Source organism: Setaria viridis, chromosome 8 (genome assembly GCF_005286985.2).
Source record: "Setaria viridis chromosome 8, Setaria_viridis_v4.0, whole genome shotgun sequence".
Classification (NCBI taxonomy): domain Eukaryota; kingdom Viridiplantae; phylum Streptophyta; class Magnoliopsida; order Poales; family Poaceae; genus Setaria; species Setaria viridis.
This window is the reverse complement of record NC_048270.2, coordinates 28581411-28718436: the sequence shown is the minus strand read 5'-3', so window position 1 is coordinate 28718436 and position 137026 is coordinate 28581411. Positions and strand designations below refer to the sequence as shown.

General features: G+C 44.4%; 18 protein-coding genes and 1 long non-coding RNA gene across 22 annotated transcripts; 10 read left to right on the top strand and 9 right to left on the bottom strand.

Annotated features, from left to right (window-relative positions):
* Positions 1 to 1680: 1680 nt before the first annotated feature.
* Positions 1681 to 4649, top strand: LOC117834781 (uncharacterized). Its single transcript, XM_034714317.2, has 7 exons — positions 1681 to 2280; positions 2693 to 2836; positions 3171 to 3243; positions 3345 to 3450; positions 3545 to 3641; positions 3958 to 4053; positions 4131 to 4649. Exons 1-7 carry the CDS (start codon positions 1738 to 1740, stop codon positions 4272 to 4274), a joined length of 1203 nt encoding a protein of 400 aa, XP_034570208.1. The 5' UTR covers positions 1681 to 1737; the 3' UTR covers positions 4275 to 4649.
* A 111-nt stretch (positions 4650 to 4760) lies between these two features.
* On the bottom strand, positions 4761 to 9071 carry LOC117834780 (uncharacterized). Of its 2 annotated transcripts, XM_034714316.2 has the most exons (5): positions 8781 to 9067; positions 7079 to 8015; positions 6618 to 6713; positions 5379 to 5515; positions 4761 to 5206 (listed from the first exon to the last, which is right to left on the bottom strand). In XM_034714316.2, the coding sequence occupies exons 1-5, from the start codon at positions 8984 to 8986 to the stop codon at positions 5041 to 5043; spliced, it is 1542 nt and encodes a 513-aa protein (XP_034570207.1). In that variant the 5' UTR covers positions 8987 to 9067; the 3' UTR covers positions 4761 to 5040. The 2 variants fall into 2 exon arrangements, with proteins under 2 accessions (XP_034570207.1, XP_072151911.1); XM_072295810.1 differs by lacking the exon at positions 4761 to 5206 and having other exon boundaries at positions 5375 to 5515; positions 8781 to 9071.
* A 309-nt stretch (positions 9072 to 9380) lies between these two features.
* Positions 9381 to 15219, bottom strand: LOC117834779 (ABC transporter E family member 2). Its single transcript, XM_034714315.2, has 12 exons — positions 14957 to 15219; positions 14416 to 14501; positions 14230 to 14327; positions 13983 to 14100; positions 13759 to 13848; positions 13005 to 13309; positions 12725 to 12920; positions 12468 to 12650; positions 11908 to 12177; positions 10660 to 10905; positions 9849 to 9981; positions 9381 to 9765 (listed from the first exon to the last, which is right to left on the bottom strand). Exons 1-11 carry the CDS (start codon positions 15057 to 15059, stop codon positions 9862 to 9864), a joined length of 1815 nt encoding a protein of 604 aa, XP_034570206.1. The 5' UTR covers positions 15060 to 15219; the 3' UTR covers positions 9381 to 9765; positions 9849 to 9861.
* Positions 15220 to 27117: 11898 nt separating this feature from the next.
* Positions 27118 to 28697, bottom strand: LOC117866938 (probable glycosyltransferase 6). The gene has a single exon (XM_034751240.2). It carries the CDS (start codon positions 28562 to 28564, stop codon positions 27230 to 27232), a length of 1335 nt encoding a protein of 444 aa, XP_034607131.1. The 5' UTR covers positions 28565 to 28697; the 3' UTR covers positions 27118 to 27229.
* Positions 28698 to 29133: 436 nt separating this feature from the next.
* LOC117866936 (probable glycosyltransferase 6) lies at positions 29134 to 31081 on the bottom strand. Its single transcript, XM_034751238.2, has one exon. The coding sequence runs from the start codon at positions 30976 to 30978 to the stop codon at positions 29635 to 29637; it is 1344 nt and encodes a 447-aa protein (XP_034607129.1). The 5' UTR covers positions 30979 to 31081; the 3' UTR covers positions 29134 to 29634.
* Positions 31082 to 37382: 6301 nt separating this feature from the next.
* Positions 37383 to 39135, bottom strand: LOC117833780 (probable glycosyltransferase 6). The gene has a single exon (XM_034713382.2). It carries the CDS (start codon positions 38872 to 38874, stop codon positions 37522 to 37524), a length of 1353 nt encoding a protein of 450 aa, XP_034569273.1. The 5' UTR covers positions 38875 to 39135; the 3' UTR covers positions 37383 to 37521.
* A 3108-nt stretch (positions 39136 to 42243) lies between these two features.
* On the bottom strand, positions 42244 to 44129 carry LOC117866933 (probable glycosyltransferase 6). Its single transcript, XM_034751235.2, has one exon. It carries the CDS (start codon positions 43843 to 43845, stop codon positions 42487 to 42489), a length of 1359 nt encoding a protein of 452 aa, XP_034607126.1. The 5' UTR covers positions 43846 to 44129; the 3' UTR covers positions 42244 to 42486.
* Positions 44130 to 45582: 1453 nt separating this feature from the next.
* Positions 45583 to 51654, top strand: LOC117867075 (ultraviolet-B receptor UVR8). Of its 2 annotated transcripts, none has more exons than XM_034751407.2 (15): positions 45583 to 45916; positions 46305 to 46381; positions 46863 to 46941; positions 47880 to 47939; positions 48331 to 48432; positions 48521 to 48614; positions 49092 to 49134; positions 49236 to 49281; positions 49362 to 49402; positions 49504 to 49606; positions 49717 to 49771; positions 49881 to 49947; positions 50089 to 50125; positions 50931 to 51010; positions 51119 to 51654. In XM_034751407.2, exons 1-15 carry the CDS (start codon positions 45700 to 45702, stop codon positions 51242 to 51244), a joined length of 1227 nt encoding a protein of 408 aa, XP_034607298.1. In that variant the 5' UTR covers positions 45583 to 45699; the 3' UTR covers positions 51245 to 51654. The 2 variants fall into 2 exon arrangements, with proteins under 2 accessions (XP_034607298.1, XP_034607297.1); XM_034751406.2 differs by having other exon boundaries at positions 45583 to 45940.
* A 654-nt stretch (positions 51655 to 52308) lies between these two features.
* Positions 52309 to 61371, top strand: LOC117867071 (centromere/kinetochore protein zw10 homolog). Its single transcript, XM_034751401.1, has 14 exons — positions 52309 to 52903; positions 52984 to 53127; positions 54324 to 54497; positions 54897 to 55055; positions 56086 to 56316; positions 56421 to 56531; positions 56778 to 56870; positions 57033 to 57128; positions 58120 to 58248; positions 58343 to 58420; positions 59419 to 59577; positions 59650 to 59806; positions 59911 to 59993; positions 61061 to 61371. The coding sequence occupies exons 1-14, from the start codon at positions 52361 to 52363 to the stop codon at positions 61142 to 61144; spliced, it is 2241 nt and encodes a 746-aa protein (XP_034607292.1). The 5' UTR covers positions 52309 to 52360; the 3' UTR covers positions 61145 to 61371.
* A 638-nt stretch (positions 61372 to 62009) lies between these two features.
* Positions 62010 to 66528, top strand: LOC117867072 (glutamyl-tRNA(Gln) amidotransferase subunit B, chloroplastic/mitochondrial). Its single transcript, XM_034751403.2, has 9 exons — positions 62010 to 62217; positions 62333 to 63010; positions 63785 to 63994; positions 64433 to 64573; positions 64654 to 64857; positions 65286 to 65483; positions 65589 to 65657; positions 66014 to 66130; positions 66216 to 66528. The coding sequence occupies exons 2-9, from the start codon at positions 62387 to 62389 to the stop codon at positions 66291 to 66293; spliced, it is 1641 nt and encodes a 546-aa protein (XP_034607294.1). The 5' UTR covers positions 62010 to 62217; positions 62333 to 62386; the 3' UTR covers positions 66294 to 66528.
* A 240-nt stretch (positions 66529 to 66768) lies between these two features.
* On the bottom strand, positions 66769 to 71106 carry LOC117867080 (uncharacterized). The gene is made up of 6 exons (XM_034751410.2): positions 70904 to 71106; positions 69335 to 69407; positions 68877 to 68970; positions 67656 to 67772; positions 67521 to 67572; positions 66769 to 67438 (listed from the first exon to the last, which is right to left on the bottom strand). Exons 1-6 carry the CDS (start codon positions 70934 to 70936, stop codon positions 67037 to 67039), a joined length of 771 nt encoding a protein of 256 aa, XP_034607301.1. The 5' UTR covers positions 70937 to 71106; the 3' UTR covers positions 66769 to 67036.
* A 727-nt stretch (positions 71107 to 71833) lies between these two features.
* LOC117867073 (uncharacterized) lies at positions 71834 to 78870 on the bottom strand. The gene is made up of 9 exons (XM_034751404.2): positions 78653 to 78870; positions 76650 to 76755; positions 75462 to 75739; positions 74805 to 74910; positions 74324 to 74680; positions 74148 to 74236; positions 73940 to 74064; positions 73461 to 73715; positions 71834 to 72192 (listed from the first exon to the last, which is right to left on the bottom strand). Exons 1-9 carry the CDS (start codon positions 78754 to 78756, stop codon positions 72170 to 72172), a joined length of 1443 nt encoding a protein of 480 aa, XP_034607295.1. The 5' UTR covers positions 78757 to 78870; the 3' UTR covers positions 71834 to 72169.
* Positions 78871 to 79069: 199 nt separating this feature from the next.
* LOC117867077 (uncharacterized) lies at positions 79070 to 82509 on the top strand. Its single transcript, XM_034751409.2, has 4 exons — positions 79070 to 79393; positions 80040 to 80255; positions 81658 to 81877; positions 82099 to 82509. The coding sequence occupies exons 1-4, from the start codon at positions 79248 to 79250 to the stop codon at positions 82363 to 82365; spliced, it is 849 nt and encodes a 282-aa protein (XP_034607300.1). The 5' UTR covers positions 79070 to 79247; the 3' UTR covers positions 82366 to 82509.
* Positions 82510 to 82960: 451 nt separating this feature from the next.
* On the top strand, positions 82961 to 85314 carry LOC117867076 (protein AUXIN RESPONSE 4). The gene is made up of 2 exons (XM_034751408.2): positions 82961 to 84166; positions 84740 to 85314. Exons 1-2 carry the CDS (start codon positions 83036 to 83038, stop codon positions 84821 to 84823), a joined length of 1215 nt encoding a protein of 404 aa, XP_034607299.1. The 5' UTR covers positions 82961 to 83035; the 3' UTR covers positions 84824 to 85314.
* A 94-nt stretch (positions 85315 to 85408) lies between these two features.
* LOC117867074 (uncharacterized protein At3g49140) lies at positions 85409 to 88075 on the bottom strand. Of its 2 annotated transcripts, none has more exons than XM_034751405.2 (11): positions 87840 to 88075; positions 87629 to 87776; positions 87438 to 87540; positions 87250 to 87317; positions 86976 to 87143; positions 86757 to 86888; positions 86556 to 86673; positions 86361 to 86455; positions 86069 to 86221; positions 85869 to 85964; positions 85409 to 85642 (listed from the first exon to the last, which is right to left on the bottom strand). In XM_034751405.2, exons 1-11 carry the CDS (start codon positions 88073 to 88075, stop codon positions 85541 to 85543), a joined length of 1419 nt encoding a protein of 472 aa, XP_034607296.1. In that variant the 3' UTR covers positions 85409 to 85540. The 2 variants fall into 2 exon arrangements, with proteins under 2 accessions (XP_034607296.1, XP_072151630.1); XM_072295529.1 differs by having other exon boundaries at positions 86979 to 87143.
* A 271-nt stretch (positions 88076 to 88346) lies between these two features.
* LOC117867081 (uncharacterized) lies at positions 88347 to 90440 on the top strand. The gene is made up of 3 exons (XR_011898909.1): positions 88347 to 88558; positions 88671 to 89807; positions 90036 to 90440. It is a non-coding gene; the product is annotated as an uncharacterized lncRNA (long non-coding RNA).
* Positions 90441 to 98067: 7627 nt separating this feature from the next.
* On the top strand, positions 98068 to 108993 carry LOC117833139 (uncharacterized). Its single transcript, XM_034712539.2, has 21 exons — positions 98068 to 98802; positions 98897 to 98980; positions 99094 to 99153; positions 100557 to 100685; positions 101052 to 101113; positions 101246 to 101302; positions 101882 to 102002; positions 102208 to 102339; positions 102874 to 102954; positions 103512 to 103625; positions 103732 to 103811; positions 103896 to 104031; positions 104464 to 104613; positions 104714 to 104799; positions 105103 to 105290; positions 105377 to 105469; positions 105852 to 106039; positions 106159 to 106270; positions 107217 to 107374; positions 107713 to 107829; positions 108283 to 108993. The coding sequence occupies exons 1-21, from the start codon at positions 98143 to 98145 to the stop codon at positions 108508 to 108510; spliced, it is 3036 nt and encodes a 1011-aa protein (XP_034568430.1). The 5' UTR covers positions 98068 to 98142; the 3' UTR covers positions 108511 to 108993.
* A 3002-nt stretch (positions 108994 to 111995) lies between these two features.
* Positions 111996 to 113942, top strand: LOC117833741 (UPF0481 protein At3g47200). The gene is made up of 2 exons (XM_034713340.2): positions 111996 to 112724; positions 112838 to 113942. Exons 1-2 carry the CDS (start codon positions 112176 to 112178, stop codon positions 113603 to 113605), a joined length of 1317 nt encoding a protein of 438 aa, XP_034569231.1. The 5' UTR covers positions 111996 to 112175; the 3' UTR covers positions 113606 to 113942.
* Positions 113943 to 127844: 13902 nt separating this feature from the next.
* Positions 127845 to 130795, top strand: LOC117866647 (disease resistance protein PIK6-NP). Its single transcript, XM_034750926.2, has 2 exons — positions 127845 to 130058; positions 130125 to 130795. Exons 1-2 carry the CDS (start codon positions 128121 to 128123, stop codon positions 130560 to 130562), a joined length of 2376 nt encoding a protein of 791 aa, XP_034606817.1. The 5' UTR covers positions 127845 to 128120; the 3' UTR covers positions 130563 to 130795.
* The last annotated feature ends 6231 nt before the right edge of the window (positions 130796 to 137026 follow it).

Here is a 137026-nt window from a genome sequence, read left to right as displayed (position 1 = left end):
ACTAAAATTACTTAAACATTGGAACTATTGTAAAACACATTCCGTCATCGTCAGATCATTGCACACTGGCCATGAGGCTTATGAGGCCAGCCAGCGGAGGAGGTGGAGGGAAACATATGAGATGAGGGATTTGGACTTGCTACACTTACCAGATGTGAGGTACATCCATATGTTGGAATGTTAAGTTTCTAGTGAGTTTTTATATATATCTACATAAGTTGCTATGACTGTTTTTTACTGAAGTTGTTATAACATCATCCAAGTCGTAGTAAACTGAGTTCTTACCCTCTATCCAATTAAGTTGGTATGCAATGCACACTTAGTTTGCCACTAAACATTTAATGAAGTTGCCACCATGCCAATAGAGAAACGGGTAAAATAAATTATTATTGTTCTCCTTACATCGGTCAACATCTCATATTTCTTCTTCTTGCACGTCATATGGTCATGATCTCATCAATCCTTATCAATATGAATGAAGTAGCTTCCTTCCATCCTCATCATCAATATGAATGAAGTAGTCTCCCTTGTCCATATTTTTCTCCCAAAATCCCTCTTTCTGCTCCACCATGGAGTTGCGGTGTAAAGCAAGAAGGAAAGGGCTTGTTGCATGGGGTGAGTGGAGGAGGAGGCCAAGTTGCTCGCAATGGCCGTGGCATGCGTGAAGGACAATTGCATGGTGATTAGGCTGGGCAAGCCAGAGAAGGATGTTTTCCATTTTCTAGAAAAGGGAAACCGAGAGTTTGCATGCTCAACACTCCATGCATGACAGGTTAGCCTTTTAACCGCTCTCCTTTGGAACAATTTTTAGGAGAGAGAAAATGCAATAGTATGCACTTAGAATGCATTATGTACTTCGGAGACTATAATGGATAAATATAAGATAGAATGTAACAAAAAGTCTTGAGTTTTTTCGTATTTCAATTGTGTTTTATCTTACTTGAACATCTCTAACCTGCTTCTGCATCAAACCGCTCCTCGATCTCTTCACATACCAATGGGAGTGGATACTGGATATTTTTCCGTATCTGTTCTTACTCCACTAGTTTGGACAAACCAAAATTACCCACTTCATTACTCCACTAGTTTGGACAAACCAAAATTACCCACTTCATTTGCATCCACACAGTATATCAGACCAACTGATACTAGAGTAAACACAAAAAAAACTAAACGCTAATCTCTATAAAAAAAAGAAGAGGCTAATCGCTAACATTTTAGAATGGAAGACTTTATTTCTTTATATATCTACTCAGAAGCGGCAAGTTGTCAATGCAATAGGATTAGTAAGTCCACTTTTGACACCTCAACACTTTTGTTTCTCCAATTTTCACCCTTAACTCTAAGACTGCATTAATCTAGCACCCCAACTATCAGTACCATTTTATTTTGACCCTCAGCCTTTTCTATGGCTTACAGGTGATGTGGCACCTGTTTTCCCTCTAAGTTCACATGTTTTTTTTTTTCCAAGCAAGCACAGAATAGGTCTTGGTCTCTGGGCTAACCAGGGCCAGTTTGGAGTTGGTGGCGACTTTTTAGTAGTGGAACGTGCTCTTGGGCCCATTGAACTTACGGCCCGTGGGCCGTTCCCCGGGAGCACCCTTAAACATTTGGAGGCCGACACCGACACGGGTCAAATGAATCCCACAAATATATCTCTCGTCTTTTTCTATTTTTTTTTTACACTTAGATTTCTCCACGCGCAAAACGACAGAGGCGAATCCGACGAGGCCCCGTATGCTTCGCGCGTGCGCGCGAGTCGGCGGCGGCGGCGGCCGGCAAGGAGGAGCCCTCATGGCCTCCCTCATCACCTTCCTGCCTTCCTCCTCCCATCTCCCTCGCAAGCCCCAGCTGCCGCCAACCCCTCCCACTCCCGCTCCCACCGCGGCGCGCCCGTCCCGGTTCAACCTCCTGTTCGCGCGCGCCGCCGCCCGGCGGGACCCGGAGCCCTCGCCGGCTCCGGCGGAGGCGCCTCCGGATCCCGCCGTCCCGGCGGCCGAGGAGAGGAGGTCGCTGGCGGTGAGGACGGGGGAGCTGTTCCTGGGGCTGGCCGCGATGCTGCTGCGCGGGACCGGGGCGCGGCGCGGCGGCGGCGGCGCGGCGGTGGAGGAGGTGGAGGCGAGGGACGGGGTGGTGTGGGAGCAGCGGCCCGAGGACGTGGAGGCCGAGCGGAGGAGGAGGGAGCTCACCACCCCCGGGTTCAGCTTCTCCGCCGCGGGGCTGCTCTTCCCCTACCACCTCGGCGCCGCGCAGTACCTCATGGATAAAGGCTACATCACTGTACGTACGCCTGCCCCCGGCTGCCTCGCCTCCCGTCTCAATGTTCCTATCGTCCATGTAGAATTGTGGATGCCAATCTAGCTTTACATGGGTTGAATGAACTGTGATATGTGCCGATGTTCTGGATTAGTATAATTGTTACAAATCTGTAGCAAAAAACTTAGTATAGTACAGGAATAATGGTCGAGTTTGCCTTGGTTCTTCAGCTTACTAGCTTGTTAGTTTTTGCAGTAGCTCTGCATATCATTCCACTCTGTTTGTATGTGCTATGATGGTTTGTTACAATTATGCATGGGAGCTTATGTCTATGGGATTCACGACTTATCTGTGATACATTATTATCTTTTATTTCTTCTGTTGGCTATCGTGCAGCACTTCTTATAATGGTTTCTTTCTCCATAACATATATTAGGAGAGAACCCCGTTAGCTGGCTCATCAGCTGGTGCCATAATCTGTGCAGTGATTGCATCCGGGAACACAATGCAGGATGCTCTGCAGGTGACCAAAGATCTAGCTGACAACTGCCGGAGTAACGGTACTGCATTTCGGCTTGGGGTATGTTTTTCCTCTTCCTTTCTTTTTTCCCCAAATAAAGTCTATTTTTAATCACACCGAGCATTATTGCATTATACTCAAACTATGGTAGATTTTTCATTTATATTTACCAATTGTATTATAGTAGTTTCTAAGATATTTTTGATAATTAGTGCTTACTGTAATCATTTATGATTGAACTAAATATTTAAAACTGGCATATCCTTAAACTTCCTCTGCAAAATAGTTGAGCATCATAGACATATGGCATTTGGTCCCTAAGCAGCTATTTATTAAGCTGAATGAATTTGATTGGATTTTGCCTCAAGCCTTGTAATCATATCCACTTGTGTAGGCTGTGCTCAGGGATGTCCTTGACAAGTTTCTCCCAGATGATTTGCACATCAGATGCAGTGGAAGGATTCGTGGTAAGCAATATTGTGCTAGTGTTGACTCTCCATATTGACTATGCATTCATCTGGCATTTTGTTCTCAGTAAGTAAAGAATATTTATATTCTTCTCATGCAGTTGCTATTACTCAGCTATCATGGAGGCCTAGGGGCTTACTAGTTGACCAATTTGACTCGAAAGAAGATGTCATTAATGCTGTCATTACATCCTCTTTTATTCCTGGGTAAGATTCAGCTACACTGCTCATTCCTAACACTATATTTCTTTAGTTATCTTTTGCTTACAAGAGTTAAATGATTGTTTGGTTCTTATTTCAGATACTTAGCTCCCAGGCCGGCAACTTTCTTCCGTAACAGGCTATGCATTGATGGGGGCCTTACATTATTTATGCCACCCACTTCTGCTTCTGAAACTGTACGTATGCAGTTTTTGTTATGGATTCTTGCTAAGCTGAGCACAAGGGCTATCAGTTGTCTTTTTTTCTTTTAGTGGTCATTTTTTTTTCTATTTTGACCTCTAGATAATATGTTTATACTGATACATGACATGTTTCTGCTAAATCTTAGAAAATATCAAAACTACATACAAAAGGAAGCCCAAAACAGCACTAGACTTGATATCTAGGGAACGTTGTTTTATTTCAAAAAAAGAAAAACATGAGTAGGTGGTATGTACCATCCTGTGTGTTCATGTTGTGATGCTCATCGGTAACATCTACCTGTCATTGTAGGTCCGAATATGTGCTTTTCCAGCCAGCCGACTGGGTTTGCAAGGGATTGGGATTAGTCCAGACTGCAATCCAGAGAACAGGGCTAGTCCAAGACAGGTTACTAAATTTTTCCCAGCATGTACCTTCTTCCATTGCATGTATCTTTTGCTCTTATTATCTCAAACCAACTGCAGCTGTTTAACTGGGCTCTGGAACCGGCAGAAGATGAAATTCTCGACAAGTTATATGAGCTTGGGTACAGGGATGCAGCTGTATGGGCTGAGCAGAATTCTACTGAGTTGACTTCGAAGAATGATCAACCTCTTGCCGTTGATTGAATCAAGAGAATCAAATACCTTTAGTTCTATACTTGATATATTGTAAAGATGGCACTGCCTGTCTATCAAGAATGAAGGTGGCAATGTACTGCATTGGGTTCCATGGATTTGTTAGGGAGAAGCAAATGAAAAGGCACCCCAGTCATTAGGTGTGACAATGATACTGGAGGCAAGTTGGTATTAGGGTTTACAAACTGATCAGCATAATCAAATGTATATATTATAGGCAACGAGGTATAACCTGAGAACTTGTTCTGTAATGGCACAGGGGAGTGATGTTTGCGCCTTGCGAACAGACAACTCCAGCAAAAACAACTTTCAAAACTCAACTTGTTATGTAATTATATTCAAAATTTTCCTTTCTCATTGATTCAATAGTTAAGGTCCAACTTTGTGATTCTTAACGAAAACTTGCATCCTTCGACTCAATTAGGGGGAACCAGTCTGTCAATGCACGGTTCGCCAGTTTCATACAGGATGCGATCATGCACCAGAGAATATGCAACCACCAAACAAAACAGTTATGTACATTGTCATAAATAATTTGCACCATCTCAGCCTCCTATCTGAAGTCTACATCAAACCCGAACCATTACTCCTGCGGTAACGCATAAAATCGCGCATTTCTTCAACAGCCTTATGTAACCTTGTAATAGGGGCATTGAACCGCTAAAAATTATCAAAGAAGTAACTTTGGAACATTCTTGCTCCAATAAATCACTTGTCTTCTGGGGCCTGGGCATAAGCCAAAAGAAACAAGAAAATGCTATTCCCTCTTGTCCTCTTCAGCCTCATCTTCCAAACTGAAAGCATTGCTAACACCAACGTTCCTGTCCTTGTCTATCTTTACCATCCCTACTTCACCATCTCCCTTTGTCAGGGATTGAGCTTCCTCATCATCATCATCAGCAGCTTCACCAGAATATGCATATCTGGACAAAGGACACACATATTTATTATGGTGCAGTTCCTAGAAAGATAGAACTGCTATTTTCTAATGAAGTTGGTAAGATTTTGGCACATCATGGATGACCAATTCGAAGTACAAGAAGCAACCAGCAAACATGTTGATTACACATTGCATTCAGAAGGGAAGAGAATTACCTTTGCGAGCTTTGTGACGGTGCCCACAGATAACAGATCACAACAAGCAACACGAATGCGAGAACATCCCAGAAGGCAGTTATGATCCAGGCACTCTGCCACCTCTCGCTAAAGGGGTCTGTTGCTTTGAAGTAGACCTGAAAAATGAAGCCATGGTAAACAAAGCAGGATATTCAAATCTATAAGGTTCCAAAACTGAATAATCTCTGAGAGAAATTTCGTATGAGTAAACCAGCTTAAATTGTTATTGATCAATGAGGAAATTACGTCATCTTCATGTACAAAAACTGCATCTTTGTACATATGCAGAAAAAGATTTTGATTTGATGATAGATGCTCATGAATCAGAATAACTTCAGCCAAATCTATTAGCATTTGAATAGTACTGACACATGCATAGGATAAAAACTGCATGTCATTCATCAACCGGTTTCATGCCTTAGGTGGTGATACCAACAACTTTATGTTGATTTTGAGTGAAACCTCACCAATGTAGAATTGTAGATGTCAATTAAAAAGAGGATCATCAGCTCCTAATGTAGATCTTAATTAGAAAAGGGATCCTTGGCTAAAGCAGATTTCATAAAAACAAATAAGATGAGTAAAATGATTACTACAGCCAAGGAAACACGTCGACATACATACAATTTTCTATCCAATATTAGCAAAATCATTCATTCTCATAAATAGTTGGATCCAGTGTGGCATAAGACTAACACTATCTGACAACTTTCGTTGCAAATTTGCAATATTGTGGACAATGGTTCACTAGTTTAGGAAAACTAGTCAGAATTGGAACCTAAGTCTGCTAAAAGTAAAATCTTCAAGATTGAGTGGAAGGTGAGGTGTCAAGATGGGATACAACAGCGAGTGTAACAGAGACATGTTGATAATGATATTTTCCTTTAAAATAGAAGAGGCATTTCTTTGACAAAATATTTGGAATCAAATAAAAAAAATACTTTGGATTCAGTGGAAATGTAATGAGCAAATATATCCCTATACATGAATAAGGAAAGAGCTCATGTCCATTGGTTGAGTCTTTAAAAAAAAAATCGAAGGTACAACTTAAGAACCTTATGAAGATAATGAAAAACTTGGATATTCATTAACCTTGCAGAAACTTATAATGGACCAAAAGGCAGCAACATGATCTCATGTAGTTGGAAAGCATTCAGCAAAACACTGTTTTATTGATAAAAAAGTTCACTATGGATGTATTTAGAGAAATTGATATACCTCATAACCAATCCAGGCAACTGAAGCTATCACAGAAATAGCCAGTGAATTTGTAAATTTTCTGTATATATCCAATTTCACGGAACTCCTCCTTGCCTGATGAAAGAGAAAAGTAACAAGTTTAGGAAACAATACAATTACACATCTCTATATCCAGGATTCAATAGGCTTCAAAATAATTCTAACTACTTAGAAGCCTGTACAGCTAGCCTTCTTTCTGAACAAATGAACCCGTGTAGTTTTATGCTTAATACCGCTATTAGGGATTTGTAGCATACTGATCACTCCAGCAGATCTAAATTAGCCATATTTCCTTAAAAGTAATTACTGTGTCACCTCACTCAACACATCTAACTAGCGAAGTTTTAGCATTTGCAGAAACTTGTGAAGTTAATATCAGATCGTATTAATTTACACAAAGAAAATAAAGTACATGAAAAATTACATTAAATTTAACTTACCTGTAGCTTCTCTAGAGTGCGCGAGAGAGAAGTAAATATCCAAAGTATGAGAAAAGCATCCAAAAATGCATCAGGAAGGACCAGGAAAAGCCTTGCTTTGCCTGATATATCATTAATTGTTCCAACATTTTCTGCAATGTCCAGCATCTCAGATGCCAGGAAATATGTGAGTCCAAGAAGCAACACCTTGGAAGTGAGACCTCCCAAAGTTGGGCGAACAACACCATATCCCATTGAGATAGAAAGGATCAGTAGCCGCGAAACTGTTTTTCTGATGGCTCCAACAGTGACCACCCAAGTTGTGATTCCAACTGGCCGCACGCCACTGCTGTTGAAGTTTAAGTATTCAAAGTACCATAGTGTCATCTCAAACAGGCCAAGTGCAATGACTAGTGTGATCCAATTCTGGATTGGCAAGATATCCCTCCAAAACCTTATGTACTGGCTAAACCAAACAATCATTACCAACAGATATGCCAGCGACATGAGAACATAAAATTTCATCAAAGGAGCCATTCTCCCAGGTAGATACCCACCAGGATTCCTCCAGATAGTCTTCCCACTCATTGTAAGGCCTCTCAGTTTTGGATCACAGGAAATGAAGAACAAGTTGTACATGCCTGTCTTTGTAACACGCACCGACTCATCTTCTAGCTTCACTGAAAGGTGATTAGCACTGAAGTGTGTGTCTAGCACATAGGGCCAATCTGGATCATCAGAGGATGGCCTTCTGATTACTTCTCCTTGCTTGCAGCCCTCTAGTTTAGCGAGGTCCGGGGTACAACATATGGACCTCTGTCCCCCATAGGCAGATCCCCCGATGTTATCCCTGTCTGCGGCTTCAAACAGAATAGCTTGTACCAAGCCTGTACTATGTGCCATTTTTGTGTGTGATTCCGCAGCTTCCGGGGTTCTCCAGAATGTAACATTCACAAACCTAAGATAGTAAGCCAGGACATGTAGTTAATATCAAATTCGGCACCACACCACACAGTTGAATGCTTAAAAAAAGTAGCCAACTAGTAAAGTCACTGGCATAGATTAAAAACCATTTGTGGTTCGATGAAAGATAATTGTACACAAATGGCTTGAGATTCTCCAATTCAGTGGCTAGCTAAACCTGCACTTGCTCAATGTGGTGGCACTACCTTTACTATAAGAAGAGCAAGTTCAGCACGAATTACCAATCCAGCGTAAAACACAACAAAAAATACTGTCTTAACACAAATTGAGCACAAAAACTGCAGAACCTCACTCTCAGATTAACATGGGCAGTGCTACTCGCAGTCTAAAAGATCAAAAAGGCTAAAAGCACATTCAAGCAAGCCAAACCACCACCCGGCACCCACACCTTCTCAGTACTAAGCCCGAATTCCCAACAGCACAACCAGCAACCATTTGTGCATTTCACAACGAAACAGACGGTGATCAAACTGATCATGCATGACCCAGGAGCAAAACCCTCGACCAAATTGCCAGCCACCAAGCAAGCAAAGCAGCGCCAGCTCCAGCAACCGATTCTCCATCTCCAGTAACAGGCTCTAGCTCCCCCGAGGTTCAAATCGAACAGCACGTTTCCTGAGGCCTAGCTTCGCGCAAGCTTCTATAGAAACTACGCCCAAACAGTGCGTTCTGCAATAATAAGACGAGGAGGAGGGGGCGGGTGGGCGGGGGCTTGTCTCAGTGCTTATTCAATACTCACTTGATGAAGGACGAGGGAGGGGCGGCCAGGTCGGCCCCGTCGGCGACGATGCCCTCGCTGCCGCCGGAGAGGAGGAAGGCGTTGCCCACCTCGCGGAAGGGCTCCCGGTCGTACGTGTGGATCGACGCCTCCGCGCCGCGGCCCCACCATCCGCCGGCGAGGGCGGCAAGCGCCGCCGCGAGCACCGCGAGGCGGCGCAGATCCATGGGGGGGCGGGGCGGAGCGCGCGGGAGATCTCGCTCGCGCGGTGCAGGGGGGGTGGGCCGCGGGCGGGCGGGCGGTGGGTGGGGGTGGGCCGGTGGTAGATCGGTCACTCGCTTGTCACCGGTAAGCGAAGCGAAGCGAAGCGTGGAAGGGGAAGGGCGCCGGTGGGGCCCGCCGGTCAGTGGCAGCAGCCCGTTGCCGTTCTACGACGGGCGGGACAGTGGCAGCGCAACGAAGGCAGCGAGAATGTTGGCACGAGTCGCTGCTTGTGGGCCAGGCCGACTAGTTGCATCGCGCCAGAATGAATGCCTAATTTTTCTTGCATGCAAAATGTTTCTCGAAAAAAGAGGTAAAGGGATCAACCCGTTGGCAATCAGATTTCATGGGCTCATCGAAGACGGATAAGATTTTCTTTCACATTGTTGCCCGAAAACTTTAGTGTCATCTCTAAAATCAAGGATGGAAGTTACTCGACGGCAAATCGACTCGAAGGTACAGAGTAACAAATAAACAGAAACTAGTCATAATTCTCCACTGGAGAAGCCCGACTTTAACACCGATCTCATCTTCATTTGTCACAATAGATAGATCGAGCCAACAAAAAACTCGGTATCAAACTATCAACACAGCATGCTCTGCTTTATAAGTTAATCGGTGCGCTTTACTCCTTGCAGCCAATTATTCAACAAGTCTCATGCCGTGATGTGGTGGCAGCTTCAACCTAGCCTAAGCTTTTCCACGGCCTGGAAAGATCATGAGCGGAAAGCTCTCCGAGAAGATCCTGAACTCAGGGATGTGGGAAAGTCAGTAGATGAACATATGGGTAATTGTAGACACCAAAGAATGGACAAAATAGGGTGCAACCTGTACGTGCTGATTAGTCATCGAGGTAGTAGTAGGATCCAGCCGACTTCTGCTCCCTGTCCTTCGTGGAGTCCAGCTTGTTTATACGGGGCCTGTAGTTGGTCGGGTCTCTTCTAAAGGTAATGTCAAGATGCTACCAAAAGAAAGGCAAAAGAGAGTCAGTGCAAGAAAATGCAGTCAATAATGAAGAGGTAATATATCTACACAACAAACGATTTTTGGGTGCTGTTTCGTTTGCTCCTAAATTTACAAAAGTACATTTTGGTTACCAATTAGGTAGCCGTGAATTATGCCAACTTTGGCCAAAAAAAAAATATTTAAGGTTGCCAAATAGGAAGGCCATTAAATACCAAACCAAATTTTGGCACAACCAAATGGTGGGTAAAGTTGTCAAAATAACCAAAATGTGGCTTGGCGAGCTTGGACACATTTGGGATCCAAACCAAACACCCATGTGCAAATCTAGAATTACTGGATCCTACTGAAAACTAATGTTAAGTCATGAAGGTGGTAGCGAGCCTGGTCTGTTTAAACGAAGCCTATAGTTGGCTGGGTCTCTTTTAAAAGAGACACCAATATGCTGACAAAAATTGAAAAGAAAGAAAATTAGAACAGTAGGTTCAAACAACAAGCAACCAAGGGTACCTACTATCTAGACTCTACACCAGAACAAGTTTTAAGTGCAAATCTCTGATTACTTTACTACTGAAAATTACTCTATGAGGACCACATATGATTGCACCAGCAAAGGAAGTTGAGCAAGTAGCCCTATGTTTCAATAACAGGACATATTTAGTTGTTCTTCACTTACCGATAAGAACTTATTCATTCCAGATACCAAAGACTGTGGTGCATTGGCGATACAGTCAATAGAAGGTCTCCCCTCATAAACAATGACCTTGTCAGCCAAGTAGGTTGCCATGATGAAATCGTGCTCAACAATAAATGCAGTTTTCTTCGCATGAAGAATGAATCTTTTGATAACCTTTGAGGCAACAATACGCTGCTCTGAATCAAGATACGCACTTGGCTCATCAATCAAATAGATATCTGCAGGCTGAACATATACAGCAGTGTAAGTATCAAGAAGCCAACATTCAATAACGTACAACAATGGTATATTAGATGCTTAGAGCAATTAAATATCAGAGACATGGCAGCATGCATCATCATTAATAGGATTAGACAATATTATTAATCACAAGGTGGCAAAAGCGAAAAGATGACAAAAGCACCCCCAGGTTGCTACATACGAACAACTTGTCCCCAAACTTAAGCTTGCAGCATCACCCTAAACCCTAAGAAACCTAAAAAACCCTTGAGTGTGCTCCTCCGACCCATTGCATTCCACTGTTCCCCATACCAACCAACATGGACAAGGAACAGCGTGCATGCTCAAGTCTATATATATTCAAGTAAAATGAGTGCAGGTATACGATCATAAAAACTTAAAAACATACCATCTATTGAACTTGACCACTCAAAACAATATATGATTGGGCTTTGTAGAAATTCAAACATGAATAAGAAACACTGTTCAGCAAAATCATGTTGTAAATGTCACTCAGGCAAATAGTTACCATATGTGACCAACTTCTGTACCTCACACAAAATCCAAAATACCTCTTGATCATACATATAAAGCCATTTTTAGGAATTGTGTCAGTTAAACAACTTGAGCTTTGATGATCAATAGATTGAAATCAAAATACTAACGCTACTAGAGCCATCATTATCTAAAATTGCATATTTTCATAGAAATCGCTAGTCAAATGATTAACTTGCAGAGAGCGTCACTGTCCTAAACAGCTTATATTTCCGATATAAGGGAGTATTAGCATAACATAGACGCGGCAGACCTGGAAGGTCCAAATAAATAAGAGAGCAGAAACAGACATGGGCAATTACATAATTGAAATGTGAAGATAGTATCCTACATGCAAACTTTTGAAACTATTAAAACATTGAACATTTATTATCTCCAGAACATTCTATGACCAATCGAGAAACAATAAGCAAATAAAGCAACACTTCATATTAAAAGAAACAATAATATTACCTTTCCAAGGCAGAGGCATATAGCAACTCTTTGGAGCTCTCCACCTGACAAATTAATAACCTCCTGGTCCATGAGTTGCTCAATTTGTAGTGGTTTCATGACATCAGACACAAACTGAGGGTGCATATAAGAATCGCGTATTTTCTGATGAAGCAAATGCCTCACGGTATTCTGGAATTTCGGGCTAATCTTTTGGGGCTTGTACGACACATTGAATTCAGGAATTTCAATGTCAGTTCCTTCCACTGTGTCGGGCTTCAACAACCCAGCCTGTCCAGACATAACAAACAGGCTTCAATAAGATGAAAAATGATGCATACACTTGGTGTTGAACACTATGCATTTCTTTTCTATTTTCAGAGAAATGAAGGACAAACAAATCCCATCAACTATTAGAAGAAATCTATGCACAATTAACATCAAAGGATGATGAGCGAAGTCTTAATCTCTCACACTGTCAAATTGAACAAGATTTTGGATAACACAGTATTTACGAGAGACTCACAATGACTTTCATTAAAAAAAGTGCCAGGGAAGTAGGCCAAGAGGGGTGGAATTACCAGCATTCTGATGAATGTAGTTTTCCCTGTACCATTTTCACCAAGCATCACAACAATCTGGGAATCAGTAAATTCACCCTCAACAACAGTTAGCTTGAAATTTCCCTGTGTTTTGCTCATGGTAGGGTACTTGTATCGTTGATATGTCTCAATCTCCTCAGCACTTTCTTGAGTCTCTGCAATCTAAATGTACAACCCTAATGTAAAGTCAAAGCTACATAGCAAGATAAGGATCTCATGTAGCATGTGCACGTTACCTTAAATGTAAGAGACTCATCTCGGAACCGAAGATTCTCTGTTGGAACAAATCCAGCCAAGAAAATATTGATGCCTTCTCGAACCGAGAATGGCAAGGTAACCACACCATAAGCACCTGGCTTTCCATATAAGCAGCAAATGAAGTCGGACAAGTAATCCAAGACACTCAAGTCGTGTTCAACAACGATGACATAGCTGATACATAGGGAGATAGCTCTCAATAACAAATTCCTAGCAAAATTTATTCAATAAATAATCATGATAGCAAGTATGTATTACCTGTTGGGCCTAAGCAAAGATCTAATGACTTGTGCAGCTTTAAGCCTCTGCTTAACATCAAGGTAACTTGATGGCTCATCAAACATGTAAATTTCCGCATTTTGTACAGCAACAACTGCTATTGCAAATCTCTGGAGCTCACCACCAGACAGATCCCCTACATTTCGGTCAATAACTTGGTTTAATTCAAGGTCAACACACAGCTCAGCTTTCATATCCCTCTCATCCTTCTGTTCAAGTACTTGTCCTACATTTCCTTGAACAGCTTTTGGAATGTGGTCGACATACTGAGGTTTGATGATTGCCTATGGAAACAAGAAGAGAATTCAAGGTGTCAGATCAAAACAATTCAACGGTTGGGAAAAGTTAAAAACAGCAGCTTTCTTTCTCATATGTCATGTTATCTGTTCATTGCATGTTGCTATGCACAAAGGTATAGCGATAACTAAGAATAAAAAATGTAGACTATACAAAGATATAAGGCTAAGTAAAATGTGGGATAAAAACCATGGTTAGTCTTTTTAATTCTGCAATCTTTCATTGCTTCACAACTTTAGATGTAGTACAAACATTGTTAAAATATTGGCATAACTCAATATACTACAGGACAGAAAAATGTACATCATTTAGTATATTCTAGTAGCCATAACCAGTGTGTATAGTGATAGTAAACAGGAAATCATGCTCTAACTGTTATAGGCTAACATACTAATATAATTTACATGAAGTAGAAGCAGAAGTGTCAAAACAGCACCTTCAGGTTATCTTCCAATATGCGTGTGAAGTAGTTCTGAAGTTCAGACCCACGGAAGTATGTAAGGATTTCCTGCCAATCAGGTGGGTTCTGCACAGTTGCACAGGTAAAATGAATTATTTTGTGAGGTCCATATAAGAGGAAAAAGACTTTATCAAAGAAAACTAATATGAAAGCAGCAAACAGGAAAAGAAAAATTGGTGAGAGTAGGCATTGAAATATACTTTGAAGCGTCCCAAATTAGGTTTCAGCTTGCCAGCCAAAACTTTAAGCGCAGTCGACTTTCCAATTCCATTTGTTCCAACAAGGCCCAAAACTTGACCAGGCCTCGGGACAGGCAACCTGCAGGTGGCTAAATCAGTTGCAATCCGAAAGGGGCAAGCAAGCTTCAAGCCAGATTAGACAACATACAAATAACAAACAATGCAAAATTATACAGACACACCCAGCATGACCATCAAACAATCATACCTGTGCAACTTGAAGGTATTGGGCCCATATCGGTGAGTGGTATCCTTTTCCAAATCCTTTGGAAGGTTGATGATTTCAATGGCATCAAATGGGCATTTCTGCAACGGAGATTACCGAAGTGAGAAGCACGGATTTCCACCACATAGACACGTCATTGACAATTAGCTGTGCGCATTAGCAGCCCACCTTAACGCAAATACCACAACCAATGCACAGCTCTTCAGAAATGAAAGCAAGTTTCGACGCTGAAGTCACCTCAATGCAAAGCTTCCCTGCACATCAAAACAGTATATCATCACAACCACAGTCCATGGCAGGCCAGGAAACTAGCTAGCATACAGAAACAACATAGGAAGAGAACAATACTAGATTGTATCCATTCCCTAAAAATGGATGTTCTTGTATTTGGGCACTGGATCTTCACATATTACAGTATGAAACAACTACACATCTAGCATCATGTACGAGAATTCATTTAATTCATCACTAAACAAGGGTTCCTAACAAATTTCTACGGCTCAAAATCCGACGTCTCAGCACGCAAGCGGCTCCGATTCCCGGATCTTGCAAGCAACAACGACGAATCAACCAGCGCCCGTTCTAGCATCGAATTCGAATTCGCGACGCACGAACGGATTCCCCGGCGGGAAAGGCGAGGCACTGGGATCTAAACCTAGACTCCAAATCGCCGAAGATATGGCGGGGGAAGGGGGAGGGGGATTTTTACCGGTCTTGACGACGGGGCAGCTCTTCTTGCACTCCTGACGGCACTTCTTGGGCTTGCACTTGTCCTCGCTGACGATCGCGATACGGGTCAGCCGCTCCGCCATCTCTTTCTTCTTCGGCCGCCGCCGGGAGGAGGGCTCCGAGGAGGAAGAGGGGTGATGATGGAGCCGAAAGCGAGCGGCGGCGGTGGGAGAGATGGAGGGGGTATCCCTTTGGGAGTGTGGCGGACACGTGCGCGCGGCGGAGGGGCGGACCAAACCCTAGGCTCGGGTGCCGTCTGGTTCTTATGCCCGGCCCGGCCTCGTGGTGAGACCGAACCCGGTTTCGTGTACGAGACCGCTACTCTTGTCCTACGGTATTCTCTCTTCTTTGTTTCTTTTTTCTCGGTATAATGTATTAGAATTCGACTTTTGAGAAAAGTTTTACTTGTATGTATCCAAATTATAGGTCGTTTTGGTACTTCTACCTTCATAGATTTTGTTATGCACCTGGATATACTCCTATGTCTAGATATATAATAAAAGTTATGAATCTATACAATTTGGAACCGATGGAGTATCAAACAGTACCATATAGAGTACTTCAGAATTCGACTCCGGAGAAAAGTTAATTGGGATTGAAAACTTTTTTCTAACATATAGGCCATGTTGTTCTTCTAATTTTACTCTCATTTATAAAGGGATGTTGCCATCTACGTGTTCCGGTAATAAATACAACGTTCTTCTCTTGCCTCTCAGTCATCTACGCCACCATCCAGTTCATCTTCCTTTATCTCTCCAAGCACTGACAATCTTGATTTGCTCGTCTCCTCAACAATTTCCAAAAGATTTAGCCACCAATCTAATATGGACAATATGCTAGGATGGGCTTTGATAGCTTTAAATTGATTCCGGTCATACAAAAAATCAGTACACGGATGTATGGCGCCCTAGGTTGGTACTGTTGTTTTATGTTGTTGTGCTGAGTTGATAATTGATGCTTTGTGTCTACTGAAAATGTCTGAGACCTAATTAAACTGTACATGATCATTCTTTATTTTTAAGTGATCTTTAAGTATTCGCATTATGAATTTAACAACCTTTCACGCATCCAACTTTGTGTTCTCTTTGCTACATGCAATAGCCTTTGATTACAAGTTCCCCTCATACTCTCTTTAATTAAATCATAAAGTTTAATGGAGTACTACTAGCAAGCTTGACACCTATAGGTCTGCCCTTTCTCACAATGATCGACAGTACATTACACTTACCAACAGACTTTAATTTTGACCTAAACATCACAATTCGGCCTCTTGGCATATTCTATTATTATTTTCAAATACGGTAGGCGCAAGTGGAATTATTTGAGCCACTCCAATCCACTTATATAATATAGATTAAAATACACCGGTACATAAACTTGTATCAATATGTCACTTAGATCCACAAACTCTAAAAGTGCATTTCTGCATCCATATACTTTCTATGTTGTGTCACATAGATCCATATCACTTCACGTAACATCTATTGCTGGCATGGCATGTTGACCCGAATATGCTCTCTATCAACTCTCTCTCTAGCATGGATGGGATGAACCAGATTAGTCTCAGGCATTTCGTCGAGCACGTCATGAGCAACGCGAGCTCCTTTCGCCGTCAGCCATGAGCTTCATAGCGCCGGATCAATCCGTGGTCTGTCATAGGCCACAAGCTCTTTTGTTGTGCTGCCTTTGCTGCCAGACGACACCATGCCACCCTGTCGCCACCGCCGTCGAGCACGCGCGCGCTCTGCGCTCTCCCACGCGCCGTCGCCGCCATGGCCCACAGCGGTAGCGCTCACACCCGACGCTCAGTACCCACAGCGGCGTTGAGGGGATGGCGATACAGTTCAGGCTCGTTGATGCTGTTACTCGAGGCGCAGGCAGCCGAGCGTGGCCGCAAGCAGGCAGTGACAACTCGCCGCGAAGCGGCCGTGCGGAATATCCTAGCTAGTTTGTTACCTGCATGTGTTGATCCGTAGCCTGATGGCCAATCCATCACTACTAGAAAAATCGTCTCTAGTACCGGTCCGTAACCCCCCTCTAGTACTGGTTGTGCAACCGGTACTAGCAATCCGGTATTAGAGTGGGGTCCTCTAGTACCAGTTGAGATAACCGGTACTAGAGGGTGTTAAAAAATTAAAAAAGGAAAAGAAAATCCCCATGCTGAGCCCTGCCGCCACCGGCCTCGGCCTCCCTCCGCCCGCTGCCGGCCCCCTCCTCGTCCCCTTCCTCCGCCTCGTCTGCCCGCCGCCAACTCCCTCCGCCTCCTCCTCCACATCCGTCGCTGCCTTCGCCCCTCCCATCCGCCTCTGCCGCCGTGGCTCCGCCCCGCTGCGCCCGCCATCACTTCGTCGCCCCGCCACCGCGCCTCACCCTGCCGCCGCTCCTTGCCTCAAGCACGAGGTAAGGGGCGAGCGGAGGGGGAAGGAAAGGGGAGGTCGGGGAGGAAGGGAGGGGGCCGGTGGAGAGGGAGAGGGAGCAGATGGAGAGGAGAGGAGAGAGTGGATGGAGAGGATGGAGGCAGAGCGGAGAGAGCTGAGGAGATAAGGAGCTGAGGGGTCGGGGCAGGCGGTGCATAGACGGGAAAAAAATCTAAGTGTTAGCAGGGGAACCCTCTAGTATCGGGTGGGGGTTCCAACCGGTACTAGAGCGGTTGGAGCCCCCACTTGGTACTAGAGGGCCTCTGGGGGATTCCAAACTTAGATCCGGTATAATGCTAACATTAGTATCGGGTCCAAACCTAACCGGTACAAAGGCTCGGGATGAGAGGTCATATTTCTAGTAGTGAATGCAGCAGGATGAGCATGCTATCGGGCATTGCACTGAGGTAATGTTGCATTAGCACGCCATACACTACATGCAGAACTCATCCGTCTAACCCTGAACACACCAGTGCCGTCGATGATGTCATGATGACCATCTCCTTGATGGCGGAGAACACTGCGTTCCGAGCATAGATGGCGATGGTGCTGCCATTGTACTTGCTGGCCTAGAACACGAAGTTCATGTTCATCATCAGGGACACCACCTCGTCATTGCTGGCGCCATTGTAGGTGCCCTCCAAGCGGTCGAGGGCTGAAAGGACTTGAAATCAAGCCCTGAGTGAGCGGGTCGTCGATGACCAATGCGGCGTTGAAGCCCGTCTTTGAAGTGTTGGTCACCACCGTGCGCGCCATCGGCATGCCGTCGGGTTCAGCCAAGGTGCGGCGGCTAGGATTGGCAGGAGCAGCGTGACGACGACGGCGACCATGGCGCTTGGGCAAGCGCTCGGCACCTGGGTTTTCGACAGCGGTGGAGTGGTGGCAAGAGGGTGCAACAGTAGCAGCGACACGATGATAGATCTCGCGACGCTCACGAGTGCTCGACAAAATGTCTAAGACATGGATAAGGGAGCAGATGTCTAGTCAGCATGCCATGTCATCACTAGATGCCCACATGGAGGGGCATGGACCTAAATGACACAACTTGAAAAGTTTGTGGACCTAAAAATGCACTTTCAAAGTTTGTGTACCTAAGTGACACATCATTACAAGTTAATGGACCTATGGTGTATTTTACTCTATAATATACTAGTTGCTAACTGCTAAAAGTTCTACTTAATTGATTTTAGAGGCAATACTAAATTAACCAACACTATCCATCACGTACACGGAACCTCGTGCCCACAGTTAAATATTATCTACTCCCTCTATTCCGTAAAGAGTGTCCTTTTAGTTTTGTCCAAAGTCAAATCATCTTATATTTGACCAAATTTATATAAAAATCTATCAATGCTTTTGATGTGTAACAAGTTTCATTAGATTCGTAATATGAAATATATTTTTATAGCATACCTATTTAGTGTTATAAATATTGATACTCTCTTCATTGTAAATTTGGTCAAACTTAAGATAGTTTGATTTAGGACAAACCTAAATGGACACTCTTTGTGGGACAGAGGGAGTAGGTCAGATGTATAGAAAATCCATGAACACGTTAAAATAATAGTTCCCTAAAATAATAAAATAATAAATAGACTGAATTATCGATAAGAGGATATGGGTTTTGAGGACTCAAGCCCCTCTATGTGCTGGAGCACCAAGGAGAGGAAGATGAGATAAGAGGAGAGAGAGAAAGAGGGAGATGAAGATGAAAAGGTGGATATGAACCCCTCCTACTTAGCCGTGTCCCTGGCACGCGGGGAAACGGCACCTCAGGATCATGTGTGATGATAGGATTATGTTCTCCCTCCCCACAAGATTGTCCTTTAGTTGAAATAAATGTTTATATTATATAAGTCACTATTTTGTACAAATTGATGGCGCGTTACTTGTCTCCATGTATATTCGATGTAAAATTTTGGACCGAGCAAATTGAGAAAAATGTTGAGAAAAGAAAAGAATCTGATTGCGATAGCATATAATGTAATATTCTTGTGATGCTTCATATTTCTAATTTTTAGCTAAGCAAGTGGTTGTTGCATGACTTGTTCCTTCACCTCCTACTCACTCCTCCACATAAAAAAGAAATCTATAATAGTACGTAAATAATTACTTGACCTTAGAGTGCCATAATTTTAACATAAAAAAGGTTACCCATATGTAGGTGATATATAAGAAGAATGATGAGTTACTTGACCTTAGAACCGTCAAATTTTTGGATTATAAGTGTCAGTGTTTAGACCCGACAATCTACCGAGGAGGGTTCCCGAGGTAGTATTTTATACGTGGGGCTCGCCGAGATCAGGAACTCGAAGGTGAACTCGAACACATTATTTAGACAGGTTCGGGATGCTTAAATCGCGTAATACATCATGTGTATTGGTTCTATTGTATTGAATTGAACTTGTTTGGAGGGGGTCCCTGCCTCATCTTATATTGCCGGAGGTAGGGTTATAGGTCAGTTGTTTCTAAGAATATTAGTCGGATTCGACTAGTGAGTCCTACTCTAATTGCTACAACTAGTTTCCTAATCCTCGACTAGTTCTTGTCCTCCATGTGGATCACGCTATCATGCACTGTAGTCTCCATGTCTGACATGTCTCGGTGTACAACCCTATATCTAGGACTGTCCAAACCTTCTTATGGGCCTATAGATGTATGTACGACAAGCCCCTGAGTACTTTTTAGTCAAATGCAATAGTCCCGGGTACCTTTGTTGGCTTTTCCGACTAGTTTTTGGTGCTCTTCGAGTACTCCATCGGTTTGAGTCTTCAAATGTACTCGAGTACTACCATGCGGATAGAATGTGCTCAAGCCTCATTTAACTTGATCTTGAATCTTCAATCTTGCATTTTATATGGAAGTGCAATGAAAATCGCACTCCATATGGAGTAGCCCTCGAGCCTTAGATTGAATCGAAGAATCAGGCCCGAAGGGATCCTTTGGACAGTGCTTGTTGAAGTCTGTGTAATCAACACACATCCTCCACTCGTTGTTGTTCTTCTTTCGTACCAAGATAGGGTTGGCTAGCCACTCTGGATGATAGACTTCCTTTATGAATCCCGCTACGAGTAATTTGGCCAACTCCTTTTTGATTGCTTCTCTTTTGTCTTAGGCGAATCGACGTAGTCGTTGTCATTTTGGTGTAGCTTTGGGATCCACATTTAGTCAGTGCTAAATCAGCTCCTTGGTCACCCCCGACATATCTGATGTTTCCATGCAAAGATGTCTTAATTGGTCCGGAGGAAGCTGATGAGCGCGACTTCCTATTTGGGATCTAGCCCTGAGCCAATCAGGGCTGTCTTTAAGCTATCGTCAGTCTCAAGATAAATGGCTTTGATGTTGACTTCGCTTGCCGGCTTGACCTTAGTTGCCCCCAATTTCTTTTGTGGAATTTTGAGTTCTGACGGGGATAATTTCTTTGAAGCGGCGAAGACTTGCATCATCAAATTTTGCACTTGAGTAGTCACTGCCAGCTCCACGGCTTCTGTGTCGCAGTCGTATGACCCTTTCAAGTCTCCGCGTAGGGAGAGTACTCCCTTGGGTCCCGGCATTTTGAGTACTATGTACACATAATGCGGGAAGGTCATGAATTTGGCCAAGGCGGGTCTTCCGAGGATAGCGTGGTACGAAATTTCTAAATCAGCTACCTTGAACCATATGTACTCTGTCTGGTAGTGTTCTTTGGTCCTGAAAGTAACTGGCAAAACTACCTGACCAAGGGGTATAGCCGCGTTGCTTGGGATAGACCCGTAGAAAGGAGAGTTCATCCGGGTGAGCATTTCCGTAACATTGAAACCCATCTTTCTCAAAGTCTTCGCGAAGAGTACGTTGAGACCACTGCCGTCGTCGATGAATACTTTGGTGAGTCGAGAACCTGCGACTACTTGGTTCAGAACGAGAGGGTAGTGTCCTGGATCGGAGAAACTAGTCCACTGATCCTTCTTGGAGAAGGTGATTGGCACCTCGAACCACTTGAGGAACGTAGGTGTTGCTGGTTCAATGGACATAATCTCTCGGAGGGCTAGTTTCTGGGACCACTTAGTAGCAGTACCCGGTGTACCGCCGAAGATGACGTTGACGGTATTGGACGAGTTCTGAAATTTGCCTTTGTCGCCATCGTCTTCATCTTCTTTGGCCTTGCCCTTGTCCTTTGCTCTAGACGGTTCTGGCAGATCTTTCATGACTCTGCGCAGACTATAGCAATCTATCGCAGAGTGTTTATGGTGTGGGTACCACGGGCACTGCTTCTTCAGGAGTTCACTAAACGAAGTCCTTTCTTGATTTCTGCCACCTTTCTTGGACATTGCCGTGACAGTATTGTCTGGCTTCCTCTTGCGATTCTGACCACCCGATTAGTTATTTCGGTTGTCATTATTGGGGCGATCGTTACGGTTCTTGTCGTTGTGCTGGGCATTAATCTGGTTGTTGTTGTTCTGGCCTCTGTGACGACTAGACTTGAACCTCTCGATCTCCTTGTCTTCTTCATCCGCCCAGGCTTGTATCATAATCTTGAGAGATTTGATATCTTCGGGGCATTTCCTGCCAAAATCTTGGAACATCCGGTGGTCATAGAGACCATTCTGAAAGCAATATATGGCGTCACGCTCCGTGACGTCCACGATGTTAGCCTTCTTATCGAGGAAACGGCGTAGATAACTATGTAGGGTCTCGCCTTGTTGCTGCTTGACTTGAGACAAGTTGATCCTGTTGCCAGGACGCTATATTGCCCTTGCGAAATTGTTTGTGAACGCTGCCTTGAGGTGCTTCCACATGTCTATGGAGTTCTTTTTCTAATGACTCGAGCCATGTGAGTGGTCCTGCCTCCATGCAGAAGGGGAAGTAGATGACCTTGGTGTCGTCGTTTCCTCCTCCCGCCTGTACTGACAGTGAGTAGCATCGCAATCATTGGACATGATCCTGCTTACCGTCGTACTTGGTGATACCCGGAGGTTTAAACTTGCCGGGTAGAACCGTTTTCCGTACTCGTTTTGAGAAGGCGGGAAACCCGTCCGACTCCTCTCCCTGATACTTGACTTCTTGCTCACGCTCGCAGCGGCGCCCTTCAATGATTGTGCGGGCGTCGCAGCTGTTGTTGATCTTGTGATGAAGGTCGCGTACTGGGCATTCAGGCTTTGGATGGGGCCCACGGTGGCCACGACCTCCCAGGGTTCCGTCCAACTACCCTCTGTTATGGCTTGGCTTGGTCTAGCACCCTCATTTCAACTTGGTCGCCTATGGCTACTGCCATGCTGGGATGAGGTGTGAGGGACTAAATTTTTCAAGTTTTGCTGGTCGAGTTGCTCGTATGCACGCTCCACCAACTAAGCTTGATGGTGTCACCGGACACAGAGGACTCGGTGGAGCACATTGCGCACGATAGGGGGGTGCTAGACAGGGAGGTGCAGCGGAGGATGGGTGGCGGCGGCATAGCAGGGGGGCGCCGCCTAGGTTTGCATGGATCAGGGAGGAGGCACGGGGAGAGGAGAGGAGGCCTACAATCTAATCTCGTGATACCATATAGAGAAGTAGATGGGAAACACCACACACCCAAATGACGGGGGTGACCTCTATATATATGACCAATATGGCTTGGAGTACAAGAAATACATCAAGTGTACAAAGAAAGAATAAATACATCATAATATACACATATACTTCCTAATACCTGGTGTACTTAGTTTGTGGCATTACCCGGGTAATCAGGTCAATGGATGCGATAGTGGCGAGAGGAGTATGATGTTGACGCATTTGAACTGCTTCAAACGTGTGATCCAAGTTCATGATGGGTAGTTCAGCTGCAAGGCGGCGGCGACGCTCTGCTCTTGCAGCATTTCCTGCTCACCATCGATCTCTTTGAGCTTCGATTTCTTCTCCGGCTATGTTGGCGGTGAGCTCATCCTGCGAGATGTCATCTAGGTGATGTTCGTGTTGCGGATTCCTTTCCGGTGGATCTTCACCTTCACCTTCTTGAGCAGCAACGATGGCGAGGAGTTCCTACTCCGGAGAAAAACTATTCGAACTTGACGTCATGACCTCATTGGATTGGAACTGTCTTCTCCATAGATGGGTGACAGAGGGGTTCCTTCCTGGTAAGGAAGGGTGTCAAGGTAGGCGACAAGGAGTGAATCGTCATCCTTGGCAAAAGCAGGTGGCTTCATGTTGGGCCAGTAGATGAATCTACGTTGTAGAGTTGAAGTAATCACCAAGCCTTGTTGTGGACTTGATAAAGGAGTCTCCTCGTCCGGATCTGAGTAGTAGTCGAGGTCCTCGATCAAATCCAACTTGAATTGTGATCTGGATAGGGGAGCTTGGTAGACAACACTTGAGTTTCGGAGTTCGAACAGGAATCAACTTGTATTGTAGACTGATTCGCACAATGGATTAAATGCCGACTCGTGAGAACCAGTCCGACTAGCGGGAGAAGTCGAGTTGTACTCGGACTCATCCCTTCAGCCTCTAACTAGGTTAGAAATTGAAAATTTGCCGAATTTCTCGATGAGATCCTCCAGAGCTTGACACTGAAGGTTAATGGCATGCTGCTTCTTCTCCGGGGTTGGCGCAATGTGGCGGTGGAAGTTGCCAGCTCCATCTACTTCGCAAATCCAGGAGCCAAAGATGAATGTCGCGCCCGCTTCGAACGTGACGGTGGGCTTGATGATGACTTGGGCCATCGAGTTCGCTAGTGGATTCTCAGCGAGAGCACCTACCTGCGCGCCAGCTGTCGGTGTTTAGACCCGACAACCTACCGAGGGGGTACCTGAGGTAGTGTTTTATGCGTGGGGCTCGTTGAGATAAGGAACTCGAAGGTGAACTTGAACACACAATTTAGACAAGTTCGTATTGCTTAGATCGCGTAATACCCTACGTCCTGTGTGTTGGTTCTATTATATTGGATTGAACTTGTTTGGAAGAGGTCCCTGCCTCATCTTATATTGCCGGGGGTAGGGTTACAGGTCGCTTGTTTACAAGAACACTAGTCGGATTCGACTAGTGAGTCCTACTCTAACTGCTACGAGTAGTTTCCTAATCCTCGACTAGTTCTTGTCCTCCATGTAGACCACGCCGTCCTGTACCTAGTCTCCATGTTTGACATGTCTTGGTGTACAGCCCTATATTTAGGACTGTCCAATCCTTTTGGTGAGCCCATAGATGTATGTACGACAGTAAGCAATTGTATAATTACTATGTGAGTTATGTAACTTTCCTGGATGCCATGGTTATTATGATTAAGCTCGTGATTAGAATATTTGTGTCCCATATCTAACATCTGCACGTAAGTTTGTGATTATGTGTCAGTGCTTCGATAAGAGAAACTGAGAGGGGGGGATCGAACCATCTGCGACAAACATTATACAATTAAGAGTAAAATGCATGACGAATCATTAAACTTGCACCAACTTATCACTCAAATCACTTAACTTGCAATTGGTACACATCGCATCATCAAACTTGCATCCTCATTCACCGGAGGTCCTTTTTTCCAAATAATACACACCGCATCACAAAACTTGCATCCTCGTCCACCAAAGGTCCTTTTTTGCTATGTTTGTTTGATCTGCCAACTGGAGGTGAAGATATAGAATTCGGTAATTGTTTTTTTGGGTTTCATCTTGCAGGTGTTGATGGTGATATATTCAGCATTGAGGTCCATCACAACAGATTCTTTTGTGGGCTTGGACCAAAACTATGCTATCAGAACTCCAGGTCGATTGGTGTTGTTGCAATTTTAATTATGTTGAAAGTTTTGTGAGCCTACAAGTAACTTTATATATTGTGCGTGAACTCAATTACAATCAGTTGTGAACTCAATTTTAGTAAGGCTGTGAATTCATGATTTTCATATGTTTTTGTGAGATGTGAACTCAAAGGGAATCGTAAATCTTCATAACGTACCCACAACCCTCACAAGTGTCATCCAATTCCATATCTTCACCTCCACTTGGCAGATCAATCAAATGTGGAAAAAAAGACCTTCATGAACGAGGATAAGTTTTAGGATGCGGTGTGTACCATTTGGAAAAAAAAAGACATCCGATGATGCAAGTTTGATGATACGGCATGTATTTAAGACGTGCATAGCACGTTTTTCATTAAGTAGAAGAGAATTACAATGAAACAACTTCTTGGTGACCCCAAAGCACACTTACAAGAACCACCATCAGCAACAGAAACGCAACAAAAGAAAAAAAAGAAACCCTACCACCACCACCACACTAAACACAACCTAAAACTACTGAAACCAACAGGAAAAAAGGTCACCAAGAACACACGCGCATCACCGATTGCCTAACAACCCGGAGCTAGTGGTGGTAGAGCTAGAATATCATGCAAGACGATGCCTCCAAGGGGGGAGCAACGCCAACGCCGCCATCGTCCGTCTGTCCACGGAGAAGCAGACCAAGTCTTCACCTAGCAAAACTAAATGGATTTGGTGGCCACGACAACGCCCCCAGCAAGGTGAGTTTAATTAAGGAACACAACCGTTGTCGACACTGGCAAATGCTGGACAAAAATTTCACTCCGACCCCAAAACCAACTCCCCGCAGCCGATCTCCAAGGCCTGGATGAGAGCCAAATCGTTGGGATGGCAGCGAGCAATCCACGGCAATGACGATGGGGAACATCCGCAGGCCAACGACCGCCATCACAATGACCCACAGACGACCAGTAGCGACCGCAACGACCAAAAGACCACCATGGGGGGAGAGGGGGTAGCCGAAGCCCTCTGTCCTTCCAGCAACATTTGACGGTGATGAACGGGACAACTCGTGGTAGCGGCAGCCGCCGAGGGGTGGCGGCGACCCGAAGCACCATGGGGAGGACGATGACCCATCCTCCCAACCCCGCTAGCAAAGAAGACGACTAGAGGAGGCATGACCTCACGAGCGACAACCATCGGCAGGAGCGACCAGAGCACGACCAAGGTAGGGGAGGAGGAAGAGAAAAAAGAGCGACCTTGGAGCCCGCGCCGCTGCGGCTGGAAATCCCGCAGATGCCCACCTCATGCCCACCGCACCAACGAAGAGGTGGGGGACAGCGAGTGGCGGCGACCTACAGCAGGGACGCTGGACACGGCAGCAATAATCGCCCCGCCTCATGAGCACCGGTAGATGGGGCGGTGGCCTAGGATGGCGGAGCGGCCAAGGCCGGCACCAGCGCCCGTCGCACCCGCTGGAGATGGAGGCAGCGGCGGCGCCGGGCGCGGGGGCGGGGGCCCCACCCATTGGCGAGGGCCCTCGTCATCAGGATGGTCGGGCCAGGCGCGGCCAAGCCGAGCCCCGGCGCCCGCCGCGGCCCGCCAGCACTGGAGGTAGGGGAGGCAGCGGCGGTGCCCACCGCAGCCTGCCGGCATCAGAGGCGGAGGTGCCCCCAGACCCACCCAAATCTAGGGTTTCCCGGGTGCCAAGAGGAGGAAAGGGAAGAGAGGAGAGGGGACGAGGAGAGGTGGAGAGGGTCGCTGGCGCGGGTTGGGGGCGGGGGAGGGAGGCAGCAGCGGGTGACCTTGTGAGGCGACCTCGACGTGGTGGGGTGAGGGGAGGAGAGGGGGAGGGAAGGGAGGAAGGTAGACGCACATGGCCGCCGACGGGCGGCTCAGGCAGGCCTCTGGCGGTGGGGTGGGAGCCCTCGAGTCGCCCTCGAGCGAGAGCGACGCGAGGGAGAAGACCTCTTTGATATGGCATGTATCAATTACAAATTAAGTGATTTGAGTGAAAAGTTGATGTGAGTTTAATGGTTCGTAATGCATTTTACTCTACAAATCAACAATTAAAGTCCACGATACAAATAGGCCAAATTCCTTACTCGCGAGCTCCCCGCCATCTCGCGGCTCGCGGTCAATTGCTGCGCGCGTGCGCGGCCGGGTAGTCGAACGGCAGCGGCTGCACGATGTCGTTGAGCGGCGCAGCATGGCGGAACCCGTACGCGCGGAGCACCTGGTCGTCGGCGAACCCCAGCGCGCGGCGCATCCCGCCCTCGCAGCTCTCCTTGGAGTACATCGGGTTCCGCCAGCCGCCACAGGGCTGGCACCCGACGAAGTGCGTGACGAAGGGCCGCCGCCACCCCCACTTCCCACCGCCCGCCGGGCCTGGAACGGCGGCCCCCACAGCCGCGTTCCGCGCCACCGCGTACCGCGCGTGCTCCCGCTCCGCGTGCCGCCGCCGGAGCCCCGGCGTGCTCCGCTCGACGGCCTCGTACCGCTCGGCGACACCGTCGAGGCGGTCCATGATGTCCACCCAGTAGCCGTGCAGGTAGTACTCAGTCTCGATGTAGGCCTTCTTCCCAAGCCGCTCCCAGTTGTTGAGCAGCAGGTACACGAGCGCCGACTGGTCGCAGGACCAGGGGGACCCTTTCTCAGTGAGCGACTCCATGATCACCTTGCCCCACCGTTCGTGCTCCGGGTAGGCGGGGCCCATGCGCGCCCACTCGTCCATGAGGTCGAGCGACCACTGGCAGTTGCGGATGAGGAACACACCGGTGTTGAGCCCCAGCCACGACCTCTTCCCGAAGAACCTCTCGAGGTCGCCGTGGACGACGAGGTTGTGGCCGGCGTACCTGGTGGCGAGCGGGGGGTAGAAGTCCATGTCGGTGAAGGCGGCGTCGGAGTCCACCCACCACACCCACTCCGCCTCCGGGTGGGCGAGCATGGCGGCGCGCACGATGGGGAGCTTGGCCCACGCGTACGTCATCGCCGGCTGCAGGAAGTCCCGGTTGTAGAGGAGCTCGATCCCGTGGAGGCGGCAGTAGTCGAGCTTGTTCTTGAGGAACCGCAGCATGAGGTCGTCCCCCGCGTCGCCGGCGCACGGCTCCGGCTGCGACCCGGACACCATCACCACGCGCTCCGGCGCGCTCCGCCGGCGGCCGCCGAGCCCGCGCGACCGCAGCCACGCCGCGCGCTTGGCGTCCCACCCGGTCATGCGGCGGCCGTCCACGGCGTCGTACGAGAGCTCCGGGTCATCGTAGAACGTGCGCGGCCCGTCCTCCGGTCCGGGGATGACCGGGGACGCGATCAGCTGGCCGCGCCCCGGCGCGAGGACGGACGCCGGGCCCAGGAGCGCGAGCACGGCCGCCGCCACGCCGGCGGCGAACACGAGCGCGTCGCGCGCGCGCCTCGGACTCGGCTTCTGCTTCTTGCGCGCCGAAGAGGAGGCGCAGCAGGACGGCGCGGCCATTTCTATTTGTCCTTCACAACGGTAAGCTGGATCATGTCCTTGAGCCTAGATGGGTCTGCTAGTGAGGTTTTGACTTGTTAGATAAACGTGCCGGACCAATTTTTTTACGAAGCGAGCAGACTTGACTTGCCATACCCGAGATACTTTTGTATGTACTATTTTGTAGTAGAAAAATAAACCAGCACGTACGCAACGCGGATTTTGCGCTTGCTTGTTTGCATTGCTTTGGTAGCTGCTGATGTGTACTGTCCAGAAACCACTTCATCAGCTTCTGCATGTTACCTCTGTTAATGCTGGCAGTTAAAATTTAAGCCACTAATTCTTGGCGTTTATACGTCAAATGCTTGGCCATAGAATATTATGCATAGCATCGGTAGCTGAGTGAGCACTGTTTTGATGCTTAAATGGCGGGGTTCCTACCTTCTCGCGATGCAGGTGCAGGTCTCAGTTTTACTACTCCTAGGTCATTTTTTAGATCCATATTTTTTCTACATATCTAAACATAATATATATCTAGACGTACAGTAAAATTTATGTATAAAAAAATTAAAATAATTTATAATTTGGGATGGAAGTACGTGAAAACGCGTCATAAATAATATGGGATAGATAATTAAGTTTAAAACATACTACTTTACACATACTATAGCGGTAATAGACGTTATAAACGAGCCTTACCTGTAAGGCCTCGAGAATAGGACCTAATCCTGGCAAGAGCGATGTTTAACAGCTGGCCAGTTCATTTCTCCGTCATAATTGTGGCGTCGATTTCGGCGCTGTATCTTCAACGCCGCCACATGCACGGCGTGGCTAGCTGCAGCCGGGAACAAACAGGCCCCTCTCACCGCATCCTGTGGCATCGTTTTTTGGCGTAAGCTGACGCTGTGCTCTGGCTGGGAGCTGAGCCAAGCATATGCTCTCACCACTTTCCTGGATGCTAGGATTGTTAGAATTAATTTTATCATTAGAGTCTTGCAAGTATTAGCATCCCCCACCCATCATCTCCGGACTCCAGATAATAGCTAGATACAGGATACAATTAAGGCCCACATTGGCCCAATTCCTTCGCGTCAATTGTTACGCGCGGGGTAGTCGAACGGCAGCGGGCGCACGCTGTCGTTGAGCGGCGCGGCGTGCCGGAACCCGTACGCGCGGAGCACCTGGTCGTCGGCGAACCCCAGCGCGCGTCGCATCCCGTCGTCGCAGCTCTCTCTCGAGTACATCGGGTTCCGCTCGCCGCTGCAGGGCTGGCAGCCGACGAAGTGCGTGATGAGCGGCCGCCGCCACCCCTTGTACCCGCCGCCCGCCGGGCCCGGCACGGCCCCGCTCACCGCCGCGTTCCGCGCCGCCGCGTACCGCATGTGCTCCCGCTCCGCGTGCCTCCGCCGGAGCCAAGGCATCCGACGCTCGACGGCCTCGTACCGCGCCGCGACCCCGTCGAGCCGGTCCACGACGTCCAGCCAGTAGGCCATGAGAAAGTAGTCGGTCTCGATGAAGGCCTTCTTCCCCAGCCTCTCCCAGTTGTAGAGCAGCAGGTAGACGAGCGCCGACTGGTCGTCGAACCATGTGCTGTTGCCCTTGTCGGCGAGCGAGCTCAGGACGACCTTGGCCCACTGGCCGTGCTCCGGGAAGGCGGGTCCCATGCGCGCCCACTCGTCCAACAAATCGAGCGACCACTGGCAGTTGCGGAGGAGGAAGACGCCATTGTTGATGCCCAGCCATGACTTCCTCTCGATCTTGTCGGGCCAGCCGTAGGCGACGAAGTTGCGGCCGGCGTACTTGGTGGCGAGCGGGAGGGAGAAGTCCATATCGGTGAAGACGGCGTCGGAGTCCACCCACCACACCCACTCCGCCTCCGGGTGGGCGAGCATGGCGGCGCGCACGATGGGGATCTTTGCCCAGTAGCTCGTCATGGCTGGCTGCAGGAAATCTCTATTGTACAGGAGCTTGATCCCGTGGAGGCGGCAGTAGTCGAGCTTGTTCTTGAGGAACCGCAGCATGAGGTGGTCGCCGGCGTCGCCGGGGCACGGCTCCGGCTGCGACCCGGACACCATCACCACGCGCTCCGGTGCAGGCCGCCGGCCGAGCCCGCGCGACCGCAGCCACTCGGCGCGCTTTGCGTCCCACCCGGTGAGGCGGCGGCCGTCGACGGCGTCGTACGAGAGCTCCGGGTCGTCGTAGAACGTGCGCGGCCCGTCCTCCGGCCCGGGGACGGGGAAGGCCACCAGCCTGCTCCCGGGCGCGCCGAGGACCGACGCCGAGCCCAGGAGCGCGAGCACGGCCGCGGCCACGCCGGCCGCGAACACGAGCACGTCGCGCGCGCGGCCCGCCAGCCTCGGCGGCGCGCCACCGTGCTGCTTGCCCGGCGCCGGAAAGGCGGAGACGCGGAGCGGCGCGACCTCCGACCCGGCCATCCGGCGTTAGCGTTCACTGCTGCAGGGTGCAGTGCAGGCAGGCCGCGCGCGCTCTCGCCTTTAATCTGGCCGGCCTAGCTTTGCTGCCGTTGGAGTTCGGGTGATCACGTGAGCGGCCAGCGCCCCGACGTGGAAAATTGTCCCGGGTCATAGTTTTTTCGTTTCTTCCTTTTGGGGGCCGTGCTGTGCACGTGGGTATGGCAGTCCGTAGTTCAGATATCACATATAAAAAAAAATGGTCCGCCCAAATAGGGCGGGTAGCTAGATTTTTCAATGCTAATATTTAGGCTAAATTTCACTTGAAAAAAATAAAAAATAGTTCTTTTTTTGTTATCACTTTTTTCATGATCTTGATAAAAGTATCATCATTTTTATCGTTATATTTTGTGACATGAAAGTAATATAAAAGAGAATACTTTGAATATAGTTTTCATTATATTTTTACTTGTCATTTGACACCCTTCATTGTCCTCAATGGTTACTGAGAACTCAAGATAGAGGTGCCATTGCCGAATTGTGCCTATCTCCCTACTGCGCTGGAGCCATTGGCCATCTCTTACACATCCGTCTCCGTATAGGAACCAACAATATTGGTTGTCCTACTTGCGAGAACCTTGTTTGATCCTGTGTTGATGGTACACCATCCATTCCCATGGCAATGATACCCTACTGCCCGAATCTGTCTCCCTGCCTCCTTTGGGAACAACAATTATATTGCTTAATTGCAACCGTGAGTTCCTCTTCCAGCAGCGGCAACATCAAGAAGTATCTTATCCACTCGAGCTCTAATATGTTGACATTTGACAACACCATCACACATTATTTATTTTCTTTATTTATATATTTCATTCTCTTTCCAATTTGTAGCATACTAATTTACTTGCTTTTCTTTAAAAAATCTATACGTGAAACATGCCAATTATGATGTCACAGGAACGTGATGTTTTTCTTTATTTATCTATTGATTCACTTTCAATTCGTAGCCCTCTAATTTACTTACTTTTTAAAATTTCAAATAAATATATTCATTAGTTATATTTGACATGGACTCTTTGGATTAGTCTACACTGTTAGATCATCATATTAGCAAGGTGGCGAGCGCTAATAGCGCAGGTAGCTAGCATTTTTATGACAATATTAGAAATTTTTCAAAGTTAATCTATGCATGTTATTTTGGGAACATGCATTCAAGAGAATAGGGAATACCTTATGTACAAACATATTTTTTATTTAATGAACATAATATAAAGATTGTTTTCATTTTTAACATGAATATAATTTTTAAATTGTTGACCGGCTATGTTCATTTTTGTTTGAGAATTTTGCTATGGTGATAAATTATCCCTAGACTTTTAAAAGAAGACCTAAGTGAGCGTCTACCACACATAATAATCAGAGTTTCATTTTGAATTTGAATGGAAACCTTAATGAGAATTGGTTGCATCCTCTTTAATTCTTATTGTATTCCAATATCTCTTTTGTGTTCTTTTCTTTGTTCTTCGATCTCCAATTGCTACATCTCCATATGCATGCATGCTCCCTTGTCTTACAGTTGTTGTACCTTTTTTGCACCAAGAATTGTCCAAATTCATTAGATTTCTTATTGCACTTGCAAAATATAGCCCTTTTCTAGCCAATTTGAAATTGCTCTGCTCCCAAGGAGCTTTGCCCCCTATGCCGCAATCATCGAGAACGCACGTCATTCCCTCTCGTTGAACACTATCTACATCTTTCTACATATGGATGGGCATGCATGCCAAACATCGATATAGAGTTTCTTTGTTCTATATGACATGGCTATTATGCCTTGACTACATCATCTTTTCTTTTCCAAACATTTTTCAGCCCTTAGGGTGATGCTCGATCTCCCTACCATGTTAGGATCGCGTTGTGACTTCGACATGGATGCACAATAGAGATCTTACTATTGCCGTGCCCTATTGCCCATATGCTCATTGTCATTGCGCTCTCCAAGTTGAGAGCTCCCTCATCGCATTCTAAATAAAAACTGCTTCTTAGCTCTGCTGGTCTCATCTTCTATCTTTTGATAGTGGAGGTCTTCTTCAAATGTTATTGTATTCAAGTTGCACTTCTTCATGGCCAACCTACTGCCTTTATCCATGTTCATCATCCTCTTGTAATCAGTTCCTTTTGACATCTGACGCTCTTTTGTCACTGCTAGATTGGAATATCATCATAGCTCTACCATGGCCATGCCATTGTGTCATATTTCTCTCCTTTCTTTTGATCCTAGTCGTTCTCCTTTCTTTTGATCAACTTTTTCCTTGATCATTGCTCTAAAAGATATGCACTACCTCATCATCTTTCATTTTGGAATAGTAGGGTAGCCTTATGATAACACACCGTGTCGATGTTGTTTATCCTCAAATCTTCTAATTGTAGTTTTGACCTTACTCTTTATAGTGGCAACATCTCTATAGGTGTCAATAAACCATCTATGCCTGCAGACACTTCCTTATAGCCATATAACCTTAAAAATTGGATCATTATCTCTAGAGCATCACATTTTATTCTTGTTCTTTGTTGAAGCGCTACACCACCGAACTTTCCCTTAATGGTCATACCATAGACAACCTCCTCACACCAAGGATATTTGGGAACAATTAATGATATACATGGATCTCCGTTGTGTGTGGGTGTGCTGCTTGATTAAGGTAGTGAGTATTGTATTTTAGCTTCATTCTGACAATGTCTGATAGATCTTACCAAGAACATATCTACTGATTTTTTAGGATTGATATATCTTACAAAGAATATATTTATTGATTTCTTAGGCTTCTAATGATATGGTTGAGCCATCACTTAGCTATTAATCCATGGGGACTAATTTGTAACATTTAATCTTTGTTTATCTGCTAGTAGCTTGATCAGAAGTAGAAGCATGGATCTTTGTATTGTTCTCCAAAAATTAGACGGTAGTAAGTTATAAAAATCGCGTTTTGTTTTACATGTTTTTTTTACCTCAAGCTGTTTGATGCTGCATCCCTGGGTGAAGATCTTTGGCTTGCTACTTTGAGTCCACATGTTGGGCATCCGCTATCCGGTGAAACCCACTACTTAAATTTACCTTTAGTACCGGTTGGTAACACCAATATAAAGGCCTAGATACATGCAATTTTTCACGTCGAATATGTACACGTTTGGTGCGTAGGTTTTGAACCCAAGACCGCCTAGCATGGAGCTTCCTTACCATCTCACCTACATAATAAATCTAAGGTTGGGAAGGGATGCTTTCCTTTTGAATTCACCATGAAGACCTCTTTATTAGTACCGGTTAGTAACATGCATGGTAAAATATGCTTATCTATACCAATGTATAGGCATTAATACCAGTTGATGCTACAAACCGGTACAAAAGGGTCTCCTGGGACAATCAAATTTAAAGACCCGATACTAATAATTAGTACCGAGGCTATTGTTAACCGATACTAATGTTCCGAACCGATAGAGAGTTCTCCAGTAGTGGCAGCTACTCTGCTGGGTCACCATTACCACCATATCCTAGATCCATGTTGTTTGCAATTCATATGGACAGACTCATGGCTCCATATTCCCGTCGACTGGCCATACATCAATCGAGATGCATGCTGTTGTTTCCACAGTAAACTGTGTGTGTCCAGCTCGCTTAGTAGATCGACGACTTGCTCTGTTGCCCAAGCAATTCATGTTGTGTATACATGTATCAGTCGTGGCTAGATTATGATTTGATGGAAGAACCTGTCATCGCTCATGCATATATGTAGTAAATACAAATAGAAATTATTACGGCTGCTAATATTCCCTTACATGCAACGTACGATGTGCAACGACGGACCTGAACTGGTCGGTGGGTGCGAGCAGATGGCTCTTCTCAACATGAAAAGTAATCAAATTAGAAAATAATATTTACATAGTTGCAAGTATACTTCCCTTCTCATCAATGTGAAAGTAATCTGAATAGGAAATGATATTTACATAATTGCTATCATTGTATTGGATATGGACGTGTTCTTTCTAATTTTGAATTTATATATATTTATTAGCCATATTTGATATGGATTCATTGCGTTAGTCTAGACCGTTAGATCTTCATAAAATCTGACGGTGCAAATTTTTTTTTCTTTTTTCCGATTAACGTGAGAAGTTCTAGACCCTCTCGGCAGTCGTGATGGCTTCTTTTAACACTATTGTATTAAGATAATAGATAAAGTTTTAAGGAAAAAATGATTAAATTCAGATGCATGAATTTTTGCTTCTTTGCAATGAATCACAACCATTCAATTTCCACCCAAACATCATAGCATGCAAACTGTTCATCTTCTTCCGACCACCCCTTTGTCCCCTGGTGATGTCCCCGCTGAGTTTTAGGCGCTTGTAGTCTAGGAGTTGTGCAAGGAAAAAGACATGAAATTTATAAGAAACTAAGCCCAACTTGGCCTAAAAGATGAAGATGAACCATGAATCTAAGAGAGGTTGCCTCTTGATCTCGCCAAACAAAAATTTGCTAGCCGAAATTCTATATTATTGAATTCATATAAGACCTCTTGAGCTTCCTCCATTGCAGTACAAGTTGCTAAACATTCACTTGACCTTAATTACCAAACCTGCTTAATCTCAATAAAATCCTCTCGTAATTTCAGTAAAATCCAAATTGAAGAAATAATAGTACTTCTTTCACCGGCGGAAAAACATGAAACTCGCCGAAATTTTTGAACCCTAGTAAACTGGTAGTGGCTCTCGCTTCTTTCACAGAACGAGGTGACAAGGCACACACTCCTAGAGTCCTAGTACGTAGCGATTTTTACTTCCAGTGACGTGTGCGAGAAAGACGGTGTGGCTTGACGCCACCAACCACTCATGTTATGTCTGTTACCAGTCATCACTACCCTAATAATATTGTACAGGGTAGGTCTCAAAATAATGAGCTGAACGGAGCTAATGTTTTAGCTTGTGTTAGACAGACGTGCTGAGCCAATTTTCTACTAAAGTCACCATAGACTTTTGCGCTATGTTTGGGGTGCGTGTCGGGTGCAATGCACGAAAAATGCACGTTTTGTTGCAGATTTGCAGGTTAGGTTAGCAAGAGAATCTTGACTCTGAAATGTTTTCTTTTTTACCTGACCATGTGGAAAATTAGAAATAGACCCCAATGTGGATGCGGGTTTTGCGCTTGCTGCTTGCTTGCATCGCTTTGCCAATTAACTGGATTAATAACAGATTTACTCCACTATAGCTGGTGGATTGGGCCAATCAGAGATGAGATAGTAGTAGCTAGTATGCAGAAGGCTAATTATAGTCGGTATTGTAATTAAAGAACCTCAACGAAGCATTTTCTTCTTATATACATATAATTGCTCAATGAAGCTTTTTTTTCTAATAACATCATATAAAAACATGATTTCAGTGAATTTATCGATCTAGCCACCATGTGAAAACCGTGCTAGCGGTTTTCTACATTTTGCATCTGAATATGTCCCCATTTGTTATATTTTCCTCGAACCAAAATAATTCATCATATGTTGATTGAATATGAAGATTTTTTTATTTTTTTTTTGTCTGTCGTGCGATGTAAATTTCTGATCAAAGTAAAATAACACATAATCTGAGGTTTGATAATCTGCCAAACGTAGGCTGAAAGCTATATATTCTTTTTTTCGAGAAGTTAGCTATTAAGGCTGTTTGTTTCAGCTCATGGAAAGCATATTTCTAACAATCTACAAGCTGGGGAGAGCATATTGTTTCATTGTAGCAATTCAGTTTGCAGATTGTTACAACCTTAGTGGATCTTAAAGTCTGAGGTGAAAGCCGCTTGTTTCTTTTCAGCTTGTGATTGTAAAGGCTACATTCCAATATCCCAAGCTAAAACAGACATATACGAAGTATTACTCATGGTAAACCAGCTTATATTGATTTCGACGAAGCAACTTTCATTTTCTTAAGAAAAGGATTCCAATCTCAAGACATATATGAAGTATTACTCATGGTAAACCAGCTTAGATTGATTTTGATTATGTGACCTAATTGTTCAACATACAGTAGAGCTGACTAAACATCCACAAGGGATAGTCAACATTGACAAACTGAGATCAAATTAGAGCACCAAAGTTTGTAGAGATGCGGTTCCTCTATTTTTTTAAAAATGGGAGGAAGTAAGAATAGTATAATTTCAAGAGGTTCCGTTTAAAAAAAAAAGTAATTCCAAGAGGTTCGGAAATATAATCATTTTAATTTTATCATAAGTTAAACTTCTCTAAATTTCATCAGGTTTACATGAAACATCGATATGTTAAATTCAGCAAGCAATATGTATTGTTACTTGTTAGTGCATTTTATATTGTACTGTCAATATTAATAATTTTTCTGTAAACTAGTTAAAGTTAAAAGAAGATTAATTTAGCATAAAATTAGGACTTCCATTTTAAAATGGAGGAATCAGGAAGTAGTTTGATGACCAAACTAGAAAAGGTTTTATGGGGTGGTGATAAAGAGCTATAATCACGGTGCAATTAAGGCCCAAATGGGCCCAACTCATTACAGAGACGGTCATCTGCGCGCGGGCGCGGCGGGGTAGTCGAACGGCAGCGGCCGCACGCTGTCGTTGAGCGGCGCGGCGTGCCGGAACCCGTACGCGCGGAGCACCTGGTTGTCGGCGAAACCCAGCGTGCGGCGCATCCCGTCTTCGCAGCTCTCCCTCGAGTACATCGGGTTCCTCCCGCCGCTGCAGGGCTGGCAGCCCACGAAGTGCGTGATGAGCGGCCGCCGCCACCCCTTCTCCCCGCCGCCCGCTGGGCCCGGGACGGCGCCGCTCACCGCCGCGTTCCGCGCCGCCGCGTACCTCAGGTGCTCCCGCTCCGCGTGGCGCCGCCGGAGCGCTGGTGCGCGCCGCTCCATAGCCTCGTACCTCGCCGCGACGCCGTCGAGCCGGTCCACGATCTCCAACCAGTAGCCCTGGAAGAAGTACTCGGTCTCGATGAACGCCTTCTTCCCCAGCCTCTCCCAGTTGTGGAGCAGCAGGTAGACGAGCGCCGACTGGTCGTCACACCACGCGTCGTCGCCCTTGTCGGCGAGCGCGTCCCGGACGACCTTGCCCCACCGGGCGTGCTCCGGGTAGGCGGGGCCCATGCGCGCCCACTCGTCCATGAAGTCGAGCGACCACTGGCAGTTGCGGATGAGGAACACGCCGGCGTTTATGGCCAGCCACGACTTTATCTCGATCTTGTCCGGCCAGCCGTAGGCGACGAAGTTGCGGCCGGCGTACCTCGTGGCGAGCGGGAGGGAGAAGTCCATGTCGGTGAAGACGGCGTCGGAGTCCACCCACCAAATCCACTCCGCCTCCGGGTGGGCGAGCATGGCGGCGCGCACGATGGGGATCTTGGCCCAGTAGCCTTTCATGGCCGGCTGCAGAACGTCCCTGTTGTAGAGCAGCTCGATCCCGTGGAGGCGGCAGTAGTCGAGCTTGTTCTTGAGGAACCGGAGCAAGAGGTGGTCGCCGGCGTCGCCGGGGCACGGCTCCGGCTGCGACCCGGACACCATCACCACGCGCTCCGGCGCGCTCCGCCGGCGGCCGAGCCCGTGCGACCGCAGCCACTCGGCGCGCTTGGCGTCCCACCCGGTGAGGCGGCGGCCCTCCACGGCGTCGTACGAGAGCTCCGGGTCGTCGTAGAACGTGCGCAGCCCGTCCTCCGGTCCGGGGACGGTTGTGGCCACCAGCAGGCTGCTGCTCATCCCGGGCGCGCCGAGGATCGCGAGCACGGCCGCGGCCACGCCTGCCGCGAACACGAGCGCGTCGCGCGCGCGGCCCGCCAGCCTCGGCGCCGGCGCGGCGCCGTGCTGCTTGTTGCTCGCCGCCGGAGACGCGGAGACGCGGAGCGGCGAGGCCTCCGACGGCGCGGCCATTCCGTGTTACCGTGTTGGCGCGGCGTGGAGCGGTTCGCCGGTGGCACGGTCTCGCCGTGGTTGGCCGGGTACAAGCGGATCGACGCCTTCTGACTTATAAAACAGCCGTCTCCAGCTCCGGGTGTGGCTGTTCTTGCCGTCGTCGTTGGAGCTCGGGCGATCGATCACGTGAGGGGTCACGCACGAGGCGGATGATTAGCTTTTTTTTTCCTCCCCCCTCTCTTTTCTTTTGCTTTTTGGGGCTCGTGCTGTGCAATGTGGCAGTCCGCAGTCGAGATCTCACGCGACAAAAAGCTAGCAAGCTCTAGCTGACCCTTGCTAAAATTTGCTAAAGTTAAGTTGCTAAAGTTTAGCACTTTAGCAAGTTTTTGGTTGCTAAAACTTGCTAAAAGGTGGGCTGGATAACTTATACCCCTCATTTATTGCTTGTCTCCCCCCTCCTGCGCACCTTTAATAAGGGTATATAGGTCTTTTTACAGCTCATTAAATTCCTTTTAGCAAGAGTATCCAAACAGCTTTTGCTAAAGTTTAGCAACCAAAATTTAGCAACTTTTAGCAACTAAAGTTTAGCAAGAGGAACCAAACAGACCCTAAGTTTATCAAGAAAACAAAACGAGGTTTTGCATGGGTTTTGCATTTCTGATCACAGCCGTTCAATTTCCATCGAAACACCATAGAACGCAAACTGTTCATCTTCTTCATTCAGTTCTAACGAGACTCCAGGTGCATGCAGTCTAGGAGTTGTGCAAGAAAAGAAGCGACGAAGTCTACAAGGAAACGAGCCGAACCAGCAACCAAAACAAAAGCAAAGCTACTGCCGAGCATTTTTGTTGAGATGGGCGATGGGATTGCATGCTTTCTTTGCCTTTTTTTTTTTTTACTACTAGCCGACGGTGTTGGAGTATAGTGCAAGTCATTCCCAAGGGTAATGGTGAATCAGCAAGGAACAATCTCCGAGCAACAATCAGTGACAAGAACTGATTAGTAGGCTAAAATAGTACATAATATATGCTCAGCTATTTTGGTACAAACCCCGAGCTGTAGGTGCTAATCTTGGATAAGAGGTTGCCTCTTCCCGATCTCATCAAACAATTTTTTTTGCATCGCTTGCCAACCAAATCCCCGAACCCATGCAATGCCAACAAAAACTAAATGCCTTTTTATCGAGATACACATTATTTTTTTCACCTGCCAGAAAAATATGAAACTCTCGTTCTTTATTAATACATAGACCGGCAGCTAACCTTCCCACTTCTCTCTTCAAACGAAAAACATGAAAATCACCGATAACTGGTAGTGGCCCAAAATCATGAAACTCATTGGTAGTCGTAGAAGGAAAAACTAGACCGGTCATTGAACCTGCGAGGCTACCGGTTCGGTAGTTCATTGGCACAATCAGTCGAACCACGGTTCAATAATACTCATAATCTATGTATACACCCATCATTCACACGTATAGTAGATCGGTCACCGGATGGTTAGCAGAAGTAACAGTCGCTGTTCTCCTCTTTTTACTCTAATTTCTATCTGATTTTGCGCTCTGGGCCGCTGGATGCTGCATGGGGCCAACTTTCAGCCTAGTATACCGCCGAATATGCCTTTTAGATCCGATTTTTCTATCCTATAACTAATCTTTTAAACAAACCGAGCCGGTCAAACCGCCGATTCACGATTTCTTTGGTCGAACCAGCGGTCCGGACCTCCTTCTATGCTGGTAATGGCTCTCTCGCTCCTTTCGCAGAACCGAGGTGACAACACACGCTCCTATAGTAGCGATTTTTATTTCCATGACATGTAAGAGAAAAGACGGTGTTCTCCGTCCTTGTATTGTCCTAAGTCAAATTATCCCAACTTTAACCAATTATAATGAATGGTATCAACTTTTATAACAAATATGTCGTATCATAAATCTTTATACATATCTGCATAAACTTAGTCAAATTTAAAATTGTTTGACTTAGGATAAAATTAGAACTGCATTTTTTTCAGGACGGAGTTAGGACAAAATTAGAATGCATTTTTTCCGGGACGGAGGGAGTATGGCTCGTGTGCCATCACTACCCATGCGCCTTGCAACGGCAATTGTGCAAATATTGTACAGGGGGCTACAGGGTAAGCCTCAAACGATTTAGCTCTGCATGCATGCATCATGAGCATAAACGAGCTGAGCCAAGCTAATGTTTTAGCTTGTTAGATGAACGTGCCCAGCCAATTTTCTACCAAATTAGCTAGCTCGATCGCCGCCACCGACGAGCTAGCAGCCAGAGAGCATATATAGCGTGCAGTGTACTCTAATGTTTATCGGGTGCGCGCGTGCATGTGTCGGTGCGCCCACGAAATGCGCAGGGGCACCGCACGTTTCGCTGCAGATTTGCAGGCTTGGGTTTAGCCGGAGAATCTCCCTCCTGGTTGCTCTCTTGACTCTGAAATATTTTTGTGCGCTTGGCCGTAGAAATAATCAAATAAACCAGTCGTATAGTGCGCGCGTTTTGCGCCTGCCTGCCTGCTTGCTTGCATTGATTCCGGTGGATTAGGCGAGATGGGGACGGAGATATTAGACCCCGTTTGGATCTCTTCGAGATGAAGGTATTGGAATCTAGTTAATGAAGTAGGCTATTTATCTTGGAACGTGGCATTCCACACATTTCTAAAGTTTAGATATAAGCCTATCTTAAATTCATGGGGCTGGAAGATGAAAATTGATTCTATAGATCCTCATGCTATGTTTCTAATATGCAACTTATAGCATGCTCTTTGACTCACTTCCCTGTAGCAGAAGTGCAGCACATAAGTATCTCTCCTATATGACCAACGATAATATACAAATATATTCCACATACAATTATATTAACTTAATTAATTTGTATCTAAATTATGATTATTAGAATGAAATTCAATTCCAAGGATCCAAACGGGATCTTAAAGAATTGCTCGATATTGGAATTAAAATGCCTCAACGATGACTTTTTTTTTCCTATTTAGAGATTTAGAGAATTGCTCGATGAAGCTATTTTCTCATTGATACGATCTATCTAGCTAAAAAGGTGTCCCCGTGAAGCCTTTTCCTCTTTTCTACATTTTGCGGTTGAGTACGTGCTCATTTATTTGTCATTTGTGGTGACAGTTCAGAATGCTGATTTGTAGATTGTTACAATCTGAGAGAAAAAATTTTCGTTTGTTGAGCTTGTTGTTGCAAAAGCTACAATTCCACGATGCCAAGCTGAAACAAACATAACCTAGAAAGGGCTCAATGAAGCTTGTGTTTATGTATGAAATTTCTATGAAATTTCTTGGAAATTCGATACCATGTGCTAACTGAGATATTGCCCAAAAAAAGGCATACATGAGATATTTACAGCTACGTACGGCTGACTTAACTCCCACGAGCGGGAGGCAACATTGACAATCGAAGATCATATCAGAGCACCAAAGTTTTGCAAACATCTACTATAAATAGTATAATTTCTGTTGGAAACTTGGAGTTCTTGGAGCTTCCTGGAGGCCAAGATGGGGTATTGCATACCACAAAAAGTTTGACGACGAAGAATGAGAGCTAGAAACAGGATACAATTAAGGCCCAAAATAGGCCCAATTCCTTCACTGCGGCGATGGTCATCTGTTGCGCGCGGCGGGGTAGTCGAACGGCAGCTGCAGCACGGTGTCGTTGAGCGGGCCGGCGTGGCGGAACCCGTACGCGCGGAGCACCTGGTCGTCGGCGAACCCCAGCGCGCGGCGCATCCCTCCCTCGCAGAGCTCCCTCGAGTACATCGGGTTCCGCCTGCCGCCGCAGGGGTTGCACCCCGTGAAGTGCGTGATGAGCGGCCGGCGCCACCCCGACTGCCCGCCGCCGTCGGGGCCCGGGACGGCGGCCCTCACGGCCGCGTTCCGCGCCGCCGCGTACCGCAGGTGCTCCCTCTCGGCGTGCCGCCTCCGGAGCCCCGCGTGGCCGGCCCCCCGCTCCGCCGCCTTGTACCGCGCCGCGACGCCGGCGAGCTTGCCCACGATCTCCGCGAAGTAGCCCTGGAAGTAGTAGTCGGTGCCGAGGTAGGTCTTCTCCCCCCACCGCTCCCGGCCCGTGATGAGCAGGTACGCGAGCGCTGACTGGTCGCACGCCACGTCGGAGTCCCTGTCGGTGAGCGCGCCCTTCACCTTCTTCCCCCACGCGGCGTAGTCCGGGTATGCGGGGCCCATGCGCGCCCATTCGTCGAGGAAGTCGAGCGACCACTGGCAGTTGCGGATGAGGAACACGCCGGCGTTGAGCCCCAGCCACCGCCTGTTCTCGTACACCTCCTTGGGCCAGCCGTATAGGACGAGGTTGTAGGCGGCGTACTTGGTGGCGAGGGGCAGGGAGAAGTCCATGTCGGTGAAGACGGCGTCGGCGTCGACCCACCACACCCACTCGGCGTCCGGGTGCGCCAGCATGGCGGCGCGCACGGCGGGGATCTTGGCCCAGTACGCCACCATGGGCGGCTCCAGCAGCGCGTTGTTGTAGAGGAGCTCGATCCCGTGGAGCCGGCAGTAGTCGACCTTGTTCTTGAGGAAGCGGAGGAGCAGGTGATCGCCCCCGGCGCCACGGCACGGCTCCGGCTGGGAACCCGTCACCATCACCACGCGCTCCCGGCGCCGCCCGCCGCCGGAGCCGAGCCCGCGCGACCGCAGCCACGCCGCGCGCTTGGCGTCCCACCCGGTGACGCGGCGGCCGCTCACGGCGTAGGACAGGTCCGGGTCGTCGTAGAACGTGCGCGGCCCGTCCGACGGGCCCGGGACGGGGAAGGCGACGAGGCCGACGCCGCTGCCCCACCCGGGCGGCGCGAGCACGGACGACGCCGGGCCCAGGAGCGCCAGCACGGCCGCCGCCACGCCGGCCGCGAACACGAGCGCGTCGCGCGCGCAGCGCGGCCGCGGTGGCGATGGCGCCGCGCCCTTCTTATTGCTCGCCGCCGGTACGGCGGCCTCCGACGACGCGGCCATAGGAGCGGAGGAGTGTGCCGTGTGTCGTGTGGGCGTGGCTCCGGGAGTGAGGAGGAGTAGTGTGCACGGCAGCTGCGCGGAGAAAGCGCGAGGCTGCGACGCACAGGTATGCGACCCCGGCGATCGATCACGTGAGGTGCCCGGCGCCGGCTTCGGGCTCGCCGCGCGACGCGGCTAGGGATCGGCGAAACAGTTGGTTGGCCGGGATTCTTTTATCTCTGGGAGGTCGGGCCGTCGGGGGATGGCATCTGGGGGTCGGTGCTGCCGTTGAGAGCGCACTGCAGCCCGCAGATTTGGGGAAGGCGTCGTGCATCTTCTTATCGGACAGTCGAAGCACTTGGGAGACTGACGTGTGTAGTTTACTCTGAATTTGGGTGCAGCTTGTGCCATATGGTGTTGGAGGAATACACAAAGGTGCATACTGTATTCTCGATCGACTTGGTAAAAACTACTCCAAGTTAAATCAGGTCAGAGATGGCAGAGCTGATGAGTGAGAGCGTTTTGCCGTTGTGGGGGTAATTGAAAATCGGCATATTCGGCTGGACTTATAAGCCGGTTGAAAAGCTGAAACAGCTGATTTGTTGTGAGAGAAAAACATTGTTCGGTGGCTGATAAGCCGGCTGATAAGCTAAGCCCACAGAGCCGGCTCTGTTTCCCTGTAAAAAAAAAAGAACTTCAGGCTCTGTTTCGTCGGTGGATCTTGGATGGATGAACTGAATCGAGGCTCCAATGCACAGACGTGTCGGTGTGGAAATGGAAATGGGCTCCAATTCAGTTACACTCTCTTTTAATAGTAGAGGAATCGTCGAAGCAAAAATGGGATAAAATCAAGTTCAAGTAATGTTTGGTTGCACAGGTTATGAAAATTCTAAATGGGTGCTTGACTCAAGAACCAAGCATGAAGCATGCGAGCGTTGTCTGGAGAGACTTTCGAAATAAACATGTGACAAGGGGACCGGGAGCTGTCATTTGGAGAGTTATATGACACTTCTGGTGACATTTGAAATGCAATTTCATCTAACACTTAGCCAAGCTAAAAATTGGTCATCGCCAAAATGGAAGGCATGGCTGAAACTTAAGAGTGTCAGAATTTCTACCATGACAAGTGGATCTCACGTGTAAATGGCGCCGTTAACCATCAAACCATGGCTAATATGGGTCTTAATTAGATCATGGATTTAACTACAAAGAATATGATGGTTTATCATGTGAAGATTTAGGGAATAAAACAACTTGAATGGGGTTTATCATACAATCAAAACATTGGATATGTCCATTCACCATTCACCATTCTAATAAGGTCTGCCATCTCAGCCATGCATGGGCAAGGCCAATCCAAGACAAGGGCAGCCATCGTGCCCACCTTAATATCGTCTCATGGCTTGGAAAGACATTAGTCGGCCAAATTTTTTGGTAGTACCAAAATTTGCCCTATAAATGAAAGTGAATGCAAAACTGCTTTTTAGAGGCAAACTCATCAAGTTAAAAACAATAATTAAAACCAGTCACGTGCTTACCTTGATGAAAAATAGAAAACGGTCTATTTTTGAAAAGAAAAATGGTTCATCAGACTAATAAAGTTGCAAAAAATGATCCAAAGTTTTTTTTTAGCTGAAAACGCTCGCAAATTGAGACCAAACAAATGAATTACGGCCCACTGTAGTCTGAAGCCCATCACACACCTTGGGCTCGCCCCGTTTCGGTTCCGCCTCTCTCTTCTTCTCTGGAAACGCCTTCCAGCGAACGAACGCTCTCGTCTCTCGTTTCGTCTTGTCGCCCACGTGGGCTCGCCGTCGCCGCGAGCTCCACCTTCCTCTCCAGTCTCCACTCCGCCACCATTCCAGCCCGAGCGCGATGTGGCGGGCGACGAGGCGGTGGCCGCCGCTGCTGCGGTGTCTCTCGTCGGACGCCTCCTCCTCCAGGGCGCCGCGGCAGCGGGTGGCGGCGCTTTGGGGGAACGGGGACTACGGGAGGCTGGGGCTGGGCGCGCTGGAGTCGCGGTGGAGCCCCACGGCCTGCCCCTTCTTCCTCTCCCGCGCCGCCGACCCGCCCGCCTCCCTCGCCTGCGGCGGTGCGCACACCCTCTTCCTCACCCGTACGCCCCCCGTTCTCCTCCTCCCTCCTCATCTTCTCTTAACATCGCCATCTACTTCTGTAGTAATTCGAGGGATCATGCTTGTGCTGATTCAGCGGCTTGGTTCAAATAGCTAACTAGTTGTATTTACCCACCAGACTAACATTACTAGATATGTTATGCGCTTGATTTTGACCGTTTTGCTCTAAGTACGCATAATTATAGTTATTAGTAATGGATGCACAATGTCATGCTCTTCCAGACTGAAATTAGCACGTGTGAGTGAACGATCAGCATTTAATGCTCTCGTCAAATTATCATTTTCCTATTTTCTGTTTGTATTGGGTTGTAATGCGGGCAAGGTTTGCCCTTATGTTTTGTGCAGAGAGCGGGCGTGTGTTCGCCACGGGGCTAAACGACTTTGGGCAGCTCGGGATAGGATCCTCTGTTACACATACGCTGGTATCGCTTCTTGACCTTCGTATTCTCATGTGTTTGCTTCTACAATGCCTATTAACAGAACTTTGGCTATATCCTCCTAGCTCTGGAGGGAAAAAATTAACTAGGAGACAAATTAGGGGGCAATTATACGTCCTAATTCATGTAATGACAACCAGTCTACTATACGACTATGTATTCCAGTGAAGTAACTTTTATATTACCTCGAAGGCACATATATCAATCCTTGGAAGCAGGCGATATTATTTAACTGGTCCTTTTTTTTAAAAAAAAAGTAAACTGGTCCTTGTCACAGCCACATTTTGCACCCAGATGTTAGATATATTGGGCTTAAGAAACAAAGCAGACATAATTGGTTATTCACAACATTTAGCATTGGTTTTCCTCTCTGTAATTGAATGTTGAACCCTATGAATCTGATTATTCCACATACTGTGTTCTATTTTTGTCAATAGAAATCAGTTCTCCTCTTTGTCATGTATAGGAGCCTGTTGAAGTTTCTGGATTTCACGAGAGAGTTGTAGAAGTTTCAGCTGGCAACCATCATTCTTGTGCAATTACTGGTAAGAGAAAATAATTAGATTATGTTATGTGCATATTTTGATTCAACAGAATAAGGTGAGCTAAGTAATAATAGAAAGATGGAAAGGAGGGTCCTACCTTCTATGTTACCATAAGTTTTTAGTGGATCAGCAGACAGTTCAAGCTTCTCGGGTTTTAAGGGTGCATATAATTGAGTGCTTTCTTACTTCTTATTTTTGTGGTGCACACAATAATCTTGGTCTCGAGTGTTACATTTGTGCTGAAGAAGCTCCTTTTTTTATTGAGGAGAACTAGAAGAAGCTACTTATCAATATTAGTAGGTATCTATACTGTAAAATCATTTACATGATAGTAGTGTAAACATAGAAGTATGGGATGAAGGTAATCAATCTTTTTGTTTCTGGTTGTTATTATATTGATCTAGTGCTGGACTTCTTGATGTCAAGCATATTGCCAGTTGTCGGTTAGGAAGCTAGATGCGGGTCTGTTGCTGTAATACATTCATTATAAGATTGTTGCTATGGTTCTTATTACTCTAATAGATATTGAAAGTAGATTTGATAAAACCAAAATCCTTATTTCTCTATTAGATATGTAAAGTAGATGTGATAAAACCAAAATTACATATTGGGCAGGATGCATTTTCAAACAAAAAGGGCTATCTGGAAATGTGCCCTATTCCTAGGCCTAGAGTTGTGCAATCACACCTTAAATGACATATGTTATTGCCCATTTGCTCATGGAGTTGTAATACAATGTACTGCAAAAGGTATTGAATTATTTAGCTGCATGTCAGCATAGAACACATTGCTCAATGTTTTTACAGATATTGGAGACAATTATAACATAAAAGAAATGTGATTACCACCTCTTATATTAATTTACCAAATTGCTTTGTGCTGCACATGTGTGCATCATAATAACTCCACTAAAATTTTTGCTTGACTCTCTTGATCAGCGGATGGTAAACTCTTTGTTTGGGGCCGAAACTCAGGTGGTCAGCTTGGCCTTGGAAAAGGTAATTACGCCATCCCTTTCTTCACTTTCTTAATGCCACCTTGTCATGCAGTATCTATAGGTGAATGTTCTGGTGCATATACTTTGAAACTATCAACGGTAACTTATTGGCATTGATGAGTGTGGGGTCACTTGGTCCCACGAAAGAATATAATAAAATCTATGTACGAGGTTAGGAAATTCATATAGCTCTTAGATATTGCTTGAGCACAGTTTCAACTTGCCGTACATGTTTTTGTATTATTTTGCATGGAGCATAATCATGCTTCTATAAGTTTCCTAGGTAATACAGTATTCAATTGCTTCATTAATTATCCTTTTTGCAGTAAAGTTATATATCAACATCAGCTTTTGTTTCTGAGGTGGATTTGTTTTTTCTTGATTTGAATTAGGGGCAGGCAAAGTAGTTTCAAGCCCAACAAAGGTTGATTGTTTGACTGACTTCAGAGTGAAAATGGTTGCTTTGGGATCAGAGCATTCAATTGCTGTTACAGGTGACTAGCAAATCAATGTTCTATAGCAATTGTATTTAAATGTTGCTACCTTCAAGAGTCTAATTTTCTCTTGCTTTTGCTTCTCAAGACGAAGGTGAAGTCTTAAGTTGGGGAGCTTCTGGTTCCGGTAGGCTTGGACATGGGCCTCAATCTAGCATACTGGGATTCTCCCTTACCTCAAGGTATGGTAATGTTTGTTTCATAAATACTTATCTGTAAAAATAATTGTTGGGCAATTAATTGTGTATGTACTCTTATGTTACAGAATAATTTATTTTCTTCTATTTAGAAAATAAGATAAAAAATAACCATAAGAGATGAAAGTTTTCTAGTACAAGCTGGCCTGCCTAAGTACAAATGAGAGTATGGGTATGATTTTAATAGGGATGGAACTTGTACGTATCTTAAGCTTGTGGCTTATGAATTTTATGTGGCAGATATAGGCATTGTCTGTGGTTTTCTTAAAATGAACAAGGTTGCTAGATCATGTAGTGTGAGGTTTTGAGTAAAATGCTTGGTGACATATAGAAAGTTTGAAAGTTGGAAGGATTCTGTCGGATATTTTAGGCTAAAATAGGTCTCACAATTCTGAGTGTCTGCACTATATGGTGCTGTGTTAGAAGGATGATAAATTGGTAACTATATCTTCATTTGTGCAGTGAATATACTCCAAGGTTGATCAAAAACCTTGACGGTATCAAGGTATTTGCTTTGAAACTCAATATGCCTCTTAATCAAAAAGTATTATCTTATTGCCATGTAGTGATTCTATTCTCTTTCTGTTTTTTTAATGCATTGGCTAGATTAAAAAGATAGCTGCAGGAATGTTGCACTCTGCTTGCATTGATGGTAAGCTTACAGAAAAGCAATAATCAATTGTACAAATCACTATTGCCCAATCTTATGATTTCCCTATGTCAAAATTGCAGAAAAAGGTACTTTGTTCATATTTGGGCAGAAGACTGAGAAGGTGGTATCCAATCAGGCCACATTGTCATTTTATTTTTCGCTGCCCTTACCAAAATATTTTTTATTTCCCTTCATTTCCTTTGATTTAACTTAAAGTTTTAGGGATTTGGAAGATCAAATGAAGCATTCAGACCAGTTATTGTTGAAGAGATACCGTTTTCAGAAGAAGTTGCTTGTGGAGGTTACCATACTTGTGTTGTAGCAGGTATTGGTGTTTGGTGCAGTCTTTGTTTTGTATTTTGTCAATGCAAAACTATCATTTTTTAGTTGTGGCTTTTCATGCAATTTTAAAAGATTTAAGGTGATGTTTTGCAGATAGTGGTGATCTGTATTCTTGGGGTTCAAATGAAAATGGATGCCTTGGTCTGGGGTATTTCATCTATTACATTTTCAATATTTCCTATTTCAACTTGTATCATACCTTTTCTAGTGTGTATTAAGTGTCAAAGTTATATTCTTACGTAATCATCTCTCACCAGAGGTACAGACATGGTTCGCTCTCCAGAAATTTTGAAAAGCTCACTATTTAAGCTTCCTGTGTCTAAGGTTTGTACTTCTGGTTACTTATTTCAAGATTTTTTGTGTATTGGGTCACTTAAAGATAATTCTTGTATTGATGCATCGCTTAAAGCATTTTATGTATAACTTATGTTGGATATCGAGTCCTTGATCATTTGCCCTCTGCAGGTGTCTTGTGGTTGGAAGCACACTGCTGTAATTTCAGGTATGATAATTATACTCCCTTTTCACCAGTATGTTAGCTCTTATTGGTAACTCCTTTCTCAATCAAGGCTCAATAGTCAATACACACTTTGGTTTGCTGATATCTTGTAGGTTGAAAAATTTGTGTCAAAAGTTCTAGCAACAAGAATATGGAACAGTAGGCTAGGCTATACCTTGAAGTGACAAACACTTTTGAGTTGAATTCTGTTATTTATTATAATATAAGTATATCAGGGTGCTTCCGTGCTTGTCATTGCAAATGGTGAAACTAAGCTCTAAGCTATCTGTGCGTACATGCAAGTAACTGTGTGTTCCTCTTACTCAGACAGAGTCAGAATAGAAATGTGTTCATTTGGAAGATAAGAATCAATCTAGGAACTTCTCAGAATTGAACTATATCCCAAAGATTTGCATCCCAATCCCCTTTCCAAACTAGCTCTATAGGCCATTTGCAGGTGGAATCAGATTAGCCATGCATCTTTAAAAATCAGTACTGTATTTTCTGAATCTATAGTTCTGGTTCTAAAAGGACTGTACATTTATTAAAAAAAAATAGGGCTCTGGCAGGATTCTGGGTAGTGGCCCAAACTGATACCAATATGGTTGATGGGAGGTTTTTAGGGCATGAGCATGGAGTGAAGTTTTTTTTTTCTTTTGCTCTGGCTTGTTAAGCTGAAATGGAAGACAACTAGACAAAAGTACCTGTGTTATATATTGGATAATCGGAGTACTTGTTAAAAGAAGGTTCTTCTGGCCATGTTTCAATGCATAGTGTTTTTGTGATCTGAGCATCTCAAAACATCCAGGTGATGACATCTACACCTGGGGTTGGGGAGGCGCTAATGGTACTTTTTTCGAAGAGGGCCATTCTTCTGGTGGACAACTGGTGAGTTACTTGCTGTCACTACAAGTGCTTGTTTTTCATGGTGATGATGTACAACATGCGTAATCCCCACCAAACACTGGTTATATGTTTACGCTGCCTTTCTACCAGGGGCATGGAAATGACGTAGATTATTTTGAACCTATGATGGTGCCGTTTGGCAAGAATGCAAGAGCAGTCCATGTATCATGTGGCTTCAATCATACTGGTGCGATTTATGAGTACTGCGAGGACTGACTGACCTGCCATCTGCGGAATGGCATGTTTCGGACTAATTATCCAATCATACTGGCATACTGCACAGGTGAACAGATAAACAGCAGAAAAAAGCTAAGGTATTGGATCTGCATCTATGTTAAGAGAGATATAGAACAGAATGATAACACCCCTTGAGTGAGGGGGATGTAAATTAAACAGAATAAGAGATAAGCCGGATGCCTTTTGTGATGCATCAGGGTTACAGGCAGTGTATAGTGTTCATTCATTTATTTGGTGGATATGTATTATTTTGCCGGCTAATAAGAAATCCATCGCCTGTGATCTGACCAGGCTGGTGTTGTACATGATGAGTGCTTGGTGTCTATGTTTGCTGCGTTTCTATATGTAAATTGATATCTGAATCAGAACAAATCCTGTTTGTACAGTTATCCGATGTTTGCCTACTGGGTGAAGTCTGTGGTGGCATGGTAATTTTCTTATCATAAAAACAGGTTGGCCAAGATAACATTCTTTGACTTTGTTTTTGCAAAGGTGTTACGTAATGCACATTTGTTCCTACAAACATGACTTTTTTGTTGGAAAATGTATAATTTTGACCTGAAATTCTGTTTGATGTGAAGAATGGTGCCTCATATAATTTCACATAATATACGTCTAGTGCAAAGGAGAAGTTAATGCACAATGACTGCTAATTGAAACTAGATGGTCTTGGTTGATTTCCTTCGAATGAGTATTTGTAAATATTTTCAGTTGTATGTTGATCAAAAACATAAATTTGGCAAAGATAAATTGTATAGCTGGTAACCTCACTCGGTCATATATTTTCCTCAAATTTGCCCATCTTGGATTCGACGAACTTATCTACACGTTCCCGCCTCCTCTAATCGCACCGGCAAGAAATAATAAAATAAAATTGAAATGTGAAAAGTAACCCAAACAAAAATAAAAATTGATTTTTTCCCCAAAAATGTATGCAATTGAATTGAAACAAATGAAATGGTTAAGGGCAATATGGTAATTCCCGCAGAGTAGATCTCAACACGAGCTCAATTCCTTCCCGCAGCGCAGCCAGCAGACCGAAGTCCCCGTCCGTTTGGATCCACGCGGCAGCCGAGCACTCCGCCGCCGGTGGCGATGGCCGCCGACGACGTGCGCGAGCTCCTCCTCTCCACCACCGCCGACGCCTCGGACCCCTCCACGCCCCTCTCCGCGCCCGACCTCCGCCTCCTCATCGACCGCCTCCGCCTCCGCTCCGACCGCCTCCACGCCTCCGCACTCTCCTTCGCCGCCTCCCACCGTGGGGCCCTCGCCTCCTCGCTCGCCCGCGCCGCCTCCGCCGCCTCCTCCGCCGCCTCCCACGAGTCCTCCCTCGACTCCGCGCTCGCCCCTCTCGCTTCCTCGCCCGACCTGTCCGACCTCAAGGCCCTCGCCGACCGCCTCCTCGCCGCCCGTCAAGAGCTCGCCGAGCGTCAGGAGCATCTCGCCGCCGCCTCCACAATTGCTTCCCTTGCTGCCCGCCTTCGCGAGGCCCGTGCGGCAGCGAACCCTCTTGACACCGCCGCTGCTGCCGCCGAGCTGAAGCCTCTCCTGATCGATCCCGAGCGATCTGGATCCAGTCAAGACGATCCGGTGGTGTTTGGGCTGCTCAGGAACGACTGGGAGCAGCTTGTCGACGAGGTGAGGAGGAGATTCTGCTTTGGAGTGATTGAGCTTATGCTGATTGTTGTTTCCGAATTGTGATTATGGTGATGGCGCAGCTGCAAGTGGGGCTTGCAAAGAATGTGGAGGAGTGCATGGAGTTTGCAGTGGAGGGAGGGAAGGTGGTGGTGAGTGCTATTCCAAGAGGCTGTTCCAGTCAAACACATGATGTTGAGCTTCCTGTGGCGCTGCAGGCATTGGAGGTGAGTTGTACTGCAAAAATTCGTTTGGTGCTACTGCATCACGGCTTGAGAACTCCAGTAAAATACCATAACCCTATACTTGTAAACAATAAATGCAATTTTGGTAATGGAACTTATTTGGGAGCTTTAGATGGACATCAAGCAGAACATAAATTGTACATTAGCCTAAGCAGCTCACCGTAGAAAGAATTAATACAATTGTTGTTAATATAGCTATTGGAGTATTGGCCGAGGAATATGGGCTGTTTGTTGGTCCTTCGGTGGCTAAAATCACGATAACTTTGCCCCATGTGTTTGTATGTTAATCTTCTTTCGATATGTTGCAGACTAGATTGGAATTCTAACTAAGGACCTCCAGTTTACAATAGTTGTCGTTTTAGCCTTGGGCACAAGAACTAAGGAGGTAAATAATATGTCCATCCTACCAATAGTTGATCCTCTACAAAGCATGCATTTATTATGTCTAAAGCACACACCCACTCTCCATTTGATGGTGCATGCTAGCTGCTACATTAATTTTGCACCAAATATTGCTCCGCTGGTCCAGGTTGCAGCACATGCATGGCACCATGCAGCGGACGCTGGCTGTTTTCTGGCCGATTCATTCTCCAAGCAGTTAGTTTCCTGTCTACCGAGGGGGAAGATACCGAGGGTGAGGGAGTACCGAGGCTATGCGCTCTACTTATCGGCAAAAGCAGGAAACGGTGAAACGCCTAAGAAAACAAAACGGAGGCAGTAGTTAATGAAGGAATTGAGGGGTAAGATTTGAAAAAATGGGTCAAAGCTACGTCGAAGTTGCGGAATAACAATTATTTTTTATACATATAGTAGAAGAGGCTAAAACAACAATTGCTGCAAATCGGAGGGAGTAGACAGTATGTTGATGTTATGCACCCTGGATTCACACTTGGAATGAATCACTTAAAAATTGAAGAACCCGGATGATCACTTTGAGAGTTTATGGACCCAGATGAGAATGTGGTATTGTTTAGGGACCTACAGTGCATTTCGCTCTTATTTTTAATATTGCAATATCTCTAACTTAACTTAGGGGATAAGACAATAGATGCCATCCCTTCTAGAATTTGTTGGATGGCAGGTACTGCCATGGCAGCTTTGCATTGTGTTGACCCCACATTATATGGTAATATTGAGCTTCTCCAAATGTATCACTTTGCCATTTCTTTGTTATGCAGATCATTGATGCCCTAGACTATGGGATGGCAAAGATGGCAGATTTGATGATGAAACATATTCTGGTTCCAGCAATAAGTAACACAAATGTTGCAGTTTCTGTAGAAGTGTTTGAGGAAGGTGGTCCAAAACACTCTGTATCAGTCTTAAGCATAGTCCCTTCACAGGAGCTAAAAGTAAGCATTTCATATTGTTTCCTGATTTATAATTTATAAAGGGAAGTGTTTGTAGATACCTGTTTTCGAGGCCTATATTGACCTAGTTCAATTGTCAGCTGTGTGCCTTTGCCATGGTTTTTCAAGACATTAATATATATTCCCTATGCTTTTAAATATATGATGTTTAAGGCAAGCTAATATTGTTTACAAAAATGAACTAATTAGCTTGTCCTAAACATGTGTATCTTCATTTTAAGAAACAATTCAACAAGTAAATATATTCTGGTTTCTAGCAATATTGTGTAGGAGAATAGATATTTGTACATCTGGAACCACAAACCACTATTAGTTTCATACTTTCTGCTGACTAAGTAAACTTATTTCTTTGACTGATATAACTGGTTCTTATTGTTGAAGGACAACAAAGATGGTTCGAATCTATATTCAAGAATAATTGATGCCATCAAGTTCATTTGCAAGTTCATTTGCATGGAAAATAGCAAGTGGGTTCAGTCTTTTGCAAAGTTAACCTGGCCAAGAATTTCTGACCTGGTTATCACACACTTTCTCTCCAAGGTATGGTTCTTCCTGATTTATCAGAGAAAGGAAATGCTCAAGAACTGCCCAATTTCCTCTGCTGCTTTTAATGAGCAGCCTTTTTAGAAGCATGCTTGGTTGTCATTGTGAATAGCTTCGCTGTCTATAATGTGTTAGAGAAGGCAATATCTGAACTTGCATAATCTTCATCAAACATCTACTTCTGCTAGAACATATGGCCAGTGATTGGATTTGCATTCATCAGCCTGTGTATATTGTTTAATAGCTGTAGTGAACTAAGTTATGTTATCCTTCTAATTTGCTCGTTATGGTATCATACTTTCCACCAATTGAATGGAGTCCTGAAATAGGAAGAATCATTTTTTAAGAAAAAAGGAAGGGAATGACATAAACTAAGTTACTATCCTTACAAACTGCTCCTTCCGTCCCAAATTGTAATTCGTTTTGGCTTCTCTAGATACATAGTTTTTTTTTATGCACCAAGATATAATGTATGTCTAGATGCATAACAAAAACTGTGTATCTAGAAAAGCCAAAGTGACCTACAATTTGAAACGGAGGGAGTATAAACAACCTTTTGGATTTTATGAGCTTCCCATTTTCAGTTTTCGTGTCTGTAGACATTTGCATGGTAAGCCAATTGCTATCCCAGAGAGATGAAAGAGGGAGAGATACACTCTATAATGATCTTAGCTTTGTTGCATATATTCTCATTAATTGAATACTACTTAGTTCAGAAAATGTATATATAGAATAACTAAAACTTATTTTATCCCTCTAATTTGCGCGTTATATTGTCAAACTTGCAGCAATTGAAAAAGTTTGACTCAAATATATCTTTGTAGTTCCATAATAGGAAGAATCGAAATTGTTAAAAAGGTACAGGGTGATCTGAACTAACTTACGAACTATCCTTATTGACCACAAGAAGCTTAGGGTTCTATGAACTTCCTTGTTGAAGTTTTCTTGTTTGGAGACATTTGCATTGCAAGCTGGTAGTTGCTGTTTCAGATTGTTTTGGACTGATCCTTCACTTGCGTCTTCTCAGGCTGTACCCAATGAGGCATCCAAGCTAATTGAGTTCCAGGATGTTGTGCGAAGTACAGCTGAATTCGAGAACAAACTTAGGAGCATGATGTTTCTTTTGCCTGATAGAAAGGACGGCAAGTTGACCCAATTTGTTGATGATGTCGAAGTTCATTTTGCTGTACGGAAAAGAAGTGAGATCTTGGTGAAAGCAAGGAACATTCTTGTACAATATGATTATGATAACCCTCTGGTGAGTTGCTTTGGTTAACCTAAGGGTTTTCATGGGCAAGCTACTGAGCAGGATAATGTAGGATTCATTTTTTGCATACATACTAAAGAGGCTTATTATTGCAGGAATCTGGTGATCGAGGTGATTCTGTTGTTGATCTACTTTTCCTGCCAGAGAAGTGTTTTACGTCTAAATCAGCACTTCTATTAATGGAACTGGTTCACGGAGCCCTCAAGGTATGCCTGCTGCCACATTCCTTTTCTGTTGTTGGCGTTCTACACAGCTATTATCACAGACCATAATAACTATTGTTCTGTTCATCATGGCATGTATTCTTACCATTAGTTTCATGTATCAGCCAATGTGTAATGTGTTTACCATTCCATGCAAATTAAATCTTCCAGCTTTCAGTGTTCATGAACTAATTCTTATTGATGAGGATTTGATGTACATCCATTTTTCTTGTTGAATAACCAGAGCAGGATGCATCATTGTCATCTGCAAGAGTTGCTAAGGAGTTTTGCTTTGCTGCTAGGGATGTCTTGCTCCTGTATAAGGCTATTGTGCCAGTTCAGGTTCGTGCATGTACAAACTTTGAATGATTGTTTTAGGCTTCCATATTATGACATGTCATTTGTACTTAAAGCAGGTCACAGAATATTCTAGTTTCAGTTCTCTTTCAGGCACTATTATTGTTTCAGAGTAATTGACCTTTGTCAAATATTTTTTTCCTGAAGCTAGAGAAGCAACTTCATAGCATAAGCCAAGTGGCTGCTATTGTTCACAATGACTTCTACCATTTGTCCCAAGAAATTCTCGGCCTCGCATTTCAGGTGTGCAAATCCAACTTTTTGCTGCCCATTATTATGCTCAATTTGGGATTTGGTTGATTTATATTAATGTGTTTTTTGTGAGAATTCACACTAAAAATGCAGATCTGTGACAAATTTTGTATTCTCTATCTTTCACGTATAAGGTTGTGCTGTACTGTTGTCCAATAGTCTCTAGTCATTGAAATGAGTTTTGTTTTTGAGTTTGGTACTAGTGATGGCCTCCTTAGGATTGCACTGGGTGACACTTAGCCATGCATCGCTCATGACCTCAACAGTCAACCACCACCACAACAACTCCATTTACTGCATCTCTGGCATCAGTGGCGAAGGTAGAGCAAATTAGGGGGGGGGGGGGGGTTGTTTCCTTGTGGGTTCATAGTGTTGAGCTAAGGAGGGTGCATATATGGTGAAAATTTAAGCATAATTACTGTTCTTGCAAAATTTGGGGGGTGCGACCCCCTAATTATAATGTAGCTTCGCCCCTGTCTGGCATGCTGCCATCCCTTGTTCCCACTACTGCCTCCCCTTCCTGTGGTAAAACCTTCCTTCCCGGCTTCTCGCAACCAGTGCCAAGGTTGTCTGGGCTCCTCATGTACTGCCTCCAGCCCCAACCATCCTTCTGGTGCGATTGCAGGCAGCAGAGCCCTTACTGCTACCCACCACTTGTCAGGGGACTTGTGAACCCCAAGACAAGCTTAACCCATCCAAGTTGCCACTGTTTGTTGTGCTCACTATAACTGGCTATGGTTGATGGGACAACATTTGTTGTGTGGTAAGATAGAGTGATTACTTTTCCCCAAAACCTAGTGTACGTATGAAAAACCAATGATTCATGTGTTTAGTTCGGACAAAATAAAAAAGAACCAGCCTCGTGCTGCTGTAAACCTATCTTTCTTTTTTGGGCAACCAAATTGAACATTTTTTGGATATGTTTTAAGTGTTTATTACAAAACAAAATGCATTTAACTAACCTTTGGATGCATTTGTGCAGTACCGTGCAGATTTTCCTATTGATCTACAGAAACAAGTTGTTTTTGTGGATTTAGCGCCAATCTTCTCCCATATGGCAGATGTTGTATTGAGACGACAAATACAACTTGCTATTGATACCATAAGCGAGGTCATTAGATCTTTCTAAATCTTTTCCACACACGTAATTACTTCTACTTGTTAACTCTTATTTAAAGTTTCTTGTTCATTACATTGCTTTTCAGGCTATAGATGGTGCTGATGGTTTTCAGAATACTCACCAACCTCAACATTATGAGTCAGCAAAATTTAGTATTGAGCAGGTTTGTTCCATTGTTAAAGAATATGAGCTGTTTGAACCTTGAAAAATGGGTGGGGGCAAGATTCATACATGCTTTTTGCTTGTTCATCGAGCTTGTAGTCCCAAATTTAACATCACCTACACAATGGAGAAACAAAACAAGACAGCCATGGTTTTTAAGTCGAAATCCACATAATTAGCGATGAAAGTAGCAAGGGAATTGTTTATTTATAATTGTGAGCTTGGTGAAATCATGCTTCGCAACTCAAAATGAGTGGTGTTTCATTTTCTTCTTTTACTTGATTTGGAACTGCTATAAATATTACATTGTGAAGCCTGGAAAAGCCTTGCGCCCTGTTGCTACACCTTTTGACGAATCTTTAGGAACTTTTTTACAAAATCAGTAGGGAGACCCCTACTTATTCTTTTTTATATATCGGTAAAAAGATACTCCTTCCGTATCAAAATATTTGTCGCTATTGACTTTTTCTTGCAACTTTTGACCATTCGTCTTATTCAAAAAATTATAGTAAATGTATGAAAAGATAAGTCAGGCTTAAAATACCTGTGATGGTAAAGTAAGCCACAAACAAAATAAATGATACTTACATAATTTTTTTTGAATAAGACGAATGGTCAAACATCGTGACCAAAAGTCAACGACAACAAATATTTTGATCCGGAGGTAGTATTATGTACAGGTACAGAGGTCTCAGACCCAAAAAAGATCCTAAGCTATCAAACCAAATTAGAAAATACGCAGCCACTGTTCTAACAGGATTTCAGGAAAAATATATTTTTTACCAGCAATCTCGTGATGCATCCAAAGAGCATTTTAACTTGAATCTTTCCTGTACCTCCAATGAAATTAAAAGTGGTCTTGTTCATGCTGTGCCAAATCCTCAGCAGCAATCAATTTCGGTTGTCGAAAAATTTGTCTCAAATTTTCATCTAACTGGGCATTGGGGTTATCGATTGAACATCATTGTTTCACTCTAATGATCTATATGTTCGATTCAGGCCGTGTTCATTTTGGAAAAGATACGCATCATGTGGGAATCAATACTGCCAAAATCAACTTACAGGAAAAGTATGTGTCATGTCCTTGGGTCTGTGTTCTCTAGAATTACAAGAGATATGCTTCTGATAGATGACATGGCAGCAGAAGAGACACTGCAGGTGATACACGTTATGCCATAATGTTTTAGGTGATCAAATCTTGATCCTTACTAATATATGGTATGCTTACAGCTGCAAGGCCTTATCCATTTGGCTCTCGAAAACCTCTCATCACTATTTCTTTCTCTGGTTGAGAACGGTGATGGCAGCACAAAGTTCTTAGACCATGACACTTGGATTCAATTGGATGGAATTGTACCATCATTGAAAAAGTTCCGTAAGCTAGCAGGTACATTTTGTTGATTCTAATTATGGATTTTTTGAATTTTTGACTGAGCTAAATATGTTTTTTTATTCACTCAAAACAACACTGAAAATAATGATAATGTTCAGAGTTGCTTGATATGTCATTGAAGTCCATCACAGCTGCTTGGGAAAGTGGTGACCTAGTTAGCTGTGGTTTCACATCATCTGAGGTGAGCAAGCCCAGTCCCCCTCTTTTATTTTTACCTTCGCATAGGATTTGGTATGCAGTTTCAGAGGCTTAGCGCTTTCTATGTGGGCGCTTTCTCATACTGTTTTAGACTTAGTAGAACTAAAACTAAATATATGAGATGTGACTTTGACACTACTACACATGAGGAGGGAGATGCCAGTTTGGAAAGCCAAGTAGTGCCCAGAAGGATACATTTTGATATTTGGGATCAATGCTACAACGAGATGGGGATATTGATGAGGATGTTAGTCATAGAATCAAAGCGGGGGTTGATGAAGTGGTGCCAAGTATCAGGAATTTTATGTGACAAGAGGGTACCATTGAAGTTAAAAGGCAAGTTTTATAGGACGGCGATTAGACCTGCAATGCTGGTATGGTGCAGAATGTTGGCCTACAAAAAGACGACATGTCCAGCAGATAAGTGTTGCGGAAATGCGTATGTTCCGTTGAATTTGGCAGATAAGTGATAGGTACCAATTGAAGAAAAGCTTTTCTAACACCGGCTGAGATGGTCTGGACATGTCCAACGAAGGCCTCCGGAGGCACCGGTGCGTAGTGGAACCCTAAGGCGTGACAGTAATGTGAAAAGAGGCAGAGGAAGATCAAAACTGACATGGGAAGAGGCAATAAAAGGAGATTTGAAAGGATGGAATATACCTAAAGATTTAGCCCTGGATAGGAGTTCTTGGAAAACAGCTATTCATGTACCCGAATCCTGATTTGTGACTCTTGTTGAGCTTCACCTCTAGCCTACCCCAACTTGCGTGGGACTGAAAGCCTATGTTGTTGTTGTCGTCGTCGTCATCGTCCTATCTCATACTGGGTCCTTTAATTGTTCGTAGCTTTAGTCTACGTCTTCTGCCTGTCTTCAGCAAGATTTAGGTCCTCATATGTTCCTGTGTATCTCAATCTGTGATTTGGGGGGTCTCCAGTATCCCTAAACTCAAACTGCTGCATGACTTTCCAAAGTTATCCATGCTGAACAAGTATCCTAAATTCTAAGTCAGTTTTCTGGTTTAAACCAATCTGTTTGTTAATCCTGTGCAGGTGCAAAATTTCATCAAAGCAATATTTGCTGACTCGCCTCTTCGGAAGGAGTGCCTAGGATGGATCGTTAGGACACCAGCATAGGATGCAGAAACAACACATTTATTTTTTATGGGTTAATTTCCCCCCTTTTTTCTTGTACACAATATAGTGAGTATTAATTGGCATGTGAGTTTAGTTTATATTGAAGAATACTTGTCATCTCTGATCCCCCAGTTCAATACTCACCCAACGGCCTTGAGCCCTTGACTGACCAAATTAACAAATGTGCATGTTATTCATGTTTTCCTGATCAAACATTTGAATCACAATCCACACCATCGCATATAGATTTTTAGAACAACATTTTCATCCGTGCTATGGCCTGGAAGCAAATTTTAGCGATCCTCATCGCAAAATTCGAATTATTGCTTGCCACTGTTCAGACTGCATGTCATTCAAGCTGCAGGTTGGTGATGGCATGAGCCTATGGTAACATGATTACATGAGATTGATTGTTTTTACATGGAATTCGAATTATTGCTTGCCAATTTTTGGGAACTGTACTTAGCTCATGGTGCTGATTTCATAATAGATGGTTGCTAGCATTTTCATCGGTGAATGGGCAGCTATTTGACTTTGAGGATGGAATAGCCCTTACCTTTCAATCTGAGCTACGATCTGGAAATCCGAACGATTTATGATATACTGTCCTTTTCTTTTTCTTTTTTTTTTAAGAACAGCTCGCAAGATCAATGAATCGTTTCCCATTTGCTAACGTGATCTGTGTGGTTTGTTCGCATGCCTACGAAAAGAAAAACATGTCACATGATTTACATAAAAGAAAAGCGAAAAATCACAGTTATAACTCGAATGAAATTTCTATTGGGCATGAATTCAGTCTGAATGGGCCAGGCCCACCCAACAACGGCACAGCCCAGCTCTCTCTTTCACCCAAACCCAACCAATCCCCTCCGCTCCGCCGCCCGCACCCAATCCCCTCCGCTCCGCCACTCGCAGGCGCGGCTCGCCCTCCGCCGCCTCCGCCGCTCGCAGCTCTCCCGCTACGCTCCGGTCCTCACCCTCAGGCCGGAGCACTCAATCTCTCGCCGGACTTCTCCTCACCCCGCCCTCCGCCGCCCCATTACCGCTAGCTTCAACCGAGGCTGCACGATCAGGTGAGGCGTTTCCGCCGACCTTCATTCGGAATCTTAGCGTGTTCATGAAATTGTAGGATTCTTCTGCGATCATGAAATCCCAGCGTGCTCATGATTTTCATTCTCTTCCTTACAGGCTGTGACCGGCGATAACTGATTGCGATTTGTAGAGGCGCATTGGCCACACACAATGGCTCTAACCCTCCTCCGAGGGATGAGGACGCCGATCTCATTTAGATCGAATTCCGGCCTGCTCTTTACTGTACTACGACCTCGGTTGTCCCGCTTCACGACCAGGGCGGAGAGTGCACAGGCTACCGAGCCCAAAGCGGCGCCCAAGTCAATTCAACTGGCGACCAAGGAGGCGGCAGAGCAGAAGACACAGGGTTTTGAAGCCGTCATTGGAATCGAGACCCATGTCCAGCTCTCGACCGTCACAAAAGCATTTTGTTCTTGCCCGTACAACTACGGCTCCCAGCCCAACAGCACAATCTGCCCCACCTGCATGGGCCACCCAGGGGCGCTGCCGGTTCTGAACGAGAAGGTTGTTGAGTGTGCCGTGAAGCTGGGCCTCGCTCTCAATTGTGAGATCTCAATGATATCCAAGTTTGATCGGAAGCAGTATTTCTACCCGGACCTCCCCAAGGGGTACCAGATTTCCCAGTTTGATATTCCCATCGCCAAGAAGGGATACGTCAATTTGGATCTTCCGGTGGAATTTGGCGGCGGGCATAGGAAGTTTGGGATCACAAGGGTTCACATGGAAGAAGATGCTGGCAAGCTGCTTCATTCTGAATCCGGGAGTTATTCTCAGGTTTGCCCTGACTAATTTCTGCTAGAGATCCGTACTCCTATCAGTTTTCCTGGTATTTTGACATGCTTAGCACATTAGTCTGGCATAACAGCAATGGAACTGCAAAATCAGTTTTGACATTTACCACAGCAATAGTAAAACTTCTAGATTAATGCATAGAACCATAGAAATATACGTTAAAGAACTTAAGGGAGCATTTGGATCTTAGGCAAGGGGAATCCTAGCCTTGCCAAGAAAGGATTGGAGTTTGGTAGGGCAGGAAAAGCTTGATTTTGAGGTCAATCTAACCCACAATCACCAGCAAAAGCTTGCTACCTGAGGAGAGCCAGGTCGGCTCACCATCAAGAGCAAATGAGCGCTATGGTGAGAAAACTGATGGCAACCGCTATTCATAATACAGACAAACAATAATACTTGCTTTTGCCGGCTGTAGCTTAGATGGCTAGCTGGGCACAGCCTTGGTAGTCAAGCTGAGTGGTAAAAAGAGACATTACCTTCTTCCCGCAGAGAAGAATTATTTGAAATTTTGAATCCTTTGGCTATAAACACATGCAATGGAACACAAGGAATTAGATTTCTTGTAAGTATGATACATGAAAGGACATACATTGATACAGATAAATAAACCTTAAGCACTGCTCTGATATTTACAGGAACGCCAAGAGATAATGAAAAGAAAAGAAAGCTAATTCCTCATCAAAGAATTACACAGCGGGTCATCACTTCGGCAACAACTTCAGTTATTAATCTGTGGTTTCTATTCTGGCTGTCTAGGTTGACCTAAACAGGGCTGGCGTACCTTTGCTTGAAATTGTCTCAGAGCCAGACATGAGAACAGGGATAGAGGCTGCTGAGTATGGTGCTGAGCTGCAAAGGATCGTTAGGTACCTTGGAGTGAGTAATGGTAACATGCAGGAAGGTTCCCTTCGTTGTGATGTGAATGTTTCTGTCCGACCTGTTGGACAATCAGAATTCGGTACAAAGGTAATGCCCATATCTTTGAAACTTCCCTAAATGATTATTTTGATACATTCTATGTTAGCAACATTTGTTCAGTGTTATGACTTGCTGATTCATCAGTAAACTAAGCTATACAGGTGAAATATAGTAGGGGCTACATTGTCCTGAGTCCTGACAAATCTACCATGTTTTTTTTTGATGGCTTGAATTTTCATCCTTGCAAAGAAAAAAATCGCACTGTGGGCTAGTTATATTTGGGAATACACATAATTCACCCGTGGTTAAGTAGCTATTGGTGGCATGTAATGCTAATTATACCCAGGAACATGCATACTTGCAGTTCAGTGGTTTCTTACCAGACTAGTACATGGCACATTATTTTAAGGGAAAATAAGTTAAATTGTGTTTGACTGTTTATCCACCACGATACATGGCGTCACACTCTTCTTTCGATTCTGACAGGTAGAAATAAAAAATATGAACTCATTTTCGGAGATCAATAGGGCAATTGATTATGAGATCTCCCGGCAAATTATGCTCCATAAAGAAGGCCAGGCTGATCAAATTGTGCAAGAAACCCGTCTATGGGATGAATCTTCTCAGGTTGCTGGCCCTAGCCTTAACCTTTTACTTTGCTGGCCTTTTACTACCATTTCCAATTATTTTTTTATCTCCATGCTCAGAAAACTTTTACAATGCGAAAAAAGGAGGGACTTGCCGACTACAGATATTTTCCTGAGCCTGATCTTCCTGAAGTTGTTCTCAGTACTGACTATATTGATGAAATCAGCAAGTCCATGCCGGAGCTTCCAGAAGCAAAACGCAGGCGTTATGAGAATATGGGACTTAGCATGCAAGATGTTCTGTTCCTTGCTAATGACGATAATGTAATTATCTTCTGCATTGTTTTCCCTTTCCTATGCATGTTTGTGTCCACAGATAGTTTAGAAGACCCCATTTAGGGTCTGCTCTTCAACTGGTTATCTAATTGAGAGATTCTATTTCGTCCTGCTTGTAGGTATCACATATTTGCCTGGTGACCTAATGCCATGGACCTTTATAATGCATATAGTGAAATACTCCCTCCGTTCCAAATTGTAGGTCGTTTTGACTTTTCTAATTTCATAGATATTATTATGCATCTAGATATAGTGTATGTCTAGATGCATAATAATATCTATGAACCTATAAAAGTCAAAACGACCTACAATTTGGAACGGAGGGAGAACCAGAATTTTTTGTCCTAGACAAGATAGTACATTTCCTTTATTATTCAGAATTGTTTAAGTAATCTGATTGGTATATACCTTCCCAGGTTGCTCATTTCTTTGATTCTACTCTTGAACATGGAGCTGATGCAAAGCTGGCTTGCAACTGGATCATGGGTGACATTGCTGCTTATCTAAAAAATGAAAAGCTCTCCATTAATGAAACTAAATTAACACCTCTGGAGCTTTCTGAACTTATTGAATCCATCAAGAACGGAACTATCAGTGGGAAGATTGGCAAGGAGGTAACTTAGCTAAACTGCTACTCATTTTGGGATCCATGTCTTCATTGTCTTGGTTAGAGCCTGTAGGGTCTTCCATGATAAATCTCTCAAAATCTGTCCTTCCAGATACTGGTTGAGCTTATCGCCAAAGGTGGAACAGTTAAGGGTGTGATAGAGGAGAAAGATTTAGTTCAGGTAATTGCTCTCACATTAGTTACTATTTTGAAACATGGTAGTTTGAGAATCTAAACGATTCTGTGAATACGCAGTTACACACCATCTTTCAGCATTGTCAATAGCCGCTTTCAACCTTTTCCTTTGGTCAGGAACAATATATATTCCTGTTAATGATAGTCAGGTGAAAAGACTGGGAAAAAACATTGGCATGCCCTTGTATTTTACAATTTGTATTTTTTCTTTTGTACATTCTTGTACTTTCGTGAGTAGTTTGGGCCATTGCTGCGCTCTACTCTACTGTACTTGATGCAATTTCATTATTTTGATTTCTGGTTAGGTTTGATGACACAAAAATTTGTTACATGAAATGGCAGATAGCAGATCCAGCAGCAATTGAGGCAATGGTAGATAAAGTAATTGCTGACAATCCAAAGCAACTTGAGCAGTACCGTGCTGGGAAAACCAAGTTGCAAGGATTTTTTGCAGGCCAGGTTTGTCAATTTTGAACACTAGCATCTGTTTGACTCTGCAGCTTGAAAACCAGATCGGTGATCATATAGTTTCAATTGATTGCAGGTTATGAAAGCATCGAAGGGTAAGGCCAACCCTGTTTTGTTGAATAAAATCCTTGGAGAGAAGTTAAATGCCAATTAGTTTGTTTTGACCTCACCTGGATTAACAAGCACGACATTGGGTGAAATCCCAGAACGATAATTTTCCAGATAGGAAATCTCTTATTTGGGTCTGGAAGTTGTTACTCTGCCTCATTAAATTCAGAATGTGATTAGCTCTTTCTTTTCCTTATGGATTTTGTAAATGTCCAGTTCACAATACACATCTTTGAACTCGACCAGCTAATTTGAAAAGGAAGAATATCCATTGTACCTTATGCAAGCTGCATCGCACAACTGAAGATGAAAATTGCAATATGCTTTCAATGGATTTTGTAGTGGTGTCATTGACAATCTCCATCTTGGTTTAAATTTTCATCTGTAACATATAATAATTTTTTTTGGAACCAAAATGTTTCTACATAGAAGGGTGGCTTGAATTGTGAGAAAGAAATAAAGTTCACACAGAATCCAGCAGACAGCAACAACTGCAGATTACGACGTCATACAACAGAGAATCATTGAAAATATGACAATATATAAAAAGTCAATCACTGCTGAAATACCGAGTTAAATATGACAAAACACTTAAATATTCAATCATGTAAAATAAGAGGCAACTACCAAGCAATTATTGGGAAACAAAAGTTACACAGGACAACTACATAACTGCATCGCGTCAGCAGCCCATCACAGCTAAGCTGCGGCAACTACTTTCAAACTATATTTACATTTTACAACACCAGAACAGTCCTGTTAGTGCATACAATGAGAGGACGACCATGACTAATCCTCGTTGTCGTAGTCCTCGTCCTCATCAACCTGCACCGTCAGATGTCCAAAACCAGATGGCCCGACGCCGATGCTTCCAATGGCAGCATCTGGCATTGGCCAATCTGACTGATGGTCGGTGTTTGCTTCTTCCACCTTAGAACTTGTGCCTGGCACAGCTGCTGGCAGGGGAGCCTCTTGTGGAGGTTGTGCGCTTGGGGGTATGTTCTCATTGTTATGGTTGCTCTCTGGAACTGTTTCCTCTCCTGGTAAAGGTTCACCTTGTTCAGCAAACATGCTGCTCTCATCCTCAAATTGTACATAACCAACTTCCTTTCTCTTGGTTGGCGGCCGTCCTCGCCCCCTTCCTCGACCTCTCCCACGTCCTCTAGGGCTGATGTTCGCGCTTCTTATGGCCTGAAAAAGCAAAGATCCATTACCACACAGCCATTTATAACATTATTAATCACATGGTCTGTGACAGTTGATGTAGGCATACCATTTTGCTGGATCTTGATTCATCATTCTCTGGGTCACTGCCATTTGACTTTCTGTAAAATGAATTTCAATCAAGCACTAATAAGGCACTTGTTGCAGTGAGTCATGAATAGCTGATTATAACAACTGAATTTACCTTCTTCTAGGTAACCCTCTTTCATCCCCACAAGAGTCTGCACCACCAAGGTCTGGTACCTTGTTGACAACTTCTGTTAGGAAATCAAAAGAACTGTACCTCTTCACACATTGCTTCCTGAAGATAAAAAAGATAAATATAGAGCCGTTAGGCACTAATCACTCAAAGTTTAAACCTCAAGCATAAAGTAATCGTGAATACAGAGATAAAGCAGAAACAAAATCTAACTTGAAGGAACAGGTGAAATCATAAGCCACAACGCAACAAAATTTTAAGAAAAAGGAGTTTGATCAACCATCTAGATACATTTAAAGATGGAATTAACTTGTAAGAATTCAGAAGAGCCCATATTTGCCTATGAGATGAGGTTCAGCTCAGTTTCAGTAGAGTAGGATATCCTCTACAAATTTCCTTGAGCTCAATTTCCAGAAACCACACTATAGCACTATATACATTGTAAACAAAAATACCAGTATACAAATTGGTTACCAAACCAACCTGATTTCATGTTCAAAATTCAGATCTTATTTGAAGTGAGACTTCCGCTGAAAGCGATCAGTCCATCGCTTCCTTCAGAGGTCAGACAAAAACATTAGTTGAATCTAACTTGAGTACCTTATGTTTTCCCTAAACAAATTAGTTGGCCATAGGCAGGGACCGACCAGTTCTCGAACCCCACCTACAGATATTATAAACATTAACTTAGATAGCAGCTACTTTTTAAACAGTGCACTCTTTTAAATCAATGAATTCACACAAAACGCCATATGCAGTGGTACGGAAAGTGCCATAGTTATATGAGGCATGAGTTATATCCAACAAATTATGGAACTCATCATCCAAGTTATGTGCAATTTGTTCAATAACATAAACAAAGATGTCCTTTTTGTACAATGAAGCAAGCCAAACTTCAACGTGTAAAAAAAAGCATATTACGGTAAAAGAAGAAAATAAAACTCTCATCTTCATCGAGAAACTTTTTCAGAAAAATGTACGCGTTATAAAATTGATGAGATGAGTAAACAGTACAGCTTATATCATACTTCAAAGTTCAAACTTATCAATGACCACCGAAAGCTTGTTGAGTCCCCATATATATGTAATAAATGACATTATTGAATGATTTAAACTATATTATTAGACCAGTACTTAACTAAAGAAACAGAGGGATACATACAATACATTGCCACTGAAAAAATCAAAATGCCTGGTGGTACTCACAGGTGGAAGGAATTCAGAGTCTTTGCACCACTTTGAAGAGTAATTTCATAGGTCCTGTCAATTAAATCTTGCAAAAACAATTCAAGAGCCCTTGCTGCATGCAAAAAAAGAATGTCAGAAACTCACTTTATACGCTTCAACATGATTTCAACTACAATTTGCAGCATATACAAAACAATAAACACATGAAACGTAGCCTAGAAACACATGAAATGAATTGGAAACACTGTGCATAACCTCCTGTAAATTTATAAGGTGACTCTTTTCTATAATTCATGTCGAACCCGAAATCAGTTTGTGCAGAAAATTATTAACCAATAACCAGATGGCCAGACCTCAGACTATGAGATAAAGGTCAACTTTTATTGCAAGTTTATTGGTGTACTAACACTAGAATATTGTGGGATAAGAGTGCAGATATGTAAACATCAAAGCACAATGATTCTTGTGAAACTTACAAACTAAAACAGGCACTGCTAGTGCAATCTTGCCAACGTCCTCATCTGCTTGCATTATCTTTTTGATCCGAGCCTACCATAACAGAGAAAATAATTAGGGGATAACTTCACACCATTAGAACTGTGCAAATATTTCAAACATTCCTCAAACATACTGTATAATACAGAATTAGTGCACCACATACAATGAAAGCAGTCAGGCAAACGCTCAAAATTATCTAGGAAAGATATCCAAAAAGGTGAAACCCAAAACTTTCACTAATCAACACACTGATAGACACCAAAGAAGTTGTTAAAATCATATTTTGTCTCATGAAAAGTATAGCAAATGATGAAATTCAGAAACATTAGCCAGGTAAATACAATTGACGAGGCTCACTCCTATAGCAAAACCATACAGGTCTGTGAGCTTGGAACTTCAACTATGTTGGCTTCATGAAAACAGAACCAAGACTTAAAACCAACAAAAAAACCCCACAACAAACTCTGCTGTCAGCACTACATTGTAGATTCCATAAATCGGTGCTTGCATGTTCAGTTCAGAAGACCTTGGGACCAAGCATGAGAACAAAATATTATACCACAAATACAGTGCACCTTTTGCACCTTACAAGCCAACCAAAGAGAGCATCTGAACCTACACCACTGCAACATTAGACTAGGTAGTTCCTTCTATTGTGAATTTGCACTAACATGAGCAAATTACTCGTTAACTATGGGCCAAGGTTTGTTCTCTAACTCAACACAACAATTACGAGCAACTGTCAAGAAATATTAGGACAGAAGAGGAAGTCATCATCCCCTCCTACAATAACATAATAAAACCCTTGAATATAGGTTGCACATGTCGAACTGCGCAGCATAATCACTCCGGCACCAGATCGCATGGTGTGCATCCCAGCAATACATGCCCGCATGGCCCGAGATCTCGTGACCAGACCACACGTAGGAACAGTGGCACTAGATCACGAATCTAGCTCATCCTAAGCATCCAGGACGCCATGCGTCAGAGCACAAACCTGTAGCGGGTCGAGATCACACCAAACTGCCCGGTTAGCCAGTCACCACTAGCCAGCAGAACTGATTCAGTGGGCTGCGAGCCCCCCGCAAATCTCTCCATCCTTGCACCACCAACGGAAGCCCTCCCTCCCTCACCCACACATCACGAACAGAGAACCAGCCGCAGAAATTCCCAGCCCCCTCAGTTCACCCACCGCCGAGAGAGGCAGGACTTCGAAAAATAAAAATAAAAAATAATAATGAAAAAAGCAAAACGAAATAAATTTCCCGTGCGCGCGCGCGCGCACGAGCAAGCAGAGGAGCCGATCTGCGCCTTCGCCTCGCCTCCCCGCACAACCCAGCCGACCCCAAAACCTCGCCAACGGGAGCAAAACAACGACGCCGCGGGTCAACGGCGGCCGCCGCCACCGGATCCCGGGCGCGGACACGGAGATCCGCAGCGCGCGTGGCTGCGCAGATCGGATCGCGCGCGCGCGCGGTGGCAGATCAGAGCCACATACAGACGTACGCAGAGGGGGAGAGATATAGAAGGGGCGACGGGACACGAACCGCGGGGAACCGGGTGCCGAGCTTCTTCCTCATCTTCGCCGCCGCCGCCGCTGCCTCGCCTCGCCTCCGGCTCGACGGACGCTATCGTGTAGTCTACTCTCTCTCTTAATTTTTTTTCTGCTGCCTTTTTTCTTTTTTGTGAGGCTTGGGTCTCTTTTCTTCTTTTGGCGTCGCTCGCTTCCACCACGAGAGACGAGCGAGGCCAAGTTGAACGCACGCAGACGCAGGCGGGCAGCGCCTAAACAACGACGTGACCGTGACGGCGCCGCCCGTCCCGAGGAGCCCGTGCTCGCACCGCATCACATCACGAAAGGCAGCCCGATTGGGCCGGGCTCATTATCTGTTTCGGCCCAAATCTACTGGCCCGAGGGGAAGAGAGCGCGTGGCTAGCCTGTCCTGCCCGCGTAGCCCAATGCGATTCAACTTCGGCCCCGTTTGGATTAGCTTTTGAATTCTCAAAAGCTGGATTTTGGGATAATAAAAGCTAGATTTTATGTAGAAGCTAAAGAGATTGTTTGAATCTTCTGTAAATTCTAAAAGCTAGATTCTATCTTCTCTCTCACTAGGTTCATCAAAATTTAGCAAAAGCCAGCTAACTCCAACTAAGATTTTTAGAATCTAGCTTCTGGATTTCAAAATGTGGAGTGCTTGGATCCCACCTGGATTCTAGAAGCTGGATTCTCAGAATCTGGTGGAATCCAAACAGGGCCGAAAGAACACATACAGTGGATTCACAATGAAACTTTGTGGAAACAAACATTTGTACGAAACCTGTTGATCCCTAACCTTTTGCTATTTCAAATCAAAAGAAACCCAAAAGAAAACATAAAACCTTCAAGTCTAAGATAGAATTCATCTGAGTTTCAAAGAGGTTTTACTCGAAATCAAATCACAACTTCAAAACAAGCAAAAGAATGAAGCGCAGAGAAATTTCAATCCCTCATCTACAAAAGTTTATTGATTAGAACTAATAAATCAATACAGTACTTAATTACCGCTAACTTAAAATTCTGCGACGCTTGCATCTACACGACGAACAAGATGCTGCGAGTTGTACATAATTACACGAACAATCTGTTCCCTGATGTTTCACTGAAGCTGAAGCTAGCAAATGTTCCAATCACACATGAATAAACATCAGAAGATAAAGCTCCTGAACAACTGATTACATCCACAGGCATCCACGAAACCCAGCCAACTCGCCGAAAGTCAACATGAAGCTGAACCTATATGGTCAGAACTGATTCCACCTATCTGGCGCAGGAATCAATCGCTGTCCTTTGCAGCATCTGCAAGTGTACAGAAGGGTTATTCAGACGAAGGCATTATTTTCGCTTGGTGTTCAGATGCCTGGCACACCAAAGGCAAAAAAACACTGGATGCAACAAGCAAAACCTTTTGAATGAAAGGGAAGGAAATAGACAACCAGCAGGAAATTCAACCGGTATGAGTAGTCAACTACATGATAATAGAATGTGAAAAAAAACATAAAGTTGATTTCAGAATGATTGCACATTGTAGGATTCTTTAAATATGGAATGGAAGTGTGATGCACACTCAGACCGCTACCTGCTGCGGTAGTGTTTAGTAAACTTTTCATGAAAAAAAAATGCAAGAAATAGATGCAAAAAAAGCAAGGTCAGCAGCACACAAGCTACAAAAGCGTGTGCTGAATCAAATATATTATGAATCTTTGATAATCATAGAACATCATGACAGAAATTCTTAACCTGCTGGCCACTTTCAGATCATACAGATGTGAGCCTAATAGACCTATACACACCAAACTCACATATAATTGTTGGATTTTAAATTTATGAGTAACTAAAGGATAGTGTGTAGTTCTTTCAATTTCCAACATTCCAAGAAGGATTCAATAGTCAATACCTACCAGATGTTTCTGCACAATGCGTCAAGGAAACATCCTTTCAGAATTTTTTCACGATATTGTCCACTGAAGGGATTATATTTGGTTGCGGGAGCACACATTCACCATGTATGCAGATACTACAAAGGCCAGTTTCAAGAATGTCGTCCCAATGAAGCAAGGTTACAGAGGGGAGATGCAGTGCGTATTGCCATCAGCCATCAAGGTTTTTCCTTTTGGGAGATTAAGACATCAGGATTACATCTCAAATCGGGCCAAGTCCTAGTGTGGAGCACAGAAAATCTGTTTTGTGGCAACAATAAAGAAATGCCCCAGCTGGTGGTGAAGGCCCTTTGTGTTTGTCACTACTTTAATCCATATTCAGTATCCATCCAAACTTGTACAGAGAAACGATGGTGCTTTCACACAATCCCCAAGATTGCAAAAATGTTGAAACAAGTGTCAAAACTCTAGCGTAAGCCAATGTGCCTCAGAAGGATACCCTTTTTAGGTAAGTTTGGTGTGTTCAACAGGGCAAGTCTAAGGGAAACTGCTCCTGGGGCTGAACTGAACTATAGTAGTTTAAAGAAAGATACAGCATGAGCATATACTTAAAAGTGTACTTATCTCAACATTAAAGAAATTGTAAGCTGCTTAAAGCAAATCACGTAACAGATGATTGAATCATACCATCAGCAGAACCATCGCCAGCTTCCGCATCATCATTATCACCTGCGTCTCCATCCTCTAGATTCTCCTCATCTTCATCATCGTCTTTCGCATCATCATCTTCATCATCATCACTATCAGCTTCTATTTTAGGTGGTGGTGGCAGGGGTATGAAGCTTGATGTACTTCGGCGACGAGAACTAGTGATAATATTACTCGTGTCTATGCCCTCAAGTTCCTTTGCTCTTTCTTTTCTTTTCTTCACTGCTTTGATTTCTGCACATAGCATTAAAAGGCATGTTAGAAGAAAGTGGGATGACCCCAATGTGGACCATGTGGTTCATTTTAATACCTTACAGAACCAACAACTTAGTATTCAAAGTTTGGGAGCAAGATATAGGTTACTGGTATCGATAAATCATACTCAATAAGTAAAAATCGAAAGGAAACATAAAGCAGAAGCTTCCCTAAATAATCTATTACCTAACAAGAAAACACACCTTTTTCAGAAGGATTTTTTGACAATCCTTCCTTTTCAAGCATATCCTCTAACTCCTTTATCAAACAGGCCTCCCGTTTGTGCTCAGGAGCTTGCTTGGCTCTCCGATACACAGTAGGTGGAATACTAGATTAAAGGAAACATATATTAGTAAAATTATCAGTCTAAAATCCATGACTCCGTATGTTAAATCAAGTATGAGGTATTACGTCATCCCACAAGACTTGATTATTGACTTCAGATGCTCTACATGTTTCCCGTAAGCTGGAGCTGGAGCTGGAGCCTGTTGTCGTTTTCTCTGCACACCAAATGTGAAAGATACATGAGTAAGACACACATGTTCACATGACAAGGAATTAAGTGTGCCAAAAGTTCAGCTGAGAACCTTGTTATCTTCCTCAGCAGATGAACGTGAATTATCCTCTTCTGCTGAGCTGCCACCCTGTTCATCATCACTTCTATCTGAATCTTGTTTTGCAACTTTTTTAGCCTTTAGGGTTGACAGTTTCTTCTCATCTGGAACTTTTTTCTGCTTTTTGATGACTTTAGGTTTTTCTGCCCTTTTCTTTCTTGGCCTTGCATCTTCATCGCTATCTTCCATCTCACTCTGGCTATTTTCTAATTCAGAGCTATTTGAGTCTTCACGGGCTCTTTTAGAGCCTTTACTTGCTTTTCGGTCAGTATCCATGGGAGGTCCCTTTTTACTTTTTTTCTTGGTTCCATTGGCAGGTTCTTGCAAAACCTGCCACACAGAAAAAGAAAAGAAACAGAACCAAATTTCATATCCTCGAATTAATTCATATAGAAAGGTTCAAAGTGTATTCAATTAAAGAGATACATGTTACTCATGCGTATATTAAACTGACCTTGTCTAATTGTGTAGTAATAAAGTTCTTGTAGGCATCTAAAGCTTTCTTCTGAAGCTTGAGATCTTCTTCCAAAGTACGGCGTACTCCTTGCAAAGTAAGAGTTCTGCATTTATTTCATTTTGTGAATACATACTGAATAGTGAAATGCACAAAAGGCAGGTAAAAACAAAGGGCATCGGGTATACCCCAAAAACTGATTACATACTCTTTTCTGTTTCAGCAGCCGTATTATTATGGTCCAAAATCTAGTGTTCAAACTTCAAACCACAATGAATAAAACACAACACTAAGTAAGTAAGCATGTTCTAGGGAAAACTTTTTAGAACAGAATAAGATAAACCCAAAGTATATCCTAACAACACTCCCTCCTTGCTAACTCTCCAAATACTAAGCAGGATATGCAGCAAGCATTCCAACAAAAATAATCACTCCGACCACTAAGCATTGGAAAATTTTTCCATAGTATTAGAAAAATATGGCATCATGACAGTACATTTGATGGTGTCTCTGTTAATGTCATTTTCTTGTCCCAATGTTTCATATATATTAATGTCCAAAGGTTGAAAAGTTTAATAAACTAACACATGGTGACAATGGAGATATGTATCAATTTATGTAATCATACATTAGCAACAAGTAGTTGAGAACACATACTCTGAGTTCTTTCTAAAATAAGAAGCCCTCTTTTCAATGGCTTCTTTTATCATGTCTTCACTAATATCACTGCTGGAAATTTTATCCTTTTCTTCCTCAGGATCTTTTCCTGTCTCACTAGATTTTACGACTTGAGCATCAGCACTGGAGGTTGTTTTGTTTGAAACAGGTGTTGGTTTAGCATCATCCGATCCTTCTTTGGATAAATGATCATCTTTCGCTTCAGCATCCTCTGATGCATTATCATTTGTGTTTTCATCATCAGATTCAGCAAAAACCTGTTATAATACTTGGCCAAGTAAGAAAAAAAGCAAGCAAAAGTGAGTGATACAAAAAGGATTTTTAAAAAAAATGAAAAAGAAAAAAGATTGACTGGATCTACCAATACAAAAGGTAACAGGTTCCAGCTGGGAATAGAAGTTGCATGTAGCCTCAGGATCTAATGAATTTCCAGATTAAAAACCAAGGGAACAAGTTATCTATACACGTAAAACTGCCACTATTTCAAATATGGATATATCCGGAGAACCTTAGTCCTAGTTTATAGAAACAACAGCATGAATTTTCAGAGCTCTTAAGTACTAACATTAAATGCAAAATCAGAGGCTGGAACTAAAGATTATACCATAACATTAGCTGTTTAATAATAGTAACATCCTTCTAAAAAATATAACCACTATCCATCACCTTTTCCTTAATTTTGAATTTAGTGTGCATAACATAATATGTCCAAGCACCATTCTACGCCTGCTAATTGATAATGGTCTGAATGAACTTCTTAAAAGGAAAAATGGATGGATTCAATATATTTCGCATTTTCGCTGTCAACAGTAGGCCTAAATAACCAAATCACTTGGTACATGCACAGCGTGGGTTTGGACAAATATTGTCAAATAGAGGGTGTAGTAGACTATATTTATCTACTATCAAATTCATCTGGTTCTATCAGAGGCGATATTCAAAACTAAAAACTGAATAGACTGAATATTTATGTACAGGCCCCAAAAATATTTATCAGAATATTTTTATCTTGTTACAACACCATGTAGTAAATCTGTAGAACTAACCAGTATGCACAATGCTCAATTATAGTTTCTACCATTTTAATAAACACCATCTATGAAAATTTGGATGTATAAAAAAACCATTGCAACACTTTAGGATAGCTCTGTAAAACGCTGAACATACCTTGTCTACACATTGCTTTATGAACTTTTTGTGTGCATCAAGTGAATATATCTCCAAACCTAGGTCCTTCTCCAGTGCTCTCCTAACTCCTTCAAGGGTCAAGGAACTGAAAAGGAAAATATCTTGTGTAAGTGTCACATTCCTCTTTGTTAAAGCTGAAAAGTTCCAATACATATCCCTCTCCACTCTGAAATTGACTCTTAGTACAAAATCAACATTAAACCATATCAACTTTAAAACTATAGCTAGCAGATCAAACTCAAACAAAATATTAACCATCAGATCTGATCTACGTGACAGGGTTTTCAGGTAGACACCCAAAAGGTGGAAGTTTTTAAAACCGCACATCCTGCCATGAAAACTCGAAAAGACACCCTTTCAGCCTTTTGTGAAAAGGCATGTTTCTATGGAACCTTCAATAATTTACTTCATGTAGCGATTTAATTTTTGCAAAACTGTATATACTGTGTACAGCATAATTCTATATATGGCACCCATAGAAAATTATGTAAATACTTAAGACTTGTTCAAAGATGGTAGGAAAAAATCCATTAATTCTCCCATAGAGAACATCAGCGATGCGCTAGTAATAGTGAAAGAAGAATATGATATCATCCTCTTACCCTTGCCCAGATTCACATAGGGGCCAACACAGCCAAGCCCACAACAAAAGGCACAAGACAAAGTAATACACCGAGAATGGTTTTCAAAGCGTTAAGGCGAGGCGAGGCGAGGCGAGCCACCACCGCCTTATCGCCTAGGCGGGCTAAGGCGACACCTTAGGCGAGGCAAGCCACCACCGCCTTGTTGCCTAGGCGACACCTTAAAAACAGAAACACCAAGCATTGATCACCCTACAGAAAACAACAATGCCCTCTGTTTGAAAAGCAGCGGCTAGGGACTAGGCGGAGCAGCACTGTGTTGCCTAGCGTCTAGGCATTTTTCTGCCTAGAGTGGTTTAACATTTCATCTATGCATGGATGCAGGAGGCTTGACTAATCGGAGATGGAGAAAGATTAAATATGATCATGGAACAGTCATGAATGCATGATAACGCCAGTTTTTTATTATAATATGCCAATTCTTCTCTATTTAACATGATATTGTTATAGCTATCTGCAAAAGTACAAGTGCCTACGCCATCACCTAGGTAATGCCTGACAGCCTAGCACTTCTTGAAACATTGACAACACTCAACAGTGAAATCTTTGGGTCCGTGTAAAGAACTGAAACACGGATTCAGGAATTTTGGGATAAAATGAAAGAAATCAGCAATAACTGAGGACAAAAGGGCAAAAATCCCAACTTTTGTTCTACTAGAAAACAGGATAACTTCTCAATCACGGCATATATGGGATTACCACAGGTAGGCCATTATATATGAGTACACCTTAACAGGGCAGTAATCAAGTTTAACAGCCGAAACGACAAAACTGCAGGAAACGATGAGTTGGACACAGCAATAAAAACAGAAAAAGACTTCGCGCCACAGCGAAACGGTCCACCAACTGGCCGCCATCGGATTCTCATACACGAATCGGTAAGTAGAGATCCCCGCCATCCTCAATTCAAAATTCAACAGCCTCTTATCTTGACAGTTGACATCCCCGAATTTCCATTTTTCCCTAACCTCTAAAACCCTAGGAGCTGCCGGCTGCTGCTGAGGCCAGCAACATCCATGGTTCAAGATTCATCACCACTGCTCGACTTCTTTTCCTACCCACCCGGCCACCACGGCAGCATAATCAGAAACCCCGCCCCGTCCATTCCGACCAAAAGCTCAAAACCCCTCCTCCAGTGCACGGCCGTCTCCGAGGCTCCGAGGCAAGCAACGGCCGACAAACCGACACACCGAGAAGCGCCGCAATTCCAGGCGCCAGCAGCAGCAGCCGCCAGCCGCGGCAACAGTCCGGAACACTATGGCGCGCAAAACCCTAGAGGGAGGGGCAGGACGGCCACACCAGCACGAGAAGGTGGAGGGAGGGGAGGAGGTGTGAGCTCACTCGGCCTGCTTCTTGAAGTCTGGGACGCGGGCGCGCATGGCCTTCTCGATCTCCGCCTCCCTCTCCCGCGCCGCCCCCGCGGAGGTATCGGCGTCGGAGCCCATGCGGTGCCCGGTGGTGGCCGCCGCCTGCGGCTGCTGCTGTCCCCGTCGCTCGCTCTCGCGCTGATTGAAATTTTTACTGCTGCCGTTTTCGGTCTTGGCGCAGGAGGAACACGCCGAGCACGGCTGCCGGGTGTTTGAGGGGTCGGGTGGTCACGTTGGGCTGGGCCGGGCCGAGCAGGTCATGTAACATGAGTGTTTAGATTGGTGGCCCGGTTGCTTCTCCAGCGCACGGTGCACCCACCCGGCTTACGTACCTGGGCCTGCCCTTGCTGGTTAATTACATTAACTTGCCACTGGATATATTCCGCGAGCACGGAACCCCACGCCTCATCTCCTCCCGTGCGGCGGCGGCGACGACTCCACCTGATCTGGCTTGCGGCCGCCCGCTTTCCCAGCCAGCAAGCCAGCCCCCGTGCCTCTCCGATCGTCGGGTCTCGGCCAGATCCGTGGGGTTCCGGGCTCCGCGGAGGCTCTAGATCTCGTCGCTCGCGATGCCGCGCGACCTGTCGCGGTCGCGGTCGCCGCCGCGCCGGCGGCGGCGGTCGCCGTCCCCCGCGCGGTACCGCGGCCGGAGGGGCCGCAGGGACCGAAGCCCAAGCCCCGTCCGTAGCAGATCCCCCTATCGCCCCTCGTATAGGTGACCTCAGCTACCCTGTCGCACTCGCTCGCCACAGAAATCTGGCGACTTTTATTTTTCTATTATTTTTTATGGTTGTATACTGTGAAAAAGATATGAGGTGGTGCTAATCCGCTTATAGAACTTTTGTACAAAACTTGTTTGATGGAAAATGGGACATATGTTCTGCTTATATTTGTTGGAATTGGATCTATATGAGGTGTTGCTTGGTGTCGTTTGAATTAGCAAGTGTGGTAGTATGTTGTGCTATATCATTTTTCAATTAATCTTTTACGAAGATGTACATCATTCACAACACTTCAGAACTATACAGATTTTCAAGGGAAAAAAATGCTCCCGTTTCCTTGCTGTACAGAGTTAAAATCAGCATGTAAAGAGCAGATAATGCTTAGATGTAGTTATGCCATGTTTTGCATTACTTGCCTGTACGGACTAACGAGAGTTGCTGTCGCAAAAAGCATGGAATCCTCAAAGATTTTACTCTGTGCTGTATTGCTGTGATGCTCCACCCCCAAAGGTTACTGTAACAGTGTCTGAGGTAACTGCTTTCGGCACGTTTTAGGGCTTCAGGATCTGACGGTAATTCCTTGTTTAATTCTGTTATGCCCCTATATTTATCCTCACAGTGCCAATCTTTGTACCGCAGAAGGAGGAGCCCTTCGCCTTCCCTGAGGAGGCGCAAGAGCCGTTCTCCGTCTCCTAGGAGGCGCAAGAGTCAGTCTCCATCACAAAAGCATTACAGAAGAAAGAGAAGTCCAAGTGTCACTAGCTCTCCAATCACCGCATCCCAAAGTTCCCACCTTGGGTTGGCAGAGAATAAGAATGCTACTGATAAGCAAAGGCTAGAAGAAGAAAAGAAAAGGTGGGAAGTATCTGCTTTGCTACATAGTCTAGATTATTCCTTCTACTGACCAAAATGTTACTGCTGCTCCCTTTCCTGTATCTCCTCTGCAATGTTGACATTGAATTTTTACTAATTTAGCTGCTGTTCACCAGAATATATCGCAAGGTCAGCTCTATTTGACATCAGTTGTCTATCTATTTTCCTGCAATTTTGACATTGAATTTTATTATTGCATTTTTGAAGTAATAACGAAAATAGCTACTTGAAAATATTGATTATTGGATGAGGATCACTTTGGTTTTGTAAGATGATTGCATTTCGAAATTCCAAATTCGGTAGGAGCTCCTGTTTTCCTTGAAATTGTGGCTTTAGGTAGCTAGCTCCAAAGAAATCATCTATAATGGAAAAAAACGCATTGTGACTTTCCTGTCAAAAAAGTGCATCTTAGAAATTAAGTGGCTGTTCTGGAAAAAAATATGTTGGATGTTAGAAAATGGTGTGTTCATGTGCCCGAACCCTGATTTGTGACTCTTGTTGGGTTTCAACTCTAGCCTTCCCCAGTTGTCTGTTTATGTTTATTTTAATGCCATTAGAGCAGTTGTTAGATATGTTCGGTTGTGTTACGGGTATAAAGTTTACTTAGCGTTACAATTTAGTACATTATTTAGTTAGTGCCCTTTCTTTTTGGCTTCACTTGCTGTGTGTTAGACTTCTCTGTAATGATGATGTCATATTAGCTAGGCAGTAGTACAATAGTCTGAGCATGTTTGACTTGGTTTGATCATGGTGGTGTCATCTCAGTTCGCTTCTTTTTCGTGCTCTAAATCTGTAACGCGGTGAGATTTTAACTTGTTTCTGTTCCATTTAAGCCATCCCATGTGGTATGCGATGACATGCCATTTCGAAGTGTCCAAAAATCATTCTTGCTTCTGCAGTTCCACTAATAAGTAGTAGTGTGGAATTTACTGTATAATTGCTGAAGTTTGAATATTGACTTTGATTGGGTATGTAGCATGTAAGAATATGGTTTAGCAGGAATATTGAAATACTTCATGATAAGCTATAAAACTGCCACAAGTTACTTGACATTCTTCTCTACAGGCTTTTCCGAAGGAAGCTACTGCTATAGTTCCACTTGTTATATTTGATGATGCAATTGGTGATCCTTTATCTACTCTTGACCAGTTTTGATAATTCGTTTTTGGATCTGGAACGTACTAGAGGTATGCCTGAAATGCATTAGCTTGTAGTCAAAACTATGCTGATGAAAGGCATAGTAGATCATAGATAGTGTTAAGATTTTAAATCATGTGCTTTGTTTTTGGCTGCTTTTATGGCCTTCAGGAGTTGAATAAAAAATCGGCATTGGTCATGCCCTGCCTCCATGGTTCGTTTCATTAACTTGCTATATCACCTGCAGGCGACAAAAAGAAGTTGAAATGAGACTATTAGAGGAGGAAACAGCAAAAAGAGTTGAGCAAGCTATTAGGAAAAAGGTTGAGGAGAGTTTGAATCGTGAGGAAATTAAACATGAGATACAACGGCGAATTGAGGAGGGGAGAAAAAGGATACATGAGGAGGTGGCGGTCCAGATTGAGAAAGAAAAGGAGGCAGCTTTAAATGAAGCCAAGCAGAAAGCAGTAAGCTAACTTTAGCCATCTCTTTCTATCTGGCTTTCTTTATCTTATTTGTCATTCAACAAGTTTGGGGAAAAAAGATTTATTGACATTTTGTTTTGATCAATACATGGAACTTGGAATAGTCTTGTTATGTTCCTGCTGCTAGATTACTATGTTCTTGTTGCAACATGATGCAGAGACTCAGCCGAGGGCATTTGTTCACTGGGGGTTTGTGATTGCAGGAACGTGAAAAACAGGAGCGGGAGGAGCAGGAGAAGAAGCTCGAAGAAGAACGAAAGAAAGCCGAAGAGGCGTTGATGAAAGAAGCGATGGAACAGCAGCAGAAAGAGCTAGAGCGGTATCAGGAGCTGGAGAAGCTTCAGAAAGAAAGGGAGGAGGCCATGAAGCGGAAACAGATGGAGGAAGAGCAGCAGAGGCAGAACCAGATGAAGCTGCTGGGCAAGAACAAGTCGCGGCCGAAACTGTCGTTTGCTCTTGGAATGAAGTAGCATCTGGTTCACAGAAGTGAAACTATTCCCTTCCTTTAGTTTAGTATCAGTAACCGCAAATCTCTGTATCAAACCGCCCATGTGTTCTGCAGACAATTGCAATGTGTTAAATGTTCTTCACCTGCTCCCTGCGGTGCTGTCTCATACTGTCATGGTGCATAATGTTCTTCACCCACCCCTTTCTTTCTGTCTCGTTGAACGTTCCTTGGGAGAAAACTTTTACTTGAAACTTGAATTCAAAGATCTTATGGTGCGCGAAGTGCTTCGTACAAACTTTGCAAAAAAAAGAGAGAGAGAGACAAATCCACAACTTCGGCAAGATTTGAGCAGACCAGGCTCGGAGGCTCCACAGCCCATCGTGCATACTTCCCGCTGCAGATGGGTCCCACGACAACTCGGTTGAGGTTGGCCCGAGGAAGTGGGGCCCGCAACCTCAGCACGCGCAAATACTCGCTTTCCCAAGCAAGCGAGCAGCGGCCTGTTCGCTTCAGCTTATTCAGCCGGCTTATCAGCCACCAAACAGTGTTTTCCTCTCACAACAAATCAGCCGTTTCAGCTTTTCAGCCGGCTTATAAGCTGAAGCGAACAGGCCTTCCGCACTGCCCGGTGCCCAGAGTCCACACTCCCAGTCCCGTCCCCGCGCCGCGCCGGCGAGCAAACCAATCCAGCAATGCCGGCGGCCGATCCCCCCGCCGCCGCGGACGCGGCGTCCGACGAAGGCGCGCCTCACCACGCACCCCCGCCGCGGCCGCGGCCGCCGCCTCCACCCCGACCCCTCTCCCTCGCCTCCGCCCTCCCCTTCTGGTTCTACCTCGCCGCCGCGGTCTCCCTCCTCGCGATCCTCCTCCCCCGCATCTCCCCTTCCTCCTCCGCTCCCGCTCCTCTCCCGCCTCTCCTCCGCGGACACCTCGCCTCCGGTAGTGTCCTCAAGCTCGATCCCGCCCCCGGCCTCTTCGCTGTAACCTCCCGCCCCGGCGGCTCCCCGGCGCACCGCGTCCTCATCCTCCCGGGCCTCGCCGCGGGATCCTTCTCCTTCCGCCGCGTCCTCTCATCGCTCTCCTCTCGCGGCGTCCTCGCCGCGGCGCTCGACCTCCCCGGCCAGGGCCTCTCCCCGGTGCCGCCCTCCGCGCCCGCGCCCGCGCGGACCAGCGCTCTCCGGGAGATCATGGACCGCGGCATCTTCCATGCCTTCGAGCACCTCGTCCAGACCGGCGAGGTCCCGTACCAGGAAGAAACGGCCGCCCCGCTGGCGCAGTCCCCGCACGCGCCCGCCGAGGCGGCCGCGGCCGTCGCCCGCGCCGTGGAGGCGCTCGGGGTGGCCCCCGTCCACCTCGTGCTCCACGATTCGTCCCTCGCGGCCGGGGCAGCGTTCGCGTCGGCCAACCCGGGCGCCGTCCGGAGCGTGACGCTGATCGACGCCACCGCATCCGTGCCGGCGTTTCCGGCCGCGGTGTTCGACGTGCCCGTGCTGGGGAGGCTGGTGCTGCGAGTGCCGGCGCTGTTCCGTGGGCTGGTGCGGCTGTGCTGCGTGCGGGGGATGGGGGCCGAGGAGGTGGAGGCGCACCGGGAGGCGATGCGGGGGGAGGGGAGGACACATGAGGTGATTGAAGCTTGGAAGGCGATGAATCACAGCTTTCAGTTGGGTGAATGGAGGGGTTCTTCAGACGAGGTGAGGAGGCTGCCGATGATGGTGCTGTGGTCAGGTACTTGGTCAGATATGTGGATTGATGAGGGTAAGAAGGTGGCTGCTGCATTGCCGGATGCCAGATTTGTCTACCATTCCGGTGGCCGATGGCCTCAGGTCAGTTTTATGACTTAAGCTTACTTATCAGCTTCATCTTTTGGAGAGTGCGTGCTTAGATTGAATTGAGCATTGAACAAGATGTTCTACAGCAATAAACTTTCTAAATTTTAGGAGATGATCAACATTGGGCACTCCACGACCTGCCCTAGACTGACCTTTGCCCGCTTGTTACGAATTTTCAATTAAATTTCATTAAGACAGTTAGTTTTACTAGCATTTGTCCTCATGTGAGAATTGGCAAAAGATACCAATCATTCCAAGAATAGGTGGCACTTGGCAATGGTGAATCCCATCACTAAATTCTAGGTTCAGCATAGCCAAGCCATTCCCTTCTCCACAGAATTTGACTGCCCATGTTCCTTTTGTTTTTCCATTTTTCCTTCATAGTGCTCCTTGTTGTCAGGTTTTCATCATTGTTATTTTAAAACTAGTCACGAGTCATACCTCACCTTAGCCCTTAGGCACTTCTACATTTTCAAGCAGGCATTGCTGATTTCGTATTTGCGCTCTTAGTATAGCAAAAGTGCCAAGCTAAGATGATAATTTTGTTATTTTCATTGCTTTGCTCAGGAGGATGCCTCCGAGGAAATTTCGCGGCTGATAGCAGAGTTTGTGACCTCTTCAGAAGAAGCATCAGATGATCGCATCGAGTAGCCTGTTGTATGTCATCCTATGAGTTCACGGCCATGGATAAGGATCAAGATCCTGGATTTGAAAATGCCAGAGCCATATGTATGCACACGTCTTGGAGAAGTTGGTAGCTTTAGCTCCTGCTGCTAGCATGAAACACTTACCCAAGTGGGGACATCATGTTCATGTACCATATCTTTTTTGAAGGATAGTTTAACAAATGTGCCCATAGAGCTCTTGTGTTGATCCTGAAGTTGATGCAGTGACGAGAATTGTTAATTAAGACTCTTTTTTTAGAAGGGTTTCTGTTGTGGCATCTGTACTGAGTTCTGACTTACACTGGTGTATTTCTCCTTTGTTGCTAAATTGGTATTGCCTTGCTGTCCTGCATGAATTGTAAAACGATGTGGTACCAAACTCATGCTAGTGTTTGTATTTTTCTTTTTATCAAGCCTGTCCTATGCTAGTATTGTTTTCATTTAAGCAATACTTTGAAGGCATTATATTCTGTGCAATTGCTTCGTGAGGTGCATTCATTCATGCAACAATTGTTTCCTATGAAATTCCCGTCAGATTCTTGTGCTCGGTCCGAGCTAGAATTTTGAGGTCTTGAGCTGTGCCCATTCTGGGACATGGCCAAGAATTTATTTCACTAGATTGATTTCCTACCAAAGGGACATGGCCAAGAATTTATTTCACTAAATTGATTTCCTACCAAATGAATTATCACATCGAATTACATCAAGACTTATGTCGAGCCTGTGGCGATTGTCCTTCTTGATGTGTATTCCTAGGAAACAGAAGCTCATGTATTTGTTTCTCCGCACTGAACTCTGAAGTGGCCTGCAGTTAAAAAGATTCAGAAATCAGAACCACATGAAAACGCAATGCAAGTACCTTCTTTTCAGTCAACATTTGTTTTCAAGTGGTTGCTTTAAGAATCCAAATATTTTGCGTACTTAAGTTTCAGTGTCATACTATTTTTTAAATAATGCTAGGTGTCAATGTGTATTTACCGATTATGATGTAAGTGGATTCATAGATTCAGAATGTAAGGAGCAGCACAGACCTTTGTTGGGAAAGCAAATCTCAATGTCTGCACTTGAGTTCCTGAGCACACTCTCAAGTCAAATCCAAGGCAGTCCACTCCAATCACCGCTGCTTCCTGCAAAATATAACCAGGCAGTGTTTCAGTAAGATAGAATGTGCTTCAGTTCCCTAATGTTCAGTTTTGAGAGGGTGCTTGCAATCAATCTGAAGAAACTGTACCTCTACTTGAATGGCCTTGCACCTCCAGCAGAGTGATTTCAGAGCCTGTGTGATCTTATCTCCACCAGCTCTCAGGCGCGATATTACGTTCGGAGCAGAATGCGCGATGATGTCTGGCCTAGCTTTACGGTATTCTTCGATCTTTACTTTTGGCTACAGGTTGAGACTTTAAACCATGGTCAGCAAATGCATAATACCAGCACTAAAGTTTGGCAACAACTCATATTGTGAAGTTAGAATTGCAGAGAAGTTATAGAGTATTAGAAGGACGTGTCAGCTGAAGGAAACATGCCTCAGTTCCATATGCAGTGATCAACTCAATGCTGAGGACCTCAACCTTGAAGAAGGTGGCACCGCTTTCCTTTTTATCTTTCTGTGGCTCATCACCTGCACCATATTTAGAAGCTTGTAAGAATCACTGTATTCCTGTAAAATGTGTACATCTGCTGAATATAATGTTGTTTTCTGGGTTTATCGCGGTCGGTACTTGACAAGTGCTTGGCAACCATGGTGCTCTCTTCAGCAAAGGCGGGCCTCAGCTGACCCTCAACAACAAGGCTTGCAGGTGGCCGGTCCAGCCAGTCTATATTAGACTTGGTTGCAGTCTGGAAAGAAATTAAGAGAATTGTAGTTAACAAAACATTGTAATACATACACAACTGACATATTCTAAAATTAAATCGTGTACCTCTACAATCATCCTTGCAAAGTACAATGGATGGCAAGAATTCACTGTCTCAAGGTTGGACCAACTTGGTAGATCGTCATCTTCATCATCCTCCTCATCGTCGTCGTCATCGTCAACAGCAAACACACCCTCCTGCCCATTTTCAGACATGTATAGGTTAATCAACAACCTCTCTAGAATCTGGACTGGTAAAATCAGCAGCTTGAGAATTGTTTTCACCACGTCGTTGAAGTCATCATCAAAGTCGCTTTCCTCGTCATCGTCCGAGCCGTCATCATCATCATCATCATCGTCGTCGTCATCTTCTTGTGCAAACTCTGTGGCAGAGGCCGCTGCAAGATCCAGGTCGGCAAAGACCTGTGTGTTGTCCAGCCCAATGATGACATGCTGCATCCATGATTCAGCAACATGAACAAGTTCATCAGTGTCATACTGACAATAATTCATACTGACAGAGAAACAGGGGAGCAAAAGGGATGAACAGAGTCGTGACCGCGATCTTGTCCTCCCCCATGATGCTCTCCAGCAGCGCGTCCTCGTTGTCGACCTCGAAGTAGATATCTGAGAAGATTGCCACACGGAAGCTTCAACTTCAAGAGGGAAGACAAGAGTGTGCACCAACAAGTTACAGCATTACAGGCCGGCAGCACTGCGTCAGCGAGGGGGGCTCGGTCGGCGTACCTCCGTTCTCGTCGGTGAGGTAGGGGAACTCCGGCAGGATGATCCGCTCGTGGACGCCGTCGCCGACGAGCGTAGAGATCATCACCGTTGCCTTGTTGTTCACCTGCACGGACACGGGCTGATTCCCTTAGCATTTCTTCGTCGGCGAGCGAGTGAAAAACAGAGGTATGGGTTCGTCAGGTGGTGGCGACCTCGACGATTGTGCGGGCAGACTCGGCGTCGGTCAGGTGGGCTGGCTCGCCGTCGTCCAGCGTCGCCGCCTCGGGGATCTCCTCGAACCGGTGGTACCTCCCCTTCCCCGGCCGCTCGTCCATGTGGTCCGGCGCCGACGCGACGGCCCTGCATCAGCCATCCATCAGTCACCTGGTTGCTCCATGAAGAGTGCGACCAGGGCATACGCACCGGCAATGGCGGACGCGGCTAGTGCCGCCGCCCCGGCGCGCGCGCCCATTGCTCCACCAGGCGCGGTAGCGGCAGCGGGAGGGGAGGCTCTGGCACTGGAGCGAGAAGCCGCCCGAGCTGACGCCGGTGGCGGTGGCTCTCCTCCCCGAGAGGACGAAGCTAGAGGCGCGGCGGGAGGAGGGGATAGGGGAGCAGAAGGGGTCCGGCGCTGCAACGGTGGCAGCCGCCGGCAGCATGGTATACCATGGAAAGGGAGCCGCGGCGGAGATAGTTTTAGATGGTTTCGGGTGGTGCGGGCGCCTCTCGCTCCCTATCCCAAAGGAGGAGTACGGCTTACGGCTCGGTCTGAACCCAAAGGGCCATGTCCAGCCTGATGCTCGTTTTCTTTTTGGTAAATATTGGGTGCAAACCTGGAAACTAGATTTTCATCCCATCCAAGCTGCTGCTCCTCTGATCCTCTCCATCCACCCTCCTCTGCTGCATGCCTCTCACCCCACCACTGCATCAGCATCACACCACCCTCAAGTCGGAGGCGGCGGCCGCCGTCCGCGGACGACGCGGTGCGGGAGCCGGGAGCTGCGGGAGGTGGCTGCCATCCTCGTCGCCGCACATACCGTGGAAGACGACACGCTTTCGCCTCCAGGGCGTATGGCACTCGACGCCGACGTCCGGTGCCTACAAGGTCGCTCCCTGCCCTTGACCCCTCCACGGTCGACAAGGTCCTCCACCCATGTTCTTTCATATTGACAAATCGCATCATTTGAGCTCTGCCCTTTGATGTGTTTGTTTGTTCTGGGCATCAGTTAAATCTGATATTTGTACTTGCTGCAGATTGAGGATGGATTGGTGCGTGCCGATTGCCAAGGTTTTTCCATCAATCAACGTCTACAACAGTTGGCTCTTGATGTGGATTCGTTCTCCCTCGTATCACAATATTGTCCACTTCAGTTTTTTACCTAGTTACAACTTATCGATTTTAATGATTGTGCATATTGGCTTGAATTCTTAATTTTGTGAGCATTATGATAGAAACTCATATAACATGCCACTTCATATAGCATGCCATCGGTATCAAACGGTTGAAATTTAGTTTTTCCATCAATCAACATCTACAACCGTTGGCTCTTGATCCAACAGTCCATCTTCTTTCTCTTTCTTCCTCCTCCTTTCATCTTCCACGCGTGGCATGATACCTCCTGAGTCCTGACACCCGACGCCAGGCATGCCGCCGCCACCGCCACCACCTCCCTCCCGGCTCCGGCGGCCTCCGCCGCCGCCGTCCTCCACTTCCCGACGCTAACCCGTCGGAGCCAGATGCCCCGCCGCCTCCCCGCCCATCGGGGTTCCTCCACCACCCGGCTCCGGCAGCGCCCTCGCCACCTCTGCTCCCCCGCCGTCTCTCCCACCTCCATCGCCGGCCGGCGAACCTCCCAGAGCTCCCTCTAGGCCCACAAGCCACAGGTAACCTCCAACCCCGAATTCCCTAAACCCTGACCCCAAATTCCCAAATCCTATTCATTTTCTAGTAGAGATTTTGGTGATTGATGGATAAGCAAGATTTCAATCGATTGATGAGGAGTAAACCTCTTACAAAATTTAGGAAACATTGAAATCATCAGTGCAAACATGGCAAATCCAGAAAGTGTTCGAGTGAAACACCTAATATGTTTTTTGTTATAAAGTTATGTTTTGTAAACCTCTAGTTACTACAGAAACACGTATTTTTTTTGGCTTCTTTGCTTGTTCCTGAGATGTGCTTCTTCCTAAGCAGATGTGCTGCTTGATCTTGGGTTCTCTGTATTTAAACATACTATAGACTTTTCACATATATACAGAGGTGCGAACTTACAATGCTTTCCATGCATGTCTGTTCAATTCAGGAATGGAGATGAATTAGGACGGTGGACACAATGCTATGAACAAGCGAGAGAACGAACAAGTCGAACCACAGCTAACTAACTACTTTAGGTATGAGAAGTAATTCGGCATGCACTTATGTGCCGTTCTCTAATTCACTTGGTTCATAATAGGTTTCCTACTAACTGAACTTCTCTGAACTTTGTTTGTTTCCCAATTCTTCATAATTACAACTCTTCTGATTTTGTTTGATAAATTTCCCAGTTTAGTGTGGCAAATCCTGATTTTAGGAGAGCATCTTCCCAATTCTTGAAATTTTGAAAACATGTTTAATTGTAGGTTTAGTGGAGGACGAGGTCCCTGTTGCGACTATTCTATTCTTTTGAAAATCAGGTTAAGAAGCACACTTCAGCTTCATAGTGCCATGAAGAAACAGATCACTGCTGGCTACTTTCATCCTCGTTTTACTCAAGGAAGTTGCTCCTGCAAATTTTCCAGTATTGTGAGATGCTTTTATATGGTCAGGTCAAGAAGCATACTCGGTTACTTGGATATGCTGACCAAGCATTATATATTGCCAATGAAGAAAGGTGAAACTTCAATTGACAGATGCATGAATGTAAAATAGGATATTCCAGTTCTCATGATGTATGAATTGGTCAATTATGTATTACAGTATGTGGCAGATTGTAAATTTGACTGTGGTTTCCTTATGAATAAAAATAACCATTTATTTTCCTGCCATTCCATATTGCAAAGGTAAAAGACATTAAGGTCAGACACTTGCCGTCGTGTGTTGCCTGCGCCTACTAAAACAACTAGAATGCAAGACCATGTTGCAATTGCTTTTTCAGGACAAAAAGAATTTACAAAGAGCAAAAATTAAGTGAGCTTTCATATTGACACTTTGGCATGCTATATTCAGCTAGGTGTTCTAGGATAGCATTTAACAAAATTACCAGAGTTGCTTTAAGAGATGAAATAAGATAACCTAAACATAATTTACATAATTTTCATCTACAGGCGCACTAAAAAAGAGGCAGCACTATGACATTATTTTAATTGATTTAGTAACCAGCTCACACATGAAGCCTCCTTTTCTAAAGTAAAATATGTAGCATAGCTGAATCAAAAAAAAAAACATGTATCTAGGGGAAGAAACAACCAAGGAGGCTAGGATGTTGTAGCAGCCGTGAAGCAAAGCAAGGAGCAAATCAGCGGTGACCAGACATCAGTCGTGACCTTGGCGGCCGCAGAAGTCGCTGCCGCCGCCCTGCCGACCCAGGAATCCCCGTCGTCGTCGCCTAAATCATTGAACGAAATCCCTGTAAGTTGCCTCCAAGCTAAAACTCACACACAATCAGCATGTCCCTAACCTGATCCCGTACGTTAAATGCTGCTGGAGACTCAATAGAAGGGAAGGGTTCGCGTGGAGAAGTGGAGCTGGTGCAGAGCTATTGCTGGAACTAAGGGGGTGTTTGGCTCTAGGAAAGCTAAAGTTTAGCCCTGTCACATCGAATATTTAGATACTAATTAGGAGTATTAAACACAGTCTAATTACAAAACTAATTACACATAGGGAGTCTAATTCGTGAGATGAATCTATTAAGCCTAATTAGTCCATGATTTGACAATGTGGTGCTACAGTAACCATTGCTAATGATGGATTAATTAGGCTTAATAGATTCGTCTCGCGAATTAGCCTAGAGGTTTTGCAATTAGTTTTATAATTAGCTCATATTTAGCCCTCCCAATTATCATCCGAACATCCGATGTGATAGAGCTAAACTTTACCCCTGGTATCCAAACATCCTCTAAACCACACTCGAAAATTTGGGGGCAGTTGTACTCGATGAAGGGAACTGACCAGGAAGGAGAGGTCAGAGAAGGTTTTTGTGCAAATGCCCCATCGAATGGGGTGTTCCACGTGAAATGTTACAAATGGAGTGCGGGGTTAATCGCAAAAGTGTGTTGGGTTTGAGGAATTCATCTCGGTCGCACGTTTCGCAAAAAAAACGGATTTGCGTGATTGCATCGGGAACCGGTTTGCACCCAATATTTACCCTTTATTTTTTAATTAAGGCATCTCTTCCTTTATAAGAGTGATTCAGCAGATACAACATCTTGATACAATCAGAAATACAATGTTGTTTGATTGAACAAGCACAATGTTCTCTCGAGCTACCTCATTAGCACAACGACTAATATGAACAAAAGTGATTGAAGTAAACTTCCTTGATATACGACTAATATGAACAAAAGTAACTGAAGTAAACTTCCTTGATAAAACCTTGCCACGCTCACTTGAGATCGATCCCTTTCTCGTGCATTCAGCTACAAAATAAGGAATAAGCAATCAGACTGGATCACAATTTTATGAAAGTCTTCCTCAGGAACCAAAGGTACACTATACCACATAACAAGTGCTTCAGCCATCTCCGGCATGGTAACCCTAACAAAAGACTGACAGCATGCTACTAGACAACGTCCCTATAGTCCCGGACCACCACACCTGCAGCCAAACTTGACCAAGAGGAGAAAGTAGCCATATCCACATTAACGCATACCAAAACTTATTTCATAGTGGTTTTATGTAAAAAAGAAACAAGGCATTTGTCATCCTGAAATGTAAAGTGGCGAAATCTAGTTCTGTTGCACCATAGATGGATGTCATCTTTGCAACAATATCTTCCCCTTCTTTGAGCCAAATCAAATCCTTTGTTAGCTACATGCAGTGATGGGAGGTGACAAAAGGTAGGGTAGAGAGGGACAAGATACGGAAGGTCCGGAGAGGTGACGAGGAGTAAAGGCATAAGTGAAGAAAAGTATTGACGTGGGATAGTTAGTGTAAATATGGCGGGCCATGGTACTCATGGCGACGGAAATGGCGAATGCAGTAGTTTGATAGAGAGACATCACTAGATTGCAATATGGCACTGATCAAAATAGCTTAGGATGTTTATTTTTCTTTGCTAGGCTTTTGATGAGCCTTGCTCCAGTACATAAATGTTGATGCTAGCTTTTAACATGATTTGGTTTATTACATGATAAAATTGAATGGAGTTTTTTGAATTTGCATTGTACTATACTGTCCTGGTCAACAATACTTATGCTTTCGTCTTTTTTAGGATGTTTGGATGTACTTCAATAATACTTATGCTTTCATGTTTTTCAGGATGTTTGGATGTGATTTTTTATCACCACTTTTATTTTGAAAAATCTAGTATATTTGAATTATGTTACTTTCACAAATATGTACATATATGTTTGTGTTTCTAAACCAACCATTTAAAAGATACTTTTACATAATATTTCAAAAGTTTGATCGATCAGATCTTGTCCAAAATAGCAAGTTTTGTTGCCGAAGCAAGTACATGTCAAATAAGTGACTGCGAGGCAAAGGAAATCCTTTACTGCATTCTTCTAGATACTATTAGTTTGAATGGCAAAAACTCAGATTATATTGTTTGGTAAGAGTTGGTGTCGCTTTGCCTGAACTGTGAAGGAAAGCAACCACTGCCCCTTAAAAAGGAACTTATTTAGAAATTGTACTTCAACCCTTAGAGTAATAAAATGCTACCATGTCACTGCTCACTTTGTGGAGCAAGTTCAGTAGTCTTGTCTTATAGCCAAGCCAAATCATATGTGCTATTTATAAACTAACCATACAACAAATTATCTCTTCACTATTTACATAGATCCATAAGAGCAATCCATCTTACACTTTCCATTTATGTTGTCCTTACAGAAAAGGTCATACACGCCCTGACTTTGTCGACCTCGCCGTGCCCGTCCTATTCGAACTCTAACGTTGCCACTTTCTCTCATTCGTGGAGTCTTGTCGGCTTAGCTCACCCACTTCAGTAGAGGGAGCTCCTTCATGCAACAACATTATCCCCTAAGTCACCATTCATGATAGAATCCTAGTACCCGCAAGGAAGGAAAAAGATGGACTCCTACTAGTATTTCCCTATAATCTTACTAGGACTCATACCCTGTAATCCTACTAGAACTTCTACCTTGTAACCGACTAATAATCCCGCCCCCTGAAGTATATAAAGGAGGGAAAGGGTCCCTAGATCAGTAAGCAAAGACCTCAAAGAATCCCAATAGAGGACCAAATTCTCAATACCAAACAACACCCAAGCGCAGGGCGCAATATACAACACCCCAAACAAGACGTAGGGTATTACGCTACTCTGGCAGCCCGAACCTGTATAAATCTGTGTCTTGTGTCCTCTCTTTTACCTTCGAGTTCCAGGTCCGGCGATCCCCCACCAACCAATCTGCTATCTCGAGATACCCCTCGGTAGGTTGCCGGGTGTAAAACATCGACATCTGGCGCGTCAGGTAGGGATAATCGTCGAGATCATCGAACGAGCTTGAAGGACCTCATCTTCAAAATCAATCTGCTCGACGAGAAGCAAGTCGCCGAGTTCCAATTCAAAGCAGATATGAGAAGCTTATGGGAGATCAATTGGTTGTCAGCTCGTCTGCATGCAAAAAGCTGCAGCACTGGTCGCACTGCTATAACTAATCATCCTCCGTGGCTCCATGCGTTGCTTAAGGCTGATGATCCACTACTGCTTCATGCTCGTGAGAAGGAAACATACGGGCGGAATTATTTTTCCGTCTCCGAGTTGAAGTCACCGACGATGCATCTTAAGCTAATTGCCTCCAGTTGTTGAATCCTATACTGAAGCAATGAAGGCCAATCAATATTCCATCTACTGCTCGTGCGCGGATCGAGGAAACTATCAGCTCAAGTACTTTCCGTGCAAGGCTACTTTTCTTCGTGCAAGGCTACTTTTTGGAGTTTTAATACACGTACTAGAAAGGCCACCAGGAGATATGTTCCTCTTCATGACACGTACTCAAGAAATGCACGTGGGACTTCAGCATGCATGACTGCGCTAGCTTCACCGAACGCTCGACAACACAATAGCAACTACCTAAAACTTCTCATCTCAACTACAAACTAGTCGAGGGCAGGTTCCACGTGATCAACAACTAGTCGGAATCAACTCCGACTAGTCGGCTTCATCAACAACCATCGCGGCTTCATGACGACCGCCACGGCTTCGTCGACAATCATCCACGAATCAAGCTAAGTCACTTTTTTAATTATTTATATAATTTTTTCAGCTTGTTTTCCGCATGCAGGGAAATGTGTCGAGTACTTTTTTGTGTACGCCTCTCGACGGAAATTATCCTCCAGAGCTACACTTTGCCAATTATTTCTGGGGTATGTTAACCGATAGCCATTAGCTTGGTACACCGAATTAGGAAGGTTATAGCCACGGGTTTTGTGCACTGAGTTCTGGAAGCTCCGCTAATAAGCTTGGTACATCGAATTTTGGAGGCTACGGCCACGGGTTTGGTGCACTAAGTGCTGGAGGCTCGCAGCGGCTACACTTTAAGGAGGCACAAATCCTATGCGCGGCAACACACGCTCTTCTCGCCAAAAGGTAGAAAAGTCTCAATGACTACTTTACGCGCAATCGCACTCTCTTTTTGTCGCAATGTCGACTACTTATTTTTGTTATCTTCTCTTAGCGGTCACTAATTTACTCGAGTAGAACACACCTTAATTCATGATAGCCTTAGATCTTCTGTCATGCCTAAACACTAGGACGCGTACACGAAACAAAGATCTCAAACGCATAGCAGTAGTGCCAGTACGCGTACACGAGACAAAGATCTCACACGCAGTGGCAATGGCTAACCAGGGACGGGTAGTCTAAACGTAATAGGATAACTACTTGAGAGAAATATGGCCGAAAGAAAAGCATGACACACAATATTTACATTTACGTTCATTACTGAATAAATTTTGGTAGTTTCAAAATTCTACAAATATGCTACATAATGTATGCATCTCTTTTTGCAGGCCAAGCTTCGGCGATGACTCTCCAGGACGCTCAGCGTACCTACAATGACTTAGCTAGCTTCCAAATTCGGGAGCTAAGCACCAATAACTACTCGACGTGGCTCCTACAGTTCACCTAGCGCATAAGCTTGAGGGCTGGACGCCCAATGACTACTTGGATGATGACTGGCATGAAGACCAAGCTCGCTGAGACCCTTGGATTGATTATTTAATCATTCCAAGGTTCGGGGCTGATCAGTTACACCCAATATTGATTTTTTTCAAGATGAAAAAATAAGATTCAAGATTTTATTGACCCTCAACCTGATTTTTCGATTCAACATAAGGCTCGGGAGCTACTCCATATGGAGTGCGACTTTCGCCACACTCCATATCACATTCCAGAGATGAAGATTACAAAATCAAGACGATAAAGGGTTTGAGCACACCATAGCCTTATGGCAGCTTTGAGTAACTTTGAAAATTCAGCCAGGCAAAATACTCGAAGAGCACCAAAACTACTCGGCGAGGATCTAAAAAGTACTTGAAAGCTGCTACATTCGACTATAAAGCGCTTGGGAGCTTGTCGGGATAGATCCCTAGTACCCACAAGAGAAGAAGAAGACGGACTCCTACTAGGATTCCCCTATAATCCTACTGGGACTCATACCCTGTAATCCTACTAGGACTGCTACTTTGTAACCGACTAGTAATCCCGCCCCTAGATTATACAAAGGAGGGCAAGGGTCCCTAGATCGGTAGGCGAAGACCTCATAGAACCACAATAGAGGACCAAATCCTCAATACCAAACAACACCCAAGCGTAGGGCTCAATATACAACACCCCAAACAGGACGTAAGGTATTACGCTACTCTAGCCAGACCGAACCTGTATAAATCCGTATCTTGTGTCCTCGCTTTTACCTTCGAGTTCCAGATCCGGCGATCCCCACCAACCAATCTACTACCTTGGGATACCCCTCGGTAGATTGCCGGGTATAAAACACCGACAGTTCCAGCTCCAAGTTCTACCCACCATCATGCTCTAGAGATGATAGATCCGGATGCCACTTGTTCTCGCTAGTTTGGTGGTGACAACCCACGTTTGTCCCATTGTTCCATCCACCAATCTTGTCTACCTTGTCACATGGAGACCCCCACAAATCGACAAGCTAGTCGTGTAGCGGTCATGTAACGGCAAATCACCTAGTGACGCTATCTATGACAAGCGCTCTCTCTCTCATTTACTCTCTCATCCACATTGACTCTCGATGAGTCGTCTTCTTGGAGCCACGCTGTCGGCGTAGCCTTGTCGACTTAGCTCACCCACTTCATTAGACAAAGATCCGCCATGCAACCGCATTGTCCCCCTAACTCAACATCCGTACCAGCTCCGAGTTCTCCCACCGTCATGCTCCAGAGATGACAGGTCCTGATGCCACTTGTTCTCAATCGCTTGGTGGTGACAATCCACGCACGTCTCATTGCTCCATTTGGCGCTCTTTGTCCGGCATGTCACGTAAAGGTCCCTACAAAATTGATAAGTGTAGTCATGTAGTGGTCGTGTAACGGCAAATCACTTGGTGACGCTATCCATGATAAGTGTGCGTGCTCTCTCTCTCTCATTTACTCTCTCATCCACATTGACTCTCAATGAGTCCTCTTTCTTGGAGCCGAGCTGGCATCATGGCTTAGGGCCTGTTTGGCTATATGGTGTTAAAGTTTAACACCCGTCACATCGGATGTTTGGATGCTAATTAGTAGCATTAAATATAGATTAGTTACAAAACTAATTGCACAGATGGAGTGTAATTCGCGAGACGAATCTATTAAGCCTAATTAGTCCATGATTTGACAATGTGGTGCTACAGTAACCATTTGCTAATGATGGATTAATTAGGCTTAATAGATTCGTCTCGCGAATTAGCACAGGGTTCTGCAATTAGTTTTATAATTAGCTCATGTTTAATTCTCCTAATTAGCATCCGAACATCCGATGTGACACTGTTAAAGTTTAGCATCTCGTATCCAAACACCCCCTTATTGTGTTTGCTCTTTATGATTATTGTTTGGACCAATTATGAATTTCATAATTAGTATAGGTGTAAACCACAAGAACATACTTGGTAACAAATGATTAGTTTTCTTATATTCCCCAAATTTGAAATGTCTAAAAAAAATAATCGAAGGTGGAGCAAAGAATTTCTTGTGGCGGTAGCTCGGAAGAACAAATGCGTACAAGAAAAATCAATGAGCTCCATCGCCCACCGGTAAATCCTGTTCCGATTCCAAAATTTAAATTTGATTTCAAATCCTGAAATTTCTTACAGTAGTAAAACCCCGAATTGAAGGAGCAGCTAGATCCAAAACCGAGCCGAAAGCTCCACATCCCTCTCTGCTCATTGAATGCTGTAGGCTTGCAGATTCCTTCGCATAAATAAAAAAAGGAAAAAAAACCGCATCCCCCACTCGTCCCTGCGGTGAGTGCGTGCCACTCGGCCCAATCCCCTCCGTCCCCTCGCCTCCCCCACACGAATCCACCCACCCCGCTCCGCCGCCGCCGCCGCCGCCGCCGCGATGTTCGCCGGCGAGGCGTCGGAGCTCCAGGCGCGGCTGGCCGCGGCCGTGCACGCGCTCAACCACGACGCGAACCCCGCGGCGCGCCTCGCCGCCAACCAGTGGCTCCTCGCGCTGCAGCGCTCTCCCCAGGGGTGGGCGGTGGCCACCGCCCTCCTGGCCGCCCCGGACCCGCCCCCGCCCGCCGACCTCCTCTTCTTCGCCGCGCAGATGCTCCGCCGGAAGATCCAGTCCCCCGGCCCCGCGCTCCCCGGGGCCGGCCTGGCGCCGCAGCTGCTTGACGCGCTACTCCACGCCGCGCAGCGGTTCTCCGCCGCCCCGGCCCCGCGCCAGCTGCTCACGCAGATCTGCCTGGCCCTCTCCGCGCTCGCGCTCCGCGCCGAGGGCGGCGTCGACGACCTCTTCGCGCGGATGCCACACCTGCCGGCGCCCGCCGTGCTGGAGCTGCTCACGGTGCTCCCGGAGGAGGCAGCGCAGGACCAGGGCGGCGACACGGGGGTCGACGCCGCCGCTCGGTGCCGGTTCACGCGCGAGGTGCTTGCCCACGCGCCCGCCGTTATTGAGTTCCTCCACTCTCAGTCAGAGAAGGTGCCCGCCGACGACGACGGGGTGCCCCTCCACGAGCACAACCGCAGAATCCTTCGGTGCCTACTGAGCTGGGTATGTATGTACGTGCACTGCCCTTTGCCTTGCTCCGCGTTCAGCTGCGTTCTTCTCTAGCGCGCTCAATCGCTGACATAAAACGACAATGCAGGTTCGGGTGGGATGCTTCTCGGAGACGCCAGCCACCACGCTTGCCACGCACCCACTTCTCACTTTCGCGTTCAACTCGCTGCAGGTGCGAACAATGCAGCCTCCTATTCCTTATGAGTGCTGAAAAGTGTACTTCGAGGAATTACTTGTACATTCCACGTGCTCACATGCTGTTTTGTTGCTGTGTGGCTAATGAAGGTGTCCTTTTCGTTTGATGTGGCCATAGAGGTTATGACTGAGCTTGTCAGCCAGCACCAAGTAAGTTCAGTTCTTCTGATTTGTGCTACTTTGCTACTTATTGCATTGGTCCAATCAAATTGTCTAAGGCCCCGTTTGGATCCTTGGAATTGAATTCCATTCTAATAATCATAATTTAGACACAAATCAATTAAGCTAATATAGTTGTATGTGGAATGTATTTGTATATTATTGTTGGCCATACGGGAGAGATACTTATGTGCTGCACTTCTGCCATAGGGAAGCGAGTTGAAGAGTGTGCTATAAGTTGCACATTAGAAACATAGCATGAGGATCTATAGAATCAATTTCCATCTCCCACCCCCATGAATTTAAGATAGGCTTATATCTAAACTTTGGAAAGTTGTGGAATGACACATTCCAAGATAAATAGCCTACTCCATTAAGTAGATTCCAATTCCTTCAAAATGAAGGGATCCAAACGGGGCCTAAGTTTTTGTATGAAGTAGTAGTTGAATTGGATTTTGTTGACCAAAATGGTCCTAGAGCTTCTTTGAGCCTACATTTTGCAATGTTCAGAACTTCAGGTAGATAGTGAGGTCTATTTGCCACAGATATTTATGCGACATGAAAATTAATACCTGGAAGTGTTGCTATGAGTAAAGTCCTGCTCTGTATCTTCTTTCTACAAGCAGAGGGGCATACCCTGTTTCAAATTTCACAAAATAAAATCAAAGCAGTCACAGGTCCAGGTCTTATAATTATACATTTCAGAGTGTATATAGCCTAGCTAAAATGCACATAAGCCATCTACTGAAACTAGGAAAACTGCAATGAGAACCAAAATGTATAGCTCATTCACCATTTTCTCGGTCAAACTTTGGCAGTCAAACTGTCCCATGAATTCCTTTGGCAGTTATTGTCTCCTTAAGCAATACCCAATCTTTAGTGTTTCATTTATCTTCTGCTCTAGCCTCTAGGCGTCCAACAGAAAATTCCATCCTCACTAGTTACTAGTCATGAATATCTGAACATCAAGCTGCATCACTTCAATGTTTGAGTGGTTTTCCTCCCAATCATCTGCATATATATTCTTGTTTCATTACTCTTTGATTGGTGTGATATTTTTCTCTATATAAGCTGTGATCTTGGGTGTGCCAATATATAAGTTTTATTTATTTCACATGCGCTAACTAATGCAATTTGGTGGAGCCGTAAACTCCAGTGGTATGATATGAAGTTGGAATTTCTCTTTATTGTTCCACTGTATGTTGATGTGTATTGAATTGATCTGTTTAGGAGTCATCTTCTTTATCATGCTATGATTACTACCATAAATAGAATCCTCAATGGTTTCTGTTTCCATTTTCCCCGTGAGTTTTTGGGTATCTTAACTCCTAACAACTACAAGCTTATTTCAACTTATAATAAGTTATTTGATTTGTGCTGCAATCTGGTTGCAGGAGTTACCTGAGGCCTTTCTAAGTAAAATGCCTTATATAAGGGAAGTTCTTCTTCTACCAGCTCTAGCCAACAGAAGTGAGAAGATCATTGCTGGTCTTGCGTGTTTGATGTGCGAAGTTGGCCAGGCAGTAAGATTTGTTTCTTTATACTTTAGTATGGTGTCGTGCATTGTCTATATTATAAGCAAAATCTGAAGACATTAATAGTGTGTTGGAATGAGTATGTGACTTTTCATATAGTGAAAATGTAATATGATAACTAATAATTGGCCATTTCAAGGTAGTCAAGGAGATCTGGAACACACTAATGCAATTATGCTACTATGCTAGTGCTCTGTTATCTATAAAATGCTCCTACAATTAGCAGAAAGGTCGAAAGTGAGGAGTTCTAATGTGGAAGGGTGTATTACCATTTAACGCATTTTCAGAAAGCATTTTTATTCCTCCTGAGCTCGTATCTGTTGAACGCAACATGACAGCTGTTGCACTTTTTAGGCACCTGCTTTGGTTGCAGAAGGGGGTAGCCAAGCACTTGCTCTCGCCGATGCACTTTTGAGGTCAATTTATTGCATTGTTTATGTGGTACTTTTCCTTGAGTTTTAATGTTTACTTTCAAGGCTTCCAAATATTGTTATACTGCAGTTCATTTCATTTTACCATTTTGCTGAAATGCTTAACCTCTTTTGCAGATGTGTAGCTTTTACGAGTGACGATTGGGAAATTGCGGATTCAACCTTGCAATTTTGGTAGTGATGCTTTCCTTTTTCCCATTCATTTTCATTCATGAGAATATCTTCTTTACAGTATTAAATAACAATTAGTGGATGCTCTTTGGGAGCCAATTGTGCTCTCCTTTTGTTGGTTTGTGTTGAGGTGTTGTCGGTCTTTTGTCTGTGCGTACTAATTTAGGATGGGCTGGATTGGTGACTGGTTAGCATCTCCTATGTTATTGTTGGGGTCTAGTAGGTGTAGGTGTGATGCAGGGATTTGATCTTCAACTGGAGTGTTCTAACAAACTTCCTCAAAGCTGTGTTTTCTTACTAGTTCGTGGTCCATATCACTTAAAAGCTGTGTTGACCACTTCAACTTCTCATGTTGTGATATTTCACTAATTTCAATTCCATTGTGGTCAGCACCTTATAATATTTTCTATGACTATTATTGATAATTTGATATAAGATGCATGTGACGTTATTGAAGTGCGTAAGCTGGAACATCTTCCCAATATTATTCTACTGAAATGAAGTTGAGTTCCCATGGTATTAATGTGCATGTTTGGGATATAATTATTTGTATCTTTTATGTTGAAACCCTACACTCTGCAGGTGCACTTTGGCACATTTTATTCTTGGTATTGATGTGAAGACAGCCAAAAGAAATGCGGCACAAGAGTTGTTTTTGCCTGTGTTTTCTTCACTGCTAGATGCTCTTTTATTTCGTGCTCAGGTTTGTCTGTTTTACCTTTATGTTTTGCTCATTTTATGTGCATAGCTATCGTCATCCTTGGGTTTATATCATACTTCATGTAATTGTTTTTCCATTCATTTAACTAAATCAGAAATTGCACATTGTGCTTGTTTTGCATATCTAATTGTAGGAACAGAGGATTTGCAAATCCAGTTGTCTTACCTTGACATGTGCCCATTTGTAGATTGACACTGATGAGCACGGCACTGATGGAGCAACTTGTATGCCTGATGGACTAGCACAGTTCAGAATGAATTTGGAGGAGCTTCTTGTAGATATTTGTTTGCTTCTAGGTGCCCCTGCATATATAAACAAGGTATATGGTGTTTGCTGAAAGATTGCTCATGACCCATCGCTATGCACACAAGTGGTTACTTTTTTATGGTTTAACAAATGTTCGAACATGCTTCTTTTCCTTCTGTTACTTGGAACTCTTTTTAGAATAAGCATGACGTAAGAACACTAGTTACAGTTTGTATATGGATCCAAGAAATGCCCATTGTTTACAAAAAAGTGCGTAGATGGTAGATTTTAGGAAAAACTGACTTAGCTAATGTGAGCAAAAAAGGAAAAAATTGCATGAATTAATATGTTTAAGAACGAAGAGAGACTTAGTTGCTAAAGATAATCTATTCCGATCAGTTACTGACAAAACTGACACCTTTATGCCACTTACATATTTTATTTATTTTTGATTTTTTTTATGTCATGTGCATGAAGTACAGCTCTTATTATTGATAACTGATTTCATTTTAAATCTTTCCTGCGAACAATTATTTTGACATTTTTCTTCTGCACATTTGGTGAGGCTATTGTGCTTAAAACTTTGTGTTCTACCTGTGCGATGCAGCTCTTTTCTCATGGATGGGACTTCTCAAGCCAATCAGTTCCCTGGAAGGAGGTAGAAGTTAGGATGTACGCACTTAGCATGGTAAGCTTATCCTACCTCTTGGTAAAAATTGCTAGTTACTGTCATACGATATATATAGCATTTGAATGTCATGGCTAATATTAATTTTATTGCTGTTTATCTGCTTGTTCCCACCATTCTGTATCTGATTACTTCCTGCCAGGCCTTCTTTAAGATCTTTTCATATTGTTCCCATCTCTTATATAAGCCTATAATCACTTAATGTCAATCTGTCACTTCAAAATTTTGTGGGAACTTCTTGCAGTCAATGGATTGTGTAATATCAATTTAAATGGGCCATAAGTCCTGATAAAATTTGATCTAGAAATGCTTTTTGAACCAATCAAGATGATGGTTCCCAGTGAATGATATTATGTGTGTTTTGCAATTTGCTCACTACAATTCTGTTACATACATGTTCTGCAAATTCTAATTTCCTCCTTTTATTTTCTTTCTCATTTTGTTGTTGCTTAGACATGTGACACATGTCCATATCTTTGTATGTTTGGACATAACTCACATAAGCATGCCAGTGAGAGCAGGTTTGATCAGTATGCACATAAACTGTTGAATTTCAGGTTGCTGATACAATTTTACAAGATGAAAGCTCCTTTGATTTTTCAATGATAATGCATTTTGTGAACATTCTGTCCAGCAGAACTCCAGTTGAACTGAATGGAAATCTGTTCTTGGTAGGGCTTCCTCAATATGCTTCCAATGATTTTTATTATATATTCAGTTTTTCTTTATTTTTAATTTGTGAAGCTAATTTTTTTCTGTATTTTCCTAAATGTCAAGGTATACAAATCATTTGGCGATGTCATTGGTTCTTACTCAAAGTGGCTATCGTCTTGCCAAAGTAACATTAAACCTTTACTGTAAGTATTTTGAATGTTTGTGAAGTTTAAAGATTGTGTTTGTTCACTATGGCTGTTTAATATTTATTTTATCATTATGTTCAGCCTATTTTGCGCATCAGGAATTTCACAATCTGTATCATCAAATGCTTGCTCCTTAGCCTTGCGCAAACTTTGCGAGGATGCTTCTTCATTCATCCACGAACCTCAGAACCTTGAAATTCTTTTCTGGATTAGTGAGGTAACATTATCTCTTCTACTTTACCAAATTCATTCTACCACAATTTTCCCAAATGGTACTGGTCATTACTAAGGAGACAATATATTGAAGATGGCACTTTACCTATATCAAATTATACTTCTGATATACCAACTCGGTATTAAAAAGATTGCTGAAAATATTTTCATTGATTCTACCATCATGTTTGAATTTATCCTTCCTCTCTTAAGACATGATCATAGGGCCAGCCCTCTTCTAATACTTGACAAGCTAGAAAAGTTTAGATTGTTTATCTATGCTTGCTATAAACTCACATATGGTCTGACTTAATGTTTTAGCGTTGCATGCCATCAGTTAATTAAGTAACAATTATATGCTCTTTCAAGTATACCTTGACAAATATTCCTTTTGGCATTGTATGCAATGTAATATTGAAAAACAGTGTTCTTGTAGGGCATGGATAAAGGGAACCTGCGGCTAGAGGATGAGGAAGAGATAGTTAGTGCAATTACGCATGTTTTGAGTTCTGTTCGTGATAAAGAGTTGAGGAAAAGTTGGCTGGCTAGGTTACTTTATTCCAGCTACTCAGCAGTGGAAAAGATTGTATGTTCTCTTTCCCTGGTGTAGCTGTTCTTCCAAAATTCATATGTGGACTGTTAATGACTGACAACATCTAAATTGTTTTTTTTCTTCCATTGCTCAGATTGACATAGACAGAGATCACTCACTAAGGCAAAATCCAGCTACTTATACACAATCCTTGGACCTTGCTGTCCGTGGTCTTTACAGGTATGTTGATAGTTTTTGTATTCTTCATGTGGGTTGTGTGTGCTCTACTTCTTTTATCTCTTAATGCACCGATATGCAGCTGTACTGTGTATTTGTGAAAAAAAGTTTGATATTTCTTTTTCTTTGAGGATTGCTGCACTATTGGGTGATGCTATTAGCAATTGATTGGATTTTCATGTCTCACTGACATGCTAGAATCTTACAACTACTTTGGTCTGCTTTTTACATTTGGCTATTCACGTGTTGGTTAAGAAATTGGAAGTCTGATTGTATCTACAATATAAGCAATCATTTCTTTTACAGAATGAGTGCTCTCTTCGGTCATTTGTCTACGGCAATAACATCTGGCCTGGTCGACGATGATATAATTTTATGTCTTCTTGGAATATTTTGGCCACTTCTTGAAAAACTTTTCCGATCATCTCATATGGAGAACGCTAGTTTATCTGCAGCTGTATGCCGTTCTCTTTCTTCAGCTATACATTCTTGTGGTAAGTTAAATGGGTTTCTAAACTGAGAAATTTGAAACTGTATAGCAAATGCATCAGTTATCTGATTTGGCATCTGTACTTTACAGGACAGCACTTTCATATCTTGTTACCTAAAGTTCTGGAGTGCTTATCAACAAATTTCTTACTGTTTCAAAGGCATGACTGCTTCTTGAGAACAGGTAACAAGCTATACTTTTATTGCACAAATAAATTTTGCTTACTGAAATTCAATTCAAAATAAATTATTCTCTGTACCTCGTCATTAAAACAGCTAATACTTGATCAGGGTGTGATCAAGAGGTTTGGCTGCTGTTGATATGTTAAACATGTGCAAATATGTATGAGCTTATGTTGCACTAAACTCAATTTACATCTCTTAGGGAATTTTGGAACACTTAACTGCCTTATCTATGTACTTTTGCTATACTTTTGTACCAGATTGTTTTCTGGACTAGCTCATAGAATCATAGGTTTATGTATCCATGGAACAATTCAATATACTATATGGAATCTTGTTTCAATTAATTTGTGGACTCTACTTGACCTCACTCAAATTTTCAGCTGCCAACGTTATTGAAGAATTTGGTCACAAGGAAGAATATGGGGCTTTGTGTGTTAGGACTTTTGAAACTCTTAGCTCTGCGTCCTCAATATCAACTCTTAATTCTTCTTATACGTGTGACCAAGAACCAGATCTAGTTGAAGCATATACCTACTTTACATCTATGTTTATCCGCTGCTGTCCAAAGGTTCTTATTTTTCTCATGTTCAACAGAGATTGTTTTGTAACGTATTTGAGCTCAGTAGCTTGGCATGATATGGATTGGCATATTGACGCTAGTTCTTTGTTGATTGCATAAATGATCAGGAAGCTATTGTTGCATCTAGCTCGCTGCTTGAGCTATCATTTCAAAAGGCAGCTATATGTTCTACAGCAATGCACCGAGGAGCAGCACTTGCATCAATGTCATATATATCATGTGAGTGCTATCTATTCACTTCTGTGTATTGTCCTCTGGCTGTAACTGCATGTGTTTCTATTCCCCTCATTCTTTGAATAGTCATACAATGGGTAAACTTGTACCTGGAAAAGTTGGAATTGAAGTGAAAACATATGCCAGAAAAAGGTTGGCTCCTAAAAACTATTGGCCTGCTTGGCTTTACATTTATAATATTTTTCTTTATCTCATAAGATGGATCTTTGTACATGGTCTTTTCTGAATGGCATGTTTGGTTTTTCACTTTTGCATGCTTACTAAAGAGAATATAATATAATTGCATACCCCTATTTGTATTGTCTCTTGGCACCTGATTAGTGTCATTGGTCTTGGAAGCTGATCTTTAGCGAACGAACAGGCTGGACCTTGTAGTCTTGCACAGCTTTAGCACAAACTAGTTAAACTAGGTGCAGTTTAGGAAAATGTAGTTCTGTCCCTTCTTGAGATCATCTAGAACCATTTTCTTACTTTCCACTTTTGAGACATCATTAATAAAGGAACACAAATTGAAGGAAGCTATTATTTTTACTGCAAATGCATGGATGTATTTTCATCTAGTTTCTGGACAACAAAGGCAGTTTGTGTGGCAAAACCTTGGCATCAGTTTATTAGGCTTGGTAAGTTTTCTATAGAATTTCGACCGTTTAGCATGTTTACTCAAGGTCTTTCTATAACACTAGAGCACGTTGGTGGCAAAGTGTCGTGATTTTCTAGTTTGTGTTTCTATGTTTTGGGGGAGTGTTTAAAATGTATCTGTCCTTGCTGATCATTTTATACTAATATTTGGTGACCTTTGGCGTATGGATACCTTATATGCTATAACCTACCACTGTCATGCGTCAGCTCAAGCTATTGCGCTTAACCCCTGTTGTTGCACTCACATGATCATTTGCAACTAAATAATTCCAAAGTTATATGTCATTTGCAGGTTTTCTTGAGGTTGTTCTTGCTGCTGTGCTAGAATCTCCAGAGTGCATCCCTGACGGATCACCTGGTGTGGTCCTAATTCAAATCTTGGCACGCTGTGGTGAAGGTTTATTGTCTAATGTACTTTATGCTCTACTTGGTGTATCGGCTTTATCAAGGGTGGGTGCAATTTAAAGAACAATTCCATAGTATTTGATACTATTGGTCCGCATATGTTTTTTCTGGATACTCAACAATCTGTTATCTGAGACATCTAAACTAGCTAGTGCATTGTACCTGTGTATGTAAGCCTTTTAATAAGCTCTTGATCTCATCTGATTTTTGCTAGTATACTAATGATTATGCTGGGATAAGTTGACTGATGAGTTCTTAACATACTACCGGTGTACTATTTTATACTGTTGCAAGTTTGCTCCCGTTTTATCTGTGATACTCATGGTTTAAGTTATGTGATTAGACAGATCTTGCAAAATATTCACATTACTTTTTCCGTGCAGGTGCATAAATCTGCCACAATATTGCAACAACTGGCTGCAATGTGCAGTTTCTGTGAGAGAACAACATGGAAGGCTGTTCTTAGTTGGAGTTCTCTTTGTGGGTGGCTACAATCAACGGTATCCTTTTAGCCACTGCTTTAATTGTGATTGTTCCAGTCCTAGACATACCCAATAATGCCAATATATTCTTTTTGTCTTTATTTGAGTTCTCAACTATGTTTTGTGTTTGCAATTATTGACTGAGGTAGTCTAAATCTGCCATTTAACTTTCAGAACCTTGACATGTGTTATTATGCATAGTAAAGTGATAAAGGACTAGCAATGCTTTGATGATCATATTTTTAGTAACTGTCTGGCATAACTGCTTCTATTATTGAACTTGAAACATGGAAGCTGGATTAAAAACATAGATTGAAAATCATTCAGGCTTTCCCTTCATTTGTTTACATAAAGATCAGATGCCAGATCTGGAATTCTGGATTCATACATGTAGAGAGATTTGGCTGTTATTCATTCTCGTATCCAACAACTATCCTGCAAAGTTACTGACTTGTTTCCAATCTTGTTTAGGTGAAGTCATTGCCCTCAGAGTATCTAAAGCAAGGGGAAGCTGAAATGATAATTCCGCAGTGGCTGAAGGTGCTTGAGGATGCAGGTTCTGACTATCTTCACAGGACTGGTGATAATATCAGAAATCATCAAGGATACATGCAAGGGAAGGGTGGTAGAACACTTAAACGCATAATCAGGGATTTTGTGGAAAGCCATCGAAATGCCCCAACCCCCTGCCCTTCATGATATGCGGATGAAACTGATTTCATCAGTCCTGATAGTGGAGTGCGCGGTTCGTGTTGATCCTAGGGTTTGACCTCCATATACAAATCCTTAAGTCGGAAAATGGGCTACTTGCTTGTTCCAATGACCTGGTTTGGACTTCGGGGTTTTGTCTTCCTCTGTATAGCAGGTCACCAAAGGGCAAAAGTGGAGCAAGTTGTCAAACCAGGCTACTCGGAACGAACCGGGAACCCCATGGGCCAATGTGTTTAATGGTCCTTTTCAAGGTTGGAAGTCCAAAGTTTTGCTTCTCCATGGGCCATGAGGGGTATACTGGAACATTTGGGTATACTGGATGCTTTGAGAGAAGACGGAGAGGTGAATGCAATAACTGTATATATCATTCTTTTGCGATTAGCAATGTACAAAACATTCTTCTTTGTTCATACTCAACTTTTGAGCTCACATGGGCAAAGTTAATTTCAAATGTATATATCTGTTACTTCATCGGCGATGCCCCTGCAACTTAGGCCAGCGTTCGGAGCTGAAGGTTCACCTAGAGAAAATTCTGAGCTGGAGACATTGATCTCCCTAGTGTGAATTAATTTTTGTGCTGATTAATGTGGCGACAGTATATATTCCCTCTGTTCCAAATTATATGTCGATTTGACTTTTCTAGGTGCGTAGATATTATTATGCATCTAGACATAGGGTTTATCTAAGTGCATAATAAAGTATATGAATCTAATAAAGTCAAAACGATCTATAATAATTTGGGACAGAGGGAGCACATGTCAGTAGTGCTCCAGACTGTGTAGCGTTTCTGAGAACTTAGATTTCATTGCAGTGATAGGTGCTGACCAGAAAAGGATATTGATCGGTAACAACACCTTAACATATATTCCAAGCACCAAGGGAGAAGATGGCATGTGCCATCAATTATGACTGCTACAATTTCTTATTTTTCACTACAAAAAGTTCTGCAATCCCTTATTTGCTATCGGATGATGTGTAGAGCCCACCTGTCGCTGGCAGCGGCAACTAAGAAATTCTGCAATTTGTAATGGCAAGAAATAAACTTATCAATTCATTATTTTGCCCATGACCTCGCAGATGGTTTAACCTTCCAATTTTAACATAATAAAATCATCCTCCTCCCATCATACTTGTTCCTCAGTCTCTCTAGGAAGGTTGCAATCCCAGGTGACCCAACATGACTCGACCTGGTCATTGTCTGTAAACCATGCATATAGTCCTGTTTTTCTTAAAAAAACATGCATCGCTCCTTTTGGTAAAGCCTGAATGCACGTTGTATGGCGTCGACTACCTGGTCATGTCTGTAAAGCACATTAGCAGTTCATAATGGTATCTGGTGCAGTTTTTTTTGTAAGGGAAACGTTACCGGGCTGAACCTTTCATCAGTTTTGAGCCTAATAAGTAGCGTAGGCAACAAGGCAAGCACGACACATCGCGATTCGAAGCGCACACACCTTTTAAAGCACAAGCTTTGGCTAGATTATGCTCGAACATGTGGCTTTAGCCTAGCAAGGACGCTAATGCTAGGTTCCGTTGGCAAAGTTCACGTGACAATTATGGATGTGTTTAGTTACCTGACTAAGGGTTAGCCAGCCCCAGTGCCAACCAACTCATTTTTGATTATCTGGTTAGGCCCTTTGGCCAGGTTCCACTAATGCAACCAAACCTCCTTAGCCAGGTTAGAGATAAACTTGGGAATCCTCCGTCCCCAGCAAGCCAGGCACAGCCGCATGAGCCTCTGCCCCGGCAAAAATACAGTAATTGTCTGGTCCGGCCGGTGGAGACCGCACGGCGGCGCACGAAGCTCTCGGCGATGGGGAGAAGTAGGAAGAGAAAACAGGATGGTAACCTCACCTGTGGCTAAGGTTATAACAACTTGTACGTCAACCAAACATAATCTTGTACTAGCCATGCTTAAATCAAATATGAACAAATTGTGGGCTAGCCTGGCTATAGATTCTAGCCCGGCTAGAATAAGCCAACAAACTAAACATATTCTATAAGACCAAGTTGAGAAGCATGGTTGGCACTTTCTTTCTCAAAGTCGTCAACAATTTTGCCTAATTTTAAGATTTTTTTCAGTATTATGAGAAGTCTCCGCAGCTTGTAAGGGCCTCTTTGGGAATGCATGGTTCTAGGAATGCAGAAATAATAAAAATATAGGAATAGAACACGCTAATACCTTGAAACCTATGGAAAGAGAGCAAGAATAATGGACGTTTGGATGTAGCACATGAACTTTGATGAGAGATTGACATGAAAGAAACTTACATAAGGTTCAACCTCTTAGTAGAATTCGTCCAAAAAGCCTATGGACCATGCCATTCTATATTTTCATAGGATTTGCACAAACTCAACATTTCTTCCAAAGGGCCTTGTAGGGAAATTTTTTTATAGGATTCCAGTCCTCCAAAATTCGTTTATTTTTCCTATTTGTTCACAAAGGGCCTAAAAAAGATTTCTCAGGACAAAGTTTTGCACCTCTTCAAAAATGGAGCTATATGTTGTTACTTCACATATAGTTTTGCAGGACTGTATAAAATGCTATACATTTTAAATTGTAAATATATTTACTTTCCCATCTAACCTAAATTGCAGGTCCATGACATGTTGGTCAAATTTCTTTAGTTTTTCTTTGTATGCGTGAAATGACATAAAATGTATTGGGAACATCAAATTGATGTTATTAGACGTACCATGAAATATAATTTTATATTAGGAAAAATTCGAATAGTGAAAAATCAGATAATCCCCTAAACTATGTTTTGGTTTAATTTACCCCCTAAACAATACTATTTGGTTTCAATTTACCCATAATGCAATTTGCCATTTTTTTTTCTCTATGCAAAAGTTAAATTTTAATTTAAGACTTTGTAGGATGGTAGTGGACATTATAATCTATATTAAAAAATATTTTATAAAATTTCCATCATTAGTTTTTATATAATTTCGTATGTCAAGGATAAATTTTATTATCAAATATCCTACCCTATCAAAATAATGATAAAAAATTCATGATATATTTTTGTAACATGTCTTGTGGTGCGTGCTATCATCTTGCAAAATTTGAATTTAAGACTCCACTTGTGCATGGAGAAATAAAAAAGACAAATTGTGTTAAGCGGTAAATTGAACCAAATGGCATAGTTTAGGGATAAATTGAACCAAGAAATACTTTAGGGGTTATCTAGACTTTGGTTATACTTGAGGGAGTAATTTGGACTTTTTTCTAGCTGTGATGTTTAAAATTATATATTTTACAGATAATTCTATTTACCGTATCAGTGTCCTCAATGATTTCTATTTGGATCAATGGGAACTGGGTTAGAAGGTAGTGCTTGGAAAAACCTTTTCTAGAACATCCCAGCTTTCAGGCTGATCACACTATAATCACCGTCGCATTTCATCTTCATCCCGTTCTTCATTCAAACCTTCGGCAATTTCTAATTTTAAAGATAGCCATGACGAGTCAAAATTTAAACAACAAAGAGAATAACTTGAAATGGCATGTTCCTGTATCTCGTCGGAGTCTCCTTCTCAAAGCGATTTGGAACATTTGGACGACGTGCACGCGAAGGCACTTGTGCCCCTCTCACCGGTTGCCTATACATTCAATCAGTGCATACAGGTGTCGGATTGATCCAATTCACAACATGTGGGTGGTGGACATGCAGAAGACGCTCGACGTCGCTGATCTGCCGGCGGCGGCGGAGAAATGGCCACGGCACTGCATCTTCCGCGTGCCGCCGCGCTTCCGCACCGTCCACGGCGGCGTCTACAAGCCGCAGACGGTGGCGCTCGGCCCTTTCCACCACGGCGACCCGGACCTGGCCCCCATGGAGGCGCACAAGCGCAGGGCCGTCGCGCGGCTGCTCCGGCGCGCCGGCAGGACGCTGGCCGATCTCGCCGCGTCCGTGGAGGAGGTGGCCGAAGACCTGGAGGACGCCTACGCGGGGCTCGGCGGCGAGTGGCGCGGCGAGAACAGGGGTAGGTTCCTGGAGATGATGGTGGCCGACGGATGCTTCCTTCTGGAGGTGATGCGGCGGCGCTCCGGCGACTACGCAACGGCCGACCCCGTCTTCAGCCGGCACGCCGTCGGTCACATCGCGCCGTTCGTGCAGCGCGACATGCTCATGGTCGAGAACCAGCTGCCGCTGCTCCTCCTTCACAGGATCGCAGCCGTTGAGGGTGGAGAAGCTTCGGTAAGTGCTCGCCGCCCACAAGCATTTACTGCTGTCGTGCAGCGATGGACACTAGTCACACTATTAACAAAACATTGTGCATTTCATGCCATGGCATTGGCATCGATGGACAGGACGAGTCTTCCATCAACCGGGAAATCCTCAAGTTCCTCGGCGTGGGTGCCGGCGACGCCAGGGCGGGTCCAAGTCCAACAATGGTCGTGCTCCACCCTCTCGACCTCTACCGCCGGAGCCTCTTCGGCACCCTCTATAACCACAAGAAGGAAGCGCTGGCAGATCCCAGCACCGTGGCCCGCGCCGCGCCGCGCTCGGCGCAGAGGCTCTGGGAGGCGGGCGTCCGGTTCCGGTGCAGGCCGGGCGTTCTGGACGACATCGAGTTCGACAACGGCAGGCGCAGGCTGGAGATGCCGGAGGTGGCGCTAGACGACTCCACCGAGTACAAGTTCCACAACATGATGGCGTTCGAGGCGCTGCACGGCGGCGGCGCCACGGGCAACGACGTGACGGCGTTCGTGCTCTTCATGAGGGACATGGTCGACTCCGCGGGGGACGTGGCGCTGCTGGCCAGGGAAGGGATCCTCTGGCACGACCTCGCCGGGGGCGACGCGGCGGTGGCGGGCCTGTTCGACGGCCTGACCAGGGACGTGGCCAAGACCGGCGAGAGCAGGCTGTGCGCCGTCCGCGACCGGGTGGAGCGCTACTGCAACGAGAGCTGGCGCGTCTTCGTCTTCGAGTCGTGGGCCAAGCTCAGGAACACCTACTTCACCAGCCTCTGGGCGTCCGTCGCCCTCACCGTCTCCGTCTTCCTCCTCATCACCGACGTCATGCAGACCGCGTACGCCGTCATGAGTTACGAGCTTACAAAGCATCGGCACGGCTAATTGCACTTGCAGTTGCAGCAATCTTATTTTTCTTTCCTATTTTTTCGTTTCCGTGGTGTTTTCCTTTGATGACTGTTTTGAGAGCTTGACTTCTTTTTAGAGACACAGAGCTTGTCCATAGCAAAACGTTGATTCTATTCCGTCCTTTGCCACACCAATCCAATGGCGGAGGATAGAATAGAACCAAGGTGTGGCGAAGTCGCATAATATTCGGATTCAAATAGTCCACGGATATACTCCCTCCATCCGACCTTTTTAGATTCATAATTATATTATGCATCTTGATATCTCATATGTCTAGATTCATAGCAAAATCTATGTACTTAGAAAAATTAAAATAATTTATAATTTGAAATAGAAGGAGTCATTTTTTGATGGAACAGGAGGGAGCTAGAGCCCCTAGAAACGGAAGGAGTAATTCTTTTGTGAAATCAGCAGTATAATGAAAAAAAACTGCAATTTGCAATATGTGTATTCTGTGCCTCTCAATTTAGCCTCGTTTACAATTCTAATTTTCTTCAATATGGTATTAGACGTACAATTGATACATTAAGAGGTTGGAGATGCCTTGGTAGAGACCGTGTTCAGAGATGATGGCTATATTATGGTTGTAATAAGAATAAAAATTGAATTGGTTCCCAGATGACTTACGTTGTGAAAAAAATGAACTGACGTCGTCAAAAAATTGAACTCTTGGTGCCCAGATTTGGAGGAAGAAAACATAATCAGCTTTTTTATAGTCAAATTGTATAGTTACATACATTAATACTAACTGAAATTTAAAATGTCAACAATTTGTGCATAAAGACAACACACTTATTCAGCAAATAAAGGGCGTTTTTGGTTTCGCAAGAAAGTCTCGCCACACATCGCTCGCATAGACACTGAAGCAAAAATTGGTTTGGTTTTCTTGCCGCGCTGCTTAGGGAACTGCAGCAAGCTTTTGCTTGCTGAAGCAGACAAGCCAAAATAGCTCTTCACAAGGCAAGTCTTGCTTGTCAAAGCAAGGCTAGGCAATGCTCGTTGAACTACCAAACTTGCTCTAAGAGAAGTTGTCATAAATCCTTAAGGGTATACATGCCATCTTATATACTCCATGACATACAAGGCGATTTCTTAAAAGTTCTGAGATATTAGTTCTTAGAAAATCGATTTTCAGTGAAGCTATTCCAAACATGATCTAAATAAAACCAAATTTGGTCAGTTTTATTCTTATGAAGCAAATTCAATGGTAATTTTGTCGGAGCCAAAATTCTTCAAACCAATTTAACCGGACGACTTAACCAATTTAGTCGAATACCCACCACTAATCGTGGTGTCCCCTCGTGACCGTGCATGGGCTGTACAACGGGAAGGTACTCCAGCCCTATCGGTTTTACTATTGCAAGCAGTGAATCACTACAAATTGGAAGAAAGTTTATGTATAGCCTATGCAAACTAATATTTTACTTTAGCTAATTGGAGGCCACGTTAAATCTTGTGAGACGTGTAGAAAATATATCCTAAAAAGTATAAACATATGACCATCATTCCAATATGCACCAATCATCGTTGATGATAATAACATTGGATCTATTATATTTTCTAATAAAAATAATCTAAACTAACCTATATATCTAAATTATCAACCTCTGTTCAACCAAATTACCCACATATGCAATTAAAAAAATCCTAAATAACCTCCTAAATTTACAACTAAATTACCCTACATCTATCACTATTTTCAATATACAAAGAAAAGCAACACCTAAATATGTATCTAAGTTCCTAAAATCGTAAAAGGGCCTAGCATAGTGGTTAAAACACCTGAGTAGTATGCAGTAGATTTAAGTTCGACTCTATGTGGGAGCGAATTAAATGGATCTAGAATAAAAAAATTAGAAAAAATACGTTGGGTCTTCTTATAAAAAACTTCACCTGCGAGAGTAAGACAGTCCCGGATTTTTTTCTAAGAGAAGAACCTTCGTAGGTAGGATGAGAAAATCCCCGAACCTCTGCCCCGCCCTTACACAGGGGCTCGTAAGCTATTGTGAGACTACCACAAGGCTGGTGACCACTGCAACTACCCTAGGTAGAAGGGGCAAACAAAACCACAGCTGCAATCTGGGCATGCCTTGATATGTGCTTTGGTGTGGTGACAGACGAGGAGATTTTTTGACCCCATCTTGAAGTTTGCTCCCACGAGGAGTCCAACGCAAGACTTGAGGAGTGCTACTCAGACCATCTAACCAACTCAACTAGAGACATGTTCACATTTCTTTGCACGGGTTGATACACTACAAGAAATCTTCCGGTATATGATGAACCAAAAAGTGTTATAATCGCATTTTTTTGCATCATAAACTGTGATTTATGACGTGGGAGTGACGAAAATCCTTCATCATTAGTCAAGCGTCATAAACCACGACTAGTAATGTTCCTTATTTCGGTGCATCACTAAGATAATGACGAATGAAAATTCGTCCCACAAGTCATCATAAACTGACTCCTGCGTAGCATGTCACGTTGGACCACAGTCTGTGTGGCATGACGGTTGTGATGAACTGTTTCGTCATAGATTAAATTAGGCCCAGTTCTTGTTGGACTGAGCCCAATAATTGCCGTCGTCATCGATTGATTTAGGCCCAATTCTTATTGTGCCGAGCTCAATAATTGCTGTCGTCATAGATTGATTTAGGCGCAATTCTTCTTCGATTGAGCCCATAATTGCTGATGTCATAACTTGGTTTAGACCCAATTCTTATTGGATCAAGTGCAACATATGCTGACGTTATAACTTTGTTTAGGCTTATGAAATAATGGGCCGAGGGGGCGAGCCCACAAAATTTTGGGCTCAATTATTTGCGGGTGTAGCCTAGGTAGCGCTTAATTAAAATACAATCTAATTTAATATTACATACAAATAAATTCTGTAATTGGCAGCACAATTAATCTGTAGATACCATACATACAAATAAATATTTCTCATCACACTTCACACATAATTATTCATGACCAAGCATATTGTCCATAAGAGATCATAAATCACTACACATGATATCTCTCTGACCAAGAACAAAGCTGACCTAGAAACACATTGAGCACAAACCACAATACTCACAAACCAGCACAAGCAGCTGAGAGGACATGAGCAGATGCCTAAGAAACACATTGACCTTACCCTTTAAAGTTTAGCAGTTGACGAAGGAGGTACTCAGTTTCTCTTACTGCTTTCTTCAAACTCTCAATCTTCTCAGACTGCATTTTTGTTGCTACATTTGAAGCTTGTGCCTTCATCTTCAAGTTGCTCAACATTTGCTCCTATTCAATAACTTGCAGCTTCTTGTAGCCCTCCCAAAGAAACTTTAGATCTTGAGCTTGTAGCTGAGGCTAGCTGCACTGTCACATAATCAAGGAAGTGACTTGAATACAAATCACGAGGACCAGTTTCAGCCTACAAATGAAAGGAGCAGAAGTCAAACTTCAATCTTAAATAAAGCAACTGAATAAAGTAAAGAATACACGAGCACGATAATCACTTGTTTAGTTACATACCATGATATATGATTGAATTTCAACGATACAGGAACGTGGTACTAGGTCTTGCACAATAAGTATTTGGTCAGTTATCTTAGACATAAGGAACAGAATGTACTATGACCATAGAAATGCAGATGCCGTCCTTGCAAATAGAACTAGAGCAGCCAAGGTAAGAGAAGGAGCTCAAATATAACACAATACACCGTGAATTTACTATTTGCTAAAGAAATACTCCAGCAGCATGGGGGCCGTGGCCACATCTAGGTGTAACTAGACTCAGAAATAAACTTGAGTAGAGTGCTATTCGGTAAAGTAGATGTAGATTTAGAAAATTGGAGGGGGCTACAGAGAAAAGAAATGAGATTCTCACTTGTGGAGCTCGAAGTTGCAGTGGCGCATGGTTGGACGGGGCAGCCGGTGCTTGCGTGACATCCTTGGTCAACTGCTCAGCTGCGCCAGCATAGGCGCAACCACTGCAAGGATGCTGAGATGTTCCTCCAAGAGTATCACCGACCATGTCGCACCTTGGTGACTGCTACCCGTGGAGCTTGACGCTGCCGCTGAGGTACCCCGCGACCGCTGAGGTCAGCCACCACCGCAGATCTAGTTGGACTTTATAGATAGCAGAGAGGAGAGTGCTAATTTTGGAAATACAAGGCGGGAGTTTAGAGGGGCACTGCGATAGCCATGTTTTTATTATTTGGGGGGAGGCGAGGAAATACAAAATTTGAAGATGCCGCTTTCAAGTTCCTGGGCGCGAAATGAAAATTTGGTAAGCTGCACTTGCTGTGGGGTCACTGACAAGATTGTGCGCTCTTATCAGACCCATTTATCAGCGAAGCTGGGTGCGTTTCATCTTGCATACAACATAGGAGGGAGATGAATATCTGGAAGAGGCCCACGCTTCAGTGAACCTGGGTACGTTTCCAGTCGCTGACTGTCACGCCCTGAAATTTTTGAATTTCAGGATGTGATTAAAAGGAATAAATAAACCATGAGTTTCTCATAATTTTTAAAATTTTCCAACATTTGTTTTCTTTACAGGAAATTGAGTATAGGAAAAAAGTTGATTGTTTTTCTAAATTAAATAAGGTTGTTCTGTGTGCTGCACTCATACTGATGCATCTTGGTGTTTCTTGAGTGCGAAAGGTTTTATTACGCATTTAGACGTTGTCCAGACCCTTCCGAGAATTTTCTAGCTTTTTTTGGAATTTATTCTCCTTTTCCTAGGGCTAAATCTATTTATTAGAAGGCTCCAGATTCTTTTTCATGGGTTCCAAGTATTTATTTGGATTCCTCATGTCCCAATCTATCTCTAGGATTTTTCCTAGAATTTTTGGTATGTTTGGAATATATTTCGTGAATTAAATGAATCATCTGGAATTTCTAGATTTTCTTTCACGGGAAATATATTCCTATCCTACCGGGCCGAGCCCGTGGGGCCCAACCCGCTCTGACTGGCCTAGCTAGGCCCATCTGAGCCCAGTGGCCACCGCCCCCAGAGGCCGAGCCGGCCTGCGCCGTTGCCGCCGCCCTCGGAGCCGAGGAAGCTGCAGCCGCCGACGTGCTTCGTCGTCGATTCGGCGCTGCTGGAGCACCGCCGAGCAAAGCCGTCGCTGCTAGGAGGACCGTGTCACCAAGTCGACGATGCCTAGTCCTCATCACCAAGTCCATGCTGGAAGGCCGCCACCCCGTGAACATCGAGCCGGCCGCCGCTAGCTCCATTGTCCGCTCGATTCTGGCCATCTCCATCCATATACACCGCTGGTGAGCGCATCCCCGAGTTCGCCTCGTCGTCCTCTCCCTGTTCCCAACCTTGGCCGAGCTCCGCAGCACCCCCAGCGCCGGCGATTTGGGCCACTAGAGCCGCCGGGTGCCACGGGGAAGAAGAACCCATTTTGCGTTTAGGCCCCTTGGAGATCCTGTAATGTTTAGAAGTTTTTCTTGTGTCTTGCGCCTTTCCCAGATAAGCCCCTATATCTATTAGGTCCGTGCAACCGAGCCCAAGCCATCCTCTTTTGCGAATCTAACCCTGAGCATAGATCTATTCGTGAGCACTATTTCATGTGTCTTAGGAATTTTCCTTGCTAGCCCCTGGACTCTACGGTTAATTACGACTAGGTTCTTGCAACCTTGTTTAGCTCATAGAATCTATGTTTTAGCTATGTTTTAATTCGTTCAAGTTGCGTTAGATTCAGAACAACATAAATTACATGTTAGTGGTGATGTTTGCCCTCATGCATGTTTTTGAAAATAAATTTGATATTAAATTGATTAATGCCTAATAAACTCGTGTCTTCTCTAAATAAAAGTTACTCAGAGTTATACACCGCTTTTCATAATAAACATCAATTTGATTAATGCCTCATTCATATCCTTTTCTAAATAAGAACCAATTAAATTATATATCGGTTTTTCATAAACTAAAGTTAATTTGATTAATGCTTATCTAAATAATTCTTCCAATTAAAAGCTAATTAGAGATATACCTCGGCTTTTCATAAATTAAATTAAATTTTATTAATGTCTATTCAACTTGCCTTCTAAGTAAAATCTACATAGGTTATATCTTGAATTTTCATAATTAAATGTTAATTTGGCTAATGTAAATACAAATGTGTTTTTAATATAATCTATTTAGTTGAACTCGAAATATAAAGTTATATGCTTAGATGCTTCTACATGCTTCTTATAAACTCAAATGTTAATTTACATAAATTGTACTTAAATATTTATAAATAAAATTGGACTAAGTTTTACATCATCTTTTCTTATGAAAATATAAATATGATTTGGTTAATTTTAACTAAGGATATTTCTCTGAGATATCTTTACATTATTTTTCTCAACTAAAATAAATGCAGCATGTAGCTCTTGTCTTTTCTTTTATAATTCAAATCTCTCGATAGCTTTATCTTTTCAACCATAGTTCCGTTTTAAGCGTTTCTTGCGTTCCTATAATCCTAGAATCGAGCCCTATCCTTTAATACTAAAGCCTTTCTTTTGTTTTGGTGTTGTTCTTAGTTGTATTTTTTTGTTTGCTTGTATGTTTGTGCCGGTGTTTGCTTCGAGTAGAAGGATCACTGTTCGGAAGATTTGAAGAGTAAGAGTTTCAAGACAGCAAGAGCTGATATGAGTAAATTTTTGTTGGAAAAAGGCAAGTGTGACCTTGTGCTTTTGTCCCAATAACTGTATTTAATCACTATTGCATAATCTTGCATTTAATTGGATGGGTCCTATTAAGGTTTGCCTAGTTTTTCTATAATCATTCCTTCTCAACCTGGGTTAATCTTTCTGTTGGGTAGCTATGCTTAGCCGCTATACTTGGGGTTATGGTGATTTTAATGAACTCAATGATTAAACTTATTCATGCTATACCTTTTGTTAATACAAGATCACAATGCTTAATTGGAACATGGAGAACCACCCAGGAAAACAGTGCAACCACAAGAACTATCATGGCTCTGGTCTTGGCTAATTAATTAGAAACTCTAGTTCGAAGTGGTCTCACCGAAAGGGCAACAAGGGTGACGGTAGATGGGGTATAGACCTGTCCTCTTGGGAAGTCTTTATTTGTTTTTCTTTACGTGATACTGTTGCTGTTATTCACTAATGATGTCACTATATGTATAAAACTTGATCCTGGCATACATATAGGTAGCACTTGGTTTTGTTTTAAAACCGGGTGTGACATTGACTACAAAGGGGAACAACTGCTTTCTCCAACTATAATGCCTATGCGTTTGTTTTTTTAACCCATGTGGATGTTAGGATTTTCCTTCTTTTTATCCTGACCAAAGCACACTCGTGTACCCGCCAAATATTTTGCATGCCTACCTGTGAATGAAAGCCTACATATTCAGCCCTATACTTGTGGCAGCATTCATGATCAGTGTAGGCCTGTGTATTCTAAGCATCCCACATATTTTCATGGCTACCGTAATCCCGTGAGGCATGAGCTGCGAGAAGGTGCACTGCGTTGTTGATTGGTCATGGTGCTTCAATAAATAGGTGTGCCCCCAAGGCCTTTGCTCATCGGCTCTTCATCTTACATGCATGGTTAGTGGTTGTGCTAGGCGACCTACTTGGTTCTGCGCCCCGTGAGAGGTGAGCTCATAACTTTCGCATGTTGTTTATAGGTTACCATCATTGCTTGTGGTCATTGCTTACCATTTTTAGTTCTGTTGGTAAGTGTCTATAGGAGGATGGCTGGTCAAGCGAATGGAGCAGGCAACTTCGATGTTGTGCCACCTCTGCAACAGCCAAGCTTCATTGATCCATATGATCTATACGACATGGAAGAAGCGGACGAGGATGAAACAGAGGAGCTAAAGAAATCTGTGTTCGCTTGGCTGCAAGACCATGGTCACACTCATGTGCATCACCATGGTTGCTTTGTCTGCCCTTTCTACCATCTTGCTCACCGGGTTTGGGGTATTCGTGACATCGTGCAGCATGCGTCTGGCATTGGTCGCTCGGGTCGTGTTACCCTGGACTTGAGGGCTGGGCATCGCATTGGGGGACTATCTCCACAGCGATGCACATTTTGCTGCATTCCATGTTGCCGCAGGTATGCTAGAATATGCTTATACCATATCCATATCCATGACCATGTCCGTTGTCTCCTCGTTGCCATGTCGTGTTCGATGCATTGCATCTGCGTGTTGTGACACTTTCGTGTAATAGAGATGACTAGTTTGTATCATCTGGATTAGTGGTTTTAGCCTGACGGTGCCTGGTGACAGTGCACCAGTTTAGTATTTAAAATTTGTATGGTTTCGTTGTTGTGTGGGTGTGCGCCTGTGCCACTGTACGAGTGTGGATCTGTGGGATGTATCATGTATCTGTACTTAAGACTGTGATCTAATAAGAACGGTCATGGTTTGTTCATTACTATTTTAGAATAGAGGAACTTACGTTGTGTATCTTCTTATATAAGCTGGTAGTCCTCTATACTCTACTACTTGTTTAAGGCACAAAAGAAATCTCCTATTGTTCGCTACCTCTGCTCTCTTCCCCGCATCTTTCCAATCTCCACCGCCGCCCGACGAGTTGCTCGTCCTCAATGCCCAAATCCACCAGCATGGCTCAAAGCCAGACAAGCTTCTCAGAGCACACCAACACACTCTTCTCCATGGCACAAGACCTCTCCCAGGAGTTCGGCGCCTACATCATCGTCGTCACGTTCTCCCCCACTGGCGAGCCCAAAGCCTATGGAGCACCCACCGCCGACTCTATCCTCTGCACCTACCTTCCCGAGATCCATAGCTTGCCATCTCCAACTTATTCTAAAACAGCGGGGGAGGTCGCAGCTAGGGTTGATAGAATGATGTAGGAGGCGGAGGAGACCACTTTCCTGGCTAAGGCGGAAAGGGCGCATTAGGCTGCTGCATGGTCGAAGATCTTGGTGGCTCAGATGAGCGCGGGGAAATAGAACTGGTGGGAGGTGGACGTGGAAGCTCTCAGGGTGGACGAGCTGCCAGTGTTTGTGAGCGCGTTGGAAGTTCTAAGGACAGACGTCCAACGCCACCTCGACGCAATGGAATCATCCCGGAAGGAGAATATGCAGCCTTATGTTAGTGCTCTCACTGCAAGATAAATTATGAAGATGTTATGTGAACTTTTATGCTACCTTAATCCTTTTGTAATCCATGTAAGAAAGATTTCTATGTTCTTCTTATGCATTATATTAGCATCAATCACACGTATGATCCATTCTCAAAAAATTGAATGGGCCGAACTAACATTTGCGATCCTTTATTGGGAAAGAGATGCTTGGTCTGAATTTTGGCATGGTGAGCAGGGATTTTCTTGCTTTTAAGAGAGATCCAAATAGGATCACATTATTTGTTAATAATCGTCACACATTGATTTTCAACCTATCAAAAAGATGATGAACTATTCCAATTACATTCTCATTAAATGAAAAATAAAATTCGATCCATCTTGGTTTCTTGGGGCATATGAGTAGGAGAATGACCCATTGGGAATTAAATGAGGGAATAGCATAAATTGGTTTCAAGTAACCATGCCTACATGAGAACCAAGGAAGTCCGGCTGTATGGATGTGGAGGATGTGACATTACGCGGTGCTGGAACGTGGACGGTTGCCACGTTAATGCTCGGGTATAAATTAGAATTCGTTACAATATTGGGGAAAATATGTACAGACGTATAATCCATTATAGGAAAAGTGAATAGGACGGACCAAAATGTTCAATCCTTTGTTGGAAAAATAGTTTGAATTTTGGCAAGGTGAGCAAGGATTTCCTTGGTTTTGAGACAGAGCCAAATATGATTACATTATTTATTAATGTTCGTCTCATATTGATTTTCAACCTTTAAAAAAACCAGTGCACTATTCCAACTACAATCACATTAAATGAAACATAAAATTTGATCCATCTTGGCCTCTCGAGCTATGTGATTAGGAGAACCACCCTTTGGAAAATAAATGAGGGAAGAACATAAATTGGTTTCAAGTGCGAGTAACCATGTCTACATGGGAACCAAGGAAGAGAGGAAGGGTGAGGGAGAGGAAACAGAGAAAATAGAGCATGAAAATAGGGGATTGGTCTTCCATCCAAAGGAAACAGTCCACTGATCTTATAAACAAAAGATAACAGTATAGCAAAGATGGCTAGGGTTCCAACAAAATCTAAATTTACTAATTAACAATATAGCAAAGATAACATCATTGATCTTCCACCGGCACGGCTCGCTCACTCCATCCACCCCTCGTTCTGGGCCACGACGTGGTGATGGCTCCACTTCTTCTTGTTCTCGCCCCTCAAGGGCGCGGACGTTGCCATCCCCAGGATGTGGTCCTTGACCTCATTCATGATCGTCCACTGGTGCCTCTTGGCGGGGTAGACAGGGCACACGAAGGTGTTGTTAGCGTGGCAGAAGACGCACAGAGCGTCGCCCTAGGGGAAGGGCGTGCGGTAGCCGTGGCGACAATCGTTAGACGAGTTCGTCTCAGCCTGGAACTCGGAGTCGGAGTTGGAGTCGAACACATTAGCTGGAAGGGTCACTGTCAACGTAAACATCCGGGGCGGCGACAAGGGTGCGGGGGTGGAGGAAGCTACCCCCACCACTGGAGGCGGCTGGGAACGCGCCAGGTTGGCCCTAGCGGCTCCGCGGCGAGCATCCGCGGGCGACGACGGGTTGAGGTTGGCGGTGTCGGAGTGGGATCCTGACGCAGAAGTGCCATCGTAGTGGGACGACTGCGCCATGTCGACGTAGTGCCGTAGCGCTCATCGAGAAGTGGCAGCCGGCGACACTGCGGGAGCGTGACGAGAAACCTCCACGGGAGCACGACGACAAGGAGGTGGCGCCGAAGGACCACTCGATGCGCGAGGGGGAGCCAGTAGGGGAGAGGCGGTGTGACGGGGTGCCGAAGGAGGCGAGGGTCGAGGGGGAGACGGATCGCTTCATGGTGTCGATCGGGCTGCAGGGGTGAGGCGCGTGCATCGAGGATGAGATGGTAGTGGAACTGGCGATGATGCAATGGTGGGGAAAATGGTGATTAAATGAGGAGTTCCTCACCTTCCATGGGAAGTTGCACCAGCTTCCTTGTGAAGCTAAGGCAACCGGCGCCTCGAAGAACGTGCACGGGAACAGGAATCGGGATGGCAACCGCCGGAGGCCGCGACATCGAATAGTCAATCTAAATGCAATTAGTTATGATTCTTGGAAAATCTAGAAGGAAATTCCATTGCTGGAAAAGTAAATAGCTCGGACTAAAATAATCTAGAAGGAAATTCCATTGCTGGAAAAGTAAATAGCTCGGACTAAAATATTGTGAGCGAGGAGTTAGTTGAAAACATTTGAGTAGCGCAGTGGTGGAAAATTTTTGTTTGCTTGAAACCATGCGACAACAAAATTTTTGAGTGTTCGAAACCGTGCGACAACAAAATTTTTGCTCTCTTATTATGCGCGGGCTCCACCGTTACACGTGGCAACGAAATTTTTTTGCTCTCCCCACCTATCAAGGATTGCCTTGCCAAGTCTTGGCAAATAAGGCTAGTGGGTAAACTTGGGCAAGATAACCAAGCAGACCCAAAGTTTCATCCATGGTTTCATTTTTATTTGTTGATGTGGCACTCTTGGAAACAACAAAATGAAATCATGCAATGAGATTGGCAAAAGTGATAGTACATCATTGGCACAATATTCAGAAACATAAGGTAACATAACCAAAGTGACACTTGCAGAATACATCATCGGGAAAATGTTCAGAAACATAAGGCAATCCTATTGTTCTTTCACTCTAAGTACCATTAGCTACCAAAATGTAAGAGCACTATCCCAGCTCTAAACCATCTACTACTTAACTAGCCTTGCCACCAAGCATCAATCCCGCGACAACAACAAATAAAGCAAGCAGCATGTGCGCGAGTTTGACATTGTGCCTATAATTCCCAATTTACTTTAGCTCGGCAGTAGCCTTCTGAAGTTGCCATATTGTCTTAAGCTCATTCCTAATCTCTCTAAGCTGACTGTTAGCTTTTGCCATTTCTTCCTCCCACTTTTTTGCATCCTCTTCACCTTGCACCTTCTTCTTCATGAGCTTCAACAGAACACCAAAGGCCCTATCATCCCATTCTGGATCAACCCACATCATGTAACCGCATTGCTTCTTTTCATCATGCAAATTAAGCGCCCTTTACAAATCGCCATTGACAATAGTAACATGAAACCACAGAACCAAAATCTCTATGAAGCAGGTAGCCATTACCTTTGGGCAGCAAGCAAACCGATGGCTAGGGTTGAGAAAGGTCCAAGAATACTTCACCACAGCTTTCAACCCGTGATCACACTTATTTTCAGGATGCCAACGGGTAGTTCCCGGAAAGATGTCTCTAAGCAGTAGCTACCAACGGAAGAAGATGATGGAATACTCAAAATCTTCAAAAAGGTCATTGTAACTTGAAATTAAAGTTTAGTTTTGCACTTCATAAACTATAGCCTATCGACTTCTAACACCAATCGGAATGCAAACCTAAGGGTAGGATGAAATTGGAATCTAAATTCCCAATTCCAGATAATCCTCTTCCCTTTGATGAAAGGGGAAAGTAGCGGCACAAAATAGGAGACTGACCTGACCGTAGCTCCTACTCCTACCTTCATTGCTAGGATGCGCCATTCCCACCGCCCTTTGCAGATCTGCGCACCGACGCCTCTAGGCTCAAGTCTTTGCCACAGTCAACAAGAGCGTGCCGGCGAGCCCCTTGCAGTGTACACCGTTGCAGATATACTTGTTGCTCTGGCCTGCAACTGAGAAGTGAACCACACTTATTAGAACTATAATATAAATAGGCTGCCTTTTTCAAAAATTATAAACTGCATCATGTTTAAGTGGTAGTGCTGACTCGTCAGAATCAAGAGCTCACAGGTTCAACCCCTGCTATGGACACTCTTAGCTTTTTAATTTTCTTCCTTTTTTCATCTCAGACTGAGTTGCGGGACCCTTCCAGATTTTATGACGAATTGGAACACCTTATTTCTCAACTCATGCTTGCATGGGGGACTCCTTTGATTTATGAGGTTTTTGCACACCTTATTTTTCAACAAATGCTTGCATGTGGGATGTGGGATCCTGGTTGGTTTATTACGTTTTCGTGGACCTTATATCGTCACAAAACCACCATGTAATAGCGAGTGACGATTTCTTTTTGGCTAAAGTGGCAACTTTTGTGATGTTTCGTAACATTGTCACTAAATTTGCTCGGATGTGAAAATTTATGACGTTTTTAGCCAGAAACATCATAGATCTCTGATGAGAACAAATGCGTCATAAAATTTTCGTCATATATCAACACATTTCTTGTAGTGACATACTAGTTACATAGTAATTATTTTCATAATACTTTTAATCCCAAAGCTCTAATTATATATGAAGTTTCATATATTTACTTAATTTTTACGACAATTATAACATCTTACTAGTACTTAATTGGAATTTTTTTTGAAGTCTTCGTATTAGACCTCCAAAGACGTGGTTAGAAAAAAATAAATTATATAAATTCTCACAAAAGTATAATCAAACGAAAATTCTCACCTTTATATCATTATTAAATATAACCTAAAATGACTCCCTAATCTTTATCCAAATTACCCACCGTGCCATTATAAAAAATAACACCCATAAACTTTTGAGTATCTAAATTGCCTTCGTCATCGAGATCTGAGTTCCGCCGGTGACACACGAACCGCCGCCAGTTGTCCATCCCCCCGAGGCCGATCTACTCGCCTCAACAGTCAACACACATACGCGACCTAGACATCGATGACCCAGGCCTCACCGCACTGCTTGCTCTCGCGGGACCTGGACGCCGAGAAATCGACGTGGACTGCACCGACATCGACATGGTCCATACCTCGCCGCCAGCTCTCGCGACTGGGAAGCCAGGTTCAGCTTTTCCTATCTACAGATCAAGTTTCACTTTAATTTGTGCATATATGCTGTGTGTTCGATGAGATTCCTTTAGGACCTTTCAGTATATACTCAACTATGGCTTAGATGATATTCCTGATGCTCACGACCTTTCAAAAACACAATGGCCGCGGTGGTTCTTGGCTTCTTGCACACCACATGTTTGATGAATTACTAGACATTTGGTGAACTTCTTTTCTTCATGTTTCAACTTTGTTATGTCTTAGTTAGTGAAAATGGACCAAGACAGAAAGAAGAAAGTGAGGACAACTAAAGAGGAAAGCAAGGTTGCCGTGGATAGAAAAATTCGATCCACTGTTCTTTACGAAAAGGGAAAAGGGACATATTCGACACTAGGCCTCCTGCAAGCCTTGTTTTTCCTTGCTTGCTCTACGAGGTATAGCACTGGATGCTAGTTCTTAGAACCGAAGGAAGGGGTTACCAGTGGCAGTGCCAAGTTGCCAACCCATATATATTTATAGATTAGCCCACATTCTCACAGCTTAACCACGCAGCTCATTTAACTATTTCCATCCACCTTGAGAGGTCGACCTTGAGATGGCCGACCTCACCCATGGTGCCGTGGACTCGCTGCTGGGCCTCCTGTCGACGGCGGTGAAGGACGAGGCGCGGCTTCTCGGGGGCGTGCACCGCGACGTGCAGTTTATCAAGGACGAGATGGACAGCATGAACGGCTTCCTGATGCACCTGACCAAGATGGAGGGCGACCACGACGACCAGCTCCGCGCGTGGATGAAGCAGGTCCGCGACATCGCCTACATCGCCGAGGACTGCATCGAGCTCTACCGCCGCGACCTTATGCCGGCGCATGGTGGCGGCGGCCTCCTTGCCCGCCTGCGCCTCCTGCCCGTCTACCTCCAGACGATACCTGCGCGCCACCGCCTCGCAAAGGAAATCAGCGAGCTCAAGGAACGCGTACGCGAGGTTGGCGAGAGGCGCCTGCGCTACGACGTCAAGGTCCCAGAAGCCGCCAGGAAGGAGGCCGTTAAGCAGCCTGGCCAGGACAAAGAAGAAGAGAAGAGGTTGGAGGATTTCCGATGTGCCCTGGAAGTCGCTGGCGCATCGATGCGTTCCTCCCTACCTGATGAGAAGGCAGAAAAGCTATTCAGCGATGTGATCAACAAGCTTCCCACTATTCTTGCATCTGACAAAGATGCCAGGAAGAACATAAGGGACGTTCTCGACAATTGTCGGGAGGATGGTGTCGAATTCGACATCATCGAAATGTTCCTATGTGCCCTGTCAAGGTATCCATATGCGACGCCGCATGATCTGGAGGACCTGGTGCAGAAGAAATTGAAGGCCGGACGCACCAAGGAAGAAATGATGATCTTCTGCTATAGCAAGCTGTCGACGCAGCAGAAGGGCTGCCTGCAGTACCTGACTGCTTTCCTTCAGGAAAGCAGTATCAGCAGGACGAGCATTGTCAGGCGATGGGTCGCTGAAGGCCTCATCGGAAGAGAACAAGGGACAACTCACGAAGAAGCAGGCGAGAGCTGCTTCCATGAGCTTCAGCTTCGATGCTTTGTTCGTCCCAAGGCCATTGGTGACTCCGGCACCGTCAAGAGCTGTATCATGGATAAGTCCGTCCGGGAGTTCATCATTAACATCTCCAAGAGCGAAAACTTTGTGTCTGACATGCCGAGTCACCTGGTTCGCCAGCTTCGAATCCGGGAGATAGTTCAAGGGCCACGACCGGAGAAACCACAAGCCGGCCGTTGGAGCTGCAACATTTGCAGCGGCGACGCTTCAGGAGAGCCACAGCCAGGGCCTGACTCTGATATCGTCGTGGCCAGCGATGGCGGCAGCACAGCTGCACAAGATCTCAAGGAGCCAATGGATAAACTTGTGGATTTCCTCAAAGAACTCCCTAAACTGTATCGGTTGAATGTTCTGGATCTGGGAGGTTGCAAAGGCGTGAGGAAGCGCCACCTGAAGAGCATCTGCAAGGTGGCCGTTTCGCTCAAGTACCTGTGCCTCCGGAAGACAGACATGTCCCGGCTGCCGGCGCGTCACATTGAGGCGCTCAGGCTGTTGGAGACACTGGACATTCGCGAGACCGAAGTGCCGCCCGCCGACACGAAGAACATCTTCCTGCCCCAGTTGAAGCATCTGCTCGCGGGCAGCCGCGACCGCAAGAAGTGCTCTCTCAACACCGTGCGGATGCCTCTCCAAATTGGAAGGATGCGAGAAATGGAGACGCTCTCCCATGTCCAAGTCTCGGATGATGGAGCCGAGCTGGCACATGTTTCCAAGCTGATGCAGTTAAGGAAGCTCGGTTTGGTCCTCCATGGGAATGACCATAAAGCTAACAGCCAAAGTTTGCTTCACGTAATTATAGAGCTGGCAAAATGCCTGCGCTCTTTGTCCATTTGGGTGAGCATTAGCAGTAGTGGAGTGTCTCTTGACATGTCCTATGGATCCACATTCCCAGCTTCCAGTATGGTCCTTGAGAACCTGGAGATCAAGGGACAGGTCAGCCTCCCATCCTGGATCCTGAACCTCGAGCAGCTCGCTAACCTCACTCTAATTGACACCCAGCTGAAAGACGGAGGCATACGAGAGCTTGGGAAGCTCCAAGGCTTGCGCAGCCTCAGGCTCGGTATCAACTCATACAGCGAGAAGTACCTCACCTTCCACCAGGGCCAGGATGAGTTCAAAGCTCTCAAGTTCCTCGTGGTCGAGGGCAATAATATCGCTCAGATCGTCTTTACTGGAGCCGGTGTAGCCCCGAGCCTCGAGAAGATTGTCTTGGATATGGCGGTCATGGATGACATCCCATTTTATGGACTCAAAGACCTTCAGATGCTGAAAGTGATCAAGCTGAGGCTCACCGGCGACTGCTCATACGAGATGCTCATGAAGTTGGAGGGAACCATTGCTGCACTCGAAAGGCGTCCTTCCTTCACGTACTCATTTGCGTTCCCAGACAAGGTGTTCGAAGGTGCAAAAACTGTTGTCTTCGATGCGGAGCAGTAAGTCAAAAAGGATGTCGTGCTGCATGTGTGTCTTTGTGCTTGCTTGTAATAATAAAAAGGATGCATTCTGGGCTGCACACGCTAAAGTGCGCGTCTTACTAATAAGCTCGATGCATGCCTTGTGCGTCAACTCTGCCATGGTTTGCTTTGTGTTTATACGTGTAATGCAATGTACTGTGTCCTATCTATGTACATTTATAGCCATGTGTAATATATATGTGTGTGTACAATACATATGATCTGGGTCTCCAATTGATCGAATACATATGGATCTGTACGCGGCTGATCGATTTGGGTCAGGCAAGCATTGATTTTCTATTTTTTTCCTTGCATTGGACCTCAATTAAGAAGGAAAAAGGGGTGCTAAGTTTTCTGTCTCTCCTTCCCCTTGCACCGCCCCTACTTTTTGCCAACTGCCTCTCTATACATAATGTCCCTTTGTTCTCCCTCTCATGATGCCGTCCCTGCTGCCCAAGCTGCTCATCATGAACGCCCTACCTGCAGCTTCAATTCCTCAACCAAGATGATTGGGGGAGATGGGCTGCAACAAGGAGAATAGGAAAGTGGGAGGAGAAAAAAGGCCATGGAAGTTACGGTTTTGGCTGGTAGTTGTGGTTTTGGATGCTGTTGTCTTAGCTCTCAATGTTTTAGAAGAGCGGTGACCAGAAATGAAAGTACCGTCTCACACTAAATGAAACATCCTCCAACTCAAAGACCAAGGAGGCCTAGGAATCCATTATTTGGAACATGGCAACAGATGTTATGGAATAAATACCTCCACCCCTAGTTGCTTTCACCAACACAGTGGAAAAATGGGGACTCACTTTTAGGCTAGCCTTATGAAGGTGAAGGAGGACTTTTTAATTTCCACTTCGGCACCTTCATAATTACAGGTGGATCATAAAATAGGTTCTGAGAAGATAAATGGTTGGGAAACACAACCCTACTAGAGCATGTTATATAACATAGCCCAATACAGGCAGGTTACTATAGCAGACACTCTTTGACCAGTCTCAGTGAGAGTTTCATAGAGAGTTTCATCAACATTAATTTCTATACCACATCAACAATTTTGCTAACTTGGTAAGGTCTTAAAGAGGAGAGAGAGGATGGAGTTTTATCCCCATGAAACCCAGCCGGCACAATTACCAAGTTTGCAGCCTAGGTAACAGTGCAATAAAACTGTGCATTGAGATTGGCCTTAGCACCTCACCCCCACTATCTCGGGGTGCAGAGATATCATGGGACACACGTTAGTACCATGTAATGATTTATTTCCACGCATTGCAAACATTTTGTTGAGTTAGGAATAGGATGATTTTCGTGAACCTACATCCAAATAGACAGTTCTCAGTGAAATCACACTACCTGACCATGATCCATGCTGATGTCTCTAATTTAAATAAGCGAATATGGAAACTAAAAGCCCCATTGAAGATTAATATTTTCTTATGATATTTACGTAGAGGGTTAGTATTGACAAAAGACAACCTAGAGAAGCTCAACTGGCAAGGTAGCAAGACATGTTTGTCACAAGTATGAAATAATCGAACTTAGTTATCTATTGGCTTCGCACTTAGGCTATCTTACACAAGTCAACTTCACAGGAATTAGTTGCAGTGGCATCTCAATATTTCGCACATATGGCCAAGGACCTGAGTATTTCACCTAGGCACTTGGGTGGCGGGCTAGTCTTCAGTTTAATAGCCAGTAGCGTGCATGTACTCGCTTTCTTCTTTTTGGATGTTTGTATTCTGGTCATACAGAGGCCGAAAATGTTTTTCTAAGGTTTGGTGTCATCTGATGTAAAAACCTTGGAAATTAATAATATTTCCCTTATAAAGAAAAGCACAGCCCCCTATACCATTCCCCTTTGTCCATTTCATTAGTTAATCCTCTGTGATTACCTGTAGGGAGAGTTGCTGTTCTGGAAGCACTCCTTGCAACTTGATATGCTGTACTTCTCTCTAGACAAGATATGGTATTGTTCTCCAAGTGACAGCACATAGGACTCCTATGCTTCAGCCAGTCACAGCCTAAACTAGCATCATAGACATCCAACTGGATCAACCGCCCTTATGTCAGTTTGAAATGTGTGTCCTTAAATCCTCCATTCCAATTTGGACACATACTTGTTACTCAATAACTTGAGCTGGTGGAGCAGGCAATGGTGTAGTACCCAACTTCTTTATTAATGTTGCACTCGCAAAGCTATTTAACATGGCTTGACTCTTGAATAGAGCTCTTAGTCTGATAGTATCTTCATGATGGACTTGGCTGGAAATTGCATTCAAGGATAGATGTAAAAGCTCCTGGGTGAAAGCATCTTCTTGATCAAGCTGAAGCAAGATACCATCATTCAAATCCTGGTTGTTCAATTCCTCCACCAGTAAAGACACTACCTTAGCTCTGTCCACAATTTTCTCCTGTATAGTTGCCAATAATGAAGCATTTTCCATCTTCATGGGCATTTGAGACTACGCCGGCATGTTAATGTCATCTTTCAGCCCTTCTTTTAGGAGATCTGGGGGACAGCATCCCACCTTGTCATTCATCATGGAGCTTCTTGTAAGCTCAAAAAAACATGCAGTTCAGCAATTTTACAATAGCCTAACACAATACAACACCTAGATCAGGGAGGACAACAGGCATACAGCTCAAGAGACACAGCCAAGACACAAGCCAGAAAGACGACCACCGATCATCGATGGGAGCCGCCACCTAACAATATACTCGCTGGATATGCCGCAGCCATTGCACCTCCACACCACCCCTCGGAGCTACGCCTCTCCATTATCACCCTCCATCTGAGGATCAAGCCAACGAAATGGGGACTAAAGGCGACGGGATGGGTGCAAACCAAAGCTCATCGAACACGACGATCTTCCCTTTGAAGCTGATGGAACCACCTTTCAAAGCACATCCAAGCTCCACATCCCACCATCCAATGCCATACAAGGGAAGGAAGCCTTGAAGGGGAATGGTGAAAGTGGTGGAAACACCACATGGTATAAAATTTGATGACACCACCAATAGGATGAGCGTTGATGGAGTAGAGGCGCCAAATGGGGGACAATCGCCGAACCACGGCTATAGCGAACAGCTAGAAAGCCTAGAATCAGCTATGTTAGAGTCAAAACAGAACCATCACCAGCTTCATGGAGGACCAAGCAAGCAACAATTGGTGGAAGGTCATGGACACAGCTTCCAAGGAGGAGAGCGACACCAGATGGTGTCACTGTTGTTGGCACCGGCGCAAAGCCGGACTAGGATTTCTCATGGCGGTTCCCACCCCACTCATCACTATCCACATCATGCCACAGAAATTGACTGCCAACAATGCTTGTAGGAAGGCGGTAGCATCTCAACAAAGCCTCCAAGGAGCGCATGAAGCGTCGCTGTTGCCCGCCGGCATACAGTTGGACTGGGATGACTCCCGGCGCAGAGTGGCCCAACACAACAACACCCATGGCAGGCTTCACTATGGTCCCTTGCGTGAGCTGCATGTTGCAAGTGAGGTTCAGGAGGCCGTATGGGTTTGTAGGCGAAGCAAGTTCACCGCCGTCCCCTGAATGCATGTCATGAGCTAGTTGGCCCTACAGTAGGGTGCGGCCCCTATCGCACCGTAGCCGCTGTCACCAGGTTCGGGCGGCTCCACCCTAATATAGCCAGGGGAACAGGCCGGAGATGGCAACAACCACCCCTCCACCATTGCTGCTCCATGGCCGCCGTTGCCGTTCCGTGGCTAGGGCCGCAAGCTTGCATGGGAGGAGAGAGGACGCCCCATCCCGGCTAGCAGCACTAGCTTGAGACGCGGTGCATGGAAGGTGCGAGGAAGCGCTCGAAAGCCCACGGGAGTCCCGAGCATCCCCACCAGTAGGGACAAAATCAGGGTTGGAGGAGGCCAGATCCGGCGATGGGAAGTCAAGCTGAACCCTCCAAAGGTCTCGAATGGCCCTACCTCGCTTGATTTGGTTGCTGCTCAAGTTCGCAGATGGGGAAGGAAAGAGCAAAGGAGAGGGAAAAAAGGGCGGGCTGCAGGTGTTCTCTAGCTTTGATGCCACCACGGGCCGCCACGGCCGCCACCCCACGGCAACCGGCTGGAGCGGCGGCCGGTGAAGGATCGATGCTGTGGGCTTTTTTGGTGGTTGCGGTGTCACCTCTCCCTTCGCCCGGAGAGGTGACACGGAGGGGTACCTGCTTGTGACCGTGTAAATTTTGATGCCTTTATCTTTCAGCCCTTTGACAAACTGTGTGTAAAGAACATATCATCCATGCATGTGTCGGTGCAAAGCCAGCTGGTACTTAGCTTCATCAAACTGCTGATAGTATTCCTGAACAGTACCCTTCTATTTTGAAACCAAAATGATTTTATAGTCTGAACTCTGATTAAAAACAAAACAAAGTCTATTTAACCCCTTCAACTCCTGCATTACTTCGATTTACCTCCCCACTGCAAAACTAGATATTTTACATCCCGGACTATCCAATATTGTGCAAATCACAACACAAAGCCAGTTTTTCCTCTATGGTGGTGCTGCCGTGTAACTGGTTTTGCTATTAGCTTCCATAACATGGCACATATGTATAGTAGGCTGATTCAAGGTGAGTCCAGCCCATGGACTGCCTCTGATTAGGCATTAGCGGGGCAACGTGGGGTTTTGTGCAGGTACATGTTGATTCTAATTTGGGTGTTGATTTTTTTAAAGAGAAAGTAGAAGAACAACCAATTATATTAAAAAGAAGAATAAACTTAGATTGAGTAGAACAACAAATAATAACACCAAGCGGTTGAATTGGGATATCAACACGGCTACACAACTCTGTGGAACCACTCAACTCGAACCTAACTCAACTTTAACAACAACACCGGCCGATTGAATTGGGACATCAACACGCGCTGCACAACTCAAAGCACCACTTTCAACTCAACAAAACTACCTTCGACTAGTTGGATTGAGTCATCAACATGTGCTGTCACTCCATCAGAACTCAACAACAACACCACCTCAAGACCTCGACACTGACATAATGCCTCGCCTCCTACACAACTCCCTTCTTTTTTTCTTTTTTTCTTTATTATCCTCTTCTTCACCGATGGCAATGGCATCCAAGCAAGGCTTGAACTTACAAAGCAACACCTCAACAGACTGGTGCGATGCCACATGCGCTACTGTTGCTCGACCAGTAAACACCCAGGAAGTATGGGCAGCACAAGGGGAAAAGGGACAATTCGATAGACGCTTTCAAGGAAGTAAACAACGCCCAAAGGCATCACCGTCATCGGTCAAAGAATAGGCAAGGCTTTCGCTACGACCTTGAACCTCATACAAGACCCTAGCCGTAGCCCGCCCCACAATGCCATAGAAGCCACTGACCCCACCACCGGATGTTGGTGATGTACATGGGTGTCCCCTCTGTCACCAGATGCCACCACGTGCGCTGTGGGTGTCATCGCACCATTGAGAGTAGCAGTAGCCAAGTACCTCTGAAGCAGCGAGCACGTCCTCTTGGAGCAATACTCTTGAAGTCTTGGCCAAGGATGCACACATTTCCAAAATTTTTCTCACCCTTTCCCACAAAAATTACTTCCATAATCTTTCATTACCAAAGATGGGGAAGGGGGATCCGAAACCGAGGCGAAACGCCCTAGGCCGATCGGCCTGGGGGCTACTAGGCCGATCGGCCCAGGGGTTTTTAGCCCCTCTGCCTCTAATTTTTTTATGGCATCATGCGCATCTAAAATATATTCCTAATTTTGTCGAGTCCCACACAAAATTTGAAAGAAAAATAACAAAAATAAGATAGACTATATACAAGGTACCTGTTTTAGTGTCGTCAGGCTTGACGTCCATGTTCTTCCTCCATGATATAGACATCAACATAATTGATGGCTATGGCATCAGGTTCCAGGAATAACTTTAGTCGCTGTCCATTCACAATATATTGATCTCCCTTGACATCCATGATTGTTACTGCTCCGGTCGGTGACATAGAATGGACCATGTATGGTCCGTCCCACATGCTCATCAATTTTTCTTTGCCGAAGAGTTTGAACCTGGAGTTGAACAATAGCACTTTGTCTCCTTCTTTGAATTCCTTCTTGTGAAGCCTTTTATCGAACCATCTCTTTATTCTATCCTTGTAAATGCTTGCACTATGGTAAGCTTTAAGCCTCGTCTCCTCCAATTCACTAAGTTGAATCATCCTTTTTATTCTTGTGGCATCAACATCAAGATTCATCTCCCAATAAGCTTTATGTTCGAGTTCAATGGGAAGGTGACATGTTTTTCCATAGATAAATTGATATAGGGTCATATCTATAGGTGTTTTATGAGCCGTCTTGTATGACCACAATGCTCCATCTAGCTTCTTTGACCAATCCTTCCCTCCTTTGATTACCGCCTTCTTCAAAATATCCTTTAGTTGTTTATTCGAAGTTTTGGCTTAGCCATTTGTTTGAGG

What these genes read in the sequence shown, in the direction of transcription:
- LOC117834781 (XM_034714317.2), top strand. Translation starts at nt 1,738, where the DNA reads ATGCTTCGCGCGTGCGCGCGAGTCGGCGGCGGCGGCGGCCGGCAAGGA. An exon ending in TGGATAAAGGCTACATCACT is followed by an intron (nt 2,281 to 2,692) that starts GTACGTACGCCT and finishes AACATATATTAG; the next exon opens with GAGAGAACCCCGTTAGCTGG. An exon ending in GTACTGCATTTCGGCTTGGG is followed by an intron (nt 2,837 to 3,170) that starts GTATGTTTTTCC and finishes CCACTTGTGTAG; the next exon opens with GCTGTGCTCAGGGATGTCCT.
- LOC117834780 (XM_034714316.2), bottom strand. Translation starts at nt 8,986, where the DNA reads ATGGATCTGCGCCGCCTCGCGGTGCTCGCGGCGGCGCTTGCCGCCCTC. An exon ending in GCACTCTAGAGAAGCTACAG is followed by an intron (nt 6,714 to 7,078) that starts GTAAGTTAAATT and finishes CTCTTTCATCAG; the next exon opens with GCAAGGAGGAGTTCCGTGAA. An exon ending in TTGCCTGGATTGGTTATGAG is followed by an intron (nt 5,516 to 6,617) that starts GTATATCAATTT and finishes TTCATTTTTCAG; the next exon opens with GTCTACTTCAAAGCAACAGA.
- LOC117834779 (XM_034714315.2), bottom strand. Translation starts at nt 15,059, where the DNA reads ATGGCGGAGCGGCTGACCCGTATCGCGATCGTCAGCGAGGACAAGTGC. An exon ending in CTAATTTGGGACGCTTCAAA is followed by an intron (nt 13,849 to 13,982) that starts GTATATTTCAAT and finishes GCAACTGTGCAG; the next exon opens with AACCCACCTGATTGGCAGGA. An exon ending in TATTGGAAGATAACCTGAAG is followed by an intron (nt 13,310 to 13,758) that starts GTGCTGTTTTGA and finishes TTGTTTCCATAG; the next exon opens with GCAATCATCAAACCTCAGTA.
- LOC117866938 (XM_034751240.2), bottom strand. Translation starts at nt 28,564, where the DNA reads ATGGCCGCGCCGTCCTGCTGCGCCTCCTCTTCGGCGCGCAAGAAGCAG.
- LOC117866936 (XM_034751238.2), bottom strand. Translation starts at nt 30,978, where the DNA reads ATGGCCGGGTCGGAGGTCGCGCCGCTCCGCGTCTCCGCCTTTCCGGCG.
- LOC117833780 (XM_034713382.2), bottom strand. Translation starts at nt 38,874, where the DNA reads ATGGCCGCGCCGTCGGAGGCCTCGCCGCTCCGCGTCTCCGCGTCTCCG.
- LOC117866933 (XM_034751235.2), bottom strand. Translation starts at nt 43,845, where the DNA reads ATGGCCGCGTCGTCGGAGGCCGCCGTACCGGCGGCGAGCAATAAGAAG.
- LOC117867075 (XM_034751406.2), top strand. Translation starts at nt 45,700, where the DNA reads ATGTGGCGGGCGACGAGGCGGTGGCCGCCGCTGCTGCGGTGTCTCTCG. An exon ending in TCAGCTTGGCCTTGGAAAAG is followed by an intron (nt 47,940 to 48,330) that starts GTAATTACGCCA and finishes GATTTGAATTAG; the next exon opens with GGGCAGGCAAAGTAGTTTCA. An exon ending in GCATTCAATTGCTGTTACAG is followed by an intron (nt 48,433 to 48,520) that starts GTGACTAGCAAA and finishes TTGCTTCTCAAG; the next exon opens with ACGAAGGTGAAGTCTTAAGT.
- LOC117867071 (XM_034751401.1), top strand. Translation starts at nt 52,361, where the DNA reads ATGGCCGCCGACGACGTGCGCGAGCTCCTCCTCTCCACCACCGCCGAC. An exon ending in TTCTCGGCCTCGCATTTCAG is followed by an intron (nt 57,129 to 58,119) that starts GTGTGCAAATCC and finishes GCATTTGTGCAG; the next exon opens with TACCGTGCAGATTTTCCTAT. An exon ending in GTGGTTTCACATCATCTGAG is followed by an intron (nt 59,994 to 61,060) that starts GTGAGCAAGCCC and finishes AATCCTGTGCAG; the next exon opens with GTGCAAAATTTCATCAAAGC.
- LOC117867072 (XM_034751403.2), top strand. Translation starts at nt 62,387, where the DNA reads ATGGCTCTAACCCTCCTCCGAGGGATGAGGACGCCGATCTCATTTAGA. An exon ending in AATCCGGGAGTTATTCTCAG is followed by an intron (nt 63,011 to 63,784) that starts GTTTGCCCTGAC and finishes CTGGCTGTCTAG; the next exon opens with GTTGACCTAAACAGGGCTGG. An exon ending in TATGGGATGAATCTTCTCAG is followed by an intron (nt 64,574 to 64,653) that starts GTTGCTGGCCCT and finishes CTCCATGCTCAG; the next exon opens with AAAACTTTTACAATGCGAAA.
- LOC117867080 (XM_034751410.2), bottom strand. Translation starts at nt 70,936, where the DNA reads ATGAGGAAGAAGCTCGGCACCCGGTTCCCCGCG. An exon ending in TCGGCACCCGGTTCCCCGCG is followed by an intron (nt 69,408 to 70,903) that starts GTTCGTGTCCCG and finishes CTGTTATGGTAG; the next exon opens with GCTCGGATCAAAAAGATAAT. An exon ending in AATCAAGATCCAGCAAAATG is followed by an intron (nt 67,439 to 67,520) that starts GTATGCCTACAT and finishes TTGCTTTTTCAG; the next exon opens with GCCATAAGAAGCGCGAACAT.
- LOC117867073 (XM_034751404.2), bottom strand. Translation starts at nt 78,756, where the DNA reads ATGGGCTCCGACGCCGATACCTCCGCGGGGGCGGCGCGGGAGAGGGAG. An exon ending in TATTTTAGAAAGAACTCAGA is followed by an intron (nt 74,911 to 75,461) that starts GTATGTGTTCTC and finishes AAATAAATGCAG; the next exon opens with AACTCTTACTTTGCAAGGAG. An exon ending in TGGCGATGGTTCTGCTGATG is followed by an intron (nt 72,193 to 73,460) that starts GTATGATTCAAT and finishes GTACACTTGCAG; the next exon opens with ATGCTGCAAAGGACAGCGAT.
- LOC117867077 (XM_034751409.2), top strand. Translation starts at nt 79,248, where the DNA reads ATGCCGCGCGACCTGTCGCGGTCGCGGTCGCCGCCGCGCCGGCGGCGG. An exon ending in CTAGAAGAAGAAAAGAAAAG is followed by an intron (nt 80,256 to 81,657) that starts GTGGGAAGTATC and finishes TATCACCTGCAG; the next exon opens with GCGACAAAAAGAAGTTGAAA. An exon ending in ATGAAGCCAAGCAGAAAGCA is followed by an intron (nt 81,878 to 82,098) that starts GTAAGCTAACTT and finishes TTGTGATTGCAG; the next exon opens with GAACGTGAAAAACAGGAGCG.
- LOC117867076 (XM_034751408.2), top strand. Translation starts at nt 83,036, where the DNA reads ATGCCGGCGGCCGATCCCCCCGCCGCCGCGGACGCGGCGTCCGACGAA. An exon ending in CCGGTGGCCGATGGCCTCAG is followed by an intron (nt 84,167 to 84,739) that starts GTCAGTTTTATG and finishes TGCTTTGCTCAG; the next exon opens with GAGGATGCCTCCGAGGAAAT.
- LOC117867074 (XM_034751405.2), bottom strand. Translation starts at nt 88,075, where the DNA reads ATGCTGCCGGCGGCTGCCACCGTTGCAGCGCCGGACCCCTTCTGCTCC. An exon ending in CCTCACCGACGAGAACGGAG is followed by an intron (nt 87,318 to 87,437) that starts GTACGCCGACCG and finishes CAATCTTCTCAG; the next exon opens with ATATCTACTTCGAGGTCGAC. An exon ending in TTGCAAGGATGATTGTAGAG is followed by an intron (nt 86,674 to 86,756) that starts GTACACGATTTA and finishes ATTTCTTTCCAG; the next exon opens with ACTGCAACCAAGTCTAATAT.
- LOC117833139 (XM_034712539.2), top strand. Translation starts at nt 98,143, where the DNA reads ATGTTCGCCGGCGAGGCGTCGGAGCTCCAGGCGCGGCTGGCCGCGGCC. An exon ending in CTCTTTTATTTCGTGCTCAG is followed by an intron (nt 102,003 to 102,207) that starts GTTTGTCTGTTT and finishes GCCCATTTGTAG; the next exon opens with ATTGACACTGATGAGCACGG. An exon ending in TGAATGGAAATCTGTTCTTG is followed by an intron (nt 103,626 to 103,731) that starts GTAGGGCTTCCT and finishes CTAAATGTCAAG; the next exon opens with GTATACAAATCATTTGGCGA.
- LOC117833741 (XM_034713340.2), top strand. Translation starts at nt 112,176, where the DNA reads ATGTGGGTGGTGGACATGCAGAAGACGCTCGACGTCGCTGATCTGCCG. An exon ending in TTGAGGGTGGAGAAGCTTCG is followed by an intron (nt 112,725 to 112,837) that starts GTAAGTGCTCGC and finishes ATCGATGGACAG; the next exon opens with GACGAGTCTTCCATCAACCG.
- LOC117866647 (XM_034750926.2), top strand. Translation starts at nt 128,121, where the DNA reads ATGGCCGACCTCACCCATGGTGCCGTGGACTCGCTGCTGGGCCTCCTG. An exon ending in ACCTGGAGATCAAGGGACAG is followed by an intron (nt 130,059 to 130,124) that starts GTCAGCCTCCCA and finishes ATTGACACCCAG; the next exon opens with CTGAAAGACGGAGGCATACG.